This window comes from Struthio camelus, chromosome 2 (genome assembly GCF_040807025.1).
Source record: "Struthio camelus isolate bStrCam1 chromosome 2, bStrCam1.hap1, whole genome shotgun sequence".
NCBI classification, from domain to species: Eukaryota; Metazoa; Chordata; class Aves; order Struthioniformes; family Struthionidae; genus Struthio; species Struthio camelus.
In genome coordinates, this window is record NC_090943.1 from 150,878,643 (window position 1) to 150,996,530 (window position 117,888).

The following is a 117,888-nucleotide window of genomic DNA, read 5'->3' on the forward strand; positions in this document are numbered from 1 at the left end:
AAGTCAATGTGTTGTACAAGAAACAGAAATATTGGTTAGTTGGTGTTATTATATTTTGTTCCTTTTCTGTAAATGTAGAACTTTCAGCAACAAAAATACCTCAGTATAGTAGAGATGTTATTGCAATGCAGGTGTGCAGCTATTGGAGGGAAAAATTTCTTTTTCCTGTTATGTCTTAAACACTGTTATGAGAAAAAAGCACCTTAGTAGAACAGACCTTGAATTTTATGATCTTTTGTGCCATATTCTGAGGGAGTTAAAGTCAGGAACATTTGTTAGAATATTAAGTAAACACGGCTTGACAGTAATCTTAGGTTAATTAACCAAATATCCATCGCTGCAAGTGAAAAGAGGATCCCAACCTCAACAGAAAATGTGAGGGTTTTTTTTTTTCCTTTATTTCGGAATCAGGTGAAACTGTGCTAAAAACAAGACTACTTTTAAGCACTATAGCTATTGAAAGAAAATGCCATTGGCGAAAGGGTGAATATGCAAGTAAGGTTTTGCTATGAGAGGGGTATTTGTTGATAAAAAAGCTTTTTGTGATATGATTTCAAGGTTGTTATGTTATAAAAGCAGCAACATTTCATACTGGAAGATTCTTCACTTACCTTGTGTAGAGTTTTCTGGTCATGTATCAGTGCATACACACACTGCTGTTGACACTCTTCTGTGGGGGAGCGATCCAGGAACACGAGCCGTGCTCTAGAATTATACACACTAGCTGGAAGCTAATGTCAGGAGCACTGGATGCTAATCATAAAGAGACGTATTTACACAGGAAGACCTGTGCTAAGTAATAGGAGGTGAACAATGGCTGCATATTGAAAAATTGGGTCTTCAACTCAAGGAAGTAGACTGTGACAAGGACGCTTCCTCCACCTAACTTTGATTGATATTTTCATGCTAAATGGTTTCCTTCCATTTCCAGGCTGAAAAATTAAAGAATTCCAGTATTTGCAGTATTCTCATTTTAAGGGCTTACTTTACCCAGCTATTTACCTGGGTAAAACTATTACTAGTGGGTAAACTAGTGAATATTGTAAGAGAGTATTTCTTGTTGCAGTCCCTCGTAGCGGTGCCTATGCAACAGTGAAGCCAGCAACAGTGGCCTTCAGTGCTCAGGCTAAGGGGACCTCTCCGGTTTCCATGGATACTGAATCTCCGCACAAGATGACCTGAAGCCACAAGGCTGGAGACAGAGACACGGCAAACACACAGAGCATCCTGCATCTTTCGTTGTCCTGGTCCTGCAGCTGGGGGTTGTGTCCCGTTTGTGGAAAGTCCTATCTCCAAAGCAAAGCGGCGTGTGCCAGACTTACTCCCTGAGACTGTGCTGGGTTTACCTAAGTGAATGTTTTCTGAAGACATGGGGTAATATAGTGCTGTTTACCTTCAGTGTTGCTTTTCCTAATTAGTATGTACCTTACTGAAAAACATTAACATTTATGTACTGAATCTGGGGATGAACTTCCTAATAATTCATGTATTAAATCCAGAGGTCATCCCAAGACTTCAGTACTTTCACTTGAAATGAAGGACTCTTTAAGATTTCCTATTTATTTTCTTTGCCTTAATTATCCGTCTTTAATTCATGAACTTGTTTCATTAAAATGGCTGAATTTATTGATTTATTGCTTTAAATTCAGTAGTCTATGTGCCTCTTGAACTTCCTCTCTTTACTTGGATTAATGCACAAGAGTCTGAAGGATTTAAAACAGCAATACTTGAAAGAATATTTAAGTATTTTACACGTAACTTTTCCTAATTGTGAATGGAAAAGTCCAAAGTTCTACAAAAGACAGTGTTCATTTAAAATATTTTGATTTTTAATGGCTAGTCAGTTCACTCAGCATGGCCTGAGGACTCCATTGTACAGTAAAGGAAGTCTAAACATTGTCAATGTCAGCCTGTATTTGTGGCATACAGAAAAATTACCTGGACTGTGCGAGTGTGATTAGCTGAGGAAAGTAAAAGCTCTCAAGTCTGTAATTAATTGGAATTAAGAAGTATATGTATATATCTATGTGGACTCGTAGGAAACTAAAGCTAGAAGAGATGACATGGCTTGGCTTACTGAACTGAGGCAGAACGAGAAATCCCATGAAAAGGTATTACCCATCTCAGAAGTCTTCAGTGGTGGAGACTACATCATCTTTGTCTAGCCTCTTCAGACTTTCAAGACATTTATCATTAGAAGTTATTTATCTGCTAACTTCCATGCAGCAAACCTGCTTATAATTAAACTCCGTTCCACTTTAATAGCGCCAACACTACAAATTATTTTTTATAAGTTACTAGAATGAACTCAGGGGAACAAATCTGACTTCCAAACAATAATCATTTCTCTTTTTTTTTCTCAGTGATGTGTGCTGTTTTGATTTTTGCCTAATTTAAAAAACTTCACAAAAGTTGTTTAAAAGAACAGGTTGCACTGGAATATCTGAGTTTAAATGATAGAATTTCTGGACTAGGCAGCTGAAAAACTCGCTGAATGGAAGATTATTAAGGGAATAGCTGATAGTATAATACAAAGGGTGCCAGGGAAAGTTGCACCATTAAAGGAGTTAGAGGTTGCAGAAAAAATCAAGTCAAATAAGGTGAAGTATATCCAAAAGTACCAGTGAATCTCTACTCAAAAGTATTTTGCATGAATAGGAAGAGTATATTATTTATACCACCAGTGACCCAACCAAAACTGTGAAAATGAGCATGAGACAAAATGCTAGGGGAAATGAGAGAGATTGTGATAGCAGAAAACAAATCTTAAGTTGAGCCCCAAGAAACAAGCAATGGCTTTAGACAATATAAGTGATGGGGCTTTGAAGTAGCTGATCAGAAAGTCTACAAGAGGAGAAGAATATTTTGATCGAGTACCAAGCAGTGCACAGATATAAGCAGCTGAAGACTAGATCCGCTTTACAACAGTGACCCAGTCCTCAAATTGGATGTTAAAAAATTTCCTTCAAAAAGCAGAAACAATTATAAGAGATCATGAATTCTGATAATAAGTGTACAATCACAGTGTGATAAGCTAAGAAAGTTTTGCAGAAGCAATTGAGATAATGGATATAAAAATAATAAAGTTTTTAAAACGTATCTAAAGGAGAAAGTTTCCCAGGAAGTCAGTGGGGCCAGTAGAAGATGAAGGTGTAAAGCACAGCTGGACAGTTTTGCACAGAAAATAGCCGTTGCACTTTGAGGTGACTTTCATAACTAAACTAGCAGAAATGGGACTGTAATTTTCCAGAAGTTCAACCTCTATTTAAACATAAATGCAATTGTTGCTTTGAAAATTCAGAATGACTGCCCTAAGAGGTTACAATGACTTTATTTTTTTTACGGTGGCCATTTCCTTTCAAGGCGATTATTTCAAAATGCCAACTTACAAGAAAGTATCTCCTTGCCAAAGGTTCTGTAACTTATGAGAAACATGACAGGATTGTGCCAGCAGGAACGACAGGTCTAAATTTAAGTTTGTTTTTACAGTTTTCTGTCTTTTAGATGTAAACAAGAAGGCAAATGTGCACACGTAGGCACGCACATTTATCCTTATATTTCCTCCTACTGCATTTCCAAGGAGAGCTAATGGAAACTGCATTTGGGTAAGGCTAATCAAAGGAGCCATTGCCCTGACATTTTATTTGCACATACTGGATAATTTATTCAATTAGTTATAGAATGGCACATCTATTTTTAATTTAGCTTGTTCTAAGCATCTAGTAAGTAATATCAGTAGCCCACTAACCCAAGAAAGCATTATGGGTGTTAATTTGAATAATATTCAAGGGTCAATAAAAATAAAAATAATAATAGAAGTGCTTGAAAAAAGGCATGCAGTTAATTACAGTCCTATGAAGAAGAACAAGATTGCAAAATAAGTACCTGCTAAATCAGGACTCTTATTTCACATATGTCCTGCAGGATCCTTATACAGCTGAGGAAGAGCACTTCAGTCTAAATAAGCTGACATTTACTGACAAGGACCCTGCTTTAATAAGAGCTCCCTTCCTATCGCCACATCTAACCTTTGCTTATCTGTTTTCCCTACAACCATCCTATCCCCTTCTGTAGCTTCACAACATATGACAAAAGCTCTTTCGTTTGTTAATATTTAGCATCATTATCTGACCTTACAATATGATTTCTGATGTGCTAGAACAAACAAACATGATCCTCATAAAAAAAAAGACAGGAGGGACAAATTTATTTTAAGAATAAATTGGGTATATTGGGTAAAAATAAACTGAGTAAAAATAAACAGGGCTTTGCTGTCGGGAAGGACTCTGGCTGCTCACACCTTACTGTAAGAAGTAAAACCACTCACAGATTCTCATCCCTGCTCTCATTTCCAAATACTTCTCTGACACTGAAATCTAAGACTGTAGGCCCTAGAGCCTGCTAGAGCAGTCCTGGGTCAGCCATCACTCTCCCAGACTGTTCCCAGGCATATCTAGGAGTGTGCATGGGTAAGAACCACTCTTAATAGCAGTTTGGGTGCAGCCAGAGATGGACTGTAGGCAGAACATGGGCCAAAAAAATGAGGTCAAGCCAGTCATGGCACAGGGGTGGAGAGACAGGGATCCTGTCTGTGGACTGAAGTAGAACTTCAGCACCAAGAAATGGGCTTTATTCAGCATAGCTAGTCCAGTCTGTGTGCCAAGTGATAGAAGACACTGTACTGTTAATATAATGCACGCATAAAAAAAGTATGATTTCAAATTATGAGATCAGGTTAAAAATAATGAAATGAAAAGAAACACACTAAAATAATGCATTTTTGCTTTTCCTCTTAGCTTCTGATTTCTAGTTTATAATTTTTCTGCAGATTTTTTCTGTAGTCATAAGAGACAGAAATTCATTTGACAAATGCAAGCTGAGACTCTTACATAATTACAGGTCTCCAAACAATATGCATGCAGGAGCTGGCAATGCTGCACTGCGTAATCAGTTTTAAGACAGAGCAGAACAAGCAGAAAATCTCAGTACCTTGCTGTATATATCCACGGATCAGCCATGTCTTGAACTGCAGTTCTGGATCTCCAATCTCAAAAAAGACAGAGTATAACGGAAAAATTCAGAGCAGGGTGACATGGATGTTCAAAAACATGCAACAAGTTTCAAAAATATGGCACAGTTTCCATAGGAGAAAGAGCAACCAAATAAATTCTAATTTAACAAAGAGAGAAACTGGGGAGAGGGGGCGTGGGAAGAAGTGGTATATTTTTACAAAATGGCACAAATCAGTGCACTGGGAATGATCGTTCATGGTCTCTGCCAAAGCAAGACCTACAGGTTATCAGGAGAAATAAGTGAGTGGCAGACTCAGAGCAAATGGAAGGTGATTCTTCACATGGTGTAGTTAAATTATAGGATTTTATGGATGCTATAAGTCTACGTGATTTCAAAAGATAATTAAACAAATTCATGAAAGAAGAATCCATCACGGTTAGTGAATAGAAAGACAGCATCTCTGTCTTAAGGAGTCCTTAGAGCTGGAAAAGTGTTCTATTGTTCATCATTATATTTTTGACCTTTTCTTTTTCTCTTTCCTAGGTGTCTGGTTTTGTCTGCTTGGTGACGGGATACTGGGGAAAAAGGATAAATCCATACCATGCTCTGAATCTAAAGCCTTTATTTTGTATTTTAGGCCTGCCCAGAATCTTGAAAATAGGACGGTAATCAAAGGACCCTTTGATTTTTTTTTTTAATTCTGAAAAGCCACTCAGTTATTTCAGTGAGGTTCGCAAAATTTCCTTTGAGGATCGGAGTCCTCTCCCCCCTAGGAGAGGACTCCCCTAGGAAACACTGAATGTCATGAAGGTACCTCTAAGTGACAAGATGTTCTCATGCGTTCAGCCAGAATTAAAGCTGCTTCACACTATTTTGTCATCAAGCCTTTGCACCTGTGTTAGTGTATTTCTTCTGACAACCTTAAAAATTCCACATTTCTTAGGGTGCAGCTAATTCCAGTCTAAACGTCACGTGAATTCACTCTAAGCTTTCCTGTGGGTGCTGCACAGAGCTTGTTCACACAGCATGCATAGAGGTAACCTCCTCATGGGTCCACATGGGAATCCCAGCTCTGCCTTAGACTGAGTGATGTTGTAAACTGAACACAACTGATTAAAAAAGACCAGACATGCTGCAGAGGGATTTTATCATGCAGGGTTCAGGATTTTAGTCCCAAGAATACCAACCTTTTCTCCCAGTTTTCCTCTCCACCTAAACCTAAAGTCGTTCCTCCAGTGATGCTAGAAGGAGGCAAGCTAGGAAGCGTCCCCAATGCTCCATGGACACCTTGCATGACGCTGGCTTAGCATGAGTGCCCACGTTTGTGCTTCTCTGAAGACACCTTGCAGGCCCCTGCCAGGGAAGACAACTCTTACGGATGCTGCACCCATTTACTGGCTGGATCAGGTACTGACATTTTCCTTTGATAAGGCAACTGAAACCTGAGCATTGATCATCATGACAAGTGTATTTCCTGTGAAGAATTGAAACTAATCAATTAGTACACATAGATATCTGTACAGTGGTTTGTAAAGAAGAGTTACAGAATGGCAACGTAAAAAATACCTGACATAAAAATTAAGAGTTGTCTCAAAATATGTAAAGTCCAGCTGGGAGTGATTAGGTAGATAAATTGGTGCTTGTCGGTGAACCATATTCCAGCACTTCCTCCGTCACTTTACAGCAGCACCATTTGGCTTTTAGTCTTCAGACATATATTGCTTCATCTAAAATTAAGTCCTCTAATGGTCTCAGTTGGTATCTTAGGAAATATTTACAGTAATTATGCTACTTTGGAGGCAACATATAAACATAATTTTGTGTTATTGTATTTCTCTTCATAGCCATCCAAACACCATTAAAAATAATCAGAAGTGAATTGCATTCACAGCACCAATACAAATATCAAATTTCTCCAGCATAGTAAGTACTATTGAACAACTAGCAGGAGTCCTCCTGACTAAACAAATACATTTTGCACTTCTAGAGCAATCAGATAGGAAAGCACACCACCAAGGGAAAAATGGTAATCTTTAACAGTGTTAACAAGTGATATAATGGAGAATATTCTATAATTAGTTCAATAGCTACTTTACAGAAGAGAAGAACATTCCTAAAAATCAGCACTTTCAGTGCTGTACTTCTAGGCCTGCACAGCAAATCATTCATATCTTCTTTTTTTCTTAATCGAAATTTACTATCTTTGTCACGTCAGTGTCCTCCGGCATGCTCCAGATGGCCACTTGCTGAATGCAAGGTTTATAAATCTTCTTGTTTTACCACTGCTAGCTAGAGTAAATTAAATACAATGATAAGGAGATTTTGAAACCTCATAGTTCCACCCTGGACGTAGCTCCACTTTTCTTTAGGTGTTGGCCTGTTTTGGATAATAATATATTGCTCTGGACATGATGCAATTTCCCTGTGTCAGGTAGAGACCAAGAGAAAGAAGCAAAGATCAAGAGGGCTGGGGGCTGTTAGGGGCCGCAGGGCGGACTGTCCCCCTCCCTGGGTAGCCTTGGCTGGTTGCCACTTCTGCCCAGCCTGCAGTGACCAAGCCTTTTAGCACTAGCAACATCCTGGAGCAAGGAAGTGCATGGCTTAAATACCTCCTGCTCTTACACTGAACCAACCATCTGATAATTTCTTTTGATGACCCATAGTTCTTGTATTGTAAAAGAGTGTGGTTAATGTTCCACGCTCATCTTCCCGCAATGCTCCTGGCCCTACAGACCTGCACCACTTCCCTGCAGACGTTTCTTCTCCAGCTGCTTTAGCTGGTCGAGCTGTGGGATGGGTTCCTCCATGGGACGCTTTCGTCACCTTCATTGCCCCTTCTTATTTCTGCGATATCCCCTCTGAGACTGTGGGACACACAATCACGTACAGCTTGCAAAAATGAGATGTAAATAAATAACATTAGTAGCAGTAATAATCACCGGTGTCATACTTGCCTCGCACCAGCTACCAGAGGTACCACCACCAAAGCTATGCCTGACACCTCAGCCCAGCTTACTGACAAAGCTGTGTAAGTAAGCTTCAGAACTAAGTTTCAGTAGATCTTGTTTTTTCTGTGACAAAGGTAACTAAACAAACCCACCAAAATACTTGAAAATACTTGCGTTCATCACAGAATAGCCTTGGATGGCTTAAATAACACATGTAGCTCTCGTCAAAATATATTCAGCCAAGTTCAGAGAGGTTTGATTCGTGTCTCATTCAGAGCATCTAAGTAGTATTTTTACTGTTGAATATTATTCTGTAATCAAGATGTGGTCATGAATATGTTCCTAATTATATCCATCAGAATTTTACAAAATTTTTTCCTGTGCTTAATTCTCCTTGTGCCTTGTTAATCAGGTAGAAAACATTACATATCTAATCTATTTCCTGATGTTATATCTATTGCTTTGCTTTCAGCAGCATCTATATGAGGAAGTAAATACTCTGGTCAGTTGCTCATGTTGGAGGCTGGACTTCAAATGTACTAACAGAAGCTTTCAGAGCCTGTCTAATATGCATAACATGGTTTCATGCAAGATGCAAGTATAACTATTGCATGGATGACCGGCTCTGCTTAGCATTCACTTTGCTTTCAAGTTGCAATGGAGCAATGTTTCAAAATTTGGACGCACAGCGTTTGTCAACATGATGAATAGAATGTAACTTCCTGTCTGTTTTCTGAGAATTGTGAAGGAAGAAGAAAGTCCAAAACTTATTGCAGAGGTAAATCCAAAGACAATACTCTCTTGAGATGGGTTGTTATTCACAAAGTACTTTAGTGGAATCAGCTTAGAGATGGGAGCAGGAGTTCTTTTGGTTCCACATTGGACTGGGCAGATCACCTGTGTCTCCTCTCTTCCTCATCTATAAAATATGGATAGAGCAATAGTGAGTGCTTAGGGTGTATGATTCACTTAATGTTTGCATAACACTTTGAAAACATCAGGAGCAACAGAGAAATAATAACTACTGGATATATTATAGAAAACACAAATACCTTTAATTCCATCATGTTCTCTTGTATTGATTCTATATTTTATTGAAATATAATTGGTGATTTTTATGGAATGAGAGATAGATTACTATGCAACATGAGTAAAAGTCTGGCATGAAACACTGTAAAATAATAATTTCCCTCCCAGCAGAAACAAAGGTATTAAAAGATGCTCTTAAAAATAAATAAATATAAACCACAAAAAGTTGGCAGGGACTCTTTGAGCATAATTGCAACAATGCTTGTTTCAAAATGCTTATTAAATCTGATTCACCAGTATTACACAGCTACTATGCCTCTGCCTATGGGAAAAGAAAGCCTGGGCAGTAATTTAAAGTACTTTAAATTGAAAATTTAGAGCTGTTATAATTAATTGTGAATCATTAAAAGTATGGCTATTCTGTTCATAGCACAGTCACTGTATTTTAATAGAGGGCAATAGACTAAAGCAGAGAGTACAGCCAAACAGTGACCAGCTAAAATGAATAGTATCTGCCTGAATGGTAATTTACATACACCTAAGTATTTACTTTATTTAAATCTTCAGAAAGTGCTTTTCATAAGGAAGAAATCTGATTAAATTAAATTCCTCTCCAACAGTATCTTACAGCTGCATATTATAAGCTTCTGAAAAATGTCAGTGGAGATAATGAATGCATCTCTTGCCAATTTGAACTTTTCTTAAAAATTAAAGTTTTTGTACATTTGCACAGTATTATTCTGTTTCTGTCTAGAGGCACTTTGTATTCTGTTCTACAGGAACTACATTCTATTATTCATGGCTAATTTTAATTACTGGATCTATAATTTCAGTCAGATCCTAATTTACCATGTTGATTGTCCATTGAGATCCTGTGAACTGTAAACTGTTATTTCCATCTCTGCCTTGGCAATAATATCAGTTATTCAGTCAGTTTTCCCACAGCAGGGTCTTTTATTCAGAGATAAAGATGGTTGATTATTTATTTTTACAGTAATAATGTCCAAAACTGTTAATGTTCAGTTGACTGCACATTTTCTTCATTAGAACAGTTACGGTTTCAAGCTGCATTGTATAAAACTGAAAGTTTATACAGTGAGAGAGAAGCTCACTCTTCTCATTCTCCTTTTTGGAAAAATAGATTATTCTCAATTGCACAGTAACTCATGCTTAGAGTCCTGATCCTTATACAGCCATTTAAAGTCTAGGAAGCAAGGTCTCTGTGAGCGCTCACCCTTAAGCAAACCTTAGAAAAGTAATCATGCTTGGGGACTAAAACTGTCTATTTTCAATGGTTGGGCAGGAAGACCATGCCTATGCTGTACTTCCTGATAAGAGAATTATATCCCTTCAATAACACCGGGGAATTGATGTTGAGCTTTAATGGCTGTGAGCTGCATTGCTCACCTGTGGCCAGTGACACCAAGGCGTCAAAAGGGAGATGATGAAAGCGCCTGCTCACGTGGACTGAGCTTGGAGGTTAACAGCCCTCTGGGGAGTGATGATTTCATGCCTGAAAGTCACATGAGATTTCTACAGCTTTACAGGGAGATGGAAACATTTGTCGAAGGAAGACCAGAGCGCAGCAAGACTAATGAAAAGACGGGAGGGGGGTGTGAAGTCAGGGTTAAATGCAAGAGTGAAGAGAGGCAAGCGCAAAGGTTGGTTATATGTTTATGGGGATATATGTTTATATGTAAGAGCACAGTGAATTTGGAAGACTGACTGGTGTTTTGATGTGCAGGTGACTGCAGACCCCCACGAGGGGAGGAGCTGCTCCTGGAACAGGGTCTGTGCACCATGTTTCAGCCTGTCAGTGGCAGAAACAATTACTGTCTGGGCTGGAGGCAGATGTCACCAGCCAAATTATCCCCATTCATAGACAGTGTTGAAGGTGGTGTCCAGGAGACATGAGCTGCTATCTATTTGTCCTACCATTCCTGCCTGCTGGTAGGGAACCACAGGAAGTTCCACCTGAACCTGAGAAAAAACTTCTTCGCTGTGAGGGTGACAGAGCATTGGAACAGGTTGCCCAGAGAGGTAGTGGAGTCTCCTTCGCTGGAGATATTCAAAACTCGTCTGGATGTGATCCTGGGCAATATGCTCTAGGTGACCCTGCTTGAGCAGGGAGGTTGGACTAGATGATCTCCAGAGGTCCCTTCCAACCTAAACGATTCTGTGATTCTGTGATTCTGTGGTAGGCTCCCACTTGCCTTTCTCTGTCTATGGCCATAAGTCTCCTCAGCAGCTCCAAGGAAGGTTGTTTCTAGCCCTAAAATGTCAATGAAAGCAGATGTCCACAAGCAGAAGGGATGTCACCATTATTTAAGCCCCTGTTGATCAGGTTCACCCCAAGTAGAACAGCACAAAGTAAAATGATTGACTTCAGATATAGACCGTTTGTGCTGTGGTTCCCGGCTCTATTGCATGGAGGGACCTAGAAGTTGCTTTGGTTCCCCTTCCCTTCTCCTCTCACACCCACATCCTTGACAAGTCTGGCTGCTGCTTTCACTGCAAAATGTATATACACACTATCAAGGCATATTGCCCCCTTTTCATTCTTCATACTATTTTCTGCTTTTCTCCTCAACAAAATTGCTGCTGCCAGACTTACTGTATTTCCTTATACATTGCTCTAACCATGACAGCTCTATGAAATCCCTGTATCTTATCTCCCTTCCTACTGTTTCTGGGTCTGTTCTAGATGTGTAAACCTCCTTTGCTCCTTGTCTCTTCAGCCTAGCCCTACTTTCTGTCTTGGCCTTCTTTCCCAACCCTCAACTTTTTCGTATAGTCCTGTTTGTGAGAACAATTTTCCATTTACTGTCCATCTGATTCCATCCTTCCATTTACTTTTTCTTAGGAGCTTCACTGCATAAACCTTACTGTATCCTCAGTGCCTTTAGACTGTCAATAAAACAGAGGGGGGATCCAATCTGGTCTTGGCATGCTACTCCTTAAAATACAGCATAGTGTCTGTTAGGTGTTGTAAACCTATGGGTTAGCCACATCCTGTAATCCCCTCTGAATTGTAAACATAGATATTTGTAGCTGTAACGAAAACAAGAACATAGCAGTCTTATGGAAGATTATTCTGAACAAGCTGGCATTAACACAGTATTATTTCAGTTCATTCACATTATTAGGTAATTCATCATTCTTTTTTTCCTTTACCCCCAGTTTTGGCAAGCAGCCACTACAGCAGTGCCTACCTATTCTTTACAACCATGCCTAGTAGTGTTGCTGTGCTTAAGGTTTTCTGTGCTTTATTGGTACATTTCCATTTCCAGTACCTAGTCAGTAGAAAGATTTGGGAAGATCTGATTTCAGGATGCTGCCACTCCACCAGTCTTGCCATCATTTCCCAGCTCTGCCACAGATTTTTTTGTGTCACTTTGGGCAAGTCATGTGCATTCCCTGGACTTCTATCATTTGTACAAATGGGGATTTTTTTACCTCTTTTTTTCGTTATGGAGAGGTCCAGACCTTTTCAGTGGGGGAGGCCAAGAATTCTGATGAGCCTGTGGGGTTTGGCACTGTGTATTTTGAAGTTCCTGCGTGAATGCAGAAGACAACATTTCTCCCTGTCCTTTCGGCTACTTACAGGTGGATGCAAAATTTCCTTTGAAGAAAGATAGTACCATTACGTAGATGGGATCTAGGCTGCAGCCTTCAGCTGAACCTGCTTGGATTGACATGGTATTAAAGCAAAGCCTAGCTATATTCCCCTCTTTTCTCTCCCCTCCCCACCTCAGTCCACACCAGGTCTCTGTCTGTGAAGAATCCAGCACACTGGAAGCATGAGCCTTGCCAGGGTGCTGGGGCTAATGTAATACAGAAAATAAAAATAAGCAGGTTTTTTTAGTGGGATGAATCATTTTAAAATTCTATATAAATGCATTAATAATTAAGTTTGTTTTCTCTGCTCATTTTTTTCTGCTTTTTATTTTCTTTTTTTCAATGGCCTTTGGTACTTCTAGGCAATACGTATACAGATTCATCTCCTGTATTCTTCTAATGGCAGGAAAACTTAATATGCTCAAGTAGAAATAATGTCATTTAGGTACTGAGGTCTTCCTGAAATCAAGTGAAAGAAATGAATGTGAAGCCCAGAAAGGCCAACTGAAACTTTTTCGATTCACATGCTGTAAGATGGTTCTTTTCCTGCTATATGGTTGCAACTGCAGAATCTGGGGTTAAAATTTATTTAATTTTTAATTCCCAACAGCTCATTCAACTCACCTTTAGAGTTTATTATGAATGAACAGCTAAAACAGGCGTTTACAAACTCCTTTTGGGACATTAACAAATATTAAAGGTTTGGACACTGAAGCAGATTTAAAATGCTTACAGATGCACCTTCTGTGGCTAACAAAGCTCTCTGCAATACCATATGTGAAACCAATTCAGATACAGTATAGACCCAAGCTAGGAGAGAGGGCATACATTATTGGAAGCGATTATTTAGCAGAAGACAAATGAATGGCGAAAAATGGCACTGAATGCAAAACATTACGATGTGATTTCTCTTGCTATCTAGTGAAGGAAGACCCATGTATTTCTGGACTGGACAATTACCAGTATTTCTGTCTCTCTGGATTCCAGTAGTTCAAGCCATGCACTTCGATTCCTTTGAAAAGGTTCAGTATATTTATCTTAGGACTGTGATGCCAGGCCTCCATCATGCATTTGCTAGACTTTCAGATAGACTTTTGATGTGGCCCAGTGCTGCATTTTGCACTTGTGATGGGTTCCCCATAAACATCCCAGAAGCTACAGCACGTGAGAGCTGAGGAGCTTGCCTGACTGACATGAGAGAAGCGACTTGGATGATTTCCTCTTCACCTTTGTCACAAGAAATGTCTAAATGGAGAAACTATTATGTTCCATAAGTGGATGGGTCTGTTTGTTGTCCAGCTACACATCTGGGTTGTTAGTAAATAGATAATAATTGCCATCCTCCTTCCAATTTGATAAGAGTAACTTTAAAACTATCATCACTCCTGCTTGATTCCTTTCCCTCCCTCTTCCTCCTATAGGGATTGACTAATGTCCTGACATTACTCCTGAACCCGCAGGGTCACCCACTGGGCTAGAAGCCCTTGACAGAATGGGTAATTTGGAGAGGCATTGTAGGGCACTGTCACGTAAATTTTTTTCCAGTTTTGGTTTCTATACATAATGAGTAAAGCTGTCCAAAAATAACAGTTGCCAGCATGTGCACATGCCTCCTGATACAATCACATTTCTAATTTGGAGAAAAAGTCTCTAATGAAAATGCCAGCAAGTTTGATGTGGAGGAGCAAGAGATAATTTTTCTTCTTTTCTTTCAGTAAAGATAGAAAAAAGATACTGGGGAGGTGGAAATTAACAGTATGCTGCAGTATCAATGAAAAAGAAAATACATTAAAAAGCATCTATGAAATGTTTGAGTCAGCTTTTTGGAAGGCCTAACTTGGATTGAAAATGGAAAAAAATACACTGAAATAATTAAAGCTTGTGAGTCCTATTTTTCTGTCTGCTGTTGTTATTATCAGAAAAAAGTCTGTCTGCCTTACAATATCCATATAATCAATTACACATTGTCTGACAATGGGATGTCCTGATGCACTGGTTGAGAATTACATGGCAAATAAAATGTCAGTGGGTCGCGGCATTTAAAAGGAGACCATAAACTTATCGGTAAAGAGGGAAGTAGAAGTGAATCTCACATTCAGAAATGGGGTTGTTAGCTAAAAAGCGTGGGAACTCCACTTTAAAAATGGGAACTATTCAGAGCTCTTCATCAAGATTGTGGGATGGGGTAAGTAACGGCCTTTTTCTCCTCCCAAAATACAACACTGCTGTAAAATTAAGGTCAATTTTTTCCTGATTCATGTGAGATACGTTAGCAGGAAAGCAGAGCAGTGACCTTGGAGGTAACTGTCCATTAGCTCCCCTGCTGCTGTGCCCCTGCAGTCACAGGGGACTGTCCTGAGCAGCCAGCGCACCTGTCTGCTGATCCAAAGGGAGACACAGCTTCTTCCTGACAGTGGGAATAAGAGGGCTGTTGTGATCGACAGGAGAGCTGCATCCTGTGGGGCAGAGATGCTGGGATGCTAACCGAGCCTTACATATTCTGATCAATGCTCAGGATGTCTCCTGTGTAGGTCAGTTGTTGTGACAAAAGAGATTTTTATCTTTTATCCTTTCCTTTGTGGATCTGCTGTTCCAACATTTCTCAACATGAGAAGGATTGCACATAAAAGTAAACCCTGCCAAAACTGCTCACTTGCAAACTGTGGCAAAAAATAACAATCCAGCTCAACAAACCTCATATCCTTTCCAATTATAAATTACTCTTATAAATTACTACTTAACTCTCTAAATGTTTATGTTGCCTTTCCTTACTTATTAGATTATCCAGACTTGTGATCATAACGTATTTTAACGTATTGCTGCTGTAATGGTTAGACTGGACATTAGAATTTTTAAGTGAAAATTAGTTCTTATAAATCTGTCTCCAGACCCAGTAAAAGGGTTCCTTGCCTGGTGTATTGCTTAGTCACAATTACATAGAAATGTTATCTAGAAATTAGAGAATGCAAGAGCCTAGTGAGTAAGGTGACTCACTCACTGACTAAAAATGCGAGAAGAACCTTGACCTTTCCAGGTCTCCAGTATCCGCAATTTAGGGCAGTGTCACTGTAAATTCCTTAGCTGTATCAGGTCCATGGAATGGGTCAACAAGTTAAGTCTTCTATATTAGGTCCTTTGAGCAAGGGATCACCTACATTTTGCATAATTTTGAAGAGTTTAAGCAAGTCTACCAAGATAGGGGACAGGAAACTTGCAGCAGAGCCTGACTTGCAAGATTCCTACAACTCTCTAGGTACCTCTCAGGTCAACCTGAATTGTCCTAGATGCCTACACTTCCACTCCCATACACTTTGGAAACTGCTTGGTCTGGGGACCTAAGAGCTTATCTCCTTCCTAAGCACCACTGAAAGCCAAAGGTTAGATGGAACGATGTTTAAGAGTCCTCAAAGGCTTAATCCAATAAACATGCTATAAGCATAGCTAAAATTTACCAGTTATGTTGATTACATTCCTGGAGCAGCACCATGCGTGCCAATGTCCAAATTGCCAATGTCCAAATGGTTAGAGCACTTGCCTCAGACAAAGGAAACCCAGTTAGGGTTTTTCTTGTCAGAGGGACTGGTATCCAGACTACATACACTGACCACAGTCACTTCAACAAAAAGTACCTTCCGCTATATCTTTTGAAGCTTGGCCGCTATGCAGTTAAAAGTGAAAACTACAAAACTTAAGAAAAATGAAGTGTGATTGTACTATCTAGCAGTGAGGCATTCAGCCAGGGTTGTGGAGTCCAAGGGTCTCTTCCTCCTGGGTTTTTCTATGTATATTGCACTAGATAGATAGTCACTGGATTAAAAGTTAGTAACATGAGAGTGAATGTTTTGCATCATTTTCTGAAATACTGTTGCCTTAATCTGTAGGTTCTACTGCATGGCAAGCAATCTGAAATAAAACGGCGTGTTTTAAGGGGTGTTAATTTTTATCTCAATTACGTTAAATTGTTGTTTCTCCTATTCTGCTGGTATATATGAATGCTCAGCCTCTGTCCCGGCATCTCAAAGGGAGCCCACAGGGAAATGCATGGTGCTTGATAGCTCAGGGAAGCCTGGTGCACATATCCAGGAAAGGTCTACAGACTGAGCTGTTCCTGGAGCCTAAAGGTCACAGACAGGCAACAGCTGCACTTTGCAACCAGCTGCAAAAATAAGAGAACCTAATGAATTTTTAAGCAAAAGTTAAATCTTAGGGTAAACAACATCAGGGTCAATTCAGAGGAAAAAAAGCCTTAGGCTTGTAATTGGGGGAAGGCAGAACAAATAAAAATAAAAAAGCTCACTTTTTTATTTAGCCATCCATATAAAAGGGTTTAGTCCTGAGCAAGATTTTAAGCAAAGCAAAACCATTGACTTCTTCTGAATTTGCACACAGATTAAGAATCAGGTCTGGAATCAGACAATAAGACTATAACAATATATTCAATGCAGGTGTAGGTATTTATGAACATCTTTCAGGGAGATGAAATCAGAAATGATTTGAGCAAAATTCCCACCCTACTTTCCCTTCAGTACATGAAATTTTGAGAAATTAATTCTGGCTGTGTAGTTTATTTTGAAGATATAACCTCTAATTAAGCAGCTGCAATAACAAGACAAACCAGATTACACAAGTGGTCAGATTTGGTCTTGTAATAGACATGCCATCAGAGGCAAAAAAGTGAAAAGAAGGTCAGCCATGAATATGCCAGTCTAATTAGCAGGATGCAAATTGAAATCCTGCAAAATGTAATTAATGATTGTGTTGCCAGCTTAGGACAGAGCACAAATAATTGAGCAAAGCACACTCATGATGCTTAGCTAGTCTCAATACCACGCAGTCTAAGATGTGCCAAGAGCTTCTCAGCATTTCATATTCAAGCATCAAGATGACTCAGACACAGTTACCAGAAGGAAGAACAGGGGACCTAAAGAATGTCATTAGAAGCCAATGTCCATCAGCTTGATGCCCCCAAGAGCATATACTCGTGTTTGGATTCGGACTGACGGAATCTTTATCATAACTGCTCTCCTCCTAATTTTACCCTCTACAGCCCTGTGTTTTAGCAGGAGGAAAGGAGAAAGGGAAGAGGAAAGGGAGACCTTTCCCTTAGGTCTCAAATGCATTAAGTAAAGGCTGTTATCATATCTGAGAGAAATAAGATCAAGTGGCAGCAATCTTATGGAAACTATCAGCTTCATTTTAATTAAAAAAAAAAAAATGTAATCAGTTTAGATTAGCACCTAGGCTTTTAAAATCCAAAATACTTTACAAAGCTGTCAAAAATCTTGTGTTTAATATTAATTTGACCAGAAGAGGCCACCGGCTTTGTTTTTTTCTTTTGTTTTGTTTTCTTCCCTGAAAAGAATTATGAAAAAAGTGTCCTAGTTTTACTTCCATTATTTTCTCAGGCCAGCAGTGTGATATGAAGAGAAGGGTTAACTTTGATATAGATTGTGTCTTAAGTTTCTCTTCAGTTTAATTATTGTGCTTCTGAAGGAATATATAGATATCGGTACTTCCTGATGCTTCGAGATAGTGTATACTCACCTGACCAAGGCAGAAAGCCATTTCTGAGCCAGAGAGGACAGAGCAGCGGTCACAAAGCAGATAGCCGCCGCGCAAGAGATCGTGGAAGGAAGGCTGTGTCCAGACTGCTGTGGCAGATGGCTATATTCCTGACTTCCTAGCCAAAGAATTTTTTTAGTCAGCTAATGCCACAGCCAGCACAGTTGTGATTACAAGAGCCAAATACTACTCTCCCATGACCCCCTGACCATAGACTCACCAATAAACCTAGCTTTAACCCTGTTCCTTGGCATAGAGACTTAGAAGAGATTCTTTTCTTATTACTTTAAACATTGATTTGCCTTCTGATGTGACCATATTGTTTCCAATCTGCGTTTAAATAAGAAACAAACTGTGCTATGAGTGCTGAAATTAATGGAGTTTGATTTTATCTGGATTTGGGTCTTCTGGCCTCTTTATCAACTCACTGTAATAAGCCTAATTCCCCTTACTTTGTTTCCCCTATGCTACTCCCTTACAAGAAGAGACAGCAAAAGCTCTAGCTAATCTGGAGCTTTGTGGGTGCTGACTGACAAATCACCTGCTGCTGACCTGCGTGAGTCCTGATTGACTTCTGTGCACCTTCCTGGGCAAGGGCACCAGCTGGGGCTTTCTTTCCTTGATCATTGGGCAGTTTTCAAAGAGCTTTTCTAGAACTCCGGTAGCATTCGGGGGTTCTGCTGCTCCATCGTACATGGTTGGCACTGAACAAAAGGTTTACCTGGAACTAAGCGGCAAATGGATTATATTAGAGACATAATGATTTCAGAACTTTTATTATGTTGAGAAACTTGACTTAAAAAAACCCCAGTGATTCTAGGTAAGGGACACTTGTGTAACTGTATACACAATCAGAAATGTTTTGTAAGGAGACACAGAATCAAAAATATGCTGAGGTAATTTTAGACATTGGGAGAAGTCAGAAAAGCTTTCACAAATTATATATGGAGAAATTTTAAGGAACACAGAGGCTTACTGGTAACAGGAAGATAAAACTGATGACAATCTGGATGGTGATTTTTAAAGACAGAAGTTTGATTGGTTATGAACTATTAAAGGCTTGGTTAAACCAGATATTGATAAAATGAAATCTAGATGCTATCAGTGGAATAAATATTAAGAGAAAAAAATCAAAATGTGTAAGGATGATAGAATTATAAACGATAAACAGCATAATTAGATGTAGAGCAGTTAGTGCTCTAAGACTTTTATAAAATTAGTAGGTAATGCAAAGATAGGAGATGAAGTAGGTAGATTTTAGTTACCCATTTGATAGAGCATCTCATGGATACCTGAAAATTCAAAACCAATTATATCAAATAATTGTGAAATTTTCTGAAGGCTGAGTAATGCTGTGATATAAGCAGTAACTGATCTAATTAGTGGAGGATGCACATAGTTTGCTGAAGACTGTTATTCACATCCTGAATCTTTCTTTAGAGAAGAAAGGGTGTGCAAGGAAAACCCTATATTTCAAAATTACTCCAAAACAAGAGAAGACGGACTAAAGCCCATTCTGTATCAGATGTACGCAGTATGAAATATAAGTGGCAAGATGAGTGGGTTAGTGTTCTGTGCAGTTTGATGAAAGCATGTCCATATTCTTTTATACAATGTAAAGATGTTCACTCATGGTATCGGGAGACAGCATATCATCCACTGACAGAGCAATCAGCACAGATGAGCAAGATCCAGATTATGCACAACATGGTCGAAGCAATGGCCAAGAAAATCAGCAGAAGCAAAGAATAATGAGAATACAGGCCCAGATGACTGGAGATCTTATTACATTGGAAGTAAGTCACAGATGGATGAATGGAATGTCAATTGACTCAGAAATTCATAAAAATGTGACTATGGGCAGCATTTAGGCATGCTGAACAAATGAAATGAATTCTGCTGCGCAAAAGCATGCACAAATTATCTGGATAATGTCTTATCGACAGGCACATTTAGAAATTCACTGTCTGGTTTGGGCTTCATGCTAGCTTTAGAGAGAAATATCCCCACAGGGCTCTGTGCTTTGTTCTTTCCTCCTCTCCTTCATATTTTTATGATCTCATATAAATTGAGCTATTCTCTCCATAGAGACAATTTATAGATGCAACATACAAATCTCAGCCTATCTCTTTGACATGTCCCTCTAGATATCTAGATGTCATGTCAAGGTCAACATAGCTGAAAGAGACCTTGAAATCTTTTTTCCTGAACTTTTTCTTTATTTCCTTCCTGTATCCCTATAGCCAACACCATTTACCCACCCTGTTTCTCAGCCTATCAGTGAGATGTAGTCTTGGCTCTCATTAACCATTCTGTTCAGACAATATTTGAGTCTTGCAGATTCTTTCTCGATAGGTCTCGGTCTCTTACGTGGTTCACCCGCATAGCTGTTAAGTCTTCCCCAGCCTTTTGGTGACTTGGTCAGTTCAACATCTCTTTCTCTAGCTAGACTGGCAGTGGCAATCTCAGCCTGCTCACAGCTGTTCCCCATGGTCACTGCCTGAGCCTGTTGCTTTGACAGTGCATTTCTCTGCAGCACCCGTTTCCTGATCGTATCACACCTGAACAGCTTACTTTGAAGGCTGAGGGTACAGTCCTACCAGATTTCCCTCTCATGGTACTCATAAATACATCAGAGCTACCTCATTGTCCTCCTCAAAATTTAAATTTCCCTGTCTTGATGATTAAAAAAAAATAAAATAAAACTTTATGGTAGCAAAGCTTCTTGACTATTATGTCCAATACTATGTTATTATTCCCATGTGCTTCAATATGTGCATCCATACTTTCTCTTAAACTGTGTCATCTTTGAGTTGCAGCTTCTCTTTTGTGTGTGTAGATTTGTGCTCTTTAGTGCAAAATGGTCCTCATATTCAATACATTGTGAGTTGAACCTCTAGGTGTGGTTCAACTCATAATGTATTTTTTTCCCTTGTTTCTAAATTACACAGGAAAAAAAATACACTGTGAGTTGAACCACACCTAGAGTAGATAGCTGAGCAAGTAGAAAAAGGCGGTGGCCCAGTGTGTGATGGACACTGCGTTTCTGGAGCAATTGCACACAGCACAACACAAAATGTCACTCTGTGCCTGAACTTGTAGGTGGGTCAGTCTAGGGTTTTGTACTCCCCTCCTCACCATGATATACAAATGGGCATTTACTTGCATGCTGCTGACCCCTCCTGAAGGTGCGCTTAGCATCACTTATGGGGTAGCTGCACTGTTTCTGGGCTGTGCGCTGAGAACCTCACTGCCTTCTCCTGGAGGCAGATAGCCTTGCAGTAACACTGCTACCCCGGGGCACGGCAGAGCCCGTACTTCCATGCTGTTGCCTCGGCTGCTCTGTGCCTCTTGCGGGGCTGCTAGTGTAAATTGGCAGAGCCTTGTAAGCAACCACTGACACCTCACAGTTTGCTGGCCTGACGGAAAGCGGGTCCATCTGCCGTTCATGGCAGTCACCTGTTTGGACCAGAGTTGTTTCTCCTCCCAGCTGTATAAAAATACTGAGCTGGCACACACTATACTGCAAAAGATGGTGAGGCATATGCAACAGTGATGGTCCTACAACAAATTTATTTTGACTGTGTGAACATTAACTTTGATGACTGCTGTTGTAATTGTGCACTCATCGGCCAATTTAACTTTCTCCTTTCACTAATTGACCACCAGGGTGCTCCCTAATTAAATTTTCTCTCATAACTTTGTGTTAAAGTTAAATGCACTAACCATTTTATTAAGATTATCTGCACCTCACCAGGTTTGCATTCATTCTGAGTTTTTGCACATTTCTGTTTAGTAGAAAATAAATATAAGTATTTTAAAACTAGGTTGGAATTCTTTTCCTTTGTGCATCTAAAATTTACTGCACAATTTTAAAAGGCGCAAACGTAAATCTAGAGGAGTCGTTCTCACTAGCACTACTGGGAAGGTACTCTCTGTGGCAAATTATTTTAAAATGTTGCCCTTGTGCAGGTGTGTTTTAAATATAGAGACTTTTTGCTGATGCCTGGAAAATCAAAGCTGATTTTCCGACATGCAAACGTCTAACAGCTGTCCAATCTGTTAGTCTGTTACCTTTGCTTTGTCTGATGCTTTCCATATAGAAGAATGTGTAACCGCTGTAGACATCATTATGTCCTGTGACTCGCAAATTCAAGACCTCTGTCCTCTTATGTTCCTAGAGTGAGAAGTAATATGTATGTCACTTGTAACAGTGATCTTAGTTATAGGGTCTTAGTTGCTGGGGGATTTAGAAAATATACGGCATACAATATTCTGGACACGGAGCTGTAGGATTTTGGAAACAGCTCCTTCTTTCTCCACTTATCATTTTAATCAGTTAAAAAGGTTATCCATTTTGTGCTAATCTCCTGCCGACCCTCACTAGATCAAGAGACTCCAGCTGAAGATTATCATTGCAGATTAACGGGATGTCAGACAAATGTTAATTTGTATGTTACAAAATCCATATCAGCGTTCACTGTACATCTCCGAGGCCCTCAGCATGGAGATGAATATGATTAAGAAAGGAAAAGGAAGAAAACTTGAGATACCGCTATTGTCTTCTCCGAAGCACATGGCTGATGTGAAAGACTGTCCCCACAGCTCTTCTCAGGGGACAGAGATGGAGAGAAGTTTACATTTTATTTGGTCATACCATGACAATGCAAAAAGAAAAGAAAATGTAATTTCTCTTCTTTTCCTAGCATATACAATCTAGGAGTCAAAAACAGCTCCAAAACTTGTATATAAAAGAGTAGACCATAGGACAGAGCAATGCAAAGTCAGAGTGGTCTTTCAGAGTGCCTCTTAGCCTATTTAGAGTGCACCCCATCTGAATCAATTTAGGATCTGTCTTGTAGAAAACATTGTTCCTGAGGGAGTGGGAGTGAAAAGAGCAGCCTGTCATGACAGAGTACCTGTACTGAGCCCCTCAGTGCTTGATAGCTACTGATAGCTAGTGGGTACAACAGAAAATCAGGACTCAGAAGACATAATCTGATCTTGGTAGTTTGTGAGCAACAATTTCAACTACCCGTTAGCACTCCAGTTGCCGCTCTGCTTGGTTATAATGCTGGTAGACAACCACATGAACATGAGCTCCCCATGTGAGGCTCTAGCTAAGAGATGCTTCGCCTCACCAGCAGGGCAATCTCTCAGAAGTCCACGGAGATGGTTTTGCATCTATGCATGCCAGTAATAACATCGATAGGGGACATAGCGTCTACCTGTGGTGTCCCTGCATTGTAGAGATTGTGATGGGAAATGAAATTGTTTAGAAAAAAATTGCAAAATGGTTTAACATCTGACACACATGCCTGAGAGATACATGCAATGTGTATCCAAGAGAAATTAAATGATTGGCTTTTTGTCTGTGGATATTTATATGGGGAACAGACCTTTGATAATACATAGGTCTTCTATTCAGGAGAGTAGAACATCATGAGATGCAGTCTAGAATAAAGCATACATTTTTTCTGTCAGTGAAAACTAACAGCTTGTGTATTTTCCATGACAGGAAGCCTTAATTCAGGGCTGAATATCTTTCTGAAAAGTTTGGCAATTTGGAGATATCCAAATATAACATCCTGAGAATACTCTGGGTGTTCCTTTCTACATCCGTTTTTGCACTGTCCAAGGTCTGGCCTTTTTGTTGAATTTGACATTTTACACAGTGCTTTTGCACATTAGAAGCATATGCAAGGCAGAGTAATCTTCAGCCAGCCACAAGGTCCAAGCAAGCTGGCTGCCTGCATCCAACAGCAGCCACTACTGTGTACTTCACTGGAAAGTGTTAGAAACATCAGAGTAGGCATGTATGAGGAAATCTGAATCATCAGGCATATTTTGCCTAGTTTGTGGCAAGCTTCCGTTTAATTTATATGATAAAGAAAAATATATATGCATAAATATTGCGTAATATATGTCATATATTTTATAATATATAGCACATAGTTCTATAATGCATATGAATAGCATAACTATCTCTTTTTATTTGATGAATTTTCATACATATATACTTAAATATCTACATAGCCAAATATTTATACATGTCTTCTGTGTATTTTGAATGTGCCCTTCCTATGATTTAATGAACTGTCTTCTAGATCATCATTTTGTAAGACAGGAAGACCTTTTTCATTCTCCTTTCTAAGCTGTTCTTTTTTGTATATACCTCTGTTATCCTTCCTAACTCACCTTGTTTGCAAAGCAGACAGTGTATATACTTGTGTAGTGGCAACGGAAGCAAGTGGTATCATACAGAACCTCTGTTCCTGTTATAGCCATGATGTGCAATTATTACAGTAACCTCAGCTTTGTGGAGAAGCAGTGTAGCTGAGAAGAGTAAACATAGTACTGAAACATTAGAGAGCAAGGTTTGAAATAGACAAAATCTCCATGCAATCCCATTGTGATCAAACTCATTCTATAAATGTCATATCAGAGGAATATGTGGCAACAAATATACATGTATTAGCTGTCAAGTCTGTATCTTTATTTAATTAAGGCGTTCTGGACTCATTCTGGACTGTGTTAAAATGGAGACATTCCTGGTGAGTGTGTAATCCTGAATCTGGCAAGAACTAGTTGTGATCATGGCACTGCTCTTATTGATTAAATGGATTTTTTTAATTGCTTCAAGTACTGACAGACTCTCAATGTCGGGGTCATGCGTCTTACTTGAAACAACTTCTAGTTTCCCGCATGATGAAGGAACTTTCTTTTACACAGAAGCAGAACATACGTATTGGTGCAATTCCCAAGCACATCCTTGTAATCCAAAGAGTATTTCTGTTAGAGGTCTCCATTCTGTGTGCACAGGTACAATGAAGTGCCAGGCAAAGATGCCCAGGCCAGCTTCAGCGCAGGGACTACCACAAGAGACCTGGTCCTGTGTCCTCTAGCTCCTGCAAGCCTGACAAAGCTCTCTCGATCGCAAGGGCAGGGAGACTGTCTGGATCTGCTCTGTCCCGTAAGCCAGATATGTTGGGATGGCATTATTTAGCGCAAATGACTCTAAATGTTCAGTGGTCAAACTGGCAATGAAGGTCTATCTTAAAGAAATTTGTAAAGACACCAGAGGAACTGTCTGGGCAGAAGAATGTTGCCTTCCACACTTGTCAGTGAGGCAGATGTGTGGCAGATGTGATCTGTAGCATTACCTCTGGTTCTGTTCTCCACATCATCGTGCCTGAGGAGCTGTACGCACAGCTCTCCTGACTTGAATTTTGTCTGAATTTCCAGCCCATGGGAATCAAGGAACGGGATTCAGAGGTAACACTGCACAGCCAGGCTTGCTTCTTCATGGTGTCAGGCCATGGCTGGGAGGGCTGGGTGGATTCTCCTGGGTCCTGCAGTTTAGCCCTATCTAGAAATGTAGGATTTTATTAAAAAGGAAGATCTCCTTTCCATTCCTTTCCACTTCCACTTTCCCATGGCTGTTGGGACTTTTTGTCTGGCGCTGGTAATGTTTGCTCTAATCCCTTTTCTGCTATTGTGCTAAGGCCTTAAATAATTTCATTACCCAACTGTGACCTTCTCTTTCTCATTCCCTGACAGAGAACAGGCTAAACTCAGAAGCTAAACACAATGGCAGGAAAACTGAGCTTTAAAGCCTATTCAGATAGGTTGAGCCTTCAGAGCTCTTAAGTTTGCATTAAAAACAAATCTTTTACCACAGGAGCTCACAAGCCCATTAAGAATGATTTGATTTCACTTGTGGATTATTGTACAACAGACTCTCCAAACCGAAATGCTCTCTCCTCCTACACAACTAACTTTATTCTAATAAAATCATCTTTCCTATATATTACAAAGCAAAATTCTAGAAGTCCAACACTAAACTAACAAAGCATCTCCTTCTTTAAATTAAATCACAAGGATACCTTTGAAATAACTTCTCGAGATATGCTGATTTAAGCTTTGTGTAAATCCACAAAAACCTATTAATCAACATCTGATGATAGCTCCATACTGATAGGTGAAACACCTATTGCCCTTCCTTCTCATTTCTTCCCAAACAAGCAGATACCAACTGAGTAAATTCAAAATCTGCTCTGTACATTCTGATAAGGGTTGTTGTTAAGCGCTGGCAAAATTTCCCCTTTCTAGTGATGAACTGAAGGCGGCTCGATGCTGCCTCTTTTTTTTGACGGTATATCTATATATTCAGAGCTAATAGCCCTGCAGCAGCATGCTTGTGAATATTTTCTTAAGTAGTTATTTTTCCTTTTGTCAGGGTGTTCCCATGTATTTCAGAAATATAGGTGATCACTTGGAAGTGAGCCTGGAGTTAATCAGGGTTAAAGGTTCAGGCTGCTGCAATTTGCCACAAGCTTGCAACGAGCAGGCAGGAGGGATCATGCTGGGTCACAGTTCTTGTTTCATTTCTCTTTTGCTTGCTCTTTACACAACTCATCCGTCTGTTCTCTTCTGGACCTACCGAAGTCCCAGAAGAAAGGACACAGCGGCTAACTCCTCCTTTTTATTGCTCTTGAGGAAGTTTCCTTAGCTTAACAACAACAACAGCAACAGCAACAGCAACAGCGACAACAACAACGACAATGACAACAAGAACAACAGGCGATCGAAAGTTGACTACCTTCTGAAGCCAAAGTTGACTTCTTTCATTAACTGGCTATCTCTGAATTCGGACAGGCCTCTGTGTTTTTCATCCTCTTTTGCTCTACATCTTTCATTACCTAAGTCAGAAGCTCAGTACAAAAACACCTCACCTATAATTGTATATTCAATAATATTACATTGCTCAGTATTTAATGTGATTTGAAAACCATAATAAAATTACAATTAACATTTATAATCAGTCACTCAGTGTAGTTTTATATTATAAAAAGTCCCCAAAACATAAAAGTAGAGTTATAATTATAACTCACACTTGATAGGCATTGCTCCTCTGATAAGTGACGCAGGAGTTTAGGTGGGGGAAGGGAGAGGACCTAGTATAGTGGACTTAAAAGCAGGCAGGGACAGCTGTGAAAAACTAATTTGAGCTTCTGCGTATCACAGACCATAGATTTCCACATGGTACTGACTAGACACTGAACTTGCTCCCAGCCAGGTAGCCCCAATAGTTTACTCCTTTTTTTCCAGAAAATCAACTCTTCTGTTCAAAGTTCCCCTGCATCTTGTGTAGCTACTTATAGAAGCACAAAGCAAGGGTGAAGGGAATGCAAAATGCTGTCAATCTGTACCTTCAATGTAGTATTACAGGCAACCATAATGCAAATGTGAGGGTTGGAGTGATGCCAGGTCAGTGTAGCATCTGTCCCGAGAATTAAAGTGGGCATAGCCATGGCCACTACCGTCTACCGAAAAGACTAAATTAAAATTTTGGGCAGCATGTGCCTAATCCATCATTAAGTTCCTTAGTAGCAGACCAGTTTTTAGCATGCTCAATATTCCAGGAACTGGTATCCAGAGATGTTATGAGGGAGGAGGGATTCACGATTCTCAAAGCGAAGGTCAGATATGGCAGTCGTGGTAATCTGGCATGTATACCTGCACAGCCCAGGCCACAGACCTTCTCCAAAGTTCAGATCGAGAAGAGGTGGACATGTAGGTACTAGCGCAAATCCAGGATCGAGTGATATTTGTATTAGGCCAGTGACCTCTTGTAGCATCACGGCATATGTTTTGGAAAGTTGTCCCATCTCACTGTAATGCATTCAAATGAGATAGGGAACCCAAGACCCACCTCAGCTGGCTGTTTCAATGTTTAGTTTACCTTCCCTAAAAAAATGGTGCCTGGTTTCTACTCTGAACTTTATCTTTAAACCCCTGGGACTGGATTTTATTTTGCTTTCTTGTGTTAAATTTGGAGCTTTTCCCTGTAAATGCAGTGTCGATCATAACTCAGTTATTTCTTTGCAAAAAGTACTGCAGATTTCAGTTTGGCTCCTGGCACTGCCATAGACTTTTCCTGTATGACTTTCGGCTACTCAATCTCTTTTTACTCATCTCATTGTTATAAGGAAGAGATTACAACACTTCCCTTATCTAACCTCTCTATTTGTCTTACCTGTCAAGATTGAGGGCTTCCTTGGACATTTATTTTTTCTGCATCTTGACACACACTTTCAGATGAAGGAACCATTATTTTGGCTAGGGTTTGTATATCCGTGCTGGAGTAGTCCCTAATAAAAGTTACTTATTCTTTGCATTAAACATGTCAGCATCTTTATAGCTTTCATTTTAGTTCTGTGGCAAATTTAAGACACACAGCAAGTAGCTACAGCAAGTCTTGATTACTGCAATAACTTTTACTCTCCTACCACATCATGGCACTCATCCCACTATCCACAGTCTTCACATTGTCAAGAATCAACATTTTACCAACCTCCTCCACATGATGTCTGAGCAGAACTACTTGGATTTGGGTTCTGCTGAAGAACATCTTTTCCGGGGGAGGCAACGGAGAGGCTAAAAGGGCTGTAATCTCCTCACTAACCTCAGCTGTATCTTGTGCACCTGCCCCTGAGCAGCCCATCACTTCACCTCACAGAATATTAGGATCCTACCCTAAAATGTCAAACTCACTTCTGAGGCGGGTAGATGTGTATACAGGCAGACATGCAATCTCTGATGACTGTCTGGGATCTTTGCCCTCACTTAGTTGTAGTTGGTTTCTGAATGCCTTGCTAGATCTCTTACTTTATTGTTTTTCTACCTGCATGGGCAGTAGAATAAACTTTTACTAAATTTCCTTCAGACTTTTTTGATATATTAGATGCATTAAGCAAAGCACAATTTTATTAAAGAGACAATATTAAAAAACAAGCCAAGAACATAGAATACATCAAGCACCGTTATAAATAATCCCAATAACGTATTATAGAGATTTTTATAGGATTTCAGTGGTAGTGTTGTCACAGATACGAGGCTGTAAGGAGCTAAGTGAGATATTGTGTCTTATTAAGCCTGCTCATAAAGCTGGGCACACAAGCCCTGGCTTTCTTAATTCTGTAGCGAACACAGGTCTCATTTCTTTAGTGTGAGTAATCTAGAAGATATTGTCTTGATATATTACCTCTAGATGGCACTATGTGCCAGCCTGGTTTCAGCTCGACTTCAAACTTTTACCTTGGTTAAATAGATAAGGTTTGTACTTCACTCGGGATTTGATGCAGAAAAGGAAAAAGTAAGGGGAATTAAATTTCTGCCACTCTTGACTGAAATGGCAAAAATTCCCATGTCTAATATCTGCAAGTAAAAGAGCAAAGAAGTCTTCAACCAAGGTGTTATAAAATCGGCCATATACATCTATACTTAGATATCTGTGCACACATGCATTTATTCTGACAGGGCTCTGTGCTGTTAAAGCCAATGTCCCAGAAGTCTCATCACGTGAAGACGTATTGTTACGAGCTTGTGCTACATCTAAGTCTTCTGTAGTCTTAGGGAACAATGGTTGATGTTGTGGAAATAGTTCGACCCTAGCTTTCCGAGGAGCAGAGTCCCACGCACGTATAACAGGAAATTTAATTAATTAATTAAGTAACGGTATGACAGAGTGACAGCTCGAGCTGGGTGCCTCCGGGGAAGGACACAGAACAAAAGAATTCTTAAATAATTATACTTTTTACAGTGTTATTTCCCTGCCTGCCGGTGAAAGTCTCTTCCAGTCTTCTTCACTGAGTCGGTGGTCTCTTTCCCTCTGATTGGTTCCTGTCTACATCCCGGGAAGGTTGCTAGAGGGTTGCTACGTTCCTGCTCCACAGTACCTTATGTTATCCGAAGGTCAGCCACTACCTCTGTTCATTCTGGTCACTCTGTTGCGTATCCTTGAGGGCTGGTTCTAGCTGATTTTGCAGCTATGTCATCATCAATGTTCTTCGGGTTACAGTTCAGTCCCGCTGCCCGCAGGCTTCGCCTACTTTAGGCACTTACGCTAAGCAAGAGTCAGACTTACGCCAAGCTGAAGCTAAGTCGGCTACAATTCCCTTCTCCAACAGTTGATGTGACACAGTTTATCAAGTTAACTACATTTTCCTTTGTAACTTGTCGTGGTGCAGCTTACAGTTTGCTTTTGTGAATTCATTACTATGAATTACTTACCAAAGTTTTAGATCATTTCTGATTGTGGATGGCTCGTGAGACTCCTGATAGCAAAGCGATATCTGAACATCTAAGCTGTTTGGACTAGTTTTGATTTTACGCATTACTCATGAGAGGATCATAGTTCTTTGAACCCATGTGGATATTTGGCTCAGCGCTTCTAATTTGCACTTCTCCAGTATTCCCAGGTAATTTGACATTTTTCATTTCTGTAATTATTTCACTTATAATTTGTTTGCTGGTGTATTTATAGAGAAAACATGGTGCAGGGGCAGAAAATGCCATTTTTAAGCGCTAACATTAGATATTGCCCAATTACCAGTAATATTTGCTGCAATCCTTTCCTACTCTACTCCTAGGATCCCTCTTCTAGCTCACAGAACACGCTCACTCAGAAACGTAGGCCCACGTGTCTACAATTCCTGTAATGACACATCCCTTGCATCTTGTAGCAGACGGTCAGATTTCTCCTCGTGGTTACCGTTCTTTCTCATCGTAGGAAAAAAAAAAAAAAAGCCATGATCTTTCTTCACAAATATGGTAGGCAACAGCTGGGCTGTTTTATGGGTAATGCTCGCTCAGATATTTCTGCCAGTGATACACCTTCCTCTATACCTCAGTCCTCCTGTACCCTGCTCCAAAATACTGAGCCAGCTTCCAAGAATGCATTTGCAGGAATGGTCTTTCAGAGGCTTAAAGGACTTACATTGTCGTGCTGCGATTACAAAAAAGTGTAACAGTCTGCATGTACATTGTGGGCTAACTTTCACCCTTTCTCAGCTCTTCTCACACAAGCCTATTTTGGCCACTTTGATTGCACAGAGGTGATAGGACACCCAGACAACCCCCTGAGGAAAGTCAGTGAGCAGCTGAAGAAGCCCGTGGACACCCCAAGGGAGACACATGTTTGTGTACTAGTCAAGTTGACTATTAGCTAATGAATTAAGAAGGACTCTGAAAAATGTTCTGTTGTCAACTTTTGCAAACCCAAGCCCTTGTTTATATAGGTTTACAATATCTAACTGTACAGTACCTTCTGATTTTAATTCGGTTCAGACAACCCAAACATTACACTGAACTTTGAATCATGATGGGAAATAGCTAGAAAGGGTGTGTCTGTTCATACGTATAAATTCACAACTCTTTTTTTCACATCTAAAATGCAACTCCATTCCTCTTCTATAAACCTACTTGGTAATCGCATTCAACTTTTTTTATTTGAGTTCAACGTGATACCAAATATAGGTTTGTAACACTTGGACGTGGTTTGTAGTTCTTCAATAATCTTCTTCAGCAGTGAACTGCAAGTCAAAAGATTGTAAGACTTAGAGAATAAAGCAGCAGCCTTTCACCTGCCAGACAGATCACTGTGTTAGTTTAACCTTGCCTCATGTGATGACTTTAATTTTAGTGTATTTCTAAGCAGATATATGATTGTGCAACCAGAAAATATTGAAGATATCTTAGGTAAAATATGAAGCTTGGTTCTGTAGCCTAGAAATTCAAGACAAGATTTAAAATAAAGCACTTAGTTCCTTAAAGAATAGATGTAGATACCTAGGATTCACACAGACACTCAGATGCACTTCAGATACTCTTTCAAAGGAAACTATGTGATTTGTGCATATCAAAAGAGAATCTTCAGTTCAGGAAATGTTTTCAGGCTCTGGATCCAAGTTGCACAGAAGGTCCTAGGCCCATGTTGCAGTAAGATGATTATGCCTGGGCAGCAGAGAGAAGGGTGCACCTCTCTGACATACCCTGGTGACAGTATCCGCTACTCGGCAGGATGGGTTCTGCCCTCCCAGTCTCAGGGACATGTATCACCTTACTCACAGGGACAAAGGCACCTGTGAATGTGTAGGTCCTAATCTTAGTATCTGAAACTGCTTCTGGATTGAATGGCAGGCCTGTGGCATGGCTTTGGGATCCTGGCGTCTGTCCACAGCGCCATATGCTAAATTTCTCTTTGACTCTGTGCCTCGGAAAGGAGGATGATGATGGTGGCACTACCTGGGTTTCTAATCTAGGGAATTAGTATCACTGGCTATCGTGCTGGCAAGTAAAATAAGTACAGTAGAAGCAACAAATCCAGGGGTCCAGCAGTTGTCAAGTGGAAATGAATTGAACAAATTAACCAGCACTGTACTGGAGTATTTTCAGCTTTTTAAAAAGTATTTATTGAACTATGTTAAAGAGATTGAATTAATTATGAGATGTTCCAATTAAAAGTATCAAAAAGTTGCTGATGATTAAAAATCTGGCATGTGCTAATGCATATAGAATATTACTATAACTCTTATACTATTTTTTTACTTGGTTTGGTCAATAAACACCTCACTGTAATACAGTCATGAGAACACGGTCTGTCAGATAGGGAGTTGTTTTTTTCTGTAGCAAGAATAGAACAACAACTCCCAGGTAAACAGCTATGGACTAATCTGCTCATAGGAGAAAACTATGTTAGACGGTATTGACTGGCAGAAACAGTGCATCCTTACAGCTAAAGCACTGGTAGCTCTTCTGCCTAATGTCACTGGAGTTGCTCTTTACACGTAGAGGTAACTAGCACGTTTTTATATCAGTACACAGGTTTCACAACTCTCGTAATGTTCCTGAATTACTCTGAAGACATTTGTGTTCCACATCTCCTATTTTGCTCTCAAAATTAAATTTACTTGCTGAATAAGACAGAACATAAAGTTGTTTAGTCCTGTTCAAAGGCAGAAAGTTTTTGTTTGTGTGAATTTGGTAAGGCTTTGACCACATAATTTTGTAATTTATTAATTTAATCTTTTAATTGTTTGAGAACACAATATATAATAAATTCCTGTCACACTCTGTTTCACTAATTTGAATATTTGCAAAGCTTGCATTTGCTAATGCCTTGCTAGTCACAGGTATATTGTTGGAAGGTAAATATTTCTCTATTCTCACTCTGTTTATTATTAGCAGTCAAAAAACTGGCAAAATTATGATAAAATATTTGTTAAGTCTTCTTCGTGTTCCACAGCCATCCCCAAGCTCCCTAAACTAATCTGAAGTATATCCATAAGTCAAATGCAATAGGTTAGTGAGCGAGTCCTCAGGTGTACAACAGCTCACGTAGATGAAGAATTTGCAGCGAGCAAGTCCTTACCAATTGTATAATGCTCTATTACTCACACTAAGATTGCACCTGTGACCAGCTGGTGCATTTTCTTCCTTGTAGGTTCTGCAATGGGTCTAATCCAAGTGTGTCTGAGGCCTTTGCAAGCAACTCGACCTCCAGTTTGAAGCTTTAAATAAAGCTGGAATACTTCCCTTTAAAGGGAAGAACAAAATAAAGAAGAAAATAGAATTCAGGTGAGCTCTTAAGAAATAATAATAATCAATGCGGTAAAAATCAATGCCGTGAGGAAGATGCTGTTGAGAGACACTGAGAGGTGGGACTTACAGATAACTTAGTGTCGAGTTATCTTCCAGACATGCAACAAACCCAGAGTAAAGCAGCTGACAGAATAATACCCTAATAGCTGACATTTAAGAGTTCATTTCTTTCTGGCATCTGTAGAATGCCTATGGAGATGTTAGCTATTTAAGAGACCTGCTGACAGTGATCAAAGATAAAAAAGGCAGGGAGAGAATATGAGGACACAATTGCAGTAAACAAAGGGTAGAAAAATTTTTCCACACTTTTGGATTGTGTTTTGGAGAACATAAAAGTGCAGTAACTACTTCACAGAAAACAGGCACACTTTCTTTTAGGAGTGGTCCCTGTGCTAACTCCAAAGCCCGGCTCGGGAGCAGTTTCAGGAAGCACTGCCTGGCCCAGGCCGAAGCCATCCTGAGGACCAGGGCAGGCATCAAGGATCTCGAAGCATTCCTTGTCACTGATTTCTATAAATCTATTGCTATAGATTTAACCTGCAAGCCAGTTCCCTTCTCTTGTCAAGAAAACATAAGGGAAAGGTTTGATGCTGGGTTTACTAAAATATGATTAATAGAAGTTTTCCTCACAGATGTCAGAATGGAAAAAGCACCTATATGAACTTCCGTTTGTCTGATGTTACATTGCCTTCATTCCTTGCCATCTTCTAATGTTAGGAAATGTGCAGGTGACATTAGGCAGCAGTTTCTGCCAGGGACATAATGGCAGTGGCAGGCCCACTTTACCCTTGTTTTATTTTGCTCCTGTATGAGGGGTGCCAATTTGCTTAACCTTTGTATAGGAGCCACAGCGGAAAAAATGACCTTACGTCCTCTAAAGCTGTCCTAGTCTTCAAGGCCCCCTTCCTTCTCTACACTCGCTTCTCCTCCCCAGATTCATGTCCATATCTATCACAAAAAGAGGTTGCTAATATACTCCAGAAACAGAATCTATGCGTGAAAGACAAGCACAGGGCATGCTGTTGAAAATGTTTTCTGCTGTCACAGACATTCCCTTGACCCCTTCACCATGCAACACTCAGGAAATAGTCACAAATAATGACAAAGATCCCTTTTTATAAACTGCTCAATAAATTCATCCAAAACTTAGGTGCTCAAATGCAAACCTTTTTATCCTGGAGAGAACAAAAGAATCTGGAAAATCAACTTCTAACAAATAGAATCAAAATTATGGAAAGTTTGCCAGTATCATTACAAACAGTTTTGTTGCAAATCTTCTTTATTGCTTATAATTCACCGTCTGAGCTCTGGGTGTATTTCTTCGATTGCTTGTTGCACACCTCTTTTGAGTGATTAGAGGGATCATGAAGGCTTGGCTGCATGTGGATGGCTCATGGTTCAAATGATTTACCCTTGACTGGTAATGCTGTGCATCTGTTGAACGCATTGTCAAGTCTTTGAGTCCATCAGGTGAACAGTCACTGCAGTGAAGACAGTGAGGTGGCAAACCCCAGGCTTAGATGTGCTTGTCAGTGAATATTTTCAGGTATTAGTTTTTAAGACCTATGGGTTTAGAGGGATAGTCTTCAAATTTTCTCTAGCAAAAATATAATGGGCTGGTATTTGTGAGCTCTCTCCCTTGTTCCTTTTGAAACTAATTATCTTACGAAGAGACATTACCCTGCTGAAAGAGATATAGATAAATGTAGAATTTTTTGCCTCCATTAAAAAATTATTTCCCCATGGGATCAAGGCAAATGTTATTTGTATCAGAAATATTTCACATTCGAAGTATCTTTTCTACAAGATGTTTATGTCCTTGTTTTTCATGTCCCTACACACTCACATCCCAAATATATGTACAAGTGCAGATTAACACTTGAGACAATTCTATTTATCTCTCACGAAAGAGGGATTTGGGGAGGAAAAATACATAAAATACTTGTAATGCTTCATGGCAAGAGGCAGAATTGGTAATTTGCTGGTGACTATTTTAAACAGCTCTTTGTCAATGGCTATTTTTACACTTTCGCTAAACAGAGCTAAGCAACCACAAGTCACATCACTGTATTACACTGTGATCTTTCCCATGAAAAGAGCAGAATTTTAGTTGACATTGTAAAAATACTGCCAGCTAGGATTGCTACATAGTTACATAACCCTATAATCTACAGCAGAGATATCTATGGTGCTGGCTCCTGTACAGCGGAGCTTTGCCTGCTCCAGCTGGTAATCCGGAAACATGCTGTAGACTGAGGCTTTACAGTGCCAGGTCACTAAGGGATCTCTTGCCTTTCCTTACCTTGGAAAGTAATCAGTCTAATGAGCAGCAATACCCTTCATCTTCTCACAGCTCTTCTGAAAGGAATAAGTGCTGCTGCGGCTGCAGCAATTGTAGTAAAGTGCTGGTCACCAAAATACTCTTCCAGAGAACAGTAATCCTCCCAGTACCTTCTTTTTAAAATCATTTGTCCATCTCAAATAGCTATGAATGAATGAATATGAATTTAGCTGAAATATCCTGAAATTATCCATGATTTTGAAAATAATTTGTGCAAGAAAAGGCAGAGAGAACTCAGATCCATAACCTGCCGTGGAAGAAAGAGATCCCTCCTTCCTTCTGCCAGCGTCTTGCATGTCCAAACACCTGCCCAGGACGCAGCAGAAGGGTTTGATTCCCTCACACTGGTTTTCACCTCCCGCTGGGTACCCCAGCTGCTAGGAACAGACCTTCTAGAAGCTGGTGATGACCCTCTTATGCAGCTGTTCTACACAGCACAGATAGATCGCTACATTTTCATAAGAATAAGGCCCACCACTTAAGTATCTCCGTAACAAAGAAGATGTACCTAGCAGGCTCAGGGATGGTCCTGTTGTGTTGTTTCAGCTATAGGGAAGCACAAGCACTAGGCAGTTACTGAAATCCACAAAATATTTGTATTATTAAATGTTTCCAAAAGACAGCGCTCCATACATATAAAGATGTTCCATCACTGTAGCTAGTTTAAAATTAGACACACTACCTTACGAAATAAACAGAATAATGCTTAGTGTTCAAAAAGAATAGAATATTGTTCTTTGTGAAAGCATTTGGCATGACTGCAATTTGTAAAGCCAGCGTATTTATAGAAGCGTAACACGAAATAGAAAGTTAAGCCCAGTCCTGACTCCTTGATCTGAACTTTGAAGCTGAGGTCTGAAATTCGCAGCGTCAGCCCCTGGGGATGCCTGAAGAGGTAACCAATACCAGTGCTCACAAAATTCCCAGCTTTGGGATGAATTATCATGAGCCCTCAGGGTCTCTCCTCCACAGACTGCTGTGCTCTCTGATCATCAGAATTTTAACTGAAAATATGATAAGCTCCCCTGTCTCCGTGGGACAGCTGTGTGCACTTACTGGGTCACCCTGGAACAAAATTGGCCTGTGCACCAGTCCTTGGAAATTATTGCATTTTGCGTGAGATTTTACTTGAGTGACAGTTGGACTGAAATGAAAGATCTGGCCTGCTTTTTGCAGAAGCAAATACGTGCTGGAGAAACATGATGAACGAGGAGAAAAAAACGAAGAGAAAGGCATACACCTATGGTCTGGGCTAAATTATCTACTCAGCCATGTGATGAAAAAGGAAGCGAGTGTAATGAAGGGAATCAAAATAAATCATTGAAATAATTTCCATCTTATCATCTGCGGCTGAGGCTTTCAGATCCATCAAGAGTTTTAATCATTGTACAGAATGATGTCATTTATAGGTCTGAAACAATTGTCCATGGCTGACCAGAAAAGTAAGCTAATTATGATCCAGACTGATTTTGGGCTAGGAATGTTTATGAGTACATGTAAATGGATATTCAGAAGGCCCGACACAATTCTTTTTCCTTTAATAAATCACTGATTATGAGCAGAAGGAGCTTGAGAAAGTCTGGAGAAATAAGTCTTGATACATCATCTCCTGGACCATTTGGAAAAAAAAATGGTTTAGTGGCAAGTGATCCTGAATCTTGGCATTTAATGAGAAGCAGAAGTGTCAAGCCGCAAATATTTGCATGAAGAGAGCTGTTTAAATACAAGCGACGGCAGCTGTTGAAATACAATGGATTGAACATCGTCAAAATAGTGATGCACTGTTAGTCAAATATTGCTCCTTTTTTTTAGAAGGAGTAGTCCGCACAGCTGTCTGTCACTACAAATGTGTAACTACTTTCCTAAATAACTTTTTACCAGACCCCTGGGATGTGTAACATACAAAGTTGCTTAGCAGCTGGACAGTGATGGCAGAGATACTGAGTAGTTCCCCCTCCCAAAATGTTACATGGATTTCAGTGGGACTGTGAGTTATCATTTTTCTTTATAAGCAAGGTTATCATAAACTTTTCTGAGAAAGGTTTAGTTTTCTAAAGGCCTTACGACATAAGAACGCCTGTATTGGGATCAGCTAAGGACTGTTTAGCTTAGTGCTATCGATTAGTACTGGCTATTTACTGAATATAAGAAAAAGATGAACTATATCTCTAGTTATCATCTTAGCTTGCAGTAACCTGCCAAGCAGAGGCTTCCTGAGCAGGACTGCATCTTTATGTTTCAAATCTTTTAATGGACTTTGCTTTTTTTATTTTGTCTAATCAGCTTTTGAGCTTTTTTATATTTTGGAATCCAAATTGTATTTTGGCAATGAATTTATTTGTTTTGCAGTATGATAAAGGCTTGTTTTGTTTTAAATTTTTTGCCAGATAATTGTCTTTGGTGAGCTACGGTTCGTTTAAGTTTATCTTGTTTGAAAGCCATGCCATAGCTCTGATCATTCTTGTTGCTCTTGCTTGTATCTTTTCTGTATCTTAGAGATGGGGCAACCCAGAATGTGGGAGCGTAATTTGATTTATGTAGCATCATAATGATGTTTAAAGGCTGGATCTCTAGTCCTTGCCTGACAGTCCTTAATCTTCTGTTTCCATTTTTGAATTTTATGAATATTGAGATGAAATTTTAATAAAATGACCCACTATAAATCCAAGATCCATCTTTGACTAGTGATAGTTAATGTCAGGATTATTTTTCTCAAATGCATTTCCTTGCAACTATCAGCAGCAGTTGTTCAGTATTAGAATATAATTCCGCAGCTCTTTGTGGTCAGTTTTATTTTTTAACAGCCCTAAATAATTTTGTGTCATCAGAAAACGTCACCTTATGCAACCCCCTTTTTGGCTCATTTATGAATATACCCAAAAGTGCAAGTCCCATCACAGCCCTGTAGGACTGACTTTTTACTGTGAAGACTGATCACGTCTTCTTGTCCTCTATTTCCTATCATTTAGCCAGCTATTATTCTTGCGGAGGATCTTCCCTCTTACTCAATAACTTCACTTTCTCTAAGAGCTTTCAGGAAGGCACACTATCAAAAGCTTTCTGAAATTCAAGAACAGTATATCAACTGGCTTAATCATAAGCCAATGCTTGGCGAATCCTTCAAGAGCTGTAATAGATTTGAGAACCATTACTTCCTTCTGCAAAACCTGTGTTGATTCTTCCCTATTAAATCCTACTCGTGTATACCGGTAGTTCTGTTATTTATTATGGTTTCTACTAATCTGCCCAGAATGAAAGTCAGGCTTGTTAGTCTGTAGTTTCTCACATTCCCCAGGAGTCCTTATTAAAAACTAACATTGCATTTGCTATCTTCCCTTCCTTTTGTACTGAGGCCAATTTAAGTGATAGGTTATATACCACACTTTACACCTCAACAATTCTATGCCTGAATTCCCTAAGACCTGGCAAATACTATCAGAACTGACAACATTTTACTGATCTTTTTCAACTGTCCTGAAATATCTTTTACCAACACTTCCACCTGAGACAGTTTCCCAGCTCCCAGTAAATAAATGACCGGGGGCAATCTTTGCCATAGTGACTGCTGACGCACACGTTGCATTTAGCTTTTTTGCTACATCTTTATCTTCCTTGAGCAATCCTTCAGCATCTCAACCCCCTTTAGTTCCTATAAGCCTTGTCAAGGGAAAGAGGAGGAGAGGGGAGGAACGAGTATTGTATTTTATTAATGATGTGTTTTATCCCTTTGTGGCTTTTCTAATAACTCCCTTAGCAGTTCACAGTCCAGGTGGTCTCCTTGCTGGTGGTTTAGGATTGTTTCATAGCAGGTCTGGAATTTCAGCTCCTGGGGATCCTGTGCAATTCCAAGCATTGCATTGCTAAAGAGTGTTTTGCATTGATAAAGTTCATTCATTTCCTTCTAAACTTTCTTTAATGTAGAGCACCCCTCCTCTGCTGGAACAATCCAATCTCAAGTCTTACTCTTCCATATAATTTGTATATTATTATTACAATATTCTGAGATTATCTTCCTTCTATAACATCTCTGGGGTGCCTGTCATACCAGTAGCCACATATCCTTGATAGATTCATGTCTTGGTATAAAGATCCCAGTAATTTCAGCTCTTGTAATAAGCACAGTGCTGTCTGCAACTGGGCATGCAAGCAGCACTTCTTTAATCTTTTCTCCCGGAAGACAGCACAGTGATATTCCCCACTGCGTATGCCGGACTGCCTGCTCAGGCCTGCAGATAATACTTTTCCTTTTAATGAAAAGGCAAAAAAAAAACCCTTGTGTGCTCATCATATATCCACTTCTGAATGTTTACAGCCCTTCTGTAAGACCAAAGGATAATTTACTTCCTCCGTTTCTAATCTATACTATACTTCAAATCTATATCACTGTCTTTTAACATTGTGCTTGAAATGAACCTGCGGTATGAGATATGTGATAGAAACGGTCAAAAGATTCTGAGGAAAAGATGATGGGGACAGGGGATACTTTTTCCCAGGACCACAGCAGAGAAAGCAAAAAGTGGGCTTTCAAATTCAAGGGAGATTGGGGGATTAGAGGCGGTGTTATAAACACAAGAGTCTTCTTAAAAGATGGTGAGTGGGTGTGAGATGAAGGAGCAGTCAAGGCTGAGAGGAGGCAGGGAAAAGTGACCACGGACTGTAGCTATTTTAGGTGCAGAAATTTGAATGTAATATGCTGAGGGATGGGGAGCTGCAGGAAGGTCTCAGAGGTGGTAGAAGAGATAGCATCAGTGCTGCTGAGAACACAGAGGACTTCAGGAGCTTTGTTTTCAGAAACGGCAAAATAGATAGTGAGGAAGCCAGGGAAGAGAAAAATATTTACTGTTATCTTCAAGCATTTTAGCCAGTTTTATCCACATGGTGTGAGGTTAATACAAAACTAAGGTTGGTGGGTATTCAGCTTCTACCCAATGGAAACAAGAAATGACCAAAGAAAGCAGCAATTATTTCATTTCTTGAATCGTTACTGAAGCATCTGATAGAGGAGATCTTCATGAGAAAGATATTGGTTATTTGATGCAGAAAAAGAGCTTCCAGTAGGAGGCATAGAAGAGAAGTATCATGGAAAGACTTGGAAAATGTAATCTCCACAGTCTTGAACATGTAAAGAAAATAACTGCAGGAGAAGGAGAGGAAAATGCGAAGAGTTATAGGCAGATGTGAAACTACTGCAGATATTAAAGGGTGAGAAATCAGACTGGAGCCTGGTATGGTAGGTGAGAGGACATTAGTAGAGATATGTCAAAGGAAAATAATTTGGCCTGCATGGAAATACAGCAAAATGATCCCAGTGGTATTTTGTAGAGTTTGGGGTGAAGCTACACTCAGCTCTGCTAGAAAAACAGGACACAGTTCATAATTTACAACCCTTTGGAGGAATGGCTCCAGCTACGGACATGGGCACACTGAACAGCAGGAGGAAAAGAATCACCCATGAATGATCATGCACAGTATATATATATGTATATGTACCTTTAAATAGTACCATACTGTGTGTTCTTGTGTTACCTGCCTGGCAAACGCACAGCTCCCCAGGATATCAGCAGCAGGCTTGGTATTGAAGGAGTTTTTCTTCTCACCACTTTTTAGCAAACACAGCAAAGCATGCCTTGGTGGAGACTTTCATCTTCTTTCTTGCACTACCTCAGTTTTCCAGAGGTCTCCTGCTTAGTTATTGCCCTGACATGAAGTCGATAATTTGTTGAGGACCGGCAGTGCCCCTGCCTTCCTGACCGTTGCACAGGCTGACAAGAACGGGGCAGCTGGATGCAACCTCTGCTTCCAACAGCAAACCAAGAAAGTAGCAAGCTCCCCTTCTACCAGCAGAGGCAAGAAATCAGACAGAATCAGTCACTGACTTCTGCTGACTGGCCAGAAGAAATAGAAAATTAGTGGCCAGTTAGTTACATCTGAGACTCGAAAAGAGGAAAACAATCTAAAACTGCATCCTGCAATTGATACGGCCTTTTATTTATAAGCTGTGAAAATCTCTGTCACACAGTTCCAAGTGAAGGCAGAGAGGTTACCACAATCGCAGTTGTATGCCAGGCTGTCGTTGTTTTGACCTGCTAATGACTAGTTCCGTGAATCTTATATTTGTAGCAAAAAAACCCTAAAGATATGCCAATATTTTTTGTATCTTGCTGACGCTGCACTTTTCATGGGATAAAAAAAAAACCTAATGCTGAAAGGCATTCTTAAATGTTCTTAAATAACACATGTTTATTTTTAAGTATATGTTTACCTAAAGAAAGGTAGTCTTCAAGGTATAAAATACTTGTTTTACAAACCTTCACTGAAGAATGTTGGGTGGTTGTTTTTAAAGGTTTGTTAAAAATAATGCAACCTACAGATCAATCATATCTTTTAATATACCAAAACTGTTGTCCACATTCCCTAGAGATTTTACACCTGATCTTGAAAATTTTTTAATATCATGACTTCAGCTGAAGCGCAGGGGACTGGTCACTCCAGAATCCCACCACCACCACCCGGAGGACCCTAATAGCAATGTGCAAAACTGAGACTGATTTTGACAAAAACGGACTATAAAGGCACCTTTCCAGGAGGAGAATTGACATCTACAGCCAAAGAAAAATCCACTGAAAATCCATGGATGTCACTAGCAATGAAAGACACCAGACAAAGCTGCTGGGTTACAAAAGCTGAATTTGTAGAAACAATTGACTTGCCTCATATGCACAGTAAAAAGATTACCTGGCCAAAAAACACTGAAAAAAACCTCCTATCATAACTTTTTCTACTGAGAGCTGGCTGGTTATGAGCAATTATTAAATGAGCAATATTAGACTAAATGAGCAATAGAGATTGGCCAGCTTTACTATTAGAATTAGAAATAGGAAGGTGACTACTAACACTACCATTTCCACTTCTTATAACATAGAGATGGTGGGAAGTAGAAAGACAGGTTAAAAAAACAGGTCCTTATAGTGCCTGCTATGATTATAGATTAGTATCTGATGTTAAGTGAGAGGGAGCTTGTTACATCCCTTCACATGATTTCTGCTACAATAAATTCAGGACAAAAAGAGGTATTGTAAGCTTTTGGTTCATAAAGACAACAGAAGTGTGTCAAAATGAAAAGCTAGTTGTAATTTTCCACTGTACCCGTAGCCAGCACTCACTGGATTTCAGCATGCTGGTTCTGTTTATTTGAAAACATCACAGAATGTCTCATTTCAGCTTCTCCAGTCTAAAATCCGTCTGATGCAATGGATATACTTCTGTATTGGTATTTTCCTTAGCCTTTTATATCAACACAAAATGTATATAAATGTAAAATAAAGAGAATAAAAACTACAGATGTTGGATCAAACACTCCAGGTGTAAAAAGTAAATATTGCTAATCCTCTGTTTAGGTAATTTTCAGCCCAGTGAGTTACTGACATTGTGATAACAATAAAACAGCCAACATCTTTCTAAAAAGGAAATGCAGCACTATCAAGAAATCTGTCATTTCTTTGCTGTACCAAGAATATAAAACTATCAAATCAGAGTATGTTCAGTTTGGGTTTGAAACTGAAACACTGGATGACAGCATCCTCTCTGACTACAAAGCTACTGGTTTATCATATGGCACTTGGGTCAACGTTTGTCTTTGTGTGCATATTCCATTCACTTTATGACCCATCTTTGTTTCTCTTGCTCTTTGCTTTACGGTCGATTTTCTCCTTACTCTCTAACTCTTCTTGGCTTATTCTTCACAAAAATGCTTCACTAGTATTCTACGTATTGCTTTTGTAAAGCCTATCAGATGAGGACAGGGAGCACAGGGATGTCCATGTTTGAGTCCAAACATCAAACCCATGAAATTCAATTCTGAAGAGCAGGCTTTTAAATTAATTTTGGTAGACGCTTAGGAACATTACCTTTTTCTGTGTAGCAGCAGGTTTTGGGTAATGAGGTTTCTGTAACAGGTATCAGAACCAGAAGAGGTAGGAGCAGACTTCCAGTGGTCTTTGGTTAATAACTGACGGAAAAGGCTGTTTATAGCTTTCCCTTGGACAAAAAAATATTTGGAGAGATGCAGTGTGCTGTAGGCTGGAGAATCCTAGGAGTTCTGATTTGAGAAATGGGATTTCAAAAGGTTGTTCTATATTTACCAAGAAACAGAGACACGCAGACTTAACTGGGATATACAGATTTAGGAGATTTTATGACTCTTCGGCAATCAATGTACTCTAAAAGTAGATGAACATTTCATACCCCTAGGAACTGAACTACTGGTCTCATTATCATTGCAAAGCTAATCACCATTTGCCTCTTTCTGTACAGAAATCTTTTCTAGGAAAAATTGTAATATTTTCTGTAGTCTACATGATTTAGGATACTGAGAAAAAACTTTGCTCAATTTCATTTTGCCTGAAAATTTTCTGTTAACATTGCAGTCCCTGTCATGCACTGTTTTGTAGGTGTAAGTGATTTAAGAGTTGTAGGTCTGCATGAAAAGAAAAAAAAAACCAGACATTTCCCTACCACTGAGTGCTGCACTTCATAGACCTGCAGTATCAATGCTATCTCTTCGACAGTATCGTACCACCCACATAAAGAATCCAAAGAGTAAATTCAGTCTTAGCTTGAAGATTGTCAGTAATGTAACATTAATACTTAGACATAAACTAAGTTTCATAACTGTTGATATTTAACAATAAAAATGTTGATTCCTTTGAAAACATGCCACCAAATGATAATTACAAATACAGGCAAAAACAAACAAATGAAAACCAAAGCAAAACACAACACCCTGACTGACAAGTCTAGGCCATGTAATGAAAAATATGCAGAGAACTAAAAATATGTCTATATCTTAATGGGAGAAAGGCTCTGCCCTGACTACATATGAGAGAGAAAAGGATGAAGTCCCTTCTAGAAAGGCCCTAGTTGGCTTGTCCTAGATTTTGGGGTACATGGGATATTACAACTACTTAATCTGCAGTTGAGGGTATAAAGTTGAGAGAGGACAACGTCCACATGAAGGGGAGGGAAAACTTTGTCGTTTTAGTATTTTCCCTTTATCTGGTATGTTCCTGAGAACGTGTAGTATTTTGTTGCAGAGACCCTATCTGATGATAGTGCATTTACATTACATTACATTACATTACATTACCACAGTGAGGCAGTCCACAGCTGAACCTGCCACAGTCCCTAGTCCCATGATCGTTCACACTTGCTATATGTTAGTTCCTGCCCAGCTGTCTCTCAAGTGAACTGAGTGCTAGAGTTAGCTCCAGGGTCAGCGCTCTCCAGGGACTTCTCCCTGTGCCCCATGAAGCATATCCACATGCCCTCATGTCTCACCCCAGGGCATGCAGGGCATATTGCACGTGTCACAGCGTGATGCAGATCCTAGCTACTTATGTTTAAAGACCTGTGCAATATCTGCATTGCATGGATTGCTTGCAGCCCTAGATGTTATTAAGGATACCCAGCCAAATGCAGGCAGTATGAGATACCATGATAGGGTATGCAGAACACCATGACTGTGCCCCATTTGCTGTTAGATGAAAAACAAAGGTGTCTGATGTGCTCCATTGAGGCAAAGAAGCATGGGAGCCAGTCCACATGCAGGTAGCGTTTTCAAATACCCCTCATTAGGGTGTGCTGAACAGCCTAAGATAGAACAAAGGAATTTATTACTTCCTGGTGTGCAGCAGGGGATTTCTCCAGATTATGGGGAAGGTGAACAGCAAGGACTTTACATCTTGCAACATCAGAGAGGCTGTGACGGTGTGTCACAGTGGGGTTACAGGGATAGCCTCACCAAAAATTCTGCACCGGAACCTTTTGAGGCTGGTCTGCTGCGAAAGCACTGTTCAGGCTCACCAAAACTGTCTCATGACTTTGTGGTTTAGGAGCTTGAGCCTGACTGAAAGTCAATGAACTTGAGCTCTTAAGCCAATTACATGCTACTGCCCTGCTCTGCAAAAAGATTGCTCAGTATGGTCCTCTGAGGTGAGTTCTGCTTACTGGCAAACATTGCAACCTTACATCATAATTAAAGAGGTCTATTTTTATTATTAAAAGCAATCTGAAAATAACTTGCATCATCTCAGATGCAAGGGATTCCTAGATTATGTAAATGAACTGAGAGATCCTATTTTGTCTCTGTTTGTTAAATGTATTTCATAGAGAAAGGATTGCACTCACATTTGATGCCTGTCATAGGGACAGTTTTCCTATGTGTAACACCTAATTCAGAACCATGCAGCTAATATGTACTTGATATCAAGGGAATGGAATTTATGCACCTAACTCTTCATAACATTAGTTGCTCTGTTGTAAATTGCAAGATAAATCCTCTGTGCATAGGAAAGAAAATAGCTTTCTCGCTACCTTCAAAGCAGTCAAACACAAGATCAAATTTATGTAGGGGAAAACTCTCTTTCTGCACTGGATAGGGCTAAAATGTAACCTCAAGGCTCAGTTCGAAGAGAGGGCAAAGCAGAACAATCTGTCCCAGAGGGAGTACTGCGGAGCCTTCTGCTTCTTGGAAATGCTTGGAAGCATTTCAACGTCTGAAGCCTTCACAATGCAAGAAAAATATACCTGCATAAAAAGGGCAGGTAGCCCACGCCTTACTATCTGCCATCTTTGTTTCTTAGCCAGTTCTGTGTCATCAGAGGGAAAGTCTGCCTCCCCTCAGGTGACACTACTGTCTTGGGACAGATCCCTTTGTAGGTCATTAGGAGACAGAGCAGGAGTGGTGAGTACTCTCTTTGACCGCAGTTTCTGATTGGCCTTTGGGTGGGCCACACAGAAATGGACAAAAAGCACACTCTCCCATTTCATCCTCTCCTATTGCATCCCCTCGTGCTGTGTCCTCTCTGCATTTTCTCCTATTGCATCCTTTCCCATTGCATCCTTTCTCATGGCATCTCTACATAAGGTAGACTTTCGCTCACAGAGATTCTCATGTATTGACAACCTTCTTAAGAAGCAGTGATAAAACAAATAACCTCTCATACAGCAAAATCAAGACAGTGGAGGTAACAAGCAAGTGGAGGAGAACCAAGCACGTTTCACTTGGACCCTATTGAGATCCTGAGTCACCTTCATCACTTCCACATCACATCCACAAACCAGGCTTTACAAACAGAGCAAGAAGGGCAGAGAATGAAAAAGAGGGACAGATTCTTCCTTCCTCACGTCCTTTAAATTTCGTAGCATGCTACTGTGACTCACGTCAGAACTAAAGCTGAGAGCCACGTCTTTGATTCCGATTTTAGCATGCAAAAAATGGCATATATTCTTAGATTTTTTTTTTTTTTTTTTGCTGGAAGCTAGAGAAGGAGAATATTTTGAGAGAATTCAATACTTAACTGCTCTATGTAAGGAGTTATAGCAAGTCAATTAAAAGAATCTGTTAAAAATAGCTTTCCCTTGATAAAGGAGAGGTTTCTCTCATTAGGACACGTCGTTACGTTCTATAACCTTACAAGGAAACAGCATTATCAACTAAACTGCCCTGGTTTACTTTCTTTTGTCTAATTCTGTAACACCCACGTGTCTTGCACAGGAACCAACTATGGTAGGTGCTGTTGAGTGCTTTACCAGTAATTGTCCTAGGATCTGATGGAGATGGAAGCAAAGAAATTATATCCCAACTCAGGGGAAAATGAGCATGCCATTATCTGTTTGGAGAAAAGGCTTACACTATCTTAGGACAAAAACTGAAATAGTAAAGTAGTGTACATGTCACATACACCATGTGAAGTAGTGAAAATAGGAGAAAGTAACTTGTATGAGCCATTATGACTACATGGTGTCTCGGGCGTACCTTGAGCTATGCCCCTGAAGACCATTCTTTGCGTGCTGCTCCTAGAGAAGTGGCCTGAAGACTTTGAAGAATAGGAGTTCTGCATCGAGAATGACTCCACAATGCATGGAACAATTAGCAATAGAGGCACACATGCCTGCAACAGCCCCTGCATGGTCAGACCTGCTTATCAGCTCCTACAGACAACCAAGTTATGCCATTCTGTTCATCAGTTTATATAAAACATCTTGAAACTAATCAGACTGCGGGACCCTGCAACTCCAGCTGGGTCTCAGTTCTCTGTCCAGAAGCCCAGCCTTCTCCAGTTCCAGTTGCTACAAAGAACTCTTGCAAAGTCTCGTACATGCAACCCCAGTTCTGCTGGGGTCTTCCTGCAGAAGAACCTTAAGCAACCTCTATAGGCTCTCTCGCATTATGCTATGATCACAAATGACGCTCCTGTTCAAAGAAGTCTAGTAAGGAATCAGGCTGCCTGCAAGTGTCATGTACATTTTTTGTAGTAAAATCTGCTAGGGGCTCAATTCATTTTCCAGTGAAGCCACCACATAAAGTAGTGTTGCTACACATTGGAGCTGTTAAAAGTAAGAATTTGTGGGAAATTCTAATATTTTAATACTTAATTTTTTACTGAATGGGGCAAAAGGAAATGCCCCACTTTTTTACAGGATGGAAATTTCTGAAGGATAGTAGTACAGAAATTCTGAAGTATTTAATTTTAGCTTTACTGAATACTGAGCTGCATCCTTTTAAAGCCACAACAGCATTCCATGAGACTTGTGGTTAAAAGTAACTCACAATCCCAGGATTCTCTGTGAGCTGGCCTCCTCCACTGGACTACATATCCCGTAACACAGCACAAACATACAAGCAATTCAAAGCCAGATTAATGCTCAGCTGACATGAGGGAAAACATTTCAATTTTCTTAATAAAATATATGATTTTTTCTGTGTTTGGATATTTGCTTTTAAAATTGAAATTGAAGAGTTCTTTCACTGTATTTCATTTTAGCAGACAAAGTAAGAGTTCTCTTCATAGTAGCTTTTTTTTATTGCTGAAACTTTTCAGCAGGGAGGGAACTCTGAAAGGTGCAAATTGCAGAGACGTGCAACATAAACTTTCTAATGGAGTTTAGAGTTGTGTGGGGGCTTGGAATTTTTTTTCTTAAGCTCTCAAGGTTAATAATCCTTTGCATGCAAGCAAGTACCACTAAAATGAGCTGAGCGAGAAGCCCATTGCTTGGAGAAGCTGCCTTTCACGCCATGTTGCGATGACCTGTACGTGCCACTCCATCTGTGATGGCTTGCTGTGCAATGCCTTGCTCCATCCAGCTCCATCACAACATTTGTAGCAATGTTTTTTAGCCACAGCAGTCTCCCAGCCGAGTCCTGCCTCCCTGTTAGCTGATGGGTGGCACACTGTTAGAACTACTGCCTACAGGAGAGAGCGCAGCGAAAGAGAAACAGAGATTTAAGCCTGTCATTCACACACTGCCTCAGCTCAAGGGAAAAAAGAAAGCCCCCTTTGGTAACAACTCCTGCACCACGCATGCTGGAGTTAGCTTTAGGAAAGCTACGGGGAAGCACAAGGTCATCATGACCCTGTCCTTCCACTGTTAACCAGAACTGTCTGGCCTAGGAGCAGACTATGACCTCTTCAAGTCTGGCAGGCCCTTGCCATATCCCACAGGAACTCTCAAGAAGAATTCGCTCTGCCTCAAGCCACAGTCGTCAGAGTGTCTGAATATGTTCTCACCCATGGTCAGCAGAGAGGTTTTGAGACCTGTCGTATAAACAAGATGACCCGTACAGTTGCTGTGTCTTCTTGTGCAAGGAGAAGTGCTTTCTTATCTACCCTACACTGCTACACTGCTGTAGGGCAGATAAGAAAGCACTGTATTTCAGCCCATCAAATAACCAAGAACATGCACATGCCTTTCCTATTGTTATAGAATATTGCACATTCTTCATGTGAAGAAAACAAGTATACTTCATCTTCTGAAAAATATAATAATTTTACGTTTCCCCAGTTCCTCCTTGCACAGTTCTTGTCAGAGCACATGGACGTGTATGTATTTATTTCCAGTCTCTGTTTACAAAATCCTACAAAAAAGCCTGAGAAAAATTACAGCTATCTAGAATTATGATTCCAGAGTCAGGATATTTTTCACTATTTTATCAGAGCACAGGATCTGTAAATCTGCCTTTACCGTTCTCTACCTGGGGAATTTTCTTATATGACTCCTCAGACTCTCATAATAGTTCCTGGTAACAAAGTGTGCTGATCCCTGAAGGACTAATCCAAGAACTTAGCTCAGAGGTATGCCATGTGCTGTTTACTTCTTGCCGTATTGGCAAATTATGTTTCTCCTGGATTCCAGTGCAGTACATTATAAGAGCTTTGTATCAGATTTTAGTTTTCAAAGGTTATCAGCAATAAAGCGCATTTAGAAGACAGAGCAGCAGAAGACATCGGGATACTTCTGTTGCATGTCAGCTGAGTCTACCTTAGTATTTGGTCTAAGGTTTTGTTGGTTGCGTTTGGTCTGATTACTTTCCCTGAAGCTTGGTCTGGCTGTTACAGTGGAATGATCCAACCAGTGAAGAATGTGAGCCATTTTGGCTGTAATTTAGAGGCACCAGGCCCTGCCAGGCCCTACCTGGACCGCCATGACCAAGGAATTCCTGGTAGTGAGGGGTTCTGGGATTAATTTATGAGATAATAAAATTAAGAACTGGGAGGAGAGCTGTTCATCTATGCACACGCAGAAGCAGGAATGCAAGCATACATGATTTAATTGAATTAAGCAATGTGTCTTAAAATTCCCCCCTTTTTTTGCATGTGGGCATCTCATTTTTGATTTACTAGTTACATGTCATTGTAGTAACAATACCACATCCTTGTAATCAGCTGTGGGCATTAATCACTGACTCAGTACATTATCTCTAGTTAGTGACAACGTAGTATTTTTTTTCTAAGAGACTTGCTTATTTCCCTATAAAGAGAAAGAAGTTAAACATTTTCGCTTTAGTATACAAATACTGCACACCAAGAATCTCATACTGTGTCTCTTTTCTTAATATGGCTATGTTATTAGTACTGAAAGAAAACTCTACTCTTGGGTCTGGTCTGAGCCTCTTTCTGTAAAGTCTAGTACGGTCATTTGCATTTTAAATGCTCCAAAGAACCATTTAGTGTCTGCAATTACATGAAATCTGGTTTCACAAAGGTAGAGTTTATGTATGACAGAAAAGCCATAAGTAAATAAATTCTTTGCATTCTTGCAAATGCAAATACAAGATGCTGTTTTGGTAAATCAGCAAGCAGAATCTTATTCTTTTGAGGTTATTTGAACTATGAGTGAGTGCAGGGAAATCAGGCCCCCTGAAGCTAGAAGTCTTTTGAATAGAGGGCTTTTGTAGCAATATAGCCAGTGTCTGTTTCCCACAGTGTGCTGGGAACAGCAGATTCACTAAAATGCTTTTAAAATTTAAAGAAGATGGTATTAAAATGTATACAACAACGCTTAATCCCAGTTGCCCAGCTAAGCTCGTCCCCTACAGCAGAAAGAGATCAGGACAGAGTTAATTTCTTCATATCTTTGATGTGAGAGAAAGCCTAATGAGTTCAGTAGTGCTGCCTTCTAAGAAGAGACATGCAGAAGTTAGCTCGATTTTGCTTAATAAACCGTTAAGCAAAAATGTAGGATGTGAGGCCTTGTGAAGGCTAGGCTTTGCAGTCTTTTATCCTTCTGCTCTGTGGGACATGCTTAGCTGACCAAAATAGAATTCATTTCTCTAAATTAATAGGTCTTTATTCATTTCAGTATCTTACTTTTTAAAGAGTGCATTAGATCTAGTCAACATCTGTTCAATTAAAACGACTTTTCAGCTGCAATTAAAATTTTCCCGATAAATTTTCATTTTGGTCAGTGTTTTTAGAGCCTGATGCTGACAATTAGACACGATGATTCAGAGAACTTCATGCCTTTTTCACACAAAATATCATTTTTTGGTTCTTGGTAAAGTTTAGGTGTTTTGGGTTTTCACGCCAACACTTTTAAAGCGAAGCCTACCTTTCAGAAACTACCGTTTAAAAACTGAACTGCAGGGAGTTTAGGAAAGACTTTTACCAATTCCTTATAAAAATCAGTGACGTTTGCATGATTCGACCCTTACTCTTCCATCGCTAAACGAATGAGGGAGAGGCTTTGTTAGCGTTGTTTGTACACCCCTGGCATGCAGCCAGGGAAGTATTTTTGCCTGCTGGCCTTCCTCCCAGGTGCAGACTCGCTCCTGCCTGGGGCCAGCGACGGCCCCCGTGGAGCGGGGAGCGCGGCGCCCGTCGTCCCACCGCCACCGCCTCTCAGCACACGTGGTACCTAACGGCACCCTGCTACCAGGGCTGCCTACAGCCTTGTGCCTCAGCCACAGTGAGGGCTTTTTCTAGGAGGAGAAGCTCGGGTATCTCAGCGCCGCACGGCAGGCGGCAGTGTTGGCACGCTGGGTGTCTTTCTAGAGGTTTCTGTGGCCCTTCAGGTACGTGAAGTCCGTGCTGCAAGCTGCTAATACAATCACAAGCAAGGATAGCTTATTTCTGCTTTGAGAAAAATCATTGGGTATGGAGCCGGAAAGATAAGTTTGTTTAGTGTGCTCCATTGCTAATGCTTGTTTAATCAGCAGGATATACTGTTTATTTAATGACACATTAAATATTCTTTGCTGGGGGAGATGATTTCATCTAGGATGTGGCTATACCATCACACATGCCCATAGGTACAGTGCAAATGCATGTAAAATATTTAACCCTGGACAGCTACAGAGGAAGCCGTACGCTTGCCCCAGCAGGATCTCCTCCCAGAAACCCATCCCAGGCTGCCGCTGCAGCCTGTGCGTCGGCAACAGCATCCAACACCAGCAGCTCGGCGTTGGCTGCGTGTGCAAGCTGGGGTGAGCGCTAAAAGCAGAATTGCCTACTGCATCGGCCAGTGTTTCATATAGCTCGTACCCCTGAACACTGTTACAGTCCTTCTGAGATGTACCGTTCCAGGTGTCACCACCCACTGCCGTCACTCTCCGTACTCTTCTCCATAAATAAGTAAACAAATACATAGCCGTTTTCACCGCCATGGAATAACAAGTGATGTCTTTTCTTTTAATGACTACATTTTTCCAACTCAGTGGAAGAAAATTTGCTGTGTTCCAGTCTCTCTGGTTCATTAACTCCAGAAATCTGATAACAGTTTTAATGCTGAAGAATAACGTTAGGATTTAAAAGGGAACAAAATAGAACATGCACAGGAATATATTAACCACCTACATCCTCCAAATAATTACTTGTACCAATTTTGAGTTTTCATAGATAGATGCATAGCAAACAAATATACAAACAGGTTGTTCAGGTCTAAATATTGAAAATGAATGGGAAATTCTCTACCTACAGATGGACCCTATGTTACGTGGTTTCTCATCTTGCTGTTTCTCTTATCATCTTCATACCCAGAAGGATGCACGGTAGCTGCAGGGGATGTCAGAGGACTCAGCAGGGCACAAAAGCACATCTGTTGCTTGGAGCATCAAATACAAAGACAAGCAACATTGACTTTTCTTAAGTAGGTGCAGTCATGCTTTTATTTCCACTCCAACTTCTAAAACCAGTGCTAGCCAAGAAATCTCATGTTCTGGCATATGTTCCAAGCTCCTTAGTGGGTTTAAATCCATTTAGAAGAGCAAAATCTGAACGCCTGGTTGAAAGGTGAAAGTAACACATTAACCTTGGAATATGAGGGAGGTTATTTTGGAGTAGCTTCAACTGCAACCCTCATTAAGGAGAACTATGGAAGATTATGGGAAGGCTCTCAGACAGCAAGGACAAAAACGCTCTACGGATTCACTTAAGAAATTTTGTGGTTTAAACTGCAGCCAGAACAACTGGGAGTCAGAACAGCTAGAAAAGAGGTAATGATTACTGGTTAACACTACCTAATAACTATGCATTTGCAATGCACATGAACAGCTGTTCCCCAGTGACATTCAAGTGTAACCTCAGTCAAAGTGCAATTACAGGTCAGCAACACAGCCTCAAAATTGGAAGGTTACTAGTTATGTGGAGAAAGTGGAATTTCAGATAAATTATCTAGCTATGTAGAGAGTAGAAAAGGACCTCCTGGGTCCTTGAAAACATTCTGTACATCCAGGGAAGCATTAGACGATTAGTTTTATCTAAAACACAGTTTTACTAAGGACAGGGGGAACAAGTACATCTCCGTTGTTCAGGAGATGTTTTACTCCGGGTAAATCGGAGTTCTACTGTCAATTCCACACAAAGAGTATGGCAGTTCCAATATCTTCAAAAATTTTCTGCTACATCCTTGCAGGCATGATGAGCAAGAAAAGGAAACTAAGCATGAGGAATCATATCTGGAATTCCCCAAACAGTCTCAGCAAGGATGAAACAAACTAGTTCATCTGTTCAGTGCTCTCCATCCTTGGCAAGGTCTAAAAGTGAGCTGATAATTCTTGACAAACAATAGTGCAAATTGCTCCTGGGATATGTGCAACAGCAGACCATTTCCCATTCTTAAGGAACTCAAAAAGGCTACTGTATTTGTGTGCTTTCCTCAGACCCAGAGAGCATTGAGGACTTCAGATGACATTTTACCACAAATATTCCTGAAAGAGACATCTGAAGGTTTTTTTTTTGCCCAAGTAAAAGCGTATGAAATATTCCATGGCACTGAGGGCACTCTTTGTCAGTGGAAGGAAGAATTAAAGAAGTGGAAGGTAAATTAAGGAAGTTACTGGCCCCTGGTCTGAGGAGTGATCTGTTGGAAGGGTGGTCTTCAGAGTCATTCGTAGGCTAGCTGTGGAGCTAGTCCTTTGGGGTACCAGGAAATCACAGGCTAGATTCACAGGAGCACAGGGAACAAACAGGCAGAAAGATAGCAGCTGCTAAGTTTGCCAGCTGGAGTCTTAGAAAACTAGAATATGCATCTGTGTATCTGAATCCTCATCACACGCTTTGTCATTAAAGATTTCCGGTTGCTTCAAAGCATACCAAGGGACTGGAGGATCTCCGAGTAACTCAGGATCATAAATCTGCAATGGGCAAGGTTTTTGCAATCCCTTCCTTAAATGTAGTGGGCAGTGCTAAGTTTAGAAACTATGTGCACCTCTCCCTGCTGATGTAATTGAATCTTTAACCATTATATGCATCTCTGGTCAATGTTGTCCATCCTTAAATATGAGCTGATAATAACCATTATGTGCATATCTGAGTCACTCATCACTCCAGTGCAATCCCTTGTGTTACTCCTGATGTGGGGAAAAATGACTCATTTTACAAGTATCCTGGTCCACCAAGGTGGACCTCCTCTCTAGAGCTCTGCATCCAAATGCTTCCAATAATGAAACATCCTTCTCTGCAACAGTACACTGAAGTGGTGACAAAGTATATGGTAACCGTGGAAAGGCAACAAGATGGTATGAAAGGTGATCCTTCTAACTCCAGGTGCCAAAACAGGAGTATCAACACTTCCAGATGTATCAGGTTCTTTATCAGATGTGAACCCAGAGCCCAGAAAAGTGTGAGGTCTGAAACAAGTCAGTTTTGAGTCAAAACAAGCCAGCTCATGCCTTTCATCCTCCTGCATAATCCTCTTGCATCTATCTTGAGCTTCAAGGTGGGAATGCTCCTGGGATACGAACCAACATGATGAAAGGTCATATCAGGTTAAAACAGAATTTACTTGACCCAATTCTGCAATCTCTTGTATATATGAATGACATAACAGCAGGATCACCATTTTCACACTGTGAAAAGTGCTTTCACAGAGCTTTTCAAGAGCCCAGGAGGGAGCAACTGTATCGGAGTTGCAATAAATATATGGAGGAAAACCCCCTTACTTAGAAGTTGCTAGTGAAATGAGCTAGCAATGTGCCTTGTAGGGAAGAAGGCCAGCGGCATCTCTTCCTAAGGATGGAGAAGAGTGATCCCTCTCCTCTGCTCAGCACTGATGAGACATATCTGGAGCGCTGGTCTACTTCTGCACTACACAGTACAAGAGATACATGTACTTATTGGATCCTGTCCAGCAAAGGGCCTCAGAGAATTAAGGGACTGGAACATCTTTCATATGAGGAAAAGTTGAGAGAGCTGGAACTGTTTAGCCTGGGGAAAAGAAGGTTCAGTGGGGTTCTTATCAATATGTATATCAACCTTATCTTATATGTATATCGTATCTTATCAATATGTGTCTGATGGGGAGGAGTGAAGAAGATGGAGCCAGACTCTTCTTAGTGGTATCCAGTGAATGAATGAGATGCAATGGGCACAAACTGAAATATAAGAAATTCAATTTAAACATAAGAAAAACCTTTTTTCAGTGAGGGCGGTCAAACACTGGAGCAGGTTGCCCAGAGAGGCTGTAGAGTCTTCACCCTTGGAGATATTCAAAACCTGACCAGACACAGTCCTCAGCAATCTGCTCCAGCTGCCCCTGCATTCAGCAGGGCAGTGGGACTAGGTGATCTCCAGAGGCCCCTTCTGACCTCAACTAGTCTATGTGATTCTGTGTGAAATAAAAGTGCTGAAACTATGTCACAGAGGTGGTACTAAATGTTAAGCAGCAAAGAGGTGTTCTAAATATGAACAATACTTCTGGAATTTAGACTTGTACATTACTGGTAAGGACTAAGTGAAGTTGCTCTAGTAGCTAAGTAGTGCTACTACTGCACTACTACTGCAGCCTATCTGCTCCTTTTAGAACTCTATCACTCACTTTTGGGAAATCTGGAGTTTCATCAATACTAATTAAAAAAGCTGAGGGAACAAACGGGCTTGTGGCCTGTCCATGCTGTCACTCCCTGACACAGGTTTGGCCTGTAGGAATCAGCACCCCTGAAGATAATGCCACTGCATGATTCAGGAGACAGGATGTGCCAGGGACCATTCCCAATGAACAATGTGGTCCTTTCAGCATTGTGGGAGATGGTGCCAACACACATGTTACCTTCTAGGAAGGCACTTCTGAGGCTCCCTGGGAACCCAAGACTATGTGAGATGATGTTCTTTGGTCTTGATGGGCAGATGCTTCTCAAAAACTGGAAAACTAGATTCCTCTGGCTCTCCTTCATCATTCCTCAGTGTTTTATATAGGGCTTGCAAAAACCCCGACTGAGAAATCTGTTCCCCTTCCTTTGCAGAGTGAGTGGGGATGTCTTCCACTCATGAAAAGTGTTCCATAGGCAACTCCTTCTTCTACTATTTTAGCAAGAAAACCGGTGGCATATCAGGTTCATACAGTCCCTGAATTCCTTAGCATGGCTACAGACAGAGAGAGCTCCATAACCAGAAAATGAGACTCTACATCATAAACGTATACTCTGCTGTTTTTGTGCCTAGTCATTGATTCAGATGTCATCTGAGTGCTTGGACTCATCACAGCGGGAAGACATCCACCATGAAGTTAGGGTGCTGCTCGTTTGGCATCCACATGAACTCAGTTAGTAGAAGGGGGGAAGCAGAACCTGAAATTGTGTTCAGCTTGACCCCCTGTCCAGCATCTTAGGAGAGTGCTCACAGCAGAGGAGAGACACTGCCATCAAATCTGGCTTGTATTCATACCACATGGGAGGCACTGCTGAAGCAGTCCTGCATCCCAGCATGCTCAGGGTCACACATCCTTTTGAGCTTGGAAATTAAACTGAGGTTCTGCCTGGGGTTCCTTACTGCCTTACTCTTAAACTGCGTATCTGTAAATGAGTAGCAACTTTTGAAAAGCTTGTTTTTTTGAGCAGGAGTGAGAATCATTTTCTGTCCTGGAAATGTTACAGCTATGGGTCTGATTCTCTAATGTTTTGCATGGTCATTTACACCTGTTCAAAGTCAGTGTAAAATGTTATTGTTTTGATTTACAGACAGGCTGATGAGTTGCGTTGTGACTACATTCCTGTGCAAGTGGAGACCAGACCAGACAAGAGGGTAAAACAAGCTCTTTCTACTACCGAAGAATTGGTACTTCCATTACTAGATGCACACTAGCTCTTTCCAAACTGATTGTCACAAATACAGTGACAATTCTAGGAAAAACTTTACACAAGGAGGCAGATTCTTTATTTCTTTGCACTTCCAGAGCCCAAGCTCTTAAATAACTTTCAGTGACTTAAACGACTGTTTCTTTAGACAAAGAACAGTCGCAAAAGTATGCATTTATGTATTTAATTCACAGAAACAGTAATTAGGAATTTGAAATGCTCCTTAGCAAAATTTAAGATTGCTGGAGATGTTAGGTTTTTGACTTCCCCCAAAGATCTAAAGGATGACAGACAAACTCATCCAGTTCTGCTTAACCACGTGAATTTTCTTAAGCAGCTGGATAAATAGATTTGAGAAGGAAGGGAAAACGTACAGATTTGTTGCTGCTACTAGCTTGCCTTTCTGCTAAAAGAAGCATGTGGGGAAGGACAGGGGGACAAAAATCTGCTTAAGCACTACCAAAAAAAGAACATGTTTCCTGTGCTTAGAAAGTGAGGTGAATGGGCAATGAGAAAAGGACAAAAGGAGCTTCTGAAAGTCTTATTTTCCCAGTCAGCATATGGCAGACCTTGCTACAGGCTCCTTTTCTTCTCAGCTTACCATGGCAAAGGAAACAATCATTCAGCAGCTCCCAAATACCCTGACAAAGTAGGCAGGCTTAGTGACCAGCAATGGAGGAAAGCGTAAGTTATTTATAGGCTAGTTCCGTATCAAGCTCTGTTTTGCTAGCACAAGATATCCCGAAATTAGATGTATCTCAGAGGAAGCCAGGCATTAAATTAGAGCAAGGATGAATCTAGTACAATATACGTTGCTCAGACTGTATGCCAGCAGGCAATCAGTAAATCCCTAAAAAGATGCCTTCTTTGTTACTGAAAATCAGTAAAAGACATAGTACGTTTTTACAGGCACGTCAGTTGTTTTGAAAATTATGGTATTGCCAAACAGCAATTAAGAGGTAAAAAGAAGTTCTTTTTCATGTGGCACACAGTTAACCGAGGCACTCTTTGCCGCAGGATGTTTGACAGACTGAAAATGTCAGTGCATTCAGAAAGAAACTGGAAAAATTGATAGAGAATCAATATACAGTACTCCAGGTGCAACTTTCTACTCTAGAGGTCTCGAAGCTGCTAATTGCTGGAAATGGCGAAGATATGATAGAAAAGGAACGTGAGCCAAAGAGCAATAGCCAGGAAGAAACACAAGGAGAATATCAATCTATCTTACCTGTTTTTCACACATGTTTTTGAAGCTTTCCATTATCTGGATGCTGCTGGAGAGAAAACTCTCTGGGCAATCGTTTGGTTCTAGCCAGTGAGTCAGTTCTTCACTTTGTATATTCTCATGAGTGACACATTTTAAGATTGAAGACCTGTATGAATATGAAATGCTGGCCTGAATGCAAGTTATTGTGAGTGTTTGGTATGGCAGAGAATCAGGATGTGTTCAGCCAGCAGTGGCTCAACTCACATCTAGCCAGCAGCAGGAGCTGCAAGGATGCACATAGTTCATAGAAATCACTACTATGCAATACTGCTAGCCATTCTTGAAGATCACGTCTGCTACTTGAAGACCACTGCCCACTAAATAGAGCCTTTACTGAAACAGCCTGTCGAGATTTGCAAGGCTGGATGATGTTCAGGGTGGGTGAGTGGAGGAGAAACTACCTACTATTAGAGATGCAACATTTCCTAACAAAATTCTATTAATGAAATAAGCTGCCAGAAAAGCTTATCAAAGTCACTGCAGTTGACCACTCAGGCTTATTTGCCTTGGCTTGACCCCCAAGACACAAAGATTCACTGACCCATTCGTGGCCTACATATTGAATTTATTCTTCCTTTCCCCTGCCCCTCCTCTCCCACAAAAAACAACTAAAGAAGGTGAAATTACATACAGGCCAGTCAGCAGGTTTGGTGCTTGTCCTCGTGCTTTCTTCATTGAAGCTAACTGTTCTGCTTGCAAGAAGTTAACTAGCAGAGATCCAGTTCTGCACAGCTCACAGTTTATGGACATACAGATTAAGCTGACAGCAGAGTATGCGCAACTGTTTTTTTGTGAAGTCATTTGCCTGACAGCTGCCTTTTCAAGAGAAAGAAAATACAAGCTCATTCCAGTTTACAATTGATAGAGAAAACAAGAAATCCCTCTTGTATTTGAATGGAAGCCAGGGATAATGAACAAAGTGCTGAAGATACAGTAATTGCTGAATGTCAGAGAACTGACATCATATGGTATTATTTATTCCTAATAACCAAATACCATTTTTCTCAGACTGAGAAAGGATGTATGTCTTTTTCTATACCTTGGTATAGGGGAGAGGTCATAGTCAGTTGTTTGAAAATCAAAATTGATAAATTTTTGAGGGAGGCTTACCATTTATTGACTCAAGAGGCGTACTGATATCACATCAGAAATATGAGATCTGGGGAATTTTCCCTCAAAAATCATCTCAAGATTTAAGAAAATAGCTCGAGAAAGAAATGAACCATTCCTCTAATGAATAATTGTTCAAATTACAGTGGAATAAGAGTTAGCAGGCAAATAAATAAAGTCGTTCCCACCAATTCAGAACTCCTATTTTGCTAATTATGAATGTTTCAAGTTCTATACTAATTTTAGGAGCTCTGCATGAGATCTTGGCTCTATTGAAGTTAATGGGAGTTTCTGTCATTTTGAGGGGGTTCTAAATTTAGCTAAATGAATTTTCTCCTCGGTAGAGTTATTACATGCAGTCTTCTGTGCCTTCTCATAGTTTTGCTGACACTAGCCAAAATATATTTGCTTGCATTAAATATTAATATCTAGTGTTTTGTTATTTCACATTATATGGTTGTTCGAGACAATATTTAATTAAAATTTCCCTCAATCTAGTTTGCTTCCATAAATCTGAGAGATGTCTTTGAAATTTGGTAACTCTAGGCATGCTCCTACAAAACTGACTAAAAATACAGGAATTGAGACCCTCGCAAAGCAGCAAATTCTGCAAACGTGCTACAGTTTTCACTGTCCAGTAGACAGATAATGTGTGTCCAGGGAATCACTGCTTCTCTGAACTTTCTTTTGAAGTCTTCTAACCCAGTCTTACGCAGCTTAGACCCCACTCTTCTTGTGAAATGGGATGCCCTCATAGATTGAGGAAGGACATATTTATGCATTTCCTTCTGAAGTAGGCTTGATGAAAACTGTTACTTATGCTCAAACTGCTAAGTATGAATAAAATCCTTCCTTGACCCTTAGAATTGTCAGTGGGGAAGCTGGGGGGGAATCAGCTAACAGAAGTCAAAGATTTGGGGATGTCCCCAAATAACCCGCAACAAAAATAGACTAGTGAGAGACAGCTGTAATGACCTAACTGTAATATTTTATGATGTAGAGGAAAGGAACCAGACATCAGGGAACAGCGTCAAGGCAATTTCGTTCATCTTTATAAAATGTTATTTGGTAATAGGAAACAGCAAATTGTTAACATTTTGACTCCAGGAGCATTGATGGACCATGTTTCTAGACCAAGCTGAGGAAAAGGGGAAGTGCAAGAGGAATTTTCTCTTTTTTTCACAAACCTGCAGAGAATAATAGGTTCTCCCTGTATCATACAAGGAAGAACCACATAGAAACACTCATATTAGCTCTAGATGAGATCTTAAAAGCAGTTTACCTCCTTTACTGCAACACTGTGCCAAATTAATTAGCCCTTCTAGTGTACCTATAACACTTCTGGAATTCAAGTTAGTATCTTTGCTCAGCACTGCACTGCGCTTTGCAACTTCACCACCTTGTTCAGAGTCATCGTGGGTATCCCCACACAGATCTGCCCTGTGTCATGCGGGTCCGTGTAACACTGCTTCGGGGGGCTGGATAACAGAATACCTGATGTCAGCAACACTTTCCAGCCATAAAGTGAAGTTCAGTCAGGATCCTCACTCTCCTCAGAAACACCCAGCTTCAGCCACTGCCTGAAAATGGTCTCGTGCAATTGCTAAGCGTAAAGAAAGCCAATGCCAATGTTTTGCACTCTGTAGTTACCTTTATCTGTATCAGATTTAGAGGCTGAGAAGGAAGAGTTAAAGCGTTTGTGGATGCATGCTGAAGCACACTGCCTCTCCAACAAAAAGCACATTGAAAAACACCATGATCTGTCATCTTGTTCTTTCCAGACTTAATACTTGAAGAAAAAACATCCAAGAAGTAAAATCAGTGATTTTCACCCCGTTTCTTGTTTTCGTACTTGCTTCTTTTTGCAGATAAGCTCTAAACCACAATATTCTTAATTTTACTCTATTTTAATGCTATGTTGGATCTAGGATTTCCGTTCTACCTTCTCCTGTCACTATGATAGCTGCATGCCTTATCAATGGTATTATATTTATCATTAGTACTGCAGGTAGACTAGGAAGAATTATATTCTGTACTTTGCAGAGGGTGAATTTAGGATAAGGAGAGTGGGCTGGATTTTCCAGGGTACTTACGGTCCTAGTTCCTAGTGGTATTTCTACATTTGTATGTTAATGGCTGCCCTAAAAAAAACCATGAAAAATTAAACCTTTTGCAAGCCTGAAAGTTTGCAAAGCTGGCTTCTTGTGCAGCCAGAACAAACCAATAAACCAAACATATAAACAGGTCCCATACTCCCAAACATGTGCAGTAATCTCAAACAGGCTATCTTCAAGGCAGCTCCATGTACAGGAGGTGTGCGGTAGGTAGAGCACTGTTCCAGATACTGCAGCCATAACCGTTGGTTAATAAAATACAAATCCACTGGGAGAACAGAAACTCCTTGGTTCAGGAAATGTACGAGCCTTCAATTTCAGAAAGCTGGAGAGATCATATCCCATATATTGGCCCCTTCTATAAATTTTTACCGCTGTTGGCCATCCTCAGAGAAGGATGCTGGGCTAGATGGATCTTCAGTGTGACTCAGGTTATGGTCCTACCTTCAGAATTCCTATCCAAATGCGAGGTTGAGAACCCCAGAGTCTGCTGGAAATCACATTGGGTTTTGGTAGTTTTATGCTACTTGAGATTTGGAGAGGAATCTAGAATAATATAGTCTGTATATCTTTTAAAGATGGGGAGCAAAGGTGAGGGTAGTGTCTAAAGTAGCTACGTATGAGGGGTTCAGGAAGTACAAAATATACTGGTGGAGTTTAAGCACTTAGAAGTCATCAAAAACTAAGAGATGCTGAGTGATTCAAGCTGCATACTGCCCATGGTTGCTATCCCCAGCTGCCCTACACAGTCCGTGGAGCGATGCAGTTGCCGCTGTCCAGTGGTCTAACCTGGGTGTCTGACCTGCCACTCCTCATTGCCTTTATAAGAGTCAGAGTCTGCCAGCCTGAGAGTGAGTATGACTTGTTCATCATCTTCTCAAACCTGGATCCCTCCTAAATGAGTAATCTAAATATAGCTCTGTCAGTTTTCTAGCAGTTGTACCCAAAGATATTTTACCTCTCTTAATAGTCAAATTTGGTCCATCTCCTTCCCTAATTATCCATCATATAAGGCAACCAGAAAAGTAAATCTTCAGACCTTCCCTTAACTATTTTATATCTCTTCTTCCCATATACATCATATCAGAAAAAACATAAGGGCAATAGTGAAGGTTAAAGGCATTTAAGTACTTAAAGTACCTTGCCAAGAGGAGTCAGTAAGAACCCAAGGAGACATTGATCTTTCTATACATTGAGGTTGTTGCAAATTCAGTTTATTAACTTATCAATAGATACAATATGCAGGGGGGGTTTCCTGCTACAATTTTCAGTTAGAACTGCCAGATCCCAACAAAGGCAATTTTGGCTTAATTCCATTCATACTGCTGTAACATTGAAAATCCATTAAGATGCTCAATTAATCTCCGGGTCCAGTAATAGCTTCATCTCACAGTGAAATTATGCAGTGGTAACACCAGAGTGAAAACCAATTCACCAGCTAAACAATGTATTCACTCAAAAATACTCTTCTTGAAGGTGGTCAAAATTCCTGATGAATTCCCCCCAAAAAGTTGCAGCTAGACATATATGCAAAAAGATAAGCTAAAAAAGGGGTTAAAAGTCTGATAATTGACCTGCCCAATCAATCATTCTGAAGCAAACTTAAAATCCAGCTGACCAAAATTCAGATTTTGTTATTTTATTTCAACAGGTCATAAAAGTTAACCAAAAAGATTTTGTTTCCACCCAACCGTATCCTAAATATTTCTTTTAAGTTATTCTACTGTTTTACCACTAAACAAAAAAGTTATTTGCATATCTTCAATCAATGAAATTCCTAGGTGCTATTTCCCCATATAGCTAGAAAAGAGACCTCTTGAATCTGCTTTGCTTTGTGTTTGGCCCTTCCACCATATGTTTCTCCTGCTATGAGGTTAGGCAGCGGCCCCTATCGAACGCCACTAAAAGACTGGGTTATGAGATGTCCCCCAGAAGTGTGCAGAGAAACATGTATAACCTTGCCAGGCTAGGATGTAACTCGACCCCCTGCTCTTTTTGCTGAAATTTTTAACTGGACCTGGGAGGTGAGACTTCACTGCAGTACTGAGGTACGGTTCTAGTATGTCTATAACAAACACACAGAACCCAAACCCAAGCTTTCTACATGAAGTAATACAGTGAAGACGCGAAGTATATTTGTCAAAGACTCAGCTCAAATGGTGAGTGAAAGATTCAGCCGGGACTTGGGTAAAGAAAATAGATTTGCTGCACTTTGAAGTCCCTTTACAAGACCTAAGCCAGAGATACACTGAATTTCTGCAAAATGCAATGACTTCTATAAGAGTTGTGGATTCTCAATATTCTTCCCGGTCAGGCCCAGATTGTGCAGCTTGAAACAAAGCCAAAAACAAAAAACAGCATTGCCACTATGCTTATTTGGTGTTTGGATAGAGAATCTGAAAAGATAATCGTAGTCCTCTTAACCATGTGAATGACTCACTTTTTGTCAAAGAAGAGCAGTTTTGTGCCATTTTCAACAGCTGATGTCAGCTTTATCTTGATAAGTCAGGAAGCGCGAAAATAGATAGTTTCAGGCTCTCCAGTGAGTGACATGTGGCAAAGATGGCACCTGCTCCTCCCTACTCTGTCATATTATGCAACTATATGTGAATGTGGGCCAAAACAATGTTTGCCGATGAAGTGAGAGAGAGAGATTTTTGACTGCTTTAGGAAAAAACTTTCACAGCTGACTTCTGTTGATGTCACTGTTAATGAGATTGCAAAGGCATTGAGGAAGGGACTCGGACACTTTTTGTGAAGGAGGTTAGCATGGAATTAATAGTAAATTGCAGCGGTGACTTTAAGACAAGAGACGCTTCGTCATTTCTTTTTCTCTTTGTAATGACTCAGGATTGCCCAACATTGGATATTGCATCACTTAAGTATGCTTGTCTGGCCTAGTAAGGCTGTTCAGAGGACATGTAGTTCAAGCCTGCCTTACTTCGGTTACTTAGCTGAGATGGCTAAATGGCCAAAGTTATTAACTTAGGCTATGTCTCCTCTGCAGGACAGGGGTGATCTGCAGTAAACACCTTGTCCTTCAAGACACCCTGATCCCCTCCAAGATCACAGGTGATGCTTTCCTACGGAAAGAGGCCCCTAATGTCAATTGTGGCAGCAGCCAGAGTGCGTGGGAGCCCAAAGCTTCGTGGTCAGAGCTGAGCAACTACCTGAGCTCTGTGGTAGAGCCAGCCTTAGACTCCTGCTGCAGCTACTGGAAAGGGGCAGACCCCTTTTAAGGATAAATGCAGCCAATGTGAAATCCAGCTCTGTGGCTCCCTGCACTACCCATGTAACAAGGTAGGTGCTTTATTTCAGCCTTCTTAATCACTGTATCTCCTGACTGCTTGTGACCAGCGTAGGCACTCTGAATCATGCTAAACACTTAAATTATACAGCTGCAAAGGGCAGCCGGAATCCAGCTCCCATTTCTCTTCATTGCGTAGAGAAACCAGGTCTGGCAGCCTTGAATGGCAGGTGGTCTGAATTATTCATATCTCTGAAATTCAGATGCCACATGGCCACCTAGGCCCATCTTCAGTACACCTGAGCAAAGCCCTAATTTACTTCTGGAAAGCCCTGAACTGACAGTGGATCACTGTGCTGTTAAGGCAGTCTGGTCTCCAGTTTATTCTGGCTTTCGTCTCTTTATTGAAACTGCCAACAAAAGAATTAATTATAACACCAGATATTCCTGTGCTGAGACACTCTCCGTTACAAAATAAATGGGTAGCATTTAACACTGCTCTCTGGACAACTTCTAGAAGATAAAAAAGTCTAATTGTGACCAGTCTGGGTCAGATTCGATTCACTTACTTGAAAATGAAAGCATTCAAGTCTACTTACAAGGCTCAGACTACATGAAAAGCAGATCCATTTTACACCAGAGGGATTGTGTGGAGTCTTACAAAAATGACCATTTCAAAGGAGGAAGAAAGTCTTGTAGGTCAAGGTGAAAACAGAGTTAATAGATGCGCACTGAAATACAAAAGGCACATAGGGTATAATTTAAAAGATCTGTATTGCCTTCAATAGTTTTTATATTTCCTATAACTCTTATACTCTCATTTATTGATTAAAACTGAAAAGATATTGAAGAAGATATTATTCCTTTATGAGGAGAGAAATGCTTGTATTTCCCACATTAAGGAATGGAACAGCACGGGGATTAGGACAAAGGGCTCTGGAAAATAGTGGGATCACAGTAGTACAAGTGAGAGGGAGGGCAATATGGAAAGGAAAGAAATGAATGGAGATACAGGATCAGAGAGAATAATGAATAGCTCCTCTATCCTCATCCTCTAGCAAAATATTGGATTTACCATACTGCAGGATTTCTGTTCTCAGCCATAAGACAGGTTTCACTCTGTGCGTATCATTATAATATCAGAGTCAACAAGGGCAAGAGCTGATTCGATTTGCAAGCTGCCCTTCCACCAGCTCATGGGCTAGGACTTACAGTAAACAGGCTTTGCTCCCCAGGTCCAAGAGCACAGTCCTCTCCTCCTGTAACCTTGGCTTCCCCTAGGTCATATGGGTTGAGCTGCACAGCAGTTCTGTGAGGCAGACTTAATTATCCCATGGAGACTTAGACAACTTCACTTAGAATCTCAAGATTTCAGGCTGGAAGTCTTAAACAGATCTAAACTTTAAAAATAGAAGGTACACTTTGCTTTAACCCAGAGCCAAAAGCAGTCACCGCGCTTTACACCATTTACTTCAATGGTAAGCAAGCAATTTCGAAGGTAAGAACCACAGATTTAGCATCCGAAGAGCATCCTAGAAGAAGAGGCAATAGGTCAGCAAAGAACAGGAACTCAAAATAATTATCTCCTTTGCATTCCTGTTTTGGAGAAGAAGCATTACATGTGGCACTCAGGGGCCAGAATCAAAGCTTTTCCTCTACTAATGAAAAGAATATAAGCAAAGATCAGGCACTAATTTACAGGAAACAATATAGCCATGACCAGAATGGCTTCTTGTGTTACACTACACCGTGTATGTAATGCTTCTCGCATACCCTTCCCACATTACCCTGTTCTCGCATTGGCTTTAACCTAAACTCTGGATATTATGCTGTGCCTGCTGTTGGGCTGCAAATACCACAGCTCGTTTTGTCACTGGAGTGACCAGGGTGGGGAGACAAAATGCAAGCACATCAGTTTCCTGAATATAACCTTGTAAACTTTCTCAATAGTGCAGCATGAAACTTTGTGCTAGAAGGTGAGATGGAAGTCAGCCACAGCTGTGAAGATTAAAAGGAAGGGACTTATCTTTTCCATCAGCTTTTGGACTCCCCAAATCTTACAGCTAGAAAGGGGCATAAATAACTGACTACCCAGCTTGCCTACCTCTTTGTGCTGAATTATTTTCTGGATGTAACAATTATTTCACATTAGGTGAATGTGTGCAGATTGTGGAAGGTTATCCATGCATAAGTTTTTACATTCCCCAGTGTATTGCCTCACCCTGCATCCCATCCTGATTGCATGTGCTTCAGCTTTACAACAAGTCTAGGAACTAAAAAGAGGAGTTTAAGCTTGTCTTGCTCCTTTTCCCCGTAGATACTATGTTTAAACCACTCATCACAGTCAGCTTGAGAGCCCTGCTGAAAAGAGGAGGGTGAGTGAGTAAGGAGTACAGATCTAGTTACACGGATCGGATGCATAAATTCATGCTCTCTGCTTCTAGATACAAGTCTCATTTGTTGAATCAGCTCTTATTCTATTATCCCAAAGTGGGCTCAATCAGCTTATGATTTATTACTTAATAACAGGCAAAAAGTAATTAATTTAGAAAGTCTCATATTTTTGGTGTATTCTTTATCAATTGCACTCTGCTGATTGTACACGAGATCCTAAACAAAAACTGCAGTACGAATGTAGTTTTCAGTCACCTCAAACACATCCTTTTTCTCCTTTGGTACTGCCTGCCCATGTTACACCTAGATTTAGCTGTGCCAGTGCCTGCATCCTGAACATCTGGGAGGAGGACTCTGCTGCAATACTGGGTAAATTTTCCAAACCTTCAGAGAGAGCTTTAGTATTCAGCAGATTCCGGTGTAAGAGGACTGGATGAGATCTCACTTCATTTCTTTAAATAAATAATTTCTTTAAATGAATCATCATATAACAGACTGATGAACCCTTCTCAAGACAATGCTCTCGGAGTCGTTGCTTGTATTTGCATTGTGTCGAAATTGATGTTCACCCTTCTCTTCCGGAAGAACTTCATGCTACAGAGATTTCTCTTCTGTCTCGCTCCACTATACCATACTCCTCTTCCAGGAAATGCATGGCTGCTTCTTTAGCAGGGTTTATTCGGGAAATGATCACAGGGAAGTGATCTTTCTGTGAGAGGAGAAGAAGAGTCAAAACAAGGGTCTAGTTTTATTCCCTAACACCTCATGTTCTGTGTGAGGAAGTCCAGGCCAGGATCGAGGTCTCGCCGTGCTAGGGACAATGCAGAAGAAAACTCTTGAAGATGAGGGCAGCCCTGGCCACACATGCCTCATTCTCTCGGTCACGCAGTGACCCAACCTAGGGGCTAATTAAACAGACCTGGTGGAAAATGAGGAGAAGTAAAACAAACAAGTCATAGTGTAGTGCTGCCAGATGTCACTGCACCTTCGTCGCCTTTCTGGTATGCCTCTATTCAACCTCTCTTGTGTCAGCCTTTGCCTTTTTCCCTCCACCCTCCCACTAGGCTCAGGATTACAGTCCCCTGTGCCTCACCTGCACATACCCTCTGGCCAGCTGAGTTTAACGCCCATAGCTATCCCCTACAAAACTCTTTCCAGGCATCAAATCAGAGCCCTGACCACTCTTCCTCAAGTCAAACTACTATTTCTTTACTAATAGGAACACGGCGTCTTAAGCCAGGACCAGATGCACATGGTATTTAAAGCTTTACCGTCCACCTTCTAGCAGTGACTGAGGGAGAACTCGCTCACCAGACAGCTACGTTTATACTTGTGTTAAACATTTTCTCCAGCACTGAACAGCCTGTGGCTGTACCATTACACTCTCTTAGCTCCAAGACCAACTGCCTACTGTCCGTAGTCCTTGCCTGCACTAACTCCAGACTGCCTGGGAGTTGTTTGGAAGAGCACCAATTATCCTGGGCAAGAACCACACTGGGGACAGTTTTAAATGCTTAACATAGCAGACAATCAAATTCCAGTCCACAGGCATTCCCTGACATTGTTTGGCAGTAAAGGCAGCCCAGGGAGCTCTATTAGCAGCTGGCTGAAGGAGGAACTCAAGCCCACCCCCTACAGATGCATGGAGAAGATGAGTGGCCAGCATGTGTCTCATTTCCATCTGTTGGGAATTCTTGAAGAAGGAGTTCTTCCTTTTGGGGTGAAATTTTTCCTGCTCTCCTACCTCTCTCCTCCAAGAGATTGTCTGTGAGGAGAGGCAATCTGAGCTTTAATAAACTGAATTGGAAAACTGATCCACCACATGCATTCATTTGAACAGTGGGACTAATCATCTTTTCCCTTGCATGCCTGCTACTGAGCAATTCTTTTCCATGTTCCTGTGAGGTGTTCACACATATATGAATGAAGAAAGACAGGTGGCACTTGCAAGGAAGCTAACAGCACGCTCACTCAGTGAAAGTATTCCCTTGCTAGTGTTCCCATAGACAAATGCCCTGTCAGAATCACACAATGAATATGAAAAGATGCATATTTACTAATATCATGAGCTCACTGCCTTTTGCTTAAAAAAGCATACACTGCTCCCTCCCACCACACGCTTCTGGGGGTCTGATGGCTGTTACTGACCTGTAAAAAATCTATTTCTATTCGCATGTCATGTAGATGACAGTTTGTCACACCATCCCATGGTCAGGCAGCAGTAAATTCTGCAGAGCTGAAGATTCAGGACAGTTGGTTGTCCAAGGCACTGTTCATATTAAGTGAATTTAATGCTCATAAAAAGTGGGGGGGGGGGGGGGGGGGAGACCAGTATCTTATGCTTATCCTCTGAAGTGCAGCATCAGGTTAAGCTCCCCATCTAGGCAGACCTGCCAATTCCCATCAGCCCTAACACGGAAAGAACCATCTCTGAGCTAAGAGGTTTGGTTACGGCTCTGGGTCATACTGAGACTTGTCATATTCGGGGCAAGCTGCTCACAGAGTTTGTAATGTTGATCTCCACCTATGTGGAGCTGAACACTTCACAAAAGTCAGAAAACAAGCGTCATCTTGCACCAATTTTGAATATTTCTAACTGCAACTGGGTTTGAACCGCTTATCCAGGGACAAAAGGTTTAGTATATACATATCTATAGTTTTCAATGGGGAGAAGAATATGGTTGATTCTGCTTCAGTCCGACCTCCACCTTCTCTTTTTCAAATTGTTCACGGTGTGGAGGCAGAAAAATATTGTCAATGCTTGTCAGAGGGCTGTGCTTGTGCAAAAAACAGCTGTTGCATTTTCCGGAGGAGTACGCTTGCTCCAGCTCCTTTGCTGTAACCAAATTGCTGAGGGACTCACTGCTTATCCAGTCACTGTTGTTACAGAGCTCAGCACTGATAGCTGAGGAGGTGTTTATGGCTCCGAAGGCTCATAAAGGAGAACTGTAAAATTATTCCTGCTGACTGTGCAACAGGGAATTGAGAACGTAACTAATTGTAATAGCACTGTCCAGACACTTTATACTTCCAAGTTAAAGAGCAAACTACCTAATTGCAGCACACTTGTCCAAGATAAAGTATAATATCCCTTACAGAGGATTTTCCAGTGCTTCGTGTATTTAGCGAGAAGCAATTTACATGTGCTAATAATTTGCTATATTGCTTTTTTTAAGCTGAATGGTGTGGCCGTAGCAGCTTTAATTCTACATGATGATCACTTACTTCTTTACTGTTCCATTTCTGTTTTTTTGGGAGGATGGCAGGGGGGAAGATCTTATACTTGCTGAGTTACCTATAACTTTTAACTTTTCTGAATGGGATGCACAATGGATTGAGTTTGAGATAAGCATTGATGAATGCAACTTCCCTGACTAAGGGTTTTGAGGTCAGTTAAAAAAAATTCCTAGTGGTCATTTTACTTTTAAAATGCAAAAGTCTAATTCTCTCCATTGGGCAATGTTCCTGGCTTAGGCTGTATATGTTTTCTTGAAGAAAGACAAATGCAGTCGTAGGGTGCAAGGGAAAACCGTTCCCAGTGTATAACCGTTCTAGAGATTTGAGACCATTAATTAAAAATCATGCAGAATTGATTAACACTTCACACCAGTGCAGCTGCTGCAATGTGTAAAATCATGATGACATTTTTCAAACCTTTCTGGAGCAAGAAAAATTCAATTACATTAGGGGGTAAGGGCATTTTGCTCATAACCAATTCCTTGCAATTAAGAAATCATTCTATTGTTATGAGGAAGACAAAAAAAAAGAAGTTCTCTCTGTCCCATGTCCGTTAAGTAATCCTTCAGATTGATCCTCATAGAAGAGGTGATTTTGTACAGCATTCTGCCCCTCTCTGGTTCTTTAATAAAGCAAATAGTCATTAGGAGCATGAGAGTACTTCTATCAGAAAGGATGTGAACAGGGCTGCTTATCATCTTCACCAAGTCTATCTTTTTTTTTTTTTTTGATTTAGCCAGTGGTTTTGTGGTAGGCACTGAGATCTTCCACTCTGCTGTGGCATTAATGCTGCCAAGGTCATGCTGACAATGAATTCAGTGGCTGTAGAAGATATATATCAGCATGACTACTTTCACTGAAGCAAAACTGTTTGTAGAATAACTAATGAACTGTAGTGTATCGTATATGTATGCATTGTATATATATATATAATGATTTAAAAATTCACTCTCACTGCATGCACATGATGTCTGTAATAGAGCTCAGGGTCTTCATCTTCAAAATTCATTCAGTTGAAAGAGGAACTATTTGCCCTGAGCATGGAGATGATACATGAAACCTCCTGAAAAGGCCCATTCACACAGCGTTAACCAACAAATAAGGAACTTTGAGGAAAGGACTTCTGAACTTTTCAGAGCCATTTTAAGAGTGGCAAAGACTCTGGAGTAACTCCCTTGGATTCCCTGAGCAACTTAGCCAAAACCTCTGAGCGTCAAATTTCAGCCATACAACAGTATCTCAAGGGCTCCCCTCAGCACGGTTTGGTGTTGGATCAAAGTTTCTCATTCATCAATAGTATGCCTCAAAATTTTCACTGCAAGAGAGTCACGTATTTTCATAGCTTCTGAGTTTGAAAAAAAAATTTTTTCTCACTTCATAGAAGGATGTTGGGATGTGGTAAGTTCTATTCCATTCTATTTCTAGCCCTCTTTCCCCTGATAAGGCATGATATATTAAAATATAGACTGCTGCCACTGCTCATTGAATCAGAGATTATTGCTACATTTCTCTCATTCCTTTGAAGTTGTATATAAAGGATCAATTAAATTCAGCTGTTACTTAATCACTAGCAATTAAACATAAAATATGTGAGATGGTGATGGACACAACAGCACAAAGGATATGTGCACTAAAGCCTTCCTGCCTGTCTTTTTTATCTCACATTTTGTGATGGTCCCCCTAATCCAGGAAAGAATAACATAAAGTAACACAGGTATGAAAGAGATCTCTGGTCACTGTGTCCTTTCTCCTTCCATTTCAGGCACCACGTTACAAATACCATTTTATAACCTCATTGAAATCTGCATCTGCGTTGGGGTACCTCGGTCAGATGTCAAGAGCTGTCTCATAGAACCACCTTAGCTCTCTCACTATCTGGTAGATGCCAAGTTTACAGTTCCTAAGGATACAACAACATTTTCCTAGCAGATTAAGAAATCATGCATCAACTACTCAAGAGCTGATAAAGAAATTCAATGCATTTATTTCTTCTCAAAACAAAAATAGTACATTTTTCTGCATAAGCAAAGAGGAACTGCAGAAAGGAATAAATGTGCTTATGAGGCCAGTGACAGCCAGATACCCACAGCAAGAGTAAATGGAGGGTCTGCACTGGAGGAAGGAAGGAGAAGGAAGGCCTTGGCCCATCTCAATAAGATGGTGAAATCAATGTTCATCTGCTCCTTTGAGAAATGACAGAGGACTGCTGCACTGGATCTGCCGCCCATCTGGGACAGTCCCAGCCATTCCCGGCCTAAAAGGACTCCTCCACGTGACTTCTACCGAGCAGCTGACACAAGATTTGCAGTTAAAATGCATGCAGACTCCAATTATTGTAGGTAGATGATGGAAAATTTAGACTCTCTCCTTCATTCAAATTCCAGATGAAGTCGATTTTATTTGTTCGTAGCTCTGATTAGCCAGATGTGTCAAAGTCTTATGAGGTTTCTGATAACTAAAGTTTGCACCAAAAACAGCCTTGAAATGTTCACAGACACAGAGTTACAGAGGAGCCTTTCACATAGCTTTCACCTTGTAGCCATGAACAAATCTTTAATGAATTTGGCTGGTGAGTGGGTATTTTGCAGGTCTAATAACTCATTTTATGTCTTTAGAGTCTCTGCAAGTTGCTAACAGAATCTTATATCCACCGATACAAGAACAACATTTTGTCCTGAGAAGTGCCCGATTTACCACTAAAAGCAGTTCTAGAGAGTTAATTGCAAAAAATGATATCTGGGAGGTTTCGATGGTGAATTTGTTTTGATGAAAATACTTATTTACTCTATTTTGTGTTGCTTTTTTCATTGCCTGAGGGAAAGTTCCCAATAGACAGACCCCAGTCACCCAGAAATTTCCAAAACTGAACCAGCACTTCACATCATTGACAATAAGCTTAAGCTCCAATGTATCACTGAACACTTCAATATTTGAAACATTTAGAATGGCTGCTTCTGAATTAGGCTTTACATTAGTATGTCAGTAAAAGATGGAGAAAGAAAACCTTGAAAAAGGCAAAATACAAGATGTGTGGCCATGTGCCGCAGTAGGAATTGGGCTTTTCGTCCCTTCTGGCAGGGGAATGTATTGTGGTACAAAGCTCCTCCTGCAGAAGCTCACAGTTGCTCTGGTGATGCTTGGGAATTTGCCGTAAGAAGGCAGGGGCATTGCGGGGCTCATCCTCCTCTTCCCCTACCCCTCCGGACGTTTTCCAAGAGCCAGGCTTTGCTCGATGGACGGAAGGACTTTGGTGAAGGCTTCGCTATGAGGGATGGCGCCGCAAACACTCCAGTGAAGCGACACCTAGCCTGGGAATTTGTGACAGGAAATGCTGCAGAAAAAAATGCTTTGGACGAGAGGACAGGGGGCCAAAAGTGTCACTCAGTGGGCTCTGATAGAGTCCTGCCTCCTCAGCGTCCTAACAGAGCTGAATTGCCAAGGAGCAGCAGCTTGCAGCCAGATCAGGAAAACTCCCTGAGGACTTGAGACAGGCAAAGAGACCTTCAGAAGCTGTTATTTGCAGAGCTAAGCTGAGGATAGGGTGGGAGGGATGTCTAAAGTGGTGTAATGTGAAATGCTCAGTAGTGAATAGGAAGGATGCTAAATGGCTTATTTACAACATCATTTCCTCTTGACTTGCAGATGCTATCAATATTTGTGCATGTAGATATGCTTCTCTAGTTCCTTTCAATTATGGCCGTTTTCTATGCCTTAATAAACAGATTTCCTACAATTACAGGGCGCTAGCAGCGGGGACAATCTGCCTGTGCAGGGCACTATTCTGCAAGTGGGGGCTGGGACTTGCTTAGTCATTCGTGAAGAAAAGTCCTAGATATACTGAACCTGGCCTTTTTGGCTGCTGTTAATTACCTGGCAGAAAGGTTACAATTGTCCTGGCACGTCTACCCTAATGAAGTTTGTTTCTGGACTCCCTAGTGAGTTCTGATACTGGAGTATTCAAAAAATCGTCAAAGTCAGTAACTGATTCTGCTGTGGAGCTGTTCCAGTCCTTTTCCTCTGCTCTTAGACCAGCGGCAGTAAAACTAAGATTTGCTACAGGGATAATGAGAACTGTAGCAGGCAATCTTATTAAGTCCTTTAAGGAAAGATAGAATGGCAGAACATGATTTAATGTCCCAATTAACCTCAGTGTAACAGCAGCACTTGACAATATAGAAGGTAGACGCTCAAAGTTCCTCACATAAGGGTATTGTTCAATCCTCTGACATGAATAACCACATTTCAGAGATGACCAGAACTGTGATGTAGGCACCTGTTTTACTATCTATGCAGTTTAGATACCAATTTATGAAGCATTTTCTGGCAAAATAACAGCAGCAGAAAAAGTATAATTTTGAAACCAGCCCTTAGTTTAGGAGAAATTTGACTTTTGGCTATAAATAGCAGCAACACTCACATAACCTAAATGCTCATTTTACTTTAAACTAGTTTAATTTAAGCAATAGAAGTTACACTTACTTTTAATGGGCAGCAGCTGTTCATTAAATTTATAATGACATTTAGATACCCTGGTGATAGACATCTCAGAAATATCATATACATAGAGATAGAAATTCTTTATTAGCATTACTGAGATGGCTTGGAAGTGAAATTAACTTGAAAAGAGACACTTGTATCAGCTCCATCTGCAGATTGAAAACCCAGGCTATTTTCTAAGGAGTATAACTACACTGCAAAGTGATATTAGCCAGAGTCCATCTAACAGAAAGTCTGAAAAATTTTCCTTGCAAAGATACTAAATGATCATGGTACTACTCCCACTGAAAACTATACTAATTTCCCTTTCAGTTAACATGTACATGTATATTATTTCCATAAAGGAAGTAATGAGTGGATATGAGTTTATGCATGCAACAGTACATACACTTGAGAAGAGCTGTTCATTTCTAATGGGCCTCCAGCTGTGTCCTTCTGATGCCAATGGGAATATTTTCATTCACTTCAACAGACAAAAGATTTGACCCGTACATTAGGGACTAGTACAGAAAATAATTACAAAACTCCCATAACAGAACAGCCTTATCCTTTTATTATTATGAATCCTTCATCCAGCTTCTTGGCCCATTAGTTGCACAGTAGTACATCTACCTCCAGTCTCTTAGCTTGGACATTTTCCTCATGTCTAGTGCATTTCTCCTCTCTAAAATTAATACTATTGGGACCTATCTGTACTGTCTGGATCTTCTGTAAACATCAGGTATACCATTTACAGTCTGGAGAACTCAGCGGAGTATCAGGAATCAAAATGTTATTCCTGCTTGCATGTCACCAGCATTAATAAGGTAGCCTAGGCCAACCAAGGATGTTGTGTGAGAATCCCATAGCACTTCAGGTGACACCTTTACATCCCTTTTGACTTTAGTGCGGCTGCCAGGTGTTATTCTTTGCATTTCATTAAGCAAGCCTGATGATGATACACAAAAAGAACTAGCGCAGGGCTGGGTTTGAAGGAGAGTACACTTCAAGGAACATATAGGGGTGAATGATGCCTAGCTTGGTTCGGTGAAGAGGAAAGCAACTCGTTGTTCATTTCAGTAGCTATGACTCTGACTGACACAGTCTTTGTCTGCATTATCTAATAGTCAGTAGGAACAGATCTATAGGGTGAGAGTCTGAGAAGCTGACACCTGCACAGTATTCATCCCACGGTTTTGCTTTATCTTTCACTTCTGACTAGCTCTAGTCCTGACCCAACTGGCAAGGTTGTATACCTGCTTCTGGCTGGAGCACACTAGTTTTGCTCCTAGAGAGCATTTTCCGGTTTAGTTTCATCTGAAAGGAACCCAATTCATGTGTTCAAAAACAGCTTCATGATGGGAAACAATCCCCAATAAGTGGGAATAGGGAGATTTGTTTGAAAAGCACACTCCTGCTCTGAGATAAATTGCTAATGTGGATAAAACCAAATGAAGCAGATCTGTTATGTATAAAAGAGCCAGCTTCACACTGGAGCTGCTCAGAGTAGGACTACATTTGAATAGCTCTGATGAATTAGAAGCAATACACCCTCACATGGTTCCTTCTGTGCATCTCTCATTTTTCTCTGTTGAATAAGTTCCAGTGTGGCAGGAAACTCATTAGCAAATTCTTTGCTGAAAGCAGTGCTTATATAAGTTGAAGACAAGCACGTTATCATAAGAATGTTTTGATTAATTTACTGTTCATTAACTGTACACCTTGGTGACTGTATAGTAATTTTCCTTTTGAAGAGAACCACAACAATTATGCACAATTGTGTATTTTTTGAGAATCCAGGGTTCTGAGAACATTTAATTACTCTAACAAATGTTCAGTATTTGTTTACATCAGGTCCCCATTTAAACTTAGCAGTGCACACTTGCAGGAGGACTGGTAATCTGAAGTCCCAGAGGGCTTCTTCCAAGAAAGGTATTGTGGAGCCATAAAAAGGCCTCCTGCTTCTAGAAAGGGTCAGAGATATATGCTGTGTCACGTGTGAATCAGAGCTAGAAAACGTATTTCAATTCTTCCACAGAAAACTTATGAGAATTAATTTTTCCAACAGATCAACTGGGAGACTTACTGTGATGGACCTTAATCCAGATCACACTTGCCTAGTGCCCACTGTCACTGCAAATCCAAAACTTTGACCCTATTTCCTGAGATGACACACGCCTTTTGGTTACCTTTGTCAGAATCTCTAGCTGTCTTGGCTACTAAACTAGAGGGATCTTTGCTTTTTCCAGGCTAGTGGATGGATTTTAATGAGAGGAAAGAAACAACAACTGAGTAGCTTTGCATTTTTCACTGGAAAAAAAAAAAAAAGAAGAGTTTAAATGAGGAATTTCTGTACTGCATCTGTCCTCTCCTCCATTTCAATGGGCATTATGGTGATGAAGATATCTTTAGTGTTTTGACTCCATGGACTAGCTACAGATCCTGTGTGATTCATAGTAAAAATAGGTAACGTAATCTCCTAGTAGATAGATTATTCACTGCAGCGTTGCCATATACTATTATAGGAGGATGTCTTTCATTCACTTGCTGTTTCTAAGGGGAAAATGAAAGAGTCCCTGTGCATTATATGAATTTTTAGGTTTCTGAAGAGCTTTAGGATACTTAGGACAAGAGCACTTCTATAAATATAAAATGGGCATGTTCTTATTTTCTTTACAATTTGCCACCTGCTTCATTTTTCAATAGACTTGCACAGAATATGATTTTCCTGTCACCTGATTTCTGCTCAAAAACCGTTTCACAAGTTTCACTCAACTGAGAAAGAGATTGACCAGGGTGACTTATCAGTTAACAATTAATTAAAAGAAAATCATTTTTCCACCCAGAGATCTCCTCATTCTGCCGCCCTGTAACGTCAGATAAGTGGGAGGTGAAGTGATCTGCTATCACAGCTTCTATTCCTGTTGCTGCTGTAGTAAATAGGGCAGTGAGTACTGTCCAGCAAAAAGACATCTGAAACAGCACGGTATTAACAGCTCTTTGTCGTTGAGGAGAAGAAAGAGCCGTATTTCAGGGTGACAACACAACATCTGCCAAAAACCTAGGTAGAGCAGTTATAAACACAAATGAGTACTTTGTGTGCACATGCAAGTAATGGTAAACTTGAACCAAGTAACTTGAGTGAGTAGGTACTTTTCTGAACAACTTCCTGATTTTTATCCCAAGGCACAATGGTGTGCACAAATCAAGCAGCCCGATAGCATTACCCTATGGAAATGTGTCCCCAGAGTCCAATGTTCCCTCTTTCTTCTTCAGCGCTACCAAAATGACTCCTGTAAAAAACACAGCTTGTTACAGACATAACAAGATCTTGAGGAGTCTTGTACTTAAATCTTCACCAATTACAGAGGAAGAAATTTAAAGGCATGATGCAAGGAGAAAACCAACAGGAAACTCTTGGAGCTCTGTAAAACATTGTTGTTGCCTTGCAGTTAAATTCCAGATTAAATATTTGTTTCAGGTCTTCCTCTATATACAGGTAGGACTTAAATACCTTCAGTTCTGAACAATAGTTATTAATATTAACATTAAGTTGTATAGTTAGCTAGGCATAGACAAAGGAGCTTAGAAAGTTGCCTGCCAGCCCTCTGTTCTACAGCCCTGGGGAGGGATCCTGGCTGGCTTACACGAGGCTGGAGATAGTGCAGCATTTCTGAAAGAGATACACGAAAAGCCGTATTCTAGGGGAAAACAGAAAAGCTCTGAAAACAGTGTCTTAAAATTCTCCCTGCTCCAGATTCTCAACTCAGAATGTTTCCCCATACAGGTAAGCGCTGAAGCCCACAGAGGGATGAAAGTTGGAGTGGTATCTGATAATCTTCTGACTCTCTGTGCTGCACTACACTACACACTGATTAATGCTGTGCTGGTGCCACAATAACTCATTCCTAAATCTTGCTCCAGGTTTTTTTCTTTCATGAACTGAGCAGGAAACAGTCGCTTCTTTCAAAACACAGATGGGGCAGCTGTTTCCCCTTTGAGCATCTGCAGCTATCTGAGATGTAGAGATCTGCATTTAATTCTTGTTTTTCCCATAATGGAGTTAAATCCAGAGCATGAGAGGGCCTTGTCTACTCGCATCTAGGCTGCTCTGTGGACTGCAAAAAAGTTACTCCTCTCTCCTGAAAAATGGGACAAACTTTCTGTGACTAGTAGTTGGAGATGCTCGTCTCAGAGAGGAGACACCTGAGTGCCAGTGACTATGTGGTTTATATCAAGCAATTTTCAATAAAAGAACACTATAGTTAATCTGGGGAGACCTGTACATTTTTAAAACTGCTTAGGAGTTAAAATGGATAGCCAAAATGATTTCAAATTTTGTAACTACAGCAAGTGAAGCCACTTTGTCTTAGGGCGTTAGTCCAGTGCGTGTTAGTCCGGCACTTCACATCAACTAATGTGGCTTCTTTGGCTTCTTTGGCTTCTGTGGTCCCAGCTGGAGCAGCAGGAATAGCTCAGGTTTCTCTATATGGCACTGAACTGCGTGGCACTGACATGTCTATTATTTCGGCATAAGTGCAGCTCGCTCTGAAGAGTCTGGTTTCCCACCTGAGCAATCTCACTGACACTAATGAAATCTTCCCTGCTGACTTCCCAGGCCCCTACAATCAAAGGCAGGTGTGCTCTTACCTGTAGCAGGAGTGGGACCTGAATTCAGAGCATTTTTCTTCTGAGTAAATATGAGAGGATTAGGCTGGAGTCTTTTTACATTTGACTCTGCAGTCTAGTCAGACAAGTAACTCCATCACCTTAAGTGGGTAAAACAGTTTGCAGAAGAAGATGGTGCAGTTTTCCAGTGATCTCAAGAATAATTAGGAATTTCACAATTCTGAAAACAGCTCGATGCACTTTCAAATCAGGTTTTTCAGGCTTTGTATGTTAGAGCTAGAGCTTACTAGCTTAGTAAGTCATGGAAAAACAAGATGGACCTTAACAAAAGAGCCTGGACAGCCTTTCCAGTTTTCCGATTACATTTCTTTATTCCATATAAAACAGTCTGACCTTTTTTTCTTTTATATTGATCTTTTGTTCTTACCTTATTGCATAGCTGAAGGATCTGACACTGCTTAGTTTCTAAGGTATTTATTTTCACTAAACTACTGTAAGAAAGAAAATTCATGAGTGGGAAATTGAAGCACTGGAGGTCTGTAGAGCTCCAAGGGTCATTCAGGGAGTCGGTTCAGAGAGAACTGAGCCCAGACCTCCTGAGTCTAACAGCAGGATCTCAGCTATTCAATCGTCCTTCTTTTCAATAGCACCACTGTACCTGTCTGGAGATCACTCTCATATGATAAATCTTTTTAATCATCAAAATAATTTTATTCAGTGTATGTTAATTGATAAAAAGAAAAATGGAATATTTTTACTGAATTATGTTCATCCTGTATCAGGTATCTAGGAATACCTGAACTGCACCTTTTCATTCAATAAAATAGCTATGTTTTCATATGAATGAGTGCAAATAAGAACCATTGATTCCTTTGACCCCTTTAATTCATTAGCCAGGCAGATTAGTTTTTTAGATAAAGTCTAAGGGAAAAAATATACCCAAGGTGAATTTTAAAACAACTGTGTCAAACTGAAACTGATCCTAGAGTGATCCTTATCTGCAAACTACGGGATATTTGTTCCATTGAACGTCAGAAGGATAAAATCAGTCTAAAGTCTCATGTTAGCGATTGGCAGCCACTTAAGAGTATTACACCTGAGAACAGGCTTTACTTTATTGACCATAAAAGTAAACAATGTGTCTTATCATTCTACTACTTAGGCAGCAAAATACTTTGAGATGGTACATTTCAAAGTTTTCCAGTCTATAAGTATGCAATTTTTAATTGCCTCAAGATACTCCACTTAAAACCTCTCCTCACCATAGACCTCATAAAACCTAGTCTCTGTATCAATAAATATTCTGACTACGCAAGTGCATGTCATGTAAGATGCAACATTTGCAAAGTTCTGCTTTCAGAAATGACTCCAGCACTTCTACCTTGTCAAAAATTCGCGTAGGTGCTCCAGTTAGTTTTGGTGGCATCAGTCTACTTTTGCTTCCAGAATTAGGATCTGACCAAAAGTCAGGTAGGTTAGGTTCTTAAAAGATAAATGAATTTTTCAAAGTGCTTCATCTGGTTAAGATCACACAGGGCCCAAGGGCCTTACAACACCCCACCTAAAGGCTAGATCTATAGTAGGATGGTGGAACACTTTAAAGATATATATTCAGAATATATATGGCTCCTTTTACAATGCCAAGGAGACTTAAGAATAGGGAAATGACAGAATTTAGTAAGCCAAGCAGAGAGCTTTTCAAGTGAGCCTGTAAAAATTGTCAAGGAGAGTTGTAACACAAGGCGAGCCAGGCACCTGATTCCAAGGCAAAGGGAAGCTCCTCTTTCCACAAAGCTTTTATAACCCTCAGCATTCATCCTGTTTTATAGGCCTGAAATAGGCCTCTCACACCAGGACTGGTGCCATAGTGCTTACTTTACAACACAGCTAAGTGCTGGGAAACCCTTCTGTTTGCAGAACCTGACCAGAGTACAATGCAAAAGGAAGAGATGTCCCCTCCCTACCCAATAGCTTGTGTGAAGTATTTAGCAGGACGTGGGAGCCTGGATTATGACCGTCTGCTCTACCCAAGAGCATGTGAACGTACAGTGCCTGCTGGGTGGGAGAGAGCTTTCATTTCCAGGTGATCACAAATTCTCAGGGGTGGGGTAGAAGAAGGGGTACTTGCAATTTTCCCTGATGGAGCTGCTCATTTTATACAGAATGATTAAATATTAATTGGCCAGAAGGTGAGCATAACTCTCCAGCTACTAATTAAGATGCTCATTTGGGCAAGAGGACACCTGTGTTTCAGTTCTGCCTCCCGTTAATACCTGAATAGTAGCAGAGCTGAGACAGGAAAGCAGGCCTCTTTTCCTCTTTTCTCTCCTCTCACTCAGTTTGTTTTCCAGCCACTGGAGTTATGGTCCTTCTCTCCAGCCTAAGGAACACGCAGCTGCACAATGTAGTGTCAAACTGCTGCAAAAGAAGGACCCAATGAAGCCGCAGCCTGCACCACCCCACTGCCTGCTGATAGTGTATTCATCTGTGCAATGGAATATATGGGCGGGAGAGAGCGTTAACCTGTTCTTACTACTTGTGGTGATCCGGGAAGAGTGCAGGGAGGGGTAAAAATCCCAATGTGAGATAAGTGCTTCACTAGAGTCTAGGGGGATTGGAGTTCTTCAGGGAATCGTTCTCGTTGTCCCGATCAACTCGCCCCTCACTAACGAATGCAGGATGTGAGGGAGACAGAAATAAGGAACAGGAGTTGTAATGCTGTGCTAAGAGATCACCTGAGCCCACGATGAGCAGCACTGGGGTGAGCACTCAGCACAGAGCAGGGGTCTGAGGCTCTAGCATGCAGCAGGACATCAGATGGCCTCTGGAGAAAGGCGGCTCAGTTCAGAGGCCCAGCGTGTCTTGGCTTGGCAGTTGCCTTATGGTCCCCCCTAGACAAGATATCGCTTTCCTTTCTTTGGGTATTTAGCCCTAAATTGCCTGTGAAAATGGGAAGGCACCCTCTGAAAATTGTACTTATGTTCTTTGCAACGTTATTTAAAATGTGATTCATATTCATAGGCACAAATGACTTTCAGGCCCTTTGATTCCTTGTTACATAGAAGAGATGAAAGACAAGAGATTCCTGTGGATAATGAGAATTCCCAGCTGTCACATCTGTGGCATAGCTAGCTGCCACCCCGCGAGCCCTGGCAGATGGGGCTATGAGCAGGCAGAATCAGCGTGGCGAGAACTCTACGGGCCTTCACTGAGCTCATGTAAGGTGGTCCACAAAACAGACAGTTTAATTCAGCCCTGTACTAAGCAGTTGTATTGGAGCTGAATATAACCCTTGTAAATTAGATCTGGTTAGGTCACTTCATTCAACTACCCTGCTAATGGGGGATTGTTCTGCATTCATATTTCCTACTTCTTTGTCTTAGCCTGGTTTCAAATGCAGAGAGCTATTTCTATCTATCATGTAAATAATGAACTTTATGTCATGTATCATAGAAGACTGATTAAGTCTTTCCTCCATTTCAAATTATCCAAGTGTACTAAGTGTGAAATAGTGGCTTAGAAGGCTCTAAAAGAAACATTTGGAAACACTGGGACAAATGTGCACACCACCATCCTCCATACGGATATGTGCTTCAGGTTTTCACAACTCTCTGGAGAAAATAAGATTCTTCCAAGTCAGATTCCAGCTCTGCAGGCAACATCTGTATTGACAAATTTGAAATATATTTATGTCTTTCTAAGCTTTGTCTGCATATAAGTGAAGAGACACGGAATTTGTGGGAAATGGGGTACATGAGCCTATTTTGAAGGCAGCTGGCAAATTCTTTAATATCCATGCTAAAAGTCTTCAACTTGTAAATGCCAGGAAACTACAAATAATAGTGACTGACATAGAAGTGATTCCCACTTATCTCTATTTATGAATTGCAGTGCTTTCATTAGATTAAAGTGCTTTGTTCTGCAGAAGCAGGGCTTCCCTCCCAGATTCACTCTTTTTTTAACACGCCTGGGAACAAGAAAGCAGCCAGCCCATTTATAGACGGGTTAGTCATAAATCTGACAACAAATGTGGACTGTAGTGCAATGAACAAGATTACACACCCTTAACACATCTGTATAGCTACAGCTGTAAGTTACCAGTCAGAGACCTCCCGGCGCTGCTCATCACTATCATGAGGGGTGCTCCGGTGGTGTTTGTGCCTCCCTGGCAGGGGTTCCCCGTTCTCCTGGCCTCCCCTACTTCTCCTAGCGCACATTGGAGCTGCTGAAGGATTCCTGTAACTAATGACAGTTTGCTCACCTAACTTGGCGGCCCTCATCCCCACCACGCAAAGGTGCCGTGGGAGCTGGCAAACCCCCTTTGCTCAGCTCGTGGATCTTCCTGAGCTGCGGATCATCCAGCAGCCAGTTACGTGCTGGCATTCGGGCTGCTTCATGTGGATGATGCTGTGCCAAGCTTGGGGCGTGCTAGGGTAACGGTGTTTGGGACTCCTTCCAGCACCGTGAGATTTCTTGGGCATGGTGACCTGCTACTGGCAACAAGGTGCCTTTCTGAGGCAAGGCTGTAGGAGCTGGTCAAACAGGCACATTTTCAAGCAAAAACTTACCTCCTCCCTTACCCTCCACCTAATTAAAACTTTTAGTGGAAAAACCAGGGAGTAGTTGATTTTTTTTCCCCATTTTTTTGTAACAACCGCCAAAACTGACATATTTTAATTTTTTTATGTTGGCTCTTTTGCTTTTAGAAAATAAAAATATTTGGGGTATCCTTCCAAAACCAGACCTTTCTGAACCATGCACAAAGTTTCCTTGGAAAAAGGACTTGTCTTCAAAAGGGGATGAATAAAGGGAATAGGAAACCTGATAATGAAGACTGAAGCAGAGGTACCTCTGCCCTCAGTTGCACTCCCTGATAGCTGACAGAACTACATAAGCAATGATTTAACTCACATTCTTATAAATGCCCCATACTTAAAGGCTCTAGAAAGATTTCAGCATTTTCAAGGAAAATTATGAAAATAGCTGTGTCAAATTCCCTGTTACAGCTCCAAATGCTTTTATTTGCCAGATTAAAATACTTACCAGCGGCCACTCCTTAATCAGTTTGCCTCTTTTTTAAAATAATTGACTTTATGAAAAACTGGTATGCTACCAAGGGAAGGAATGAGAAATTTTACCTGGTAAGGATAACACCTGCTAACAAAAATAGAAACCTATATTTAGGTTCTGTTACTTCATGCCTGGTTAATCTGGAGAGCATGTCCGGGAGAGCAACTGGTGTTAACCAGTCTGACAGTGTGATGCCCGCAGCAATACGAACTTGTTAATCTTAAGTTTAAAATAGATCTTGCACAGTAATTCAAGTTAACTATGTCTGATCCGACTAGTTTTATCTTAGACTGTTTATTTCATTTCATCCCGTCTTTCAATACTGGGAAGCTCGATATAATGTCTTGATGACTGTGTAGTCTGAATTACATTGTAGGGGCAGGGAATTTTTACAGACTCTCCAAACTTTGATCTCACTGAGGTTAAATGGGACATCGGATATGTAAGGTCGAAGACACTCTGGACTCAGTTATGTGTATATTTTGATGGTCCTTGCAGTTTAGATCATGAATTAGCTATGGCCCAGATCAAAAATTGGTTTATTCCACTTATGGGGGTCAGAAACAAGTTCACACTTTCCCAGCTTCCAGCTACAGTCCACATCACAAAAGACTACTAAACCTGATTATGATGATCTTTTCTGCCTGCAGGATAAAGCCTTCATGAGGTGAGAGTGAATTTCTGCAGCTTCCATTGATTTAATAGGATTTATGTGTACTTAGGGCTTTGGAAAATCATACTGCATGTTCACAGATGCCTAGATATAGACTTAGGAGCCTGACATAAATCTCTAAACCGGAGCGTATCTGCCAATCTGACAAAACAAATATTACTCTTTTGCCAGACTTACTTGCACTTACTAGGTGAAAGAAATTTTTCTTCTGAAAAACTGAGCTGCAAAGTGTTATATTTTAACTTAGTTTTAGCATTTGTTAACAACTTTGGTTCAAAGAACAGCAAATTACGCTGGCATTCATTTGTCTTACATTATTAATAAACTTTCTCTACCTCAAGAGCCCGTCAAACATTTTTTTATCATAACATCAGGATTCAGAAACCCAAATCTTTTCGTCTCTGAAAAGTTTCAAACACCAAAATAAATTAGATTTTTACTAGTTAGAATTCGTGCAGAAAATGTAGCTCATCCTGAAGCAGTCATAAGATATTTCCTTATTATACAAACATGTTTGGACCCCTTTCTTCTTTAAATAAACTTTTTAAAAATTAAGCTCCATAGACTTTAGGAGGTTTTTTGTGACACAATCTGCCTCTCAGCAGAAACCCTGCTTAGCAGGATGGAAGGAATTGAACACTACTTGGTCCTTCCATCTCTGCCACCAGTAGCCAAGCCTACTCCTCCCCAGCACAGGACGCAGATAGCCATATTAATAGGGGCTACAGCAGTATGAGCTGCCTTTTGTGCGTAAGCAGCAACAAGCAGATCAGTATGAATGCGTCATCTACCTCCCAAAAGGATGCTTTTCATTGTCCACGCAAACATAATAGGCATACTTTGTGGCCATTTAACAGGGGAAAGGCGAATAAATTCCCATGAGCTATGGGGCTAGGCACATTACAACCATATTAGCTAACAAGAAAAGCCCTTTCTTGAGATTTAAAGACCTTCATAAAACATCCAAGATGTCGGCAGAACCCTGCCGGACCGAAGCGGCTCTTTCCTACCCTCTGCGCTCAGGGTAAGTGCAATCAGCCTGTTTGAACTCAGGTTTCCTGCTACCCTGGGGGTCCCCTCTGATGGGATCTGTTGGGTCACACCTTCCCCATACTGAGCCTGGGTACCTTCTCATTGCCAGGCTGTAGGAGCATGCTATTGCTGTGTACTTGCGCCGTATTGGTTTTAAATTTGTGGAGAGAGGAGATCATGAATCATCCTTAGCAGTGATCTCCCCTCAAAGAAGTTATTAGCACTAAGAAAGCTTCCGCCAACTTTGTCACCCACAGAATCCAGCCTGCCCACTATGCCATCCTGTGAAATCAAAGCCTCCTCCCACTTTCTTGAATTGTATCTGGTTTGTATGTTAGCTTTAGGAACAGATGACCTTGAAGATTTATGGGAAGCAAAAGGGAAGACTATGAGTCCTATATAAAAAACTAGAAAAGTTTTTTGTGCTACTGTTTCTACATCAAAATGTCATTATAAGCCAGACATACACAGGCACATTGTTGCTGTGATTTAGCCACACCCGGGCATCCAGGGAACAAATGTAGTTTGTGATATTCAATAATGCCACTCCGGGTTACTTGAAACACTAATTACAATGATTAATCCAGCTCTATAAACTTGTCTTCCCAATGGAAAATGCATTACAAAGATTGCCCTAAGACTCTAGAAAAGTGGCTGGAAAGGTATGCTGAAGTTAATAATTTTTTCCCAAAGGTAAAGGCTCTAAGCATGTCAAAATCTTATTAGCACCCATACAAAACATTCCTATTTTTTCCACTCATCTGGGCCTTGGGTTATGTCACAGAGAATAGAGGAAGAGTCAGCCCAAAAATATGTACTCCTAAAATAAACAGAATGGTAGAATTTTGAATGGAAGAGCAGAACGAGTCTCTAAAATTTGTGTGGCACCCGTAAGGGAACCATTAAGCTAGAGGAGCATCAGCTCCAAAGGACAACTGCAGGACATGAATGGAGCTGTGCTAGTCTCAGTGGCAGCACATTTATTTAATTCCTGTCCTGTCTGTCCTTCAGTCTGCAGAATTTTAAGAACAGTTACTGCAGCTCAAGCTACACCAGAATGGGAGTAGCTAGTCTCCTCATGTATGGTTGGAGGAAGTCAGTCACCCACATACTGGTGGAGGAAGAACGTTAATCTCTTCTCAGGCCTCCCTCTAGCCTAGCATGGACTCATCAGACTGCACAGTGTTGCTGGTGTTAAGCTCATACATTTTACCACTTCTCAGTTGGTTTCTACAATTCTTTGTGGCTTTGTGGGAGATTTTTATCTGCACATTCTGGCTGCGGGTTTGCATTTTGTGTTTCAGGCTGTTTTGAGGGGATAGCTTTTCTGTGTCAGTTACATCTTCCACGCTCTTTTCATGGTAAAGAGCCAAGTTCTTCCTTACCCTCCTCCAGGTTATGGGGAGAGTAGGGATGTGATGAGAAGCAGGGGGACAATCATATCAAAACAGTCATCCTGAAAATGAACACCTGATGCAGCCAGCAAGACATTACTGAAAAATTGTTGGGGCCTCTGGATATTATTCTCATTCCCGGTGACTCTGGGATAGGTTCGTTGCAGACAAGTTGGCATCAGGGAGCCAACACAAGCATGTGAATATGTGGGATTTCCATGCTCCAGGTGAAGAGCCCAGTTGCAGCTAATGGTGGATGTTAAGGAAAGCCTGTCCAAAAATCCTGCTTGTGGGACTCTGGAAGACAGCAGGCTTTCCTGAAGTATCCCTGTGTTTTTCTCACAAAGAGACAGGGGACTAGCAACACGGACCTAAGGTTTACCTTATGCTGAGATTAGGTGAGACAGAGACAAATATATTTGGGTAAGTGAGTTCATGCAAAGTCACTGCCATGACAGTATGGTGATCTTATTATGTATTCATCACACACTTTTCCTATCTAGTTGAGTGCAAAACCTGATCAAATGCATAGTGTCCACAACGTATACTTTTACACATCATTGCTTTGCTTAAGCTATACCTGTGTAAATACAGATTGATTTTTATCCTGAATTACATTACTTCCATTTGGTATCGTTGCTTCCACCTCATCAAACCGGTAGCCTCACTTATTCTTGTTCCCTTCTAGTTCTTAAATGAGGTATGGGGCAAAACTAAACCCCTAAAAGTCTTTTCATAGCAGATATTAAATGATGCAGTTGAGAAATGAGAAATGATGCAGTTGGCTGGACTGTGCAGCTCTTGAATTTCTGCTGGCTCCTACAGCACTGATATTGCAAGAGGGACTATGCGAATAATCTTGCAGTCCAAGATGCTCAATAAAGAAGTAACAAAGATCTCTTTGAGAGTTTGGAAAGAGGGTTCTGAGGCTAAAGTTGTAAACTGATAACGAGTTGGACACGCTGCACTGTTGTGTTGTGAAAGCCTAACGTTTAGCTTCTGTTTACTTTAACTTGCTAACTTTTTCCATTCTCCAGCTGTTGTAAATGTCACTTCTTTCCACAATCACATGAGGCCAGGCCCTGATCTTTGCTCGGAAAAGGGTCCCGCTCTTATACCAAACCTCCTCATGATAATTTTACTGCAAACCTTGGACAGTTTTGATAAGTGTTTATGTTATTAATTGTTGGAAGGAAGGCTTCTAATCTTGAACTCTTTAGTAGGCAGGTAGAATGGATCGAGTTTTAAAACAAAAGAAATGCTTTTTAATGTATCACTTACAAGCTTCCAAGAAGCCACTATGCTTATCAGATGCTGAAATCATTTCCAGGAGATACTTAGTAGCTGTCAGTTCTCTTCAAACGTGATATGCCTTGGAGAATTAATAAGAAGTTTCCTTACTAAATTTCTTTTTTCTGATCTTTGGAGAATTAATAGAGTTTCCTTACTAACTTTCTTTTTTCTGATCTTGAACTCATCTACAGAGTAAATTATTTACACTTTTAAAGAACATTAAACATTTTTTTCTAGATCAGAGAGATGGAAAATACAGTTACTCAGCCTGTCTTCCCAAAGCAATGTTCTATTTTCTTGATAAAATCATACATTTTTTTTTAATCTGTGGGAAAGAAGGGAAATATGAAAAGCAAAAAAAAAAAAGAAAAAGAAGAATACATCAATCTATGTAAAAAGAGCTCATAGCATTTGGGAGATAAACAGCATATGGAAGAATTATTCTCCCTTTGATATGCAAGTCTACGAGCCATTGATCTTCCTTGAAAGCTGTGCATAAGAATGGACCTTACAGCTGAAATAATCCCTAATGATCAATAATCACAGATTTCGATCAATAACAAGAACTCACACTGCTGTGCAGCAGCATGATGAGGTGACTGAGATCTTTATTACAGCTGCACTTACGTCATTTTTGCTGAGCTAGTTTTGAGTTCAGCAGAGTTGAAAGATGAACCTGTTCACCTTATAATATTGTTTGCTTTAGTTATTGTTTTTCCATATTGCAATTTGAGACTCTCATCATGTAATTTTATTGCTTTGAAGTTGTATGGGTTGACCTATAACTGTAATAAAAGAATTTGGAATGAGATAACACAAGTTTTTCCATTATTTGCAAAGGGTTGAGTCTACCTATTATACACCTTCATACTCCATCGCTTTGCTAAAATGAATACTTTTTCAAGCAACAGGTATGTTTTGGTAGACCCTTACAGCATGCAGACTGGACAGGATAGAACTATGCCGTGAGTACAAACAAGAAAAATCTCCAGTTTTAAATTTTAACTGAACCTTTCTGAAAAACATTGCATTTCTTATTTACAAATTAACAGTATATTTATTTTTATTGTGAATAACCGTTCTAGGGCAGAGTTTGTATCTCTCTTGATTCATACCCTTCTTAAAGATGTTTAACCTTAGTTAAGGAGGTGTATGGAGTTCACGGGAAATTTGACCCAAAATACCACTTAGTCTGGATCCCACTACATCTAACACGTAACTAAACTGCACTCCAAGTTTTTAGGCATACAGTCAGCTATTTTTCCTAGTATAATAAGGTCCAATGGATGAGTCTGGACTGTAGAGCAAGTGTGCTACAGGGTACACCCCTCAGTCCTCGTACGCCGTTCACCCAGACTACAGTACCTGCAGACGTACTCTGCAGTAAGTTTCCTTCCCAAAAAAGTCAGTGAGACAGCTCCCTTTCCACTGTGGAGCTAATGCTCAGCTAAAGCATTCATAAGCAGCCTGTAAGCTAGAAGCTATCTGGGTTCTCCAAGACAGAGAAAGAAAAGTGTCCAAAATACTCAAGGAGAGCTTTAAAATCCTCCAAAAAGACAGTCAATCCTCCTAAATCAGGCTCCTGGAGTTTCCTGGTAAGATATCTCACAAGATGGATCCCTGAAAGTTTCAGTAACCGAATACCAGAACTATTACCAGCATTGACATAACAGTTATACTGCTTCCGTGACTATTAAAGTGAGTGCTGCATTTTCCTGAAATTACATGCAATTGCACATTATCTGAATAGTACAAAAAAAAATCATAAAAATTCAATCTGGCATATAGCAGTGAAAATTATCCCACTGAATCCCACTGGAAATCAAGAGAAGGACAAACACTAATAAACATTGGATCAGACTCTCAGAGAAAGTGCTCAGATCCAGTGAACTGTAGCCCACCTCCACTAAAACCATGCAATGCAAAGAGGGCTTAAGGCAAGAGCTGTAGATTTCCTCCTGACAGGGGTCACTTTGGCCGTAACTGTAAGTTTACAGGGCCTCACACCACACCAAAATGAAGGCATTACAGGATCATGGCAGAGGGAAGGGAGAAGCTGCTTTCTCTTGGCACGAGAACGGTCATCCCTGAGGCTCTTCTAAGTCTCATAGTTAGGCAGCTATTTGCCTACAAAATACGGGACAAAACACAATTAAGCATTATCTTGGAAAGCATGAGGCTAGACAAGAGCATGTCATTTGCTGCATGTTTTTGCTTTCATTGTGAAGGGTTTTGTTTTTTTTTTTTGAGTTGTTCTATAGTATTGTAGTGCTTCTCATTCCTTGGGAACAGCTGGGCAGACAGTGGTGCCAGGGCAGCTCTGTGCAATCTGTGCTGGATGCTTCAGGCCGTCCTTGAAGGAAGGGAGCAACTGTCTTGAGTAAGAAATGACTGATGGCTCCAGCGATCTTAAAGGACAGGAAGACTTGGCAAAGCACATATTATGCACACCTTGGGCCATCTAATTCTGAGGAACTTCTAATTGAGCATTGCCTTGTCATCAGCATGCTGCTCCTTGGAAAGCTGCAGCTGGAATTGTAGGAATGTAAAATAGGCAAGAAAGGGATGGATTGTGCCCTGGCTTCACCTGTCATAAGGTGGAGACTTGGGATGTACTAATGTAATCTGAATTTACAAACGTCTCATCATTTTGCAGTTTATAGAAAACTGATTAAAATCCATTTCTCATCCTTGAAATTATTTTGGACAATTCTATCTAATGCATGAAATAGACATTTCTATATAACACTGTCATTGAAAATCAGTGAAGGCTCTTGTAAATCACTATTTACATAACATATTTGCTTTGTAAATAGTGGTTTATCATAATGACTGCAAGCCAGGAACAGCTTCAGATAGAGTGTGTACTTAATGCTGCATTTCATTTTTGAAGCAAACAAATACTAAATTAAATGTAGATGCACAAAAGTAAGCAATAAATTATTCTGTAGTATTATAAAAACCTGCTCTCTGGAACCTCTAAAGATTTTACAAATAGCTCAGGCACCTTCATCCATGGCCAGCCATACTTGCCTGTAGTTTCACACATCTAGAGTCCAGTGCCGGCTGGCAAATTCTGCCAAAGCCCAAACCAGGGACTGTTTTGTTTTTTCTGTCTGGTTTATGTGTTAGGCATAAGTTTGGGGGTTTCATCTGAATACCTGGATCACTTTATAAACCACCAGCCCTTACCCTGCCATCTGGTCTGTATATCTTTGTCATCATTAAGACTGACATTAGCATAACATCATATAAATACAAATGTTCACCCATGTGCAGGATTAATATCATCAATATCCTTTTTCTCTTATGAAAGACTGTATACACTGGCTTTAAAACAATTAATATTCGTGTGATGGGGCTCCAGATGAAGGGTGAGTCTTTTTTTTTTTTTTTTTTTGTATTGACTCAAGAAATACTGAAGCCCAAAAATTTGTTAAAGTCTTATCCACCCTTTATTTATGATGTTTCTCAGATATGTGTTTTAGTGAAAGAGTGTAAGAGAGATTCCCTCTATATCATAGAACCATGTAAAGATTATAATAAAAGTCTAGAGAGTTGTTTCAAAATCTTTGTTATTTATGTAATGGTTCTCCATAGGGAAGCAGGATTGTAGTGAGCAATAATAATCCAGGACCGGAATTTCGTTCCAGCTCTTTTGCGAATGACTGTGCTGCTAATCATCACTAAGTGTCAGCTGGTAACAAAGCTCTTGGTAGAGGAAGTCCAGCTACAACACAAAGCTATGCATGTATTTGACTTTTCAAAAGAAAGGTGACACAAAGGTCCCTGCCTTTGGCTCATCTTTTAACGGTGGACTGAGAAAAACTGCGTAAATCACTTCTGCTGCTACTGCAGAGTGTTTGTGTGTCTCTCATGGGCCATTCTTGTGTGAAGGTTCTTACTTTTACATCTCTTCTGTACATCTCTCTGCTAATCAAAACTCAAGTTTGGGGTGCTTCACATCATGCTGAAAGCTTTTTTTTTTTTTTTCAGGAATGCTTTCTGGCTGAGAATTACTTATCTTGGCATTTACTGCTTTTTTGGCATATATTTATGTTGGATTTCTATTATAAATGGTATATTTGATTTCCATGGGTCTTGAGAAACTCTTGGGATATTACATCCAGATGCTGTTCAGACTGTAAAGGCAGAAGCCTGGTAGTTAAAATTAGGAAATCTCAGAAAACCCACATACATAAAATTATTGATCAAAAACATTTGAAGACCACTAATAAACAACAAATATATTCAAAGAAAATCATAATCACTTAAATTCTGGGTCAAGTTCCCAGCTGAGTTCAGTGTAGCTTTTCCGACTTCTGCCAGATATGGATCTGGTTTGTTTTTTGTAAGGAGAACTAACTAGCCAGAGCTAAAATGAATGATGAAGTTTATGCTCATTAATCACTGTGCATATAAACATACCATCATACATATAATTTCTAAAAATACAAAGAACTTTGTTCTTGTACAAAGCCATTTAGAGTCAGTGGGAAAATTTGCATGGACTTCATTGGGTTATGGATCACATCCTGTATGTATCTGCATTTTTAGATCTTTTCCAGTGCTTCCTCTCTTTCAATGGAAATTAATAGCTTCTTGGAATTGAAATGACCAGTTTCTGATTTAGTTTTGCATAAGGAGCAGAGTCCAGTGGGATTAAATATGAATGGTGGCTTGGTAATTCATTAATCATGAAAATATGGTGTGCAGTTAGTTATATAAGTGATTATTTTTGCATGGAAATGTCCACTACTTTTATGTCAATGTGCAGAGCCACTTAATGTGCGGCAGCAAGGACATATAAACCCTTTCACCTCAACGTACTATTTTACGAGGAATGTATAAAGACATGTAAATGATCTATAGGCAACACTAATTTTGTTAATGTTACCATAATGAGAGGTCAGCATGTCCAAGTATCATACTAGTACATAATTATACGTGTTCCTGATGGGGGAAAACAGCATGTTTTGAAAGTTCCTATGAGATTTTTTTTCAAATCCTCCTGGCCACATATGACCTATGCAAAATACTTTATTCTGAGAATTTTGAAAATGTAAACATTACAGCTTCTTTTCATTTAAAAGTCTCAGCAGTGAGATGGGTACATTTGGGCTGGCCTCAAACTATATTGAATTCTCTCTCATTTAGAGAGAGACTTCTGGGTCAGGGATAAGTAAGAAGCACAAGATTCAATGTGCCATTTGAAAATGGTGAACAGCAAGGAGCAAATCAACATAAGTTGCAAGTCAGAGGACTGTTGAAAGGGGTTCAGTACTCAATTTCCATTTGTGCATGCTGCTGAAAGCTGAAATTCTGCACTGCACTGAGAAATTCAATATCCTTGGCAAGTATAAGAAGTTGCCTCATTGGCACAGACCTCTTCTATGTAAAAATGATGGAAATGCCAATTACATCTTTGTCTCCTTCCCGTGTCCCTTCGTCACTAGCACCCCATTGTCTTTTCCTAATACAAAGGAGAGTTGCTGGCACAATTCATTGTATTTCTCCTTGTCAAGGCCAGTCCCCTCCTATGTATTTGCTCCGGGTACAGAAAGCCTTGTGAATGCTCTACTCTCTTGTCGTCATTGTTACTTTATGGAAATGCATTAGTTTTAGATTTTTATTTTGAAGACAAGGTGTAGACAGACTACAGAAGGTTCAGGATATGGCTACCATTGAAGTCTACTACTCTGAGCAAGCCATACCAGAAAAAACAGTCCCTAGGTGGGAAATTGACCCAGCTATGATTTTTTTTTTTCACATGGTAAAATAAAAAGCCTAATTGTAAGGAAATATTTAAAATTACTTCAGTCATTTTGCAAGTGCACAATGACATTTATGGCTGAAAAATTATTGTAGACATTTTGCACTAATACTTACAAATTTTTTGAACTGAAGAAACCAATGATCAGATTCTCGTGTCCTTCATCCTAGCTGCTGTTTTGTTCACCAGCTCACAAAACACAGACCAACACAGTCTGTCTCTTGAAGAACTTACAGCCAAACAGCAGCAACATAATGAGTGAAAGCTGCACATAACAGGTGGAGAAACAGGAGAATGGAAAGATGGAGGGAATCAAGTATAAGGTCTCATGATTACTTAATCGCTATGCCCACATCTTGTTCCATAATGCATACAAGATTTCATCCACCCAATCTACTGAAATCCTTCTCAGGACATGTCAGTCTTTAACTAAGCATCCACCTCTCATCCTGCTGGGTTATCCATCCCCCTTGGCATTTTGCTGTCTCCTGTTCCACATTATCCCATTGCTTTCTTTCCTCACACAACATGTTCGTCTTAGCATATTGCTATCCTACCGTTGCTCATGTCAGTCACTTACACATGGAGATTCCCGGGTTTACCAGCTGTTCTCATCCCCCATCCTCACCATACTGCCTAGTGAATTCGGCAATGTCCTGTAAGCCGGTCACTCATCAGCTTTGCCATCAAAGCATGCTAACTCAATGTAAGATGTGAGGGACACATTGCAGGAAGGAGCAAGGCAGGTTCCGCGCTTCAGAAAACCCAGGTAACCCTAACGACCAAAACAAGTCATCCCAAGGGGAGGTCTAACCATTATTGCCAGTATAATATCATATTCCCATACGACAGTAGGAGGACCTTTGGCGGGCAGCTCCATCCCAACCATCATCCCACTGCTATGGGAGGGCTAGCCTCCAAAGCTGGTCCTACCCAAAAAAACTCTTATCCAATCAGAAGTGACTGGCAGTGTCCTTCACTCCTCAGCACTGGGAAAGAACGAACTAGCCAGTGTGGTCTTCCATACCTACCTCTTGGGGTGGAATTACCTGCCACCAGGGCCAAGTCTTTAAATTTACCATGCCACTTCCCATGATATCACAATAAGTCTTTTAAAGGGTTGCAGCACTTCAAAGATTTTTTTTTTTTTTTCGTGGAGCTATCTGCAGCCTGTGTTTGGAAATAGAGCAGTCAAAAGTGGTGTACCAAGGCTGAATCCTTGCACTCACAGCTCCCTGAGTCATGGTGCATCTTGTCACTTTTCTGCACTTCAGTACTTCCTCCAGTACTACTAGCTGAGCTCTGACGCCCAGTCCCTTTCCCAAACAGAAATCCACTGGCTAAGCTGGAGGACTGTGCTCGTCCTCTCTCCTCCCCATGTCCCACGGGCACAGACAGTGGAGAGCCCGGTAGGCACCCGCACGGGGACCAGCTCCACCGCTGCCCCATCTGTTCCCGGGTCTCCTCCCGGCGCCCACCCGCCGCTCTTAGGGCAGCCGCACTTCGGCGGGAGTGTCCCGCGTGGGCCGGGCTCCCCGCGGCGGCGGCAGGAGACCCCCCACCCCGCGGGAGGGAGAGAGGGAGGGAGGGAGGGAGGGCAGCGCCGGGGGAGGGGCCGGCCGGGACCGGTCCCATAAATAGCCCTCGACGGGCGGCGGCGGGAGGAGCCGCAGCCACCGCCGCCGCCGCCGCCGCCGCCGCCGGAGCCGCGGGCAGAGCCAGCACCGCGGACAGCGCCCGCCGCACCGCCCCGCGCCCCTCCGCGCCCCACCGCGCCCCACCATGACGGCAGAGACCCACCTGCAGGGCGTGGAGATCTCGGCCGCCCAGTTTTTCGAGATCTGGCACCACTACGACTCCGACGGTGACTACCTTTCGCCCGGGGCGGGGGCGGGGGGCAGGCCCGCGGGGGGCTCGGGGGGCTCCCACCGCCTCCCCCGACCCCCGCAGCCCCGGCTCCGCGGCCGCGCCGCCCTGTCCCGGCCGCGGCGGCCCCGCTCCGCACCCTGCGCTCCGCGGGGCCCGGGCGCAGCCCCCCGGGCTGGGGGAGGCAGGGGCTGGGGCCGAGCGGGCTGAGAAGAAAGTCGGGAGCACACGGGCGAGATGTCGCTTCCAGCGGCGGGAAGAGCGGAGAAAGTTGGAGGGACTGGTGACAGCAACCGTAACTCTTTCTGTTGTAGGCAACGGGTACATGGATGGAAAGGAGCTGCAGAACTTCATCCAGGAGCTGCAGCAGGCGCGGAAGAAGGCAGGCTTGGTAGGTTAATGTTTCACCCCGCTTTTCTGTCTTCACCGGGAGAGAAGAGTTTTCTTGAGCAAACTCCAGTGCCCCAGGTCCTTCCGTTCCTTCCTGCTGTCACACTGTCTTTGCACTAGCTGATCCAGCAAAGGAAGTAGAATGGTTAGAAAAACGCAGATTTCAAATGAAATAAATCAGCCACTTCGGAAATGTGAGGCCAGGGTCCACCTCCCTAGAGAGCTGGTCCCTTTTGCACCTCACCAGGCTACAAGCTGGTACTTCTGGCAGTGCTTAAAAGGAACAATCAAGAAATGCATGCACCTCATTCTTTCGTCATGGATGGGACTTTGTTCCATTGCAATTAATCTCACTTGCTCCAGATATGTACCAATATTAAAAACAACCAAATGACCAAACAAAACCACTCCAGGTTAGCTGGACTCTGTTTTAACTCCGTGGTTAATGGGCAGTGCAGGCTGAAATGCATTTCTGCCCCTTGGTGGTCAATAAATAGATCTGCAGATGATTGCTAACTACTTCTTGTCCTTCACTAGTTACACATCAGGAATATCAGTATCCAGTTCTGGTAGTCAAAATTGTTCAGAGGGACAGCAAAGTTTTTGACAACGTTGTCAAAGCAATTTTACGCATGAGTTATTAAAGAATTAATTATTAATTTCATATAAACTATACCCACTGGAGAAAAAAAGAGAGCAAGAGAGAGAGAAATGAATGATTCTCTTTAAAGATTTGAATTATAACAGAAGCAATGCCTTTTTAACAAATAAAATACCTTTAAAATAATCAGTTTATAGAATAGGCCACTTAGCATCAAGCCAAAGTACGTTGCATAATGAAATCTATTTAAACAATCTATGCTAGAATACTTATTCCTGAAGTAATATTAAAAAAATTACACTAACTAGATGACATGTGTGGGTGGGGGAAGTAGATTATTACTTCATATAAGAATACCTCCAAACTGAGCAATAGCTTTTCAATAATTAATTTTGCTCTAAAGTTGTTATAGATCTTAAAAGTAAATACCGGAAAACTAATATGCATCTTCATTTACTTTGTGGAAAATGGCATCTTGCTATTAGTTGTATGCATTAGCCATGCAGCAGAAAAATCTCCCAGCAATCCTTCTAATCTTACTGAAGTCTTGCTACCAGTTAATTCTTCTTATAGCCATCAGAGTAAGGCATCTATTTGCATAAGTTTAAGTTTGAACTAAAATTTCAAAAGGCCTCAAAAAATAGAAAATTATGCAAGGATTGCCATTTCTAAATGAAAATAATGTATACTTTTCTTTGCATAGGAAAGATTAAACTCAACTTCAAGTGCTTTACCTTTTAAGTATTTTAACAGAACAAAGCTCTCTTTTATATTATACTGTAGAAGTCTTAAGTATATCCATTAGAAATAAGATATTAAAGCTTGTGTTTATTTGGTATGAACGGCATTCTTAGTAACAATGTTGATATAATATTCAAAAGTTAAAAAATGAGTTAGAAGCTCCAGATCAGGAAAAAATACTTACCCTCTTAAAATCAGATTCTTTGCTCTTTCAGAGCAAGTGTGTATCTTCTCTTAAAAAATAGAGACTGCTCAAAGTAACACGGAAAAGCCTTGCAGAATTATTCATGTCTGCCACCTGCTTCATCATTTATGTTTTTCTATAACCTCCGCCTGCAATCACACTATATTTTGAAAAAGCTCAGGTGTTTTTAATGAGTTTTTCCTTTGCCATTTCTCTGATTCAAGCCTATTTTTTGGAAGGTTCAACAGAAAAGACCAATTTACGGTAGCAACTCCAAATTCACTACTTCGTCTATTGGCTTTGCCTTTGGTTGCTGATACCTTGATCCCTGAAATCTTTTCATAGATTATGGATATATGCCATCTTAGGTTTCAAATCTAAGCTGATTTTTGGATTTGAAGGCTCATTTGCCAAACAAGCATCTCATTAGTTCGTATCTCATCTCACTGGATACTAATTCAGTAGCTTAGCTTTCTTTTCTTTTGCCAGAAGGAACACAATGAGAAACTAGTGTAGGTTACATGTAATTTCCTTGGCTGTCCTTCTTGTAACAACCCAAAGCTTCTTTGTCATCATTAACTTCTGCATTTCAGGTCACTCTCCTGCTCACTATTTTTGAAATATTCAATTATGCATTCTTCATAGCTAGATTTTACATCAGTCATGCCATATTCATTAAAGAATTACATTGATTCTGTCATTGAATGGGATGATTTAACATTTCCCAATATTCTTCCCAATTGCAGAACGGTTCTAACCATGTTCTCGTTCTAATCCTTTTATTAATCCAATTAGAAAGTCCATACTTTTACAGTTGCTTTCTTTTGGAAGGAGCAGTAGCGTACAACCTGATTCATGTCCATATGACGGGAGCTGTCATCATTCCAGAGGGTAGATTTATACTTGGAGGTTTTAGGGCTTGAACTTTTCTCTGGTAACATTATGTGTTTTCACTTTACACATCACGTGAAACGCTGAATTGTTCTGCTATACTTTCAGGCATGTTGAAAGAAATACCACTTTGCAAAGATGAAAACTGTATAAATATATAAGCATAGCTTCCATTTATTGTGTCCTGTCTTTTACACAGTACTTTCTCTATTTAAGTCTGCCAAATGCTAAGAGAAACAGTGGGGTATAGTGGCTAACACAGGGGCTGATAAAGACTCAGTAGGTGGATCTTGGACGAGCTATTCCACATCTGTTTCTTACTTTTTCTGCATATAGATGATGACAATATTTCTCCATCTCACAGAAATATGGGATTCAATAGGTATTTATGAATGCAATCACGTAAGTGTTTCTGTACTGCCATCTATCCTCAGATTTTCAAATCACTCCAAAAAAGCTATTTTTTCCACAGTTCCACTCAGCTGGATGAATATCTCTTAATTTTTAAGAGGGGAGACTGAGGTGTGAAGGGTTAGTTTCTTAATTTAATTCATTGAGCACTGCATCTGTAACAAGATTAGGACTATGCTTGGTTAAATTTAGGCAAAATTACGGACTGAATACATTTATCTGAGCAATGTGACTTAAATAACTCATCAATCAGCTCAAGAGCAGCCAAAGCGAACATCAGGAAAAAAACTTTCTAAAGATTGCATTCGAAGATTAGACGACTTCTGTTTTGTTCACCCGTAAGCAACTGTGCTGCCTTTAACGGTTGGACACTGTCTAGCAAGGTGCTACTTGAAAGATTAGTAAAATATTTAACTAGGACTAATTAAAACCCATGTGTACAAATTCTTCATTTTAACTCATAAGCATACCTGTCCTCACTTTGGGATCATTAGATGAAAGGTGACATTGAAGTGTATTTTATTAATAATCACATCTTAATTAAAGCCATCACAAATTACTAACCTGCCATGGATGACTTTGGCAGAAATAGGGTACTAGGCCATGGTTGTATCAGCTGCAAAGAACTGACATTTTAGTAAGTTTTGTTACCTCAAATTTGGGACAAACTACAATAGACTTCATACAGCTGAAATGTCTTATGTCTCCAGTGAGAGAATAACTTAGGGCCTACACAGCCAGACCTATTATAGCAACTAAAATTTCCGAAGACTGCTGTATCTTCATCTATAACCACGGAATTACTATTCATTTTACTAAAAGCTTCTTGCTGCATGGCTTTACTAGCTCAGAACTGCAAGAAATACAAAGAGCAACAAAAAGGATTCATCAGGATTGAAGGCGGAGGGCAGCTTATATCAAAGCAAAGCACATCAAGTCAATGTGTCAAATCAAACATTCAGATATTCACCCCAAGAGCGACACCTTTGCCATAGCCTAAAGTGAAGGTAGCCTTTGAGAGCAAATGTAGAGCAGGAGCCATAATCTATACAAAGAACAATTAGGCTGACATTACTTTGTTGGATTACTTTGTTAAGGCTTGATGGATTACTTTGTTAAAAGTACTGTTCCAAGTTTTCTCCGTCCCAAGCCTGTCTCTTTCTACATTACAGCAGTGAGATCCTGATTCTGTTTTTATGACAACTAAATATTGAAAAATATGATATCCTCATGGGTTCTTTTAGGGTTAAAATAGCATCCATTGTTCAGATAAAATCAGCTCAAGGATGTGGAAAGACTATTTTGGTATTCAGATGTGTTATACTAAAACGTTCCTTATTTTGAAGGATTTTGCACTGCTTTCAAGTTATTCATGTACAAAAGAAAACCTAGAAAATTGATAATAATTACCTATGAAATTCACTGTCATTCTTAAACAAAGGAGCTGTTTTACACATCTTCCAGCACATCTGTCTTTATACTTTTCTCATTCTGTAAACTAAAATAGGAGTTCAAATTGTTTAGATGGCAGTCATTCACACTGACTATAATATGATTCCTTGGGAAGTAAAATTTATCACAGTGAGATTATTCATCATAAAAATTACTCAGCTTCATTTAAACTGGAGGAACCTAGCTGCAGTGTGAGCACTAAGCTTACTGTAGTATGTGTTATTGTTTGGAAATAATTAATAGACTGTTCAAGTACTTCGCATGTGTTTCTCTACAGCTTAAAAATAACGATGCTCTCATTGTAATTTCATAGGATTTAACACCTGAAATGAAAGCTTTTGTGGACCAATATGGGAAGACTACTGATGGAAAAATAGGAATAGTTGAGGTAAGACAGTCACTTTATAACAAATTAGTGACATGTTTACTTGTAGAAAATGCATTTAGTGCAGAACAACATGAGCATAATATGCAAATATTTTGATTGTCAGTAACACGGAAAACTTCTTCTTCTGTCTCAGGATCTTTAATATTTTTCTATTAATGAAATTTTTTCATTAACAAAAACAACAGTACTCTTTAGCACTTTTCATCCATTTCACTGCACTTCGTTTAACTTTGCAGGTTTTATTCTAATTGCAAATAATATGTTATTATATATTTGCACTATTCCATAGTGCAAACAAACATCAATAGCAATTTAATTCTCCTGTAAAGTAGCTAACAGCTCAGTTTCAGAAATTTGAAGTGTCAAGGGTATATGTGAATTATTTCTACGTATGATTTTAAACTAATGCTCTGTTACAACTCCTATAGTGAGGGTAACACAAAGGAATGCAACACGGCAGTCCTTGAGTATAGCCTATTCTAAAAAAATTTCATATATGGTAAAATAGCGTGGAGGATGATAATAATCATGTTAAATTTACACAAAGCGTTAACAGTAGTTGTGATCCAGTTTGTGAAAGAGCTGGATTTCTTATGAATTCCTTTACTGAACTTCAGGCAGAAAAACCCACTGTTCCTTGCTTGGCTTTCCAAAAGAAGACAAAAATGCAGCCAACCTCTTTTGCAGTTGCGCAGCTCTCAACAATTTTACAATGTAGGCAACTTTCCAGGAAGTGAGCAACCACTAGCTTTTCTGTTGCTTTCACTTCTCAGTGCTGCTTATCAAACAGGAGAGTTCCTTGGGTTACAGTTCGAGAAACCACTATTTCAAGCATAAGTCTACAATTCATTTATGTCACACTGAGCGCAGTGAGACTGCAGTCATTTATCATTAAACGCTATTATATATTTTTGCTGGTAATAAAGAGATTTGACCGAGAGAGCTAATTAAGAAACAACTGGAAACAAGCCAGGTCTTCAAAATTTCTGCAGTGACCAACTTTGTGTCAGTAGCTATTTTTAAAATAGAGGACTGAACAGATTCTATAAAAGTCAGCAAGAAGCATCGGCGCTGATGTAATAGATCATTCCAGGTTATCTTTTCTCCCCTTTCTTGTGTCTGACTTCTGCATGCTTGTTTAAATGCATATCAAGTTAAGACTAAACTTCTATGAAAGTATGAACAGCTTGTTTCACTTGCAATTTCTCACAACAATTGATTAAAAATTGCATCTTTTGACAATACCTAGCACCAGTCAAATAATTTTACCTCTAAAAATAACTAGTGTTTATTTGGACTAACAAACACATTTATTTTTGCACTAACAAATGTTTATTCACTTCATATTGAATAATCCTGTTTAATATTTTTGAATGTGTCTAATAGCTGGCACTGTATGCAAGAAGAATGTGCAAGCAGTGCCTGAAAAACCCTGTGGCTGTTTGCTTAGAAAAGATAACTGAGAGTTTTACCTTTCAACTTCTAGTTCTTTTTCTGCTATTGACTTAACAGGTAAAGGTGACCAAAACTGTTAGGGTGTAACACCATAAGGTGATTACCACGTCCAGTGAATTGCTAAACATGCTCAACATGCAGTGAAGCCATTGACTATTGAGAATGCTCAGTTCACTGACTGAAGGGCTCCTCTCCCTTAATATAGCAATTTGCTAAACCAATAGCTATATTTTGTTTCATTTACATCAGCATGAAGCTTGATTTGGAAAGTGCTGATGGGACTCGGACAAAATATGTTGCATGTGCAGAGCGGTATGACAGTAAAGTTGATATCTGGACTTGATTCTCTCCCCTTATAAATAAAAACCTCCAGTAATTCCGTTGCTCCCTTCCCATTTACATTGTGCATCAACTAGTTTTTCTGAAAAAGTGTACGAATGTTATTTGAAAAACTTGTGTAAAGGCATCTAGAGTCCCAGCCATTGTCACTAATAGCACAGCACCTGAAGGAAAACGTTCTAGTGAATAATAAGTTTTCAGGAAAGGTCTATGGACAGAGACACAAAGTGAGGCCGGGGTGGCTTCAGAGGAGGAGTGGATTTTCAACTTGGTGCTCAGATAAAGTGTATATTCTGTCTTAGGGAACGCACTGCAGATGATGCACAAGCTGTTATCGAGTGCCCTCCAGCAGTATGTAGAATCTGACCTGTCCACTCGCTTTTCCTTTTGTAAGAGACCTTTCCTTCCTCTGTTGTACACATTCAGATCAATGCTTTCACTAAAATGTAGATGTGGAAGCCCAGGGTTTTGAAACTCATGGCTGTAGTAGTTCCACATTCAAATTATTTGAAAGCTTACTATTAAAGGTAACTACTTACTAGCTTGCAAATATTCTCTTTACTTCCATTCTCTACTCTAGGATTTTTAAAAAGTATTATATTTATATGAATTATAATGAAAGATATTTTAAATAGCATTAGGTATCAGAAAAATTTACTTAGAGCATGATTTTTAGAAAATGGTTCTAATCTTGTTTTAAGTATTGAAAGCATTTTTCCTGTTAGGTAACCTATATAAACATCTCCTACCTCTCACAAGCTTGCAGCTGAGTGGAGAGGAGTCAAGCCTGTCTCAGCCTTTCTGATTGCTCTCTCTTACTCGTGATGAAGAAATAGCTGACACATTCTCCATAAAAGTATCAGAGCTTGGAGAAATCTTCACTAAACTGCTATTGTCCCTTGAGAGTCTGCCACTGCAAAGCAATTTACACTTACTCAAACACACTCTTGGATTTCCCCTACACTTATTCTCAAAAATAAGTCTTTTTTTAGAAAAAGCAACAGATTTCTATCTTTTCTCTCAGTAGCATTACACCTGGGACCTGGAAGTCAAGCTGGCTTCCCGTGATTTTCCCATCCCTTATAACAGTGAGCCTTTCAACAAAAAAGCAATTTAATACTATTTGATGCAAGAGCTAAAAGAATTGAACTTCTCTTTGGCTATATTGTCTCTATCATTCTGAAGCTCAAGGAAGAAATAAAACAGGAAAGACCTATTTTTGTCAGAAGTCTGAGCTAATGCCTTGGATATTCAGCTACAACCTCTTTGAAAGGTAAAAGCCTGTGCCTTTCTCTGTGTCAGAGTTGCAAAGGGCAGGAGAGACAGTTTAAAATAAGGTAATTGTCTTCCAGGGGTAATGCATTCTGCGCCTCAAGTCTAGTTTGGTACTGCTAGTGAGTGGTTAATGACTCTTGGAAAGTGACTCTTTTCCATTTGGCAGCCTTGCAAAACTCACCAAAGTTAGCTATAGCTAACAGTATACCACAATGGAAATTTTGCAATAGCTGTCTGTTTCTAAGGAGTGCTTTAGTGCGTCTCTGACTGTGAAACGGGGATTCATTCACGAGGGTTTCGTTTCTGATTCCATTGTAATCACAGGAAAGGATTCCTACTGATTTAGGCATCAAGCATGTGTTGGAAGTTGTGGACTTGCATTAGACTTATCCTACTTTTAGGCAGGGATTTTCTGGAACCAAATGATAGTTTTCCTCTTTCCTTTTATAGAAAATATCCTTCCACAAAGCAAATGGGTATTTCTTATGTCAGATATGTTCCCATATATAGGTATAAAATGTTGTAAGATGTCATAAGGAGCCCAGAGAAGACCGAGGGAGTCCAAAATCCCATACAGAGTGATCTAAGGAGCCTCTTCACATGTTCCTCAGAGCTTTCTACGTTTTCTGGCCAATGGTGTAAACACATGTGCCTATCACTTGACATTAAAGCAGCCATAGCCTCAGGCTTGCACTGAGGGGTACTGGCCAAGTGTGCAATTCACACGGAAAAGTATCTAGAAAAAAGATTAGCCTGAAAAAAGTAATATGTGGCTCACAAAGGGACATTACTACAGCATTGTATAAAATTCCTTCTGGTAAGAAGAAACAGGGTTAGCTTTCCTGTTCTCTCATAGAGACAAGTACTGGCCTACCTGGTATTCTGTCACACCGATTCTGACTTTTTTAACGATTCCCATAAACTCTTTCCCACTGTTGTAATCAGCCCACGCTGCCAACCTTTGCTTATTATTATAAATCTGTCCTCCGTTCAACTTTTCTTCTTGAGTAGGAAGATCTGATTTACCCCTAAAACCAAAGCCCCCTGTCGTGGCAGAGAAAAAGGCAATTTTTCCATAAACCAGTACTAAGTTATTCACGTTTAGCTACTATGTACGTATGAACAGGTACTCATCCACAGGTGTATACTCCGTTTCTATCTATAGTGAAGTCAAATTTGGAAAGCCCCTGACAAAAATGTATTGTTTCAGTTGATTAGATTTGGTATTCAGCCAAGGTATTCAGCAAAGGCACTCAGAACACTCTCTGATGTGCTTGGCAGTCTGTAATCAGCTACTCCATCTCTGTAGGAAGAGTGCTCTGATATGTGTTTTCAATTGCACCTACAGTTAGTGAATATAACTGATTTCTTGCACAGACAGTTCTAGAGACGCTAGAGATCTGTTTCCATCTCCTTGCTGTGCCTGCAGACCGAGAGCGAGCTGAAGTCGCCTAAGGCCCCGCTGCAATCCAATAAAAAAGCCCAAGCAATTAGGGCAATTGTGCTGAAATAGGCAGATAAAGGGGCTTTAGGGTGTGAAGTGAATGCACAGAAAGAGAAATTTGAATTGAAATTTTAAGATGAAGCTCCAAGAAGTCTGCAGATGTAATTTTTCATAAAATAATGCAGCTCAGAAATGCTTATTTCTCCATTCTCTCCTTCTAGTAAGCACAGCTGGTCTATTCTTCAAGTAAAAAGTTTTCTTCAATCAAAACACGTTTCATACACTTTGAGCACAGAAAAGATATTGGGCTTTTGTTAAAATCAAATCATGATTTTACATTAAATTATATAGTATAGCACACTCTCCATCTTGTACATTTTTCACTGGCCAAAATTAAGTTATAGTAAATGAACATTTTTAATAATCAGTACAATAAAGTCTGATTTTAAAAACAGCTTTTGTATGAGCACAGACTTTGGAAGAACCACCCCTAATTTTGCAGGGCTAAAATCCCTTTTGACTTCTTTCTGGTATTGAACACATCTTTGAACCTAAAAAATGATCACCAGTTGCCATCCCCTTGCCCTCTTTGCTTTCATTTTCTCCTTTTTGTTTGTTTGTTTTTTGCTTGTTTGTTTTTACATTTATTTTCCTGCTTTTCTTACACATGTGTGTTCTTCAGGTCAGTGCTTACTCAGTAAAAGCAAGGGCTCTCTTTTTCCTTTTATGCAGTACCTATCAGTAGTCTTTTTACCTCGCTTTCTTAATTCACGGTCCTTCTCATTGACCCTCTGACCATCCCTCTTTTTTGCTTTCCCCTTCACACTCATACCAAAGTTTTCACCACAGATCCTAACTTCACGAGTGAAATTTTTTTCCCCCTCTCTTTCCATAGTTACCCCTTTGCTAAACTGCTGTTTCCTTCCTTTCTCCCTGACCTTCAGTTCTGTTTGTCCTTGATGAATACAGCAAAGCTTCAAGCCAGTGGCTTTTCAGAGGCATCTTCCAAAAATTTCAACCTGAGGGATGAATTTTCTTGTAGATTGTGCCTTCTTATAGATTGTAGGACCTTCTTATAGGTTAGAGTGAAAAATACTGGTTGCTAGGAAAGGAAAGGAGAGATGGTCTTAGACGTGGAGTGCTTAACACGCTCACCTCAAGCTGGGGAACAGAAATTTCTGCTAAGCGCAGGAAGCATACCGCCACTTCTGCTTGGGTCACAACAGCAACCAAAGCGATAGCACTCAGCCTATTGGGAAAGAGAGCTATTGGTAAGGTCCTGACTTTGTAGAAATCCTCTACTACCAGCAGATATGCCCTTAAAGTGCCAGCTGTAGGGATAGCTCAATTGAGCAGGAGTTTTCCAAAACCTTCAGCGGGATTAAAGGAGTCCAAACCATTGGTGTTAGGAAATTGGGAGTAAGAGCATGCAATTGCTCTTACTTATACATATACTTACTCATATAATCTCTCTTGTCCGGAGAGAATGTAACATCATTCTTATCTGTGGGCTCCACATATCCACCAAAGATATAGTTATGCAAATGGGTAACAAAACTTGAATTTTAATTCTTCTTAGATCAATAAGGCAGTCTGACCACAAAGAATTTCATATGCTTTTAAAGGCTCAGCCAGCCCAATGAGGAATCAAACTTTAATCTTTCTTAAAATCTATTACAGCTTGCTCAGATATTACCGACAGAAGAAAATTTCCTGTTGTTCTTTAGGTGCCAGCAGCTAAAGTCAAGCGAAGATTTCATGCAGGTAAAGTATGACAATTTTCCTTTTGTAAAGTCATTCAGGACTAGCTTTACATAAATATGTAATTAAATCTTTCATGTTTTGATTGCAGACATGGAGAAAATATGACAGTGACCACAGTGGCTTCATTGACTCTGAGGAACTTAAGGTAAACCGATATCGGTGGGTATGCATGAAGTGCGAATAAGCATTGGATTACAGCCTGGGCTGCTATCTCTTTCTTCAGATACCCACCGTTGCATGTTTTTGCATTTCAAACCTTACTGAAAGGCAATATGATTAGCTGATGCTTTTATCACTGGTAAATTACTTTGAGTGAAACTTGACTCTGATAAATGTTTCTAAAAATGTTGTTTAATTCAGACAGATGTTTGTCTCAAGTGACTCAAGACAGCAGATACTCTAGCTTAGAAGTAAGATGATTTTAGCCCTGGGAACACAGATAGGTCTCTGAAAGCTCTGCTGTTCTTTTGGTATTTTGGTGAGGGGGCTGGTTTTGTTTTTTTCCAAGGGCATTGCTATCATTAATCACTATGCTGCAGGAGAAATTATACTCTCTCAAATATCTTGTAATACTGCTCTTTCTACTGTATTACAGTTAGGTCAACACAACCGGAATTGCATTGCCTGTACTCGGTTAGCTTGGTGGGAATTTGGTGCTGACCTCATTACTCACAAAGAAGAGTAGAATCAAGATTATTCCGTTAACCATCTTACCCTTTACAGACTTAACAAAACTTAAAATTAGACGGAATTCCTTCCATAATCGTAAAACTAAAAAACTTGTAGATACTGACCACACCTGGGGAAGCAGATTCTGAGTAGGAAGGTACTTTTTTTCCACAGTGTAATTACACGTGGTTAGTTCCTGTAGCTTTAAGCTCAGAGGATTGAAAACAACTCATAGCAAGAGAAAGACCTAGCACGGTTCATCCATCTAATTTGGACTATATTGCCCATAGGTGGTATTCTAAAGAAGAGCTACTTAAGCATTAAGCAGAGCACCTGGAGGTCAAGCTGCTTGAAATCCTTGCAGTCCTTTTTTTAGACAGGGGAGTTCACATCATGAAATTCTCATTATTTGTTCCTTTTTCCCTTCCTCTTTGAGTACAGTATCTGTATGATGTTTGGTGAAGATCCTGCCTCAAGGTAATCCTCAGACAGAACTGGTGTATTGAAAGCTTGTAGGATCGGGAAGAAGTTTTGGATTATGCACATAACACTGAGAACTTCCCAGTTGTTACATAGGCCCTTAAGGACTTGCCAGCTATTGTGACTTGAAGTAGACACTAAAAGGCAGGGCTGGAGAATTAAGAAATCAGCTGGAGAATTAAGAAATTTTACTTAGATCCCTGATGGTCTCATATATCCTGGGCTGAGAGAGCTGGTCTGCAGCAGAGAAATAGGGCCTTTTTAAAACTTTGAAAATAAGCCACAAATTTCCAGTCTTATTTTTAAGGTCAACTGATATTTCTTCAAAAGTCTAAGCATTTTAAGTAAATGCTCTGTAAGGAGTACATCCACTTATAATTTTTTAAGATAAATTCAGCTAGAAAATGGGAAAACTTTAACTATAACAATAGTAGTTGAGGAGGAGGCAGAATCTCCATCACTGGCTATATTTAGGAGTGATTAGAAAATATCTCTGACTAGACAATAGCTCAGGAAGCTTAGCTATAGATGGTCTTGTTTTGAGATATGGTGTACTGGATAGCTTTTCAAAGTCCTTTCCACTCCTATTTTCTATCAAAAGCACGCAAGATTAAACATATCTCTATAACATCTGTTTGCAATATTGCTTTGATGTTCTTTGTATACAAACTAATAAGAAGGCCTTTCAGTACAGACGGGGTCAGACTGGGAGAACTATACTGGCTATCACTAATAGGAGTATTAACACAGTAGCATTCAGTTTCAAGGATGTCGTCCGTATAGAAATAGATTTTCTCAGGAGATACCACCTTTTCTACCTGGAAATGAGGCCTCAATTCCAAAGAGACAATAATGCTAATGAAACTAATGATAGTAGTTACTAGGTACTTCATTGAGCATTGGTAGACATACAGAAATTTCAGGTCTTGTAGTGCTCTTGTTAAATAAATAAATTTTTTTTTTATTATCACAAAACTATGATAGCAATTTAAACTAGTGAATGGGGGAAATACTCTTATTCTTTAAAGGAGAAATGGCTGGTGATGAAAGTCATGGGATACCACGTCAAATTCTCTTAAAAAAAAAAATCTAATGAAATTGGCTGCACATATCTGAAGCACAAGGTGAGAAGGAGCAACAAAGGTCACATGTTCACTTCTAGCATCAGCTACTGCCATAGGCAGGGAGAAAACCTGATTAATCATTGATCTTTTCTGTAAAATTGTTCCTATGTTGCAAGAAGAGAGTAAACATCCAGGTTTTCCAAGTAGCTGCAAGGTTAATTAATGTAATTCACTGACAGAGTTGATTAGGAAACAGTATCCTTGGAGGATACTCTATTTTTCCAAACCAAATACAGCAAATAGCATATAATGCACCAAGTTTTATGAGTCATTTTGTCCAAATTAGACTACGCGGTATACTTGAATTGATCAAAAGAAACTGTTGTATTCTTAACTGTAAATTACTACTTATTTTCACACTTGTTTTGTACTTCTTTAGTCATACTTAAGTGGGAGTAAAATAGTATTTCCTGTCACTTTAAAGTTAGCAAGCCAAGCATTTTATACTGTAGACAAAAAATCACCTGTTACTCCTCTATTTATTTTAACAGAGCTTCTTGAAAGATTTATTACAGAAAGCAAATAAGCAGATTGAAGACTCAAAGCTAACAGAATACACAGAAATAATGGTAAGATTTACAGGCATTTCATCCAGAGGGGATTAATCCAAACTGTGTCTCTAGCCGCTGAAAGGCTCCGAATGACATAAAAACCCCCACCAGGACCTAAGCACGCTGCATAAGTCATCCGAACACACAGGCACCTCGCAAGTACTTCTGCAGCTGCAGAACTTTGGTCCGTGATCGAAAGTTTGCAGTGCTGCTAAAAAAAAATTTGCAGGAATTTTGAATCTGCTCGGGTTTTACATAGTACTAGACCATACCATAATACCGTGCAAAGAATTTTCCCTGATATGCTTCTTTGTGCCAGTAAATTTAAAAGTGAAGGATTTGCAGCTAATAGAAGAAAAATTGTACCGGTGATAAGATTAATTACATTATGATGTTTACAGCTAAATTAATTTGGGGTTATATTTTATGTTCTGTCTTCCTAGAGTGCTGTAGGGTCTCTCTCGTCTCAAATGCCATCTGCACACAGCAGTTTCTTATCATGTTTACAACATCTCCCTCTTTCCTGTTTTCCCCTGAGTATTTTGCAACAAAACTGTCTCTGCCCAGGCATTAAATGAGCCCCTCCATAGGGCACTTCATTGACAGTGGTGGGATAGAGTGTGGCTCTTTTCAGTACAATGTCTAGCAATGTTTTGTACAGTTTGCTGCATTGTGACTATTTTATACAGCAAAGGCAAAATAATATATGAAACTAGAAAAACGGAGCTATACAGATATAAAATTGGGAGAGGAAGTCACAGGCAGGTGTGATATCTCCAGAGACTTCTAATACTGAGCTTCTAATATAAGCCATTTGTGCCCCTTAAGCAGCAGGAGCTCATCCTTGCAACTACTGAAAGGAAAATACTTTAATACAACAGGATAATTTAAAATTATTAGAATTAGTATTCAGTTGCTTTGTCAAATTACGTTATTATATTTATTCCTGTCATTTAATTATAATTATCTGAAGGCATTTACTTTCCCATTTTTATAGTACCAACAAAATTTGCTGATTATCTACAGCATCTGTTCACTCTTTTCTTGAAATATATCACGGAAACAGAATCTGGTCTTTCCTTATACATCTAGGCCTGGCAGTCACCTTAAGAAAAAAGATTATTATTTTCTGTCTATCATAAGATCGCAAGAAGTGAATGCCTTAAATTCTGTTGAGCTTTACCTGAATGCTGTTTTATATCTAAGGATAAAGAATAATGATACTATTATCAGATTGTGAAATCAAGAGTAAAGCGTTATCACGTCAACACTCCCCTCACTTATATAAATTACTACATGCATGTTTTGGATATGGGATATTCATCACTGTAGACAGTTTAGAACATTACAATAGGTTAATCAGAATTGCTTGTCTGGTTTCTGAGGAGTTTTTTGCAGGAGAGTTGATTGCTATAAATTACTTTTTCAGTACCTTACATAAATGCATTGCATGGCAAATGCAACATTAAAAACCTGGGGCCATCATTCCAGAACCAAATAAAGGAAATAGTTCACTGAATTTAAGTTTCCCAGAGAAGCGTTTTCTTAGTAAATGTTGATTAATTGTAATTATTAATGTAAAAATATATATTCTCTCAGCTCAGAATGTTCGATGCAAACAACGATGGAAAGCTGGAGCTTACTGAACTGGCCAGGTATGTCTTCTGTCTCTTTTCAGGATAAATACCATTTACCAATTGCTGCTATGGAAACAGTTAAATATTTTGACGTTTGTTTTTTCTCTCCAAAGGCTACTCCCAGTACAGGAAAACTTTCTCATTAAATTTCAGGTATGAAGCTTCACATTCTTAAGGTTAAACTGTTAGCCGCATGCACAATTGATGTAATTAATGGATTTTGTTTTTTCCTTTTGGTATTTAGGGTGTCAAAATGTGTGCAAAAGAATTCAATAAAGCCTTTGAGATGTATGATCAAGTAAGTCATCCGAAAACCTTTGCATTAATTGAGCAGCTTGATGGCACTCATTTTCTGAACTTGTGGAAAATTAGCCATAACCTCTGAAATGAAAAAAAAAAAAATTAATTCTTATTAACACTGTTTTTCAGGATGGCAACGGCTATATAGATGAACATGAACTTGATGCTCTCCTGAAGGATCTGTGTGAAAAGAACAAAAAGGTAAGCCTAGAGGGCTTTTTTCCCCTTAGAGATTAGATTTAATTTGGATTTTAAGGACACTTTAATCCACCCAATTAAGATAAATATAGATCTTCTAAGTCATAATTCCTGAAGTCCAGTGCAATTAGAAATCTTGGCAAAAGTCATAGCAGCGTAAATCCTTACCTAAGGGAGTTGTGACTATATAGCAACGCTGTCAAACGCTTGCATCTGAGACATTAACTATCAATCATCTAACATATGTCTGTAATACGGATAACGTTCAAACATACGAACAACGATTTCCATGTGTTAATGTTGGACAGACAGGTTGGGAATGCCCCCTTTTTTTTTTCCTATTTATTTTCTGCCATGGGCAGCAAACTTGCTCATGCTGGTAACTAAACTGGATTATAAAGCATTATCTGTTCTTTAAATAGGAATTAGACATTAACAACCTTGCAACGTACAAGAAAAGCATCATGGCCTTGTCTGATGGAGGAAAGCTTTACCGAGCAGAACTGGCTCTTATTCTCTGTGCTGAGGAAAATTAGACCTCTTCTATCATGTCCACTTAACTAGTGATGTACTCTATCTACACAATAACTGTGCACTATAAAGGAGTAGGCTGTATTTTTAAATTGCATATAGAAAATTAGCCAGGATGTGTGGCACATTCCTTTCTGTTTGTTTCTATACTGTTTGTAATGTACAGTTTTTGTAACTATAAGATTGATAAAGAGAATGTCTATGTTTGGGCCAGTCTGTATATTCAATAAGAAACTAAAACATGTTGGGGTTGGTTTTTGTTTCTTTTTTTTTTTTGCTGTCATAAAAACAGCTGGAAAAAAAATAAACCTGCTGACACTGCTGTGGTCATCATATCCTTTGACACCTGCAACATTTCTTCTTCTTGATCTCTGTAACAGAAAGTCTGAAGATCCTTCTCTCAGTTATAACTAAATACGGGTTTTTAAATGCAGAAATGTGGGAAACAAAAAAGGATTCGTATTGCAGCAGGAAAGAGGAATATCTGTTCACCAAAACTTGCCAAGGGATTGAGAAATATTTTCAGTTGACAAACCACTCACTTACAGGTCTGTGCTCTCCGCAGTTTTCAGTCACTCTTCTCATTACAAACTCATAGCATATAGACAAAACATTTACAAGCAGCAGAAATCTGGGATAGCTCTCCATGGGGTAGTTGACAAAAATATAGTGTTTTCAATCTAATCATTTAACTTTATTGAATTTAAACATAGGCACTTCAGAAATAAAAGCCTTTAATCTGTCTTGGAATCCTGGCTAAATGACAGGCAGTAGAGTTAATACACAGATTAGCACATGCTATGATAAGTGTACCTTTCATGACTATTGCTGTGTCAGAGAATATGACAATCCATTTTCTAAACTATTTTCACATTTTGCAGGTTATAATTATTCTAGTAAATTGCTGTTTTTACATCATATTCTGTGTAATCTGTAATTAAATTTAATATCCTAAGACTGTTCGTGTCTAGTTTGTTTATCTCCCGCATTCTTTTTCTGTACCATTCAGATGACAAAACAACTGTTTTAAAAAAATGTGCCTCCTTGGATCTTACCTTCAATGTCTAATCTATAATAATAGTACAAAAATCTAACACCAAAAGAAACAAAAAACCTACTACGGATTTTATACCAAATTTAGTTTACATGGTGGGCTCTGCCTTTTATTATGCTAGGGAGGTATTTTTTAAATGGGAATTACAGTATGGAAACAGCTCTGTCTTCTTCCGTCCATATTTTTTGGCCTGGCTCTTGTTTTCACTTTACGCCAGTTTTATGCCAGTGCAATTCTATTAAGTGTCCAGGAATACTGGTGTAAGAAGGACATCATGCTGTGTCTTAAGTCAATAAACATAAGCTGCCTCCATAGACAACTGTACTTCAGAAGCCGTTCCAGGTTAGTAGATTAGCTATATACAACTTCTCGAATGCATCACTGTATCTTATTTAACAAGCAGAAAGAAGCAGGTGCATTTTATTTGAAACAAGAGGACTCAAAACAGTGAAGCTTGGATCCGCCAAGGTCATTCTGTCACTTGACTCCCACTGAAGTTCATCCTCTAACTCAGGCCAAACTCTGACAACTAAAATACCCTTCGAGGAGCAGGGCCTGACGGGAAAGTCAGGGAGTGGGTGGGGGCAGGACAGGCGCATTGGCAGGGGGAAAAGCCGCAAAAAATTGAAGTAAGATTAAGCTGGGTCACTTTCACTGCTTTGCTCCCACTCCATGCGCAGCGATTTAACTTCTCACCTGCTTGTTCTCCTTTTTTCTCTATGCAATGTGGAATATAATTGTGTATGTTAAGTGAAGGATTATCTGCCTATCAGTACAATAAATGATTGCTACCATTCATACTGTGCACTTGAAATCATGGATTTTGCCTTATTTTAACATTTAAAAAGTGTAACGGTAAAAAAAAAAACCCAAAACCTTGTACTGTAATAGATACGATGTAAAGTAACTGTCTGCTAAAATCACTACAGTGAAAGATGAAGTGTTTAAAGTATTTTGACAAAGAATCATCACAAAAATTGGAATCTGTCTTCCTGAACACGAGTGAAGTTACCTGTCAAAGATTTGTTCACCCTTCTACTATTGCTGTGGCTGATCAGCTGTCCCCTGGTACTGAACACAATACATAAAGCAGTCTGCAAGCACATCCACGTGGAATGTTTCTTGTAATCATTTCTCATAAGTATAACTTTGGATTAAAAGACAGCAATGTAACAAGACAGTTCTAGCAAAGGTGCGTGTTACATCTGTGCAACACAAAGTATAGCAAATATGGTTAAGTCAAAACTGTTGTAGAAACATATTTAAAATCTCTAAAACACACCTGGACAGAGCTCCTCATGCCAGGGTCGCAGCAGAACGAGATTTAGGGCAATGAGAGAACTGACGGTAGGGAACGCTGCAAGCTCCTTTCTTGTGGTAGACATTTGGTGGGGGAAAAAAAAAAAAAAAGGAGGGAGGGAGGGGGAGAGGGAGAGGGAAGAGAGAGAGAAGTAGCAGCATGCAAAATGTTAATTAAGTGCGGTAGTGCAGGTATGCTGTGTTTCTGCTAAACAGAGAAGTTGATTTTCAGGTAGTTATGTCAGATCTACTTTACTCAAGTTGTTATCTATCTCACTGTCTGAAAATCTGTATTTTATTAAAATATAACACAGCTAATAAAGACTCACACACACCGTTTTACCAACTACAAGAAAGTCTGCTATGCAAAATTTTATCCTGTTTTAGTTTAAATGCATATGATGTATTTTAGAAAGATGGTTCGTACAGCTGAAAACTTACCACGATGTTTGCTCCCCAGCTCAAATAAGGATACCATTTTCTATTAATTGTAAGGTACAAAGCACCAAAATTTTACTATTCCTCAAGGGGGAAAAAATCCAGCAACTATTAGGCCATTTAAAAGCCTTTGACATTATAAATGCAGCATTATTTGCTGACAAACATAAAAACTTAATTTAATCACAGAAAGTTAGGCATCGTGACTGCCTGCTTCAAACTTTTGCCTGTAACACAGGCCATTAGTGTAGCTCATAGGTCTCACCACACCAGGGGCCATGAACACCACCACACAACTGAAATTTGTGATGTGAACCACCAGCCATGGTGGAGAATACCTGATTTCTGATACTGATTTTTTCACTGATGATTTAATCGAGATTGAGCATTGGGCTTGAAGGGCGTGCTTTGGCACTCATTCCCTGTGGCACCGAAGCCCTCACTGTTCCAGTCTGAACATTTCATGCTCGTACCAGTGTGCTATTTACAAATCCATCAATGATGCACCTTTGAAAACATTACCCAGGCAAGCTTAAGAAATTTCTAGATAGCATATCTATACTGGGCAAGTGTCAGGCACAGATCGGTATAGGCTGAAAGCTGGCACTGCTTCTTCATAAGAGGAACCTAGTCTCACAAAATATGGACACACTGCTGCTGAAATTGCATTTCAGCTAGGATTAAGTGTTTATGTCATTAGGCCACGTTAGCTTTTTCTGATTAACTTCTTTTTGGCATCTTGTGCATTTATACTAAGCCCTCATCATAATCATTTCATTACTGAAGCCTACTGAAATTCACCTCTACAAGGAGGCTCAGAATGCGTATTTAGGCACCTAAATACATGTAGCCTGATTTTCTAAAGTGCTGAGCACCTCCAGATCCCTCTGAAATC

The 117,888-nt window shown here is 40.1% G+C and overlaps 1 protein-coding gene and 1 long non-coding RNA gene across 3 annotated transcripts; one reads left to right on the forward strand and one right to left on the reverse strand.

Moving 5' to 3' along the window:
• Positions 1-4,964: 4,964 nt before the first annotated feature.
• LOC138066076 (uncharacterized) lies at positions 4,965-96,476 on the reverse strand. 2 transcript variants are annotated; one of them, XR_011139287.1, is made up of 4 exons: positions 95,628-96,476; positions 6,580-8,880; positions 6,201-6,487; positions 4,965-5,047 (listed from the first exon to the last, which is right to left on the reverse strand). It is a non-coding gene; the product is annotated as an uncharacterized lncRNA (long non-coding RNA). The 2 variants fall into 2 exon arrangements; XR_011139286.1 differs by having other exon boundaries at positions 6,201-8,880.
• A 701-nt stretch (positions 96,477-97,177) lies between these two features.
• CALB1 (calbindin 1) lies at positions 97,178-115,159 on the forward strand. Its single transcript, XM_068933083.1, has 11 exons — positions 97,178-97,375; positions 97,692-97,768; positions 102,361-102,435; positions 108,629-108,712; positions 108,801-108,857; positions 111,477-111,554; positions 113,136-113,191; positions 113,287-113,326; positions 113,418-113,471; positions 113,603-113,674; positions 114,094-115,159. The coding sequence occupies exons 1-11, from the start codon at positions 97,294-97,296 to the stop codon at positions 114,205-114,207; spliced, it is 789 nt and encodes a 262-aa protein (XP_068789184.1). The 5' UTR covers positions 97,178-97,293; the 3' UTR covers positions 114,208-115,159.
• The last annotated feature ends 2,729 nt before the right edge of the window (positions 115,160-117,888 follow it).

Coding starts and splice junctions, on each gene's coding strand:
- CALB1 (XM_068933083.1), top strand. CDS start 97,294: ATGACGGCAGAGACCCACCTGCAGGGCGTGGAGATCTCGGCCGCCCAG. Junction 113,192..113,286: donor GAGCTTACTGAACTGGCCAG/GTATGTCTTCTG, acceptor TTCTCTCCAAAG/GCTACTCCCAGTACAGGAAA. Junction 113,327..113,417: donor ACTTTCTCATTAAATTTCAG/GTATGAAGCTTC, acceptor TTTGGTATTTAG/GGTGTCAAAATGTGTGCAAA.